The sequence below is a fragment of the Falco punctatus genome (genome assembly GCF_963210335.1).
Source record: "Falco punctatus genome assembly, contig: scaffold_76, whole genome shotgun sequence".
Lineage (NCBI taxonomy): Eukaryota > Metazoa > Chordata > Aves > Falconiformes > Falconidae > Falco > Falco punctatus.
This window is the reverse complement of record NW_027660277.1, coordinates 116,137-259,989: the sequence shown is the minus strand read 5'-3', so window position 1 is coordinate 259,989 and position 143,853 is coordinate 116,137. Positions and strand designations below refer to the sequence as shown.

The following is a 143,853-nucleotide window of genomic DNA, read 5'->3' as shown; positions in this document are numbered from 1 at the left end:
CATCCTGTTCTACCTTTTTTTTTTTTTTTTTTTTTTTTACATCATGGATCATAAGAAGAGTTTCATGTCCCTTTTCTTTGGTTTCTTCCAGTATACGTTGTAAAATCTACATGTTTTAATAGTTCTTTTATACTGCTTATATTTAGTCCTATGGGGGTAGGAATTATCATCTGTGATAGGGTAAAGTTAGATTTTAAGAATTGATGAGACACTACTGGGGCTGAGTAACTAAAATCGCATCCTGTTATAGTAGTGAAATTACAAATACAATAATTTGAATATTGTGCAGTCTCCTTTACCTCCCCATCTATGGTTATTGTGTTACACTTAGTTCTCAAACACGCACATCCCTTCCCTGCATATATAATTACTGTTTTCAAGTTTGCATTTGGTCGGGCCTCGAAATGGCATATTTTCTGATCTGTATCTAAACAAGTATCCTGAGCCATTATAGTATTGCTTTCACAGAGGAAGCCCTGCTGTTCTCGCATAATACAAGATTCTAAATCTACTGGTTTGCCACTTGTCGCCTATCTTTCTGGCCCATGTTCTATGTTCAAAAGGATATTTTCCTAGGCATATTATAAAGATGGGCTCGGTTAAGGTAAAATTGTGCCAGCATTCCCGTGAATTAAAGCACATGGTTGTATTTAGAAGGGTAAATTCCTTATCTACCTTTCTGACATTAATCAGGGTGTCTCCTGAAATCTTGGTGTCATCCTTTTCATTATATGTTTGGCACCCTACTTTTATCCTATCTCCTAATTTTCCCCATAATCGGTCGACTTTGTGTACATCCTCCCGATCCCATTGATTCCTTTGGTACACCTTATTTTCAGAAAAAAACACCATAGCTAGTTTCGTCTTTGAGTCCACCTTTCCCATTATTCCAGTGTGTTTTTTCTGGGCATGATTCCAAGGCCAGTTATCAGGCTCTTGGTTGTAGGCAAGAGAGAGGGTACAAAAAAAACACAAATGGTTTAAACCCACTATTGATCATTTTAAGAATCTAAACGTTCCTCACATATACATATAAAATCTGTTTTGATCAAAAATATCTTTGTTTGAGTTGGGGCTTACTGATAACAAATTGGGCAAGACTGGCCACTGGCTCAGTCCCAGACTCTTTTGTTCTATATTGTTTGTTGTGGTGCCCTTCCCATATGGTGGATCCACAACCGCTCAGGTTCACTTACTTGTCACCCACATTGTTCCCATTTGTCTGAGTAAATTTAAGTTTCAGTTCTTTTTTATCTGGGGTTACTTTCCAGGAAGTTGCAGGGGCTTTCTTGATCCGGGTATGGTGAATCCAAGAATTCTGTCCCTCAACCTTGATTGCGGTGTAGGTGGTGAGTAGGACTTGAAAAGGTCCGGTCCACTGTGGTTCCAGGGTTTTATCTGCAAAACACTTAACGTATACATAGTCCCCTGGTCGTATATCGTGAACAGGTCCATCCAGACCCCTACTGCGTGTTCCCATCACATGCTTCTCAATTCTTATTAATTGTTTGTTTAGTGCCACCATATAGGAAGTCATTGTTTCTTCACCAATCTGTGAAGACGTCCCCTTTTGTACCCCATAGGGTCGTCCATACAAAATTTCAAATGGGCTAAGCCCCTCTTTTGCTCTTGGTCTAGTTCGAATTCGTGTAAGAGCTAATGGCAAAGACTGGGGCCAAGTTAGATTTGTTTCTTGGCCTAGCTTGACAATCTGTTGTTTGATTAGATGATTCATCTTTTCCACCTGGCCACTCGATTGTGGTCGGTATGGGGTATGTAATTGCCAATCTATTCCTAGATGGTGGCTGATCTGTTGCACTATTCTGGACACAAAATGTGGTCCTCTATCCGAGGACATTACCGCTGGGACTCCAAACCTAGGTATTATCTCTTGGAGCAGTATTTTGGTCACTTCCCGGGCTTTAGCAGTTATGCACGGGAAGGCTTCTGGCCAACCTGAAAAGGTATCTGTTAGTACCAATAAATATCGATACCCCCCTTTTTTAGGAAGTTCTGAGAAATCAATCTGCCAATGTTGCCCTGGAACATTTCCTTTCCCAATTTTCCCAACTTTGGCCCCTTGGTAATCTTAGGATTAGTCTGGAGACAAAGATCACATTGTTGGGTTACTTGTCTAATAGTAGTATACAAATTTCGTGCTATTATGTTTTTAGTGAGATCCTTATATAGAGCTTCTGCCCCCCAGTGCCTTTTTCTATGTTCTTCCCGAACTACTGACCATACCATGTAGGAAGGAATCACTATTCTCCCATGTGAGATTACAGCCCACCCTTCCTCATTATATGATCCCTCTAGGTCAGAAATCAGTTTGCGATCTTCTTTAGTATAGTCTGGTTTACCTTCTAGAGATATTTGTCCATCGGGTATTAGCGCACCCTCTACCTTGATTGCTTTTCTGGCTGCCTGTTTTGCTTCCCTGTCCGCCAGTTCATTTCCTCTTTCTAATTCTGTGCTCACTTTCTGGTGTGCCTTGATGTGCATAATTGCCACCCTTTCAGGAAGCTGGACCACATTTAGGAGTTTCAAAATTTCTTCTGCATGTTTGATGATTTTTCCTTGGGAGTTTAACAGTCCCCTTTCTTTCCATATTGCTCCATGAGCATGTACCACTCCAAAGGCATATTTAGAATCAGTCCAAATATTTATAGGTTTTCCCTGAGCTCTCTCCAGAGCTCGAGTAAGGGTTATGATTTCAGCCTTCTGTGCCGAAGTGTCAGCTGGTAGCGGTCCCGATTCTATCACTTCTTCAGAGGTTGTAACAGCATATCCGGAATGTCGCTTTCCATTCAGCATATAGCTGCTCCCATCTGTGAACCAATGTTCAGCTCCATTAATAGGAACATCCTTGAGATCTGTCCTACTAGAATAAGTGGCTTCGATTGTTTCTAGACAGTCACGATCGACTGATTCGCCAACATTCCCATTAAGAAACGAGGCCGGATTGACGATGTTTGTAGTCACGATCTCAACATCATCTTGTTCCACCATTATGGCCTGGTATTTTAGGAATCTCTGTGGGGAGAGCCAATGCCCCCCTTTTGTTTCAAGGACTGCAGACACTGTGTGGGATACTAAGACAGTCATTTTCTGGCCCAAGGTAAACTTCCGGGCCTCCTGGATGTTTAGGATGACAGCTGCTACTGCTCTCAGGCAACCAGGCCACCCTTTTGCAGTGGCATCCAGCTGTTTAGAGAAGTATGCCACTGCCCGTCTGTATGGTCCCAAATCTTGTGCCAGTATTCCTAATGCCATTCCCTGTTTCTCATGGGAAAATAGGAAAAATGGCTTACTCACATCAGGAAGTCCTAGTGCTGGTGCCGACATCAAGGCTTTCTTCAGTTCATGGAAAGCTCTGTCTGATTCAGCATCCCACTGAAGATCCTTCTGATTAGCTGCTATCAGGGAATATAATGGTTTAACAAGCAAGCCATAATTACATATCCAAAGCCTGCACCATCCTGTCATTCCCAGAAATGTCTGCAGTTCCTTTACAGTTCGCGGTCGGGGGGCTTGGCATATGGCTTCTTTTCGGGCCTTCCCTAGGACCCGTTGTCCGGCACTGATCTCGTACCCTAGGTATGTGACTTGTTGTAACACCACCTGTGCCTTCTTCTTAGAAACCCGATATCCTTGTAGTCCCAGAAAGTTCAGCAGGCTCACAGTCCAAATAATACAAGATTCTTCGGTTCTGGTTGCAATAAGAAGATCGTCTACATATTGTAACACTTTCCCTTCTCCTGACGGTGGTTCCCATAACTCCAAATCCTTTGCTAATTGGTTTCCAAAAATTGTGGGGCTATTTTAAACCCCTGTGGCAACACCGTCCATGTGAGCTGGGTCTTTCGACTGCTTCTGGGATTTTCCCATTCAAAAGCAAAAATTCTTTGGCTGGCTTCATGGAGAGGGAGGCAAAAGAAGGCATCTTTTAAGTCTAAAACTGTGAACCAAGCTAGGTCAGGTATCAGGGTGGTTAGTAAGGTATAGGGGTTAGCTACTACAGGATACAGATCCTCTGTTATTTTGTTAATGGCCCTTAAATCTTGAACTATCCTATAAGACCCATCAGGTTTTTTAACTGGGAGGATAGGTGTGTTAAATTCTGACTCACATTCTTTTAGTAGTTTTAATTCTATGAATCGCTCTATATTTGGACGAATTCCTTCCCTATCTTCCCTTTTCAGTGGGTATTGTTTAATTCTTATCGCACCCTGTCCTTCCTTTAATTTTACTATAACAGGTGATGCATTCTTGGCACGTCCCGGCATGTCAATTGCCCATACTCCGGGATATACCTGATCAATAATTCTGGTATCAATTTCCCTTTTTATAGGAGTACTGGCCAAAGATAGGCTCATAACCTGTATGTATTGGTGATCATTTACCTCCAGAGTAACTTCCCCTTTTTTAAATTTGATTGTTGCCTCCAATTGTTCTAATAAGTCCCTACCAAGAAGGGCCTTTGGGGAATTTGGCATTCTTGTTTGTTTTCTTAGTTTGTACTTTAAAGGTTTCAGGATGTTTTCCTGGTGGCCAGCAGCTCCCACAACTGTAACAAATAATTATTTTTTTACTGAAGTTCAACAAATAAGTTGGTTTCGTATTCACTAAAATTCCACCTCATACCCATTCCCTGCCCTAAAGGGCAGTTAGGGGTCCTGTTGTACTGCAAATGCTGCAGCAATTGGGGTGACATTGTCAGGTCCTTCTGCTCAATTGTCAGCAACAGCAATCCCCTCCTCCCCACCATCAGGAGGATTCGGGGCAGGAGATGCTGTTCCTGCTCTGCAGGTTACACAGGCCTGCCTCTGCAGCAGCATTTCTGCTTTAACTCTTTCTTACCCTGAATGCAAATCTGCTACTTGTTGCTTTAAGTCTGTGTTATTACATATCAGCCTTCGCAGGCAAATAGCAAACACCCTGCCGTGCATCCAGCATGACTCAGTCGCACCTTCGAGGGGGTACGGGGGTTTGTACAAACTCACCCCAATACTTTAACACTTTCACAAGGTCTTTGATTCTCCACCCCCCCCCACCCCCCTCAGGTTTTACATACATTAGTACAAATTTTTATCTTACAACGTGTTTCATTCTGGTTGCTCCACAGAAGGAACCGCAACCTGAGCTTTTAAACACAAAAATTTCAACAAGAACATCTTTCTAGTTTAGGTCTCAGTTGTTGGTTTTTTTTTTTTTTTTTTCTCTATCCTTTTCTAGAGCCATAATCAAAGATCAGGTGATGTTAATCCCGCACTCTTTCTAGTGTTAGTACCATAGGATCCACAGTCCTTTTGCCACTCGGATTTGTCCTGGAGGACGAAGAACATGTCTGTATACGATACTTCGTCCCATTTTCCCTCTCTCCTCAGAAACAACATTAATTGCAGGAGAGTGTTATAATCTAACGTTCCTCCCTCCTGAGGCCATTTCGCATCACTCCAATTTATACAAAAGCCACCACTGATTACAATATTTAATCAATTTCCTTCTGTTTTCGGTACCACCATGTTCTACGATATCACTCCAATGTTTTAATATACAACCCAAGGGCGATTTTTCACAGGGCTTACTCCTTCCATTTCCCATTTTACAACTTTAATTACTTTGTTTTTCTCCGGCCGCCTTAGCCACCCAAGGTCGGAAACGCGGATAGAGCTCCTTACTCGTATTGCACTCAAACGCATGTCTCAAGCACTCTTGCACTCACACTCAGTCAAAATAATTAAGCCATGCACGGAAAATCAAAATGCGCATCTCAATCACACCATTCACACTCTCCGGGCAGCCCTCAGTCACACAAGCAGTATGCTATACGGTACCGTGCACTTATGTACAACTTTTAGGAACACTGACAGTTCACAAAGTATGCATTTCAATGAACAATTGCCAAAAAACAAACAACAAACAAAAAACCACATTTTTCCTGGTCTTAAGCAGAGTGTTAAGTTTTCCGCTATTTGCTACGAATTACCAGAATATTATTATTTTTCAACATACATTTCATAACTCCAAGTTTTGAACATGTAACAAGACAACACACAGAACAAACAAGACACAGAGCGCTATTTCAGTTGTTATATTCTAGGAATTCCCCAATTCTTAAGACAACCCAATGGAAGTTTTTAGCTTCCCCCTTTTTTCCTACGCAAAAGTTTCCCTTTTACTTTTGCTAAGAGGTCCCTCTTGTTCCTGTGAGATTCCGCCTTATTCCGTCCCGCCCCCCGCTTTCCGTCACGAGGCCTCTGGGCTTTTAGGAATGGCAGTAACCTCGGGTTTGCTCGATCTCTGCCCTCAAGATCGCTAGCGGCCACCCCTTGGTCAGCAAACCCCCTCCCAAGGTACCTTTCCTCCTGGGGACTACGCTGCGCGCCGGACGTCTCCGTGCGTCTCACCAGCCGCCCCGTTACTAAACATACCGTTTTATCCGCGGATCCAGGGGTTTCTCTTCTGCTCCCGGGTGAACAGCTGAGAAGAGGAGGCTCCTCCGAGGAAATCTCCCAGGGCGCGCCTAGGAGCGTCCGCTCCGCAGCTGGTCCCTCAGCCGAGCAGAAATCCTCCTGGCTGGCTCGCCAAAACTGACGTGCGGAATTAGACTCTATAACTCGAAAGTTATAAAGTAGGTATGTTTATTGCGCGCAGATGCACGGGGGATCGCTCCTCCACAAGCGTGCATGCCCGAAGTGACGAACCATCCCACATTTATACAATGAAACAAATGAATATTCAATTAGCGCCTATACATATTTGTTACCTAAACCCCGCTTCGTATGTTAATTAGCTTATCAGTCCGTTTCCTGGAATGTGGTGGTCTTGCAGGTCTTGTAGGTGATTCATGTTCTTGTGACCATCTGATCTTCTTCAGCAAGGAGACTTAGCACTCCCTCCCTCTAGATAGCATTTGAATGTCTCTCATCTTCTCTCATTCTCTTTTAAATAGCCCCTTTGTTAGAGGAAGAAGGGCAGGCGTCTCCCCGTCTCCCCTTTGTTAGAGGAAGAAGGGCAGGCGTCTCCTCAAAACTGTAGTTGTCTCCTCAGAGCTGTGTGCCTATGTGACCAGACACCGCACCCATGACTAGTCACCATACACACATTCCTGAGCAGACATATACAATCACAATCGATGTCCATTGTCCCCATTTCACACTATTTCTCCATATCATAAGGATTGTAAGCATTAGAACATCAGAACTTTCACATGCACAGTTCTTATAGGACAATGAATTTCTACTACACTTTACACAATCGTACTTTCTGTATGTATAGAAAAACTTGTATTTTTTTTCTTTAAATACATTCTCTTGATGAAAAAATGCTAGGAACAGAGAATTATTTTTTCATGAGAAAACATGGCTAAGGCCATGACAGGGTCAAACTCTTCCCCTCGAGACCTGCCAGTGTGCCATGATTATTTCCTTGAAGAGCTACCATTTGGAGTCAAATTGTGGAGAAATATTCAATCTCTTTTCCTTGAATGTTCTTCCCTAATGAATACTGAGAAAGTTCTAGTTATCTGTGCAGGAACAGAACCAAACATCTTTAAACACTTTAAAAAATAATTAAACAATCATTTTTCTTGTTATTTTTTCAGTGGCAGATATGTTCTGAAAGCCTCAAAACAAGTTCCACTACTCCAACAAGTACTTCATTTTCTTAAAAGCATCTGAAGGAAAAAAATCATAAACCTTTTATCAAAATTGGCAGGGTTTTTTTTCAGTGCCAAAGATCCACAGCAGATATTTAGATATGTCAGAAGAAAAGAGATAAAGGTGTCTTGCTTCAGGCTGTAGGATAGCTTACATTTTCTTCTAATATATATTTTTGAAATAGATTTAAAGTCAAGCCTGCCTTCTAGAAGGACCTATTCAAGATTTATCATAGTTATTAAAGATACTGCAATTAGTAAAAACTATCTGATGACTTCTGAACAGTGAATGCTGTACCACTTATCTAAAGGGTGACGCACCTACGTTTAGTTAAAAGTCGGGAGATGTCCCAGGACCCTTATTGCCACATGACGGATGCACAGACTGCTAAGTCCCTGGGTTGGTTATCTTCAGAAGGGACATTTTGTCTTAGATTCCTGTTGCACACGCAATGTGACGAAGACAAAGACTTTAAACATGGCCACCGAGGAATAGAGTCTGTGCAGAGACAACTCCTCAAGGACATTGCGCAGGCACGAGATATGTAAATGAATTCCCAGAATTGTAATGAATATGTAAACGATTTCCTGGAAAACGAATGAATAGGTCTGAGTAGCTTGTATAAAGGGGGGACCGAAAAGTCCCCTCGGGGTGCATGACTTTGGCGGAGTGGATCCCCCACGCACCCAGCGCTGCCGAATAAAGATAACCTCCGCTCGCCTGCGTATTGCTGACTGATTCTTCAATTCACCAGGACAATTTAAAGTTGCTCTGCAGCTTTAACTAAGAGGGCTGGGTTGTCCAACCCGGACAATGGTAACATATGTCCTCGGTCCTTTAAAAATCCCTCTACACAGGAGGGGATATTTTGAGTATTGCAACCGTAGGGAAGCATGTAGGGGTCTCTCTGGGGCAACAGGGCATCCCCCAGGTGGGAAAGGGGGACACCGGTCTGGTTGTCCGATCAGCATCAGGGATGGGAGCAGCGCAAGCAAGAAATTAGGTCTTGCACCTGCAAAAGCGGCCCAAACCTTGTTTTCATCACGTGGCTGGTAAAAACAGATTATTTTGCCCCCCTAAAAGCTGCAGGCTCGGGAGTCATATGTTTGCGGGTGGGCAGGAGGGGGAATTCCCACTTACCAAGTTATCCCTCCTTGTTGCTGCAGGAGATGACCATGAAAGCCAAGGAAAACACAACTCTACAAACACAAAGAAATGCAGCAGGGGAATGAGAGAGGAGCCTGGACTTTTGCCTCCAACAAGCCCGTAAGATTTGAAACCACGTGGATGCTTTTCTCTAAGCTGGGTGCAGGGGGGTTGGTGGTGGTTTAATCCCTCCTCCTTGGCTGGGAAAACCCGGGAGCTGAGAGGAAACAAAAATCTTAATTTGGTTTTGAAAGAGTGCAAGGGTGGGGAATTATCTCTAAATCCTGCCCTCCCCAACGCGCGTGGGGATTTAACCCCTGCCTCTCCGCTGAAGGAGGGAGCAGAGCTGATTTCTGCAGCCTCCTTGCTCCATCACTCCCCAGCTGGTGGCAGTGGGTGGAAGTTCCCGAGGGAGGCCATGGGACCAAGCCTTGGTGCTGGGGGACACCAAGCAGCCTTGCGTTGGCTCTGGGAGCGTTGCAGCTCGGCTGCATATGGGAGGACACAGGAAGGGGCTGGATCAGCTGGATGCTGAAGGCGGAGAAGGGGTTGCTCCAGGAATCCTGGATGCGTTCCGAGCAGGGGCTGGGCAAGGGGGTGCTGGTGTGGGGCAGGCAGAGCCCCGCTGCATTGCCAGGTCCATCGAGGCACGCAACAGCCCCCTGCCCCGGGGCTCTGTCCGCACCAAATCCTGAGCCAGAGACTCCAGGTGATGGGCACAGGGAGGGAGGGAGAGACTGACACGGGGTGCCCTGCCTCCCAGCGCAGCGCCAGTCCCTTTACTGGGACCAGTGCAAGGAGCAGAGAGAGGGAGCACCAGTGCCTGCCCTTGCCCTATCCCCATGCATGGGGTTGTGCCACATAGGGGCATGGGGAGACCAGAGCTGCTCCCAGTTCCTGGCTCTTCCCTGGATCAGCACATCTGTCCCAAGAAGGTGGAAAAGGTCTGGAAAGGCTGAGCTCTGTCGGGCAAGAGCTAGCTGACCCCTTTTCCCAAGGGGAAAACCCTGCAGGAATGAAGGAGGCTGCTTTTTCCCTTGCACAGATGCCCATAAAAAGAGCACTGGACAGGATTGCCCAGGATTTATCCCAGGGAAACAGCTCAGCACCTTCTTCTTCCCACGTAGGCTCCAGCAGAGCATCCCCATTACTGCTGAGAGGGATGGAAAAGCATGGCCACAGCAGAGCAAGCACAGGTGAGGGAGAGTCTCTCCTTTGGGGTGGGCAAGTACATTCTGGCTGACCTTAAACATCAGTACCAGGTACCTTTTGCTCAGTCCAGTGGGGCTGTACAAGCTTCTCTGTGAGCGCAGCTAGTGAGTTACCACCTTCCTGCAACTCCTTTTGGATCAAGAAGTCCCCATATAGCGGCAGTGGATGGTCAGGATGCAGGAGAGGCGGTGAGGACCAGAGCCTGGCACCCATGGTGGGCATGCTACAGGACAGAGCCTTGGGTGCAGGATGCCCATCTCAGAAACACAAGGAAGGTGGAAAGTCACAGCAGGGCGTGGGGTTTTGTGTCTCCAAGAGACAGGAAAAGGCACAGAGGACAGGCTGGAGAGGTTGAGCCCAGCCTGACTGAGCTCCTTCAGCTCCATCATCCCTGCCAGGCATTTCTGAGCATTTAACAACCCTCAGTATTTTGCAGGGTCTTTGGTTTCCCTCCCCATAAGCTTAGCCAGCTGCTCGCCGAACCTTTACCATCTATGACGTCCCGTGCGTGTGTGTGTGCACGCCCATGGGGAGCCCAGGCACACAAGGAGAGATACCCATGGTGAGAGGACAGGCCCGTGTTGCCCAGTTCTGCAAGATCTGCTGGGGATGAAGGATGCAAAACACAGTCCATTTTCACCTTTCCTAACCTGATCCACAACAGCTTGCAACTCCAGGGTACCAATGAAGAATCCCAAAGTGGCGGGGAGACATCCAAGAGGCAAATAAGGAAAAGCGGTTAATTTGGCTAGGGAATACAAATAGAAAGTAAAACCGAGTTGGTGTTAAATTAACTCGGGGGTTTTACTAGCACCACGAGCATGTAAACATGCATCTTATTTTTTCATCTTTCTCCTAATTTTTCCTTTTAGAGGCGATGACCAAATTGCAGCCAGGGTGGCAGCATGTTGCAGTGTAAATCGGGCTGGTCTGGCTCTTCCCCCCAAATAAATCCTTGCGTTATCCTGAGTGGGCAACAGAGGCTGTGCAGCCGGGGATGGAGCGATGGAGTCAGAGGAGCAGCAAACAGCCAGAAGAGGGTTTTACTGCTGCAAAAAATAAAGTGGTAAATCTGGGGGCATTCTAAAGGAGGCAGGAAAGGTCAAGTGGAAGGGTTAATTCTTGAGGATGACAAGGGTGAAGAAAACTTCCAACAGTGTCAGGATGGCCGAGTGGTCCAAGGCGCCAGACTCAAGGCTCTGCTGTCCCTGCCTGGGGGTATCTGGCCCCCGAATGGAGGCGTGGGTTCAAATCCCACTTCTGACCCACCTTTTCTCCTGAAAGCTGAGGTTTTAAATCATTTTTTAAAAAAATAATCCTTCCGTTATGCCCACACCTGAGTCTGGCAAAACGCCGATTCTCCATTTCCTCTCCCCACCCCACCCCACCTCCCCCGCCCCCAAAGCCACGGTGCGGTACCAATCTCCACTGTTCACCCATCGCCAGCTGCACCCACACGTGGAAGAAAACCACACGGAGGGACAGGCGGTGGCAGCGGGGTGCACGCGGCCCCACAGGTGGTGGTCAGCACCAACACCCACCTGCCGCTTCCCTGGTGGTCTAGTGGTTAGGATTCACCACTCCTGCTGCCATGGCCCAGACTCAATTCCCGGGCCAGGCTGATCTTGCTTCTTTTTAAGAACCACTGCTTTAATTGTCATGGGTAACAAGTTGATGAGGGATGGGTTTAGCGGAACTCAGGTATCACTGTCCTGGGGTAACTTAGACCGGTGGGACTTCTTCCCCAGCTTGCAGCCATTCCCATCACCTGCTGGTAGTTAAAGTATGCATATTCAAGAATCTATAACCGCCTACTTGCAGCATGGGGGCGGTGAAAGCCTGTATTTCTCTAAGGTCAACAAACACTGACAGATTCTCAGTAACAAAACACTGAGCCACAGCCCAGACCCTCACCACCCTTTCCTTCAAGAGAACCCACCACCACCACCACAGGCTTCTGTATATTCGGACTTTATTGCAATGCTACGCTGACTCTTTCATCTGGCAGACTCCCCACTCCACCTGGCGCATTGCTCCGATCTTCCCAAAGTGGTGGTTGCACAGCTCTTGTCAGCAATGGGGAGCCTCGGGGCCTTCATTCCTCTCCCTTGAGCTTTAGAACTTGTTTGCCAGCCAGCCAGAGCTCAAGGGAGGGACGGTGTTGTCTCTAGCGCCTGTTTCTAGAGAGCACGGAGGTGCTGTCTAGGTCCCAGCACATGGCCTTGGCCTGCATGCACTGCAAGGCAGCTTTGGCTTGCTTGAGGCTGCTGGCAAGGATGTCCCTTGGCCGCTTGGTCTTGGTCAGCCCCTGCCCGTAGGCCATGACAACAAGCCCCTTCCGGTGGAAGAGAAGCCACGTGGCCTTGGCGCTGGTGCGGCGGGCACGTTGCAGAGTGCTTTTCCTCTGCTTCTTTGCAGGCCGACGCTTCACCTGGCTCAAGGGCTTCCCCGCCTTGGACAGGGATCTCTTGTGCTGGAGGCCTCTTCCGCGCTGGGTCTTTCCTCCGCGCTGGGTCCTCCTTCCCCGCTGGGTCCTCCTCTTTCTTTGCGTCGCAGATGCCATAGCTCAGCCTTGCCACCGCGCTGGCCAGACGCCTCAGTGCTGCGGGACACCCCAGCGCCCCAATTGATACCCGCGGGCATGCAAATGAGGGGGGGGTCCGAGCCCTGCCATTGGCCAAGTGACCAGTGGTGACACCCCCCCAAGTCACAATGTAGAGAATCCTGGCCCGCGTCACTGGGGTCCCTCGTGCCCATGGCAACCAGGCAACCGCAAGGGCTGAGGACTGCCACGACCCCTCACTCCTCTGTGACACTCACCCTCCCAACGGAAATCTTCCACCCATCCTAAAAGAACAGCACTTATTTCTTGGAGTTTCACCCCAGTCTCAAAAGTTTTGGCTCACAGTTGCACGACCTTGCCAAGTACACGCCGACACGTGTCCTGGGAGCCTTCTGGGCAAGCAGGTAAAGCATGACAAGAAAACCCTTGGAGAGAGCATCCTTCCTCAACAGAACCTGCCTGCACGTCTTAGACCCGTGTCTGCCAGCTTGAAGACTCATTATAGCTAATTGCTTTGTCAACAAACCCACCCAGGTACACCCCCGGTTTTTCCCTCCTGGCGCTTTACATACATAGCTCATTTCCACATCCACATGTCGACACTCACGCAACCTCGCACCTCCCATGCTTCTTTCGAGCTCCTCCGTGCACTGTCAACACCACAGTTGATGTCCCACACCAACATCTACCAGCTGTCCTTCTGGAGGACCAAACCCTGACTTTTTTCCTCTCCTCCCTTTGTAAAGAAAAAACAACATTAAAGCTAGAAAACAACTACCTAGAAGCAAAAAACGGTCCCTTCTTGCCCCGTCCCATGTGTGCTGATTCAATCTGGTTTTCATCCCTCCCACTGTCCTTCTCCGAGCCTCATGTCACAGCTGCTTTCAGGTGGAAGGAAACTCCATTTCCAGTAATCTTCAGGGAAGCAGCAGATCGGAGCAGGAACGTGGGAGGAACTTCTTTTGAATCCTTCAGTTTCCCTTCTACCTTCAGATATTTGATGACTAAATTCATAAACCCCCACAGTATTGTTGAGATTTGAGTGGCGTAGAGCATGGTGTTGAGGTTGTCTCTGCACAGGTGACTGCAGCTGTTGCAATAGAAGAATTAAAGGCACTGGTACTGAAAGAAGATATAATAATAATAATAATAACAATAATAATACCACCAAAGCTGCACTGTGCTCTCAGCCTTTCTGTCTGGATGGCCGAGGAAGACATCCAGACATCTAAAGACCAAACTTTTATAGCACAAGGAAATGAGTTTGCTTCTGCTTTGGTGCACGTAGCTCTGGGCTGCAAGGCAAGAACCGAAAGCACTGCAGGAAAAAAAACCCAAACCAACAAACCCCAACTCTCTGTGAGCGTAGCTGTGAGTTACCACCTTCCTGCAACTCCTTTTGGATCAAGAAGTCCCCATATAGCGGCAGTGGATGGTCAGGATGCAGGAGAGGCGGTGAGGACCAGAGCCTGGCACCCATGGTGGGCATGCTACAGGACAGAGCCTTGGGTGCAGGATGCCCATCTCAGAAACACAAGGAAGGTGGAAAGTCACAGCAGGGCGTGGGGTTTTGTGTCTCCAAGAGACAGGAAAAGGCACAGAGGACAGGCTGGAGAGGTTGAGCCCAGCCTGACTGAGCTCCTTCAGCTCCATCATCCCTGCCAGGCATTTCTGAGCATTTAACAACCCTCAGTATTTTGCAGGGTCTTTGGTTTCCCTCCCCATAAGCTTAGCCAGCTGCTCGCCGAACCTTTACCATCTATGACGTCCCGTGCGTGTGTGTGTGCACGCCCATGGGGAGCCCAGGCACACAAGGAGAGATACCCATGGTGAGAGGACAGGCCCGTGTTGCCCAGTTCTGCAAGATCTGCTGGGGATGAAGGATGCAAAACACAGTCCATTTTCACCTTTCCTAACCTGATCCACAACAGCTTGCAACTCCAGGGTACCAATGAAGAATCCCAAAGTGGCGGGGAGACATCCAGGAGGCAAATAAGGAAAAGCGGTTAATTTGGCTAGGGAATACAAATAGAAAGTAAAACCGAGTTGGTGTTAAATTAACTCGGGGGTTTTACTAGCACCACGAGCATGTAAACATGCATCTTATTTTTTCATCTTTCTCCTAATTTTTCCTTTTAGAGGCGATGACCAAATTGCAGCCAGGGTGGCAGCATGTTGCAGTGTAAATCGGGCTGGTCTGGCTCTTCCCCCCAAATAAATCCTTGCGTTATCCTGAGTGGGCAACAGAGGCTGTGCAGCCGGGGATGGAGCGATGGAGTCAGAGGAGCAGCAAACAGCCAGAAGAGGGTTTTACTGCTGCAAAAAATAAAGTGGTAAATCTGGGGGGCATTCTAAAGGAGGCAGGAAAGGTCAAGTGGAAGGGTTAATTCTTGAGGATGACAAGGGTGAAGAAAACTTCCAACAGTGTCAGGATGGCCGAGTGGTCCAAGGCGCCAGACTCAAGGCTCTGCTGTCCCTGCCTGGGGGTATCTGGCCCCCGAATGGAGGCGTGGGTTCAAATCCCACTTCTGACCCACCTTTTCTCCTGAAAGCTGAGGTTTTAAATCATTTTTTAAAAAAATAATCCTTCCGTTATGCCCACACCTGAGTCTGGCAAAACGCCGATTCTCCATTTCCTCTCCCCACCCCACCCCACCTCCCCCGCCCCCAAAGCCACGGTGCGGTACCAATCTCCACTGTTCACCCATCGCCAGCTGCACCCACACGTGGAAGAAAACCACACGGAGGGACAGGCGGTGGCAGCGGGGTGCACGCGGCCCCACAGGTGGTGGTCAGCACCAACACCCACCTGCCGCTTCCCTGGTGGTCTAGTGGTTAGGATTCACCACTCCTGCTGCCATGGCCCAGACTCAATTCCCGGGCCAGGCTGATCTTGCTTCTTTTTAAGAACCACTGCTTTAATTGTCATGGGTAACAAGTTGATGAGGGATGGGTTTAGCGGAACTCAGGTATCACTGTCCTGGGGTAACTTAGACCGGTGGGACTTCTTCCCCAGCTTGCAGCCATTCCCATCACCTGCTGGTAGTTAAAGTATGCATATTCAAGAATCTATAACCGCCTACTTGCAGCATGGGGGCGGTGAAAGCCTGTATTTCTCTAAGGTCAACAAACACTGACAGATTCTCAGTAACAAAACACTGAGCCACAGCCCAGACCCTCACCACCCTTTCCTTCAAGAGAACCCACCACCACCACCACAGGCTTCTGTATATTCGGACTTTATTGCAATGCTACGCTGACTCTTTCATCTGGCAGACTCCCCACTCCACCTGGCGCATTGCTCCGATCTTCCCAAAGTGGTGGTTGCACAGCTCTTGTCAGCAATGGGGAGCCTCGGGGCCTTCATTCCTCTCCCTTGAGCTTTAGAACTTGTTTGCCAGCCAGCCAGAGCTCAAGGGAGGGACGGTGTTGTCTCTAGCGCCTGTTTCTAGAGAGCACGGAGGTGCTGTCTAGGTCCCAGCACATGGCCTTGGCCTGCATGCGCTGCAAGGCAGCTTTGGCTTGCTTGAGGCTGCTGGCAAGGATGTCCCTTGGCCGCTTGCTCTTGGTCAGCCCCTGTCCGTAGGCCATGACAACAAGCCCTTTCTGGTGGAAGAGAAGCCACGTGGCCTTGGCGCTGGTGCGGCGGGCACGTTTCAGCAGAGTGCTTTTCCTCTGCTTCTTTGCAGGCCGACGCTTCACCTGCCTCAAGGGCTTCCCCGCCTTGGACAGGGATCTCTTGTGCTGGAGGCCTCTTCCGCGCTGGGTCTTTCCTCCGCGCTGGGTCCTCCTTCCCCGCTGGGTCCTCCTCTTTCTTTGCGTCGCAGATGCCATAGCTCAGCCTTGCCACCACGCTGGCCAGACGCCTCAGTGCTGCGGGACACCCCAGCGCCCCAATTGATACCCGCGGGCATGCAAATGAGGGGGGGGTCCGAGCCCTGCCATTGGCCAAGTGACCAGTGGTGACACCCCCCCAAGTCACAATGTAGAGAATCCTGGCCCGCATCACTGGGGTCCCTCGTGCCCATGGCAACCAGGCAACCGCAAGGGCTGAGGACTGCCACGACCCCTCACTCCTCTGTGACACTCACCCTCCCAACGGAAATCTTCCACCCATCCTAAAAGAACAGCACTTATTTCTTGGAGTTTCACCCCAGTCTCAAAAGTTTTGGCTCACAGTTGCACGACCTTGCCAAGTACACGCCGACACGTGTCCTGGGAGTCTTCTGGGCAAGCAGGTAAAGCATGACAAGAAAACCCTTGGAGAGAGCATCCTTCCTCAACAGAACCTGCCTGCACGTCTTAGACCCGTGTCTGCCAGCTTGAAGACTCATTATAGCTAATTGCTTTGTCAACAAACCCACCCAGGTACACCCCCGGTTTTTCCCTCCTGGCGCTTTACATACATAGCTCATTTCCACATCCACATGTCGACACTCACGCAACCTCGCACCTCCCATGCTTCTTTCGAGCTCCTCCGTGCACTGTCAACACCACAGTTGATGTCCCACACCAACATCTACCAGCTGTCCTTCTGGAGGACCAAACCCTGACTTTTTTCCTCTCCTCCCTTTGTAAAGAAAAAACAACATTAAAGCTAGAAGACAACTACCTAGAAGCAAAAAACGGTCCCTTCTTGCCCCGTCCCATGTGTGCTGATTCAATCTGGTTTTCATCCCTCCCACTGTCCTTCTCCGAGCCTCATGTCACAGCTGCTTTCAGGTGGAAGGAAACTCCATTTCCAGTAATCTTCAGGGAAGCAGCAGATCAGAGCAGGAACGTGGGAGGAACTTCTTTTGAATCCTTCAGTTTCCCTTCTACCTTCAGATATTTGATGACTAAATTCATAAACCCCCACAGTATTGTTGAGATTTGAGTGGCGTAGAGCATGGTGTTGAGGTTGTCTCTGCACAGGTGACTGCAGCTGTTGCAATAGAAGAATTAAAGGCACTGGTACTGAAAGAAGATATAATAATAATAATAATAACAATAATAATACCACCAAAGCTGCACTGTGCTCTCAGCCTTTCTGTCTGGATGGCCGAGGAAGACATCCAGACATCTAAAGACCAAACTTTTATAGCACAAGGAAATGAGTTTGCTTCTGCTTTGGTGCACGTAGCTCTGGGCTGCAAGGCAAGAACCGAAAGCACTGCAGGAAAAAAAACCCAAACCAACAAACCCCAACTCTCTGTGAGCGTAGCTGTGAGTTACCACCTTCCTGCAACTCCTTTTGGATCAAGAAGTCCCCATATAGCGGCAGTGGATGGTCAGGATGCAGGAGAGGCGGTGAGGACCAGAGCCTGGCACCCATGGTGGGCATGCTACAGGACAGAGCCTTGGGTGCAGGATGCCCATCTCAGAAACACAAGGAAGGTGGAAAGTCACAGCAGGGCGTGGGGTTTTGTGTCTCCAAGAGACAGGAAAAGGCACAGAGGACAGGCTGGAGAGGTTGAGCCCAGCCTGACTGAGCTCCTTCAGCTCCATCATCCCTGCCAGGCATTTCTGAGCATTTAACAACCCTCAGTATTTTGCAGGGTCTTTGGTTTCCCTCCCCATAAGCTTAGCCAGCTGCTCGCCGAACCTTTACCATCTATGACGTCCCGTGCGTGTGTGTGTGCACGCCCATGGGGAGCCCAGGCACACAAGGAGAGATACCCATGGTGAGAGGACAGGCCCGTGTTGCCCAGTTCTGCAAGATCTGCTGGGGATGAAGGATGCAAAACACAGTCCATTTTCACCTTTCCTAACCTGATCCACAACAGCTTGCAACTCCAGGGTACCAATGAAGAATCCCAAAGTGGCGGGGAGACATCCAAGAGGCAAATAAGGAAAAGCGGTTAATTTGGCTAGGGAATACAAATAGAAAGTAAAACCGAGTTGGTGTTAAATTAACTCGGGGGTTTTACTAGCACCACGAGCATGTAAACATGCATCTTATTTTTTCATCTTTCTCCTAATTTTTCCTTTTAGAGGCGATGACCAAATTGCAGCCAGGGTGGCAGCATGTTGCAGTGTAAATCGGGCTGGTCTGGCTCTTCCCCCCAAATAAATCCTTGCGTTATCCTGAGTGGGCAACAGAGGCTGTGCAGCCGGGGATGGAGCGATGGAGTCAGAGGAGCAGCAAACAGCCAGAAGAGGGTTTTACTGCTGCAAAAAATAAAGTGGTAAATCTGGGGGCATTCTAAAGGAGGCAGGAAAGGTCAAGTGGAAGGGTTAATTCTTGAGGATGACAAGGGTGAAGAAAACTTCCAACAGTGTCAGGATGGCCGAGTGGTCCAAGGCGCCAGACTCAAGGCTCTGCTGTCCCTGCCTGGGGGTATCTGGCCCCCGAATGGAGGCGTGGGTTCAAATCCCACTTCTGACCCACCTTTTCTCCTGAAAGCTGAGGTTTTAAATCATTTTTTAAAAAAATAATCCTTCCGTTATGCCCGCACCTGAGTCTGGCAAAACGCCGATTCTCCATTTCCTCTCCCCACCCCACCCCACCTCCCCCGCCCCCAAAGCCACGGTGCGGTACCAATCTCCACTGTTCACCCGTCGCCAGCTGCACCCACACGTGGAAGAAAACCACACGGAGGGACAGGCGGTGGCAGCGGGGTGCACGCGGCCCCACAGGTGGTGGTCAGCACCAACACCCACCTGCCGCTTCCCTGGTGGTCTAGTGGTTAGGATTCACCACTCCTGCTGCCATGGCCCAGACTCAATTCCCGGGCCAGGCTGATCTTGCTTCTTTTTAAGAACCACTGCTTTAATTGTCATGGGTAACAAGTTGATGAGGGATGGGTTTAGCGGAACTCAGGTATCACTGTCCTGGGGTAACTTAGACCGGTGGGACTTCTTCCCCAGCTTGCAGCCATTCCCATCACCTGCTGGTAGTTAAAGTATGCATATTCAAGAATCTATAACCGCCTACTTGCAGCATGGGGGCGGTGAAAGCCTGTATTTCTCTAAGGTCAACAAACACTGACAGATTCTCAGTAACAAAACACTGAGCCACAGCCCAGACCCTCACCACCCTTTCCTTCAAGAGAACCCACCACCACCACCACAGGCTTCTGTATATTCGGACTTTATTGCAATGCTACGCTGACTCTTTCATCTGGCAGACTCCCCACTCCACCTGGCGCATTGCTCCGATCTTCCCAAAGTGGTGGTTGCACAGCTCTTGTCAGCAATGGGGAGCCTCGGGGCCTTCATTCCTCTCCCTTGAGCTTTAGAACTTGTTTGCCAGCCAGCCAGAGCTCAAGGGAGGGACGGTGTTGTCTCTAGCGCCTGTTTCTAGAGAGCACGGAGGTGCTGTCTAGGTCCCAGCACATGGCCTTGGCCTGCATGCGCTGCAAGGCAGCTTTGGCTTGCTTGAGGCTGCTGGCAAGGATGTCCCTTGGCCGCTTGCTCTTGGTCAGCCCCTGTCCGTAGGCCATGACAACAAGCCCTTTCTGGTGGAAGAGAAGCCACGTGGCCTTGGCGCTGGTGCGGCGGGCACGTTTCAGAGTGCTTTTCCTCTGCTTCTTTGCAGGCCGACGCTTCACCTGGCTCAAGGGCTTCCCCGCCTTGGACAGGGATCTCTTGTGCTGGAGGCCTCTTCCGCGCTGGGTCTTTCCTCCGCGCTGGGTCCTCCTTCCCCGCTGGGTCCTCCTCTTTCTTTGCGTCGCAGATGCCATAGCTCAGCCTTGCCACCGCGCTGGCCAGACGCCTCAGTGCTGCGGGACACCCCAGCGCCCCAATTGATACCCGCGGGCATGCAAATGAGGGGGGGGTCCGAGCCCTGCCATTGGCCAAGTGACCAGTGGTGACACCCCCCCAAGTCACAATGTAGAGAATCCTGGCCCGCGTCACTGGGGTCCCTCGTGCCCATGGCAACCAGGCAACCGCAAGGGCTGAGGACTGCCACGACCCCTCACTCCTCTGTGACACTCACCCTCCCAACGGAAATCTTCCACCCATCCTAAAAGAACAGCACTTATTTCTTGGAGTTTCACCCCAGTCTCAAAAGTTTTGGCTCACAGTTGCACGACCTTGCCAAGTACACGCCGACACGTGTCCTGGGAGCCTTCTGGGCAAGCAGGTAAAGCATGACAAGAAAACCCTTGGAGAGAGCATCCTTCCTCAACAGAACCTGCCTGCACGTCTTAGACCCGTGTCTGCCAGCTTGAAGACTCATTATAGCTAATTGCTTTGTCAACAAACCCACCCAGGTACACCCCCGGTTTTTCCCTCCTGGCGCTTTACATACATAGCTCATTTCCACATCCACATGTCGACACTCACGCAACCTCGCACCTCCCATGCTTCCTTCGAGCTCCTCCGTGCACTGTCAACACCACAGTTGATGTCCCACACCAACATCTACCAGCTGTCCTTCTGGAGGACCAAACCCTGACTTTTCCTCTCCTCCCTTTGTAAAGAAAAAACAACATTAAAGCTAGAAAACAACTACCTAGAAGCAAAAAACGGTCCCTTCTTGCCCCGTCCCATGTGTGCTGATTCAATCTGGTTTTCATCCCTCCCACTGTCCTTCTCCGAGCCTCATGTCACAGCTGCTTTCAGGTGGAAGGAAACTCCATTTCCAGTAATCTTCAGGGAAGCAGCAGATCGGAGCAGGAACGTGGGAGGAACTTCTTTTGAATCCTTCAGTTTCCCTTCTACCTTCAGATATTTGATGACTAAATTCATAAACCCCCACAGTATTGTTGAGATTTGAGTGGCGTAGAGCATGGTGTTGAGGTTGTCTCTGCACAGGTGACTGCAGCTGTTGCAATAGAAGAATTAAAGGCACTGGTACTGAAAGAAGATATAATAATAATAATAATAACAATAATAATACCACCAAAGCTGCACTGTGCTCTCAGCCTTTCTGTCTGGATGGCCGAGGAAGACATCCAGACATCTAAAGACCAAACTTTTATAGCACAAGGAAATGAGTTTGCTTCTGCTTTGGTGCACGTAGCTCTGGGCTGCAAGGCAAGAACCGAAAGCACTGCAGGAAAAAAAACCCAAACCAACAAACCCCAACTCTCTGTGAGCGTAGCTGTGAGTTACCACCTTCCTGCAACTCCTTTTGGATCAAGAAGTCCCCATATAGCGGCAGTGGATGGTCAGGATGCAGGAGAGGCGGTGAGGACCAGAGCCTGGCACCCATGGTGGGCATGCTACAGGACAGAGCCTTGGGTGCAGGATGCCCATCTCAGAAACACAAGGAAGGTGGAAAGTCATAGCAGGGCGTGGGGTTTTGTGTCTCCAAGAGACAGGAAAAGGCACAGAGGACAGGCTGGAGAGGTTGAGCCCAGCCTGACTGAGCTCCTTCAGCTCCATCATCCCTGCCAGGCATTTCTGAGCATTTAACAACCCTCAGTATTTTGCAGTGTCTTTGGTTTCCCTCCCCATAAGCTTAGCCAGCTGCTCGCCGAACCTTTACCATCTATGATGTCCTGTGGCTTTCCACATCTTAACTACACCCCGTGGGGAATGATACATTGATACCTCTGATCCTTGCTGGCATCTTTTGGGTCTCTCTGGCAGCTCTGTTGAATATCACCTTGGCTCCTTTCCCTGCTGCCTTCAGCAGACCCACAGTGGCAGGTGCTGAGGTGGGAATTACTTGTTGTGTTAATGTCCAGTGACCTTCAAGGAGGTGGCTTGGTAGTTCACTGGTCCTAGACGACGGGCCTAACAGAATTTGGGGCAACAGTTTAGGAAATGTACTTTCTCATGACTATATTAATATATTTCCCCTCCAGACCTTCAAGATGTTCCAGACTACAGACTGCAAAAAATATCTGAATAAACATGACTCCTTCTCCAGCAAGGTAAAGGGCTGGGGCCTGAGCGTAAATATGCTGCCCTCCTACTGATTTTTATTGCCGCACTCACTGCAAGTCTAGCTTTTTAGGGCAGCATGACCCTGCTGATGGGCAAGGAAGAGGGAAGCCTCGCCAAAAAGCTTCCTGCAGTCACCGCAGCGCGGGGCTTTCTTGCCGAGATGCGTGTGGCCAGGATGGGCCACGTCAGAGCTCTGGCAGAAGGTCTTGCCACAAGCCAGGCAGCAGTGGGGCTGCTCACCAGTGTGGCTGCGGTGGTGCTTGGCGAGTTGCGAGCCTTGGCTGAAAACTTCACCGTACTCAGTGCAGCGGTAGGGCTTCTCGCCAGTGTGCACCCGCCGATGCCGGGCAAGGTGGAACCCCCAAACGAAGCCCTTGCCGCAGTTGCTGCACTTGTGGGAATTCTCGGTGGCATGGCCCTGGCCGTGTGCTGCCAGCTCAGTGGCACCAGCAAAGCGCTTGCCACAGTCACTGCACTTGTGTGGCCGGTCGCTGGCATGGGTACGGCGATGCTGGAGGAGGTGGGAGCTCTGGCTGTAGATCTCGCTGCTCTCTGGGTAGCTGAATGGCTGCTTGCCTGTGTGCACCTGCCGGTGCCGCTCCAAATGTGATGCCCACGGGAAGCTCTTGCCGCAGTCAGTGCAGCTAAACGGCCATTCCCTTGCCGGCCCCGCTATGTAGAGGTTTAGCACAGTCCAGTTTGGGGACCACCGCGGCTTTGGGCATCCTGGCAGCACTGTGTGACATGGCTTTATCCAGGCGCTTCGTCTTCCTCCTGTTCGAGCCAAGGGTCTTCTCCCTTTCTGGGCTATGGGATGAACACGTTTTGAGCTCCTCACAGCTCTCCTCTGCTGCTCCTTCCTCTGCTGCTTTTTCACTCACCAGCCCCTGTGCTGCTGGGGAAATGTGAAAAGGAGAAAAAGGGGTGAGCGTGGCCTTGACCGGAGCAGGGAGCGGCTTTTAAATGGATGCAGCAGGAACAGGATTCCCCTAAAAAACTTGGGTCTTTCGGAGAGGAGGAGGAAGAGAGATGCGATGGGAGACCTGATCCCAGTTTGAACTGGGAACGTGGAACCAAAAGTGGAGAGATCAAGAACATTTTTCTGCAGAAAAAAAAACTAAGGAGATGGCTGGGGTTTGCAGAAATCCCACTTGAAACCTGCCTGGATTCCTCCTCCTCTCTTCCCATCCTGCTTGCAAGCTCCAAGCTCTTTGCTTCCCTGTCAGAGACTTGGGGGGGGAGGGCGGCAGCGGGGAAGGACGAGCAGGGAAAAAAGGAGGGGGATGTTCACAGAAAGAGGATATTTTTTGTTTGCTTACCAAGAGACATCAGCGTTTCGTAGCTCTCGTGCATCATGTCCTGGTACAGGGCCTTCTGCCACGGGTCCAGCATCACCCATGGCTCCATAGTGGGGAGAAGTGCAGGCAGCCAGGAAAATGAGGGTTTCTCCCTCTGTTCCTCACTCAGGGCTCGTCAAAATCTCCTGTAGGGAAGAGAAATCCCTTTAAATGGAGGAATTCCCTTATGTGGTGCTTCTTGTGTGGGTTTTGATGCTTTTTCTGGGGGTGCCTCGAGAAACGTGGTGAGGAACATCCCCAAGAGCCAGCCCCTGCATGTTCCAGCCCCGATGCAGCTGAGGACCCGCTGCTGAGCGGGAAGACATCCCTGCTCAAGGTTTTTCCCTGCCAAGCCTGGAGCTGGCTCGGTAGGGCTTTCCCTGGGTGAAATGTCTGAAATACTCCTCCTTCCCAAGCTAAGACTGCCAGAGGGGGGGATGGCAAGCCCCCACCTTGCACCTGCTGCCCGTCGAGCTCCCACAGCGGGCACAATGGAGGCAGTGCCGGGCATGACTCTGCTCCAGAAGCCCCGGCCGCTATCCAGAGAGAGGAGGCGCCATGAAGCAGCCAAGAACCAGCTCCCTGACACGATGTTTACCCAGAGCCCTCTAGAGGTAACCCAGCCCCAGCTCCCCCCGACCCTCCGGCTCCCCAGCACCTGTGGGGCGCACGCAGGACCCCCTCATGGCTCTGCCCCATCATCCACATTGCCCCCACGCCCTTCCCTTTCACCCAGCATTTTTAGAGCCCCAGCCTCGCTAGAAACTCTGCCAGGGGATCACAACAGCAGAGGAGTGAGGGTGTAAGGGAATCGTAAAGAAACAGTCTTTCAAGTCTATCACAACAATTTTGTCACTTCTGAGGATCATCATAAAAGTTGGAAGACCAGGTTGCAAAACTCCCATCGCTAAAATCTGATCATTAACCTTCCATAAATCACGTCCCAGTTATGTGCATCAAGATCATTAACCACTACAAGACAAGCTAACGAGCTGGTCATCTGCCCATCACCCTCCAAAACAGCATCACGAACAACACCAGACCAACGCTGTAGCATTGGATCTTTTCTCCAGTTCAGCGTCGGAGGGGTACTTGGGCTAACCGGAGGAATTACAGGTACCGAAGTAGTAGGCAGGTTCATTTCAACTCGCTTTTCCAGGTTTCTTAGTTTACCAATTACCTCCTGTAAGGATTTCTCTGTACTCTTATCACAAGGCTTCTCCCCGCCTTCCTCCTCAGACCCGTCCGATGGCGTTTCAGGACGAGGAGGGTACGTCACCGCACGGCGCTTCTGCCCCCCTGACGTGACCTACGCGCTGTCACCACCCGCCGTTTCGGCCTTGCTCCACCCACAGCTCCGATTGGTGCAGCAGGACGCGCTGCCCCGCCCTCCTGAAACGGCCTTGCTCCACCCACAGCTCCGATTGGTGCAGCAGGACGCGCTGCCCCGCCCTCCTGAAACGGCCTTGTTCCACCCACAGCTCCGATTGGTGCAGCAGGACGCGCTGCCCCGCCCTCCTGAAACAGCCTTGCTCCACCCACAGCCCCGATTGGTGCAGCAGGACGCGCTGCCCCGCCCTCCTGAAACGGCCTTGCTCCACCCACAGCTCCGATTGGTGCAGCAGGACGCGCTGCCCCGCCCTCCTGGGGAGGCCCGGCAGCCTTTTTCGGGTTCGGCTCAGTTACCGCAGGCTCCCGAGGAGGAACTCCCGGTCTGTCCGCTGTCTTATCTAAAAGCTCCGGCACTGTTGAACACGCAGGGGCGGACATACCCTTCATGGGACGAGTATGCCCAACTCCGAAAAGTGTAGCCGAGAGAGAAGGCTTAGGTGAATCACCCTTCTGCTCCACCGGCTTTTCTACCACATCTCCCACCAATGTTTCTATGGCTGCCGCCGCTACTTTTTTTTCCGCCTTCATAGTTTCCAGAGTGTTAACTGTCGACTGCCACGTAGCTCCTAACGATTTAGCTTCTTTTCCTTCTTTGCCTCCCTCGATCATAGTATCCCAGAGGCAATTTCCCACTTCTCTCCATTCCGCAATACTAAACAATAACGAGGGCTCGGGGATCTTATTTTTTTTTTTTTCGTGCCCAGCGAACTAAGGTCTCCACTTCTGTGTCTTTAACGCCCTCCCCTCTCCTAAGGAGGATGCCAGTTAACAGTTTAATTGCCGCGTCTACTTCCATCGCGGTCTTCTCAGAGCTCCCCCCTCTCACAGAAAGGGTATCAGCCCCGGCGCTCGCGTCGCGGTCTTCCGTAGCGCCCCCCGCTCACAGAGAGGAAATCAGTGCGGAGCCCCGCCGCGATTTACTCGTCGCGATCTTACCACCAGCGGGGGTGCGATCTGCAGCTCTACGCCGAACGCTGGACTCCGCTTTTCGCCTTCCAGGTTCCGCCGCTCCGACCTCCAGCTCCCTAATCGGACAGCGTCCCTTCGGGGCCGATGCACGGAGACTGCTGCATTTCAGCGAACAGCGTTTAAGCTAAAACGCATTTAAGCGAATAAATGGGGCCCTGTTCGGGCACCAGACGAAGAGGGTCCCCCGTGGAGAGTCGGCCAACTCACAACACCCACACCAATACGGCTACATGCCGCGCTCACTTCGTTAAACACACAGCTCATATATATAACTTAAACCGACCGCCCACCCGACTTTACACACAGGTGATTGGATAAGAGTCTCTGGCCACGTGGGGTCCGTGTCGCTGACTGGTGGGCACGCTGCAGGCGCCCGATCAGAGTGTGCCGATGCGAGGGTGCTGATTCCGCGGTTCCCGGGGCTTGCTCTGCACCTGGCTTCTGGTTCGTGCATAGCTTGCTTTGTTTCTCACCCTGCTTGTTCCCAGTGAACAGTGAATGCTGTACCACTTATCTAAAGGGTGACGCACCTACGTTTAGTTAAAAGTCGGGAGCTGTCCCAGGACCCTTATTGCCACATGACGGATGCACAGACTGCTAAGTCCCTGGGTTGGTTATCTTCAGAAGGGACATTTTGTCTTAGATTCCTGTTGCACACGCAATGTGACGAAGACAAAGACTTTAAACATGGCCACCGAGGAATAGACTCTGCAGGCACGAGATATGTAAATGAATTCCCAGAATTGTAATGAATATGTAAACCATTTCTTGGAAAACTAATGAATAGGTCTGAGTAGCTTGTATAAAGGGGGGACTGAGAAGTCCCCTCGGGGTGCATGACTTTGGCGGAGCGATCCCCCATGCACCCAGCGCTGCCGAATAAAGATAACCTCTGCTCACTCGAATTTTGGTGACTGATTCTTTAAATCAATTTGGTGACCCAGATGGGACCTCCTCTGCTCGGCTGCGGGACCCATTGAGAGCGGGGACTCCCTAGGGTACCCCCGGGGATTTTCCCGGAGGGGCTCCTCATCTCATCTGGATCACCGCAGGAGCAGACAAGGACTCCATCTTGCGGAGCAAAGGTACTATCTTTATTCAAGTATTATATTCTGGTATATTTTAAACAGTACTGTTTCGGATTCTGTTCTGGGACCGGTCCATCTGTAAGGCTGTCCGTAAGGCATAAGATCATTGTATACTTACGCAGGATGGCGTATGCCGGGTAGCTAGCACCCCAGGTATACATCTGATTCTGTTTTGGTACCTGTTCTGATATTAGAAAATATCGGAACTCTGATTCTGTTGGGTTTGGTACCTGTTCTGATATTGAAGAACTCTGAATCTGTTTTGGTCAGAAGACTTAAAAAAAAAAAAAAGTTACTAATAATTGTTATACTCACTTATGCTGGAAATGTGAGAACATCTCTGTATTAAATATATTGTAAATGTTGGTATATGGTTATTGTCTTGAATATCCGAGGGGTGAATGTGAACCTCTTTATGTTTTAAAGTGTATACGGTGTAAAGAATTATTGTATGTATGGTGGGAAGAGAAATTGAATGCCCTAACTGTAAGGTTTGGACGCCTTGGGGTAAGAGAGAGAGCTGTAAGTGAAATTAGAGTGGTCTGTGGCTGGGATAGTGATTGAGGTAATAGGGGGGAAAACAAAGTGGTGGAATAGTAAGGAAGAGTCTGTTGGGATGTGTTCTGAGTCACTGGAAGGAAATAGGAGGGCAACCTGGAGGAAGTGTGAACAGTTAATGTTAATCTTGAGGCGAGAGGAAAAATGGGATGAAGTAATGTGTGCAGATATGTTTGTGTGACAGGAGTGTGGGATTAACACCACCTGATCTTTGATTATGGCTCTAGAAAAGGATAAGGGAAAAACTGAGACCTAAACTAGAAAGATGTTCTTGTTGAATTTTTTTTTTTTTTTTTTTTTTGGGGGGGGGGCGGGAAATGAGAGAGAGAGAGAGCTCAGGTTGTGGTTCCTTCTGTGGAGCAAAGAGAACGAAACACGTTGTAAGATAAAAACTTGTACTAATGTATGTAAGATCTGAAGGGGGGGGGGGGGGAGGTGGTGATGGAGAATCAAAGACCCTGTGAAAGTGTTAGGGTATTGGGGTGAGTTTGTACAAAGCCCCGTAGCCCCTCGAAGGGGCGGCTGAGTCCTGCGGGACGCATGGCAGGGTGTTTGCTGTTTGCCTGCGAAGGCATGGTATGTAAGAACGCAGACTTAAAGCAACAAGGAGCAGATTTGCATTCAGGGTAAGAAAGAGTTAAAACAGAAGTGCTGTAGCAGAGGCAGGCTTGTGTAACCTGCAGAGCAGGAACAGCATCTCCTGCCCCGAACCCTTCCGATGGTGAGGAGGAGGGGGTTGCTGTTGCTGACGATTGAGCAGAAGGACCTGACAATGTCACCCCGATTGCTGCAGCATTTGCAGCACAACAGGACCGGTAACGGCCCCTCTAGGGCAGGCAGCGGGTCTGAGGAGAGTAAAGGTGAATCTCTGATGGGGAAATCTAGATGTTGGAAAGTTGGTTGTGAATAGGACTGGATAAAGGTTCGAGTTGATTGTTATTAGGTAATCGTGATGTAGAAAAGTTGATAGAAGGAACAGGGAACACGTATAGAAGGTAAGAAGAGCTGGGCAGAAGTGAAAGAGTGAATCTCTCTCCTATGGGATCGGATCACTGTGCATATTGTAGGGCAAGTGGACACTGGAAGCGAGATTGCCCTGAGCTAAAGAACCAGCAAGGGGTTCTGGTGAACTAGGGACTAGGAAAACTGAGGTGGAATTTTTAGTGAATACAAACCCAACTTATTTGGTGTTAAACTTCAGTGAAAAGTATTTGTTACAGTTGTGGGGGAGCTGCTGGCCACCAGGAAAATATCCTGAAACCTTTAAAGTACAAACTAAGAAAACAGTAAGAATGCTAAATTCACCAAAATCTTTGTTGGGATGAGATTTATTAGAACATCTGGACGTTTAAAGAAGGAGAAATGAAACTAAAGGCTAAAAATAATCAATTAATTGAAATCTTGAGCTTATCTTTAATTCAACAGAAAAGTGGAAGAGAAGACCTCCCTGAAGTAAAAGAAATCTATAACCAGGTCTATCTGGAAATAAATTTCAGGTAAGGCAAAAAAAATTCTTTACCTGTTACAGTAAAAATGATAAGGGGAAGGCCTGTCTAGTTCAGGTAAAAACAATATCCCTTGGTCAGCAAGGCTATGGGGGATATTGGCAGAAAAACTGAAATAAAATACACTCTGTAGTAGTTCTACTAATGTAAATCTGTGTGTTTTGCCATGACAGTGACTTGTTATGGGATGTGCAGATGAAACTCTGCATTGACAACGAAGTACAAGGAATAAGGTTGGTCAGGTGCCTCCTACCATAGTCGAGGGCAAGACTGGGTTGGCCTCTGTCTTTGCCACCAAGAAGAATCTTGAGCTCCGCTGTTGGCTGCAACCCAGTAGGCGTTGAGCGGTGGGGACATGTGCCATGCCAGACCTTGATGTGAGGAATGGCCCCCTCTGTTATAAGAGGGTCATCCAGGAAGGAAGAACATAAGATGACCCATTGAGGCACTGATTTGGAGATTGGAAACCGCCTGGCTGACCACGAGGCCAGACGAGCAGCAGAGAAAGTAGGAAAAGAGGAATTATATCCTTAACGCCAGACGATAAAATCCAAACTGTAAGTGCAGATCAGGAACCAAACTATTCTAAAGAAGACCTAAAGCTAATTCAGGACATGAATGGTAAAATAAAATTAAATAAGTGGGCTTATTTGGCAGATGGCTGTATAGTGGTACCATCCAATTTAATATGGACCACAGCCCTAACAGAATATAATAAGACTCATTGGGGAGCTGATACTTTATAAAAAAGGCTAAATCAAAAATTGATAGGGCAAAACTTATACAGTACAATAAAGCAGGTGACACAGCAATGCGAAGTGTGTTTACATAATAATCCCAATGTAACAAATAGAATAAAACTAGTGAACATTAGTAGACGAAATTATCCAGGATAACAGTGGCAAGTTGATTTTTCTGAACTCCCAAGAAAAAGGGGGTACCGGTATTTATTAGTTATGACTGATACATTTTCAGGTTGGCCAGAAGCTTTTCCTTGTCAAACAAAGCAAGAGAGGTAACGAAGGGATTGTTGAATGAGATTATTCCCCGTTTTGGGGTACTGGCAACAATCTCTTCTGACAGAGGCTCACACTTTTGTGACAAAACAATACAACAAGTGAGTACAGTGTTAGGAATAGATTGGCAATTACACACTCCTTATAGGCCTCAAGCAAGTGGACAAGTGGAAAAAATGAACCGTTTAATTAAAAACAAATAGCAAAAATAAGGCAAGAAACAACTCTAACTTGGCTACAATCTCTCCCTTTAGCGTTATTAAGAATCCGAACTAAGCCAAGAACAAAGGAAAATTTAAGCCCTTTCGAAATATTATACAGGAGACCATACCAGTTACAATTTGCTGAACAAGATCTGAGACAGCTGGGAGAGGGATATTTGTGTGAATATGTGAAGGCCCTCCAGGGACAATTAAAGGTTATAAATAAACAAATATTGGGAGCAAGGGCCAGGGGGTTAGATCAACCAACCCACTCCTTTAAAACTGGTGACTATGTGTATATAAAGACTTTTTCAGGGAAACCTTTAGAAGAAAAGTGGGAATCAGGTGCTGCTGACAACCTTCGCCGCTGTCAAGATAAGAGAACAACCAGCCTGGATTCACTACTCTTGGATAGAGAAGGCTCCTGAGAAATCATGGGCTGTCACCTCAGCAGGACCCGTGAAACTACGATTTATTAGATCATAATTGTAATAGTAATAATTTTTTTAATTTTAATAACTTCTTGAAACACAATGGACTGTCAAAAGGACCAGGGGTATTTGTGTAGAGTTATTCTGATCTTAATTGTAATAACTGTAGAGATGTTAGAAACTGAAACATGGGTAAACAATACCCGTCTTCAACACTCCAAAGAATTGTTAATGCCACGGAAGCTAAGGAATGCTGGATATGTACCTTTCTTCCTAAGGGAGGCCTGATAACACCCCTGTATGGGGTGGCCTCCCAAAACTGGAATTATCTAGATGGCAAATGGCCTACATGGCCAGACTTTCGGAATAAAACAAACTATGGTGGGGGATATTACCTATTTGATAATAAAACTTATAAGTTGGGTGGCAGATTTGATTTACAAATATTAAACCTAACCACCACAGTAGTTATGAAAAGTGATAATAACTGTCATTAGAAAGCTAAAACAAGACAGGAGGAACATGTCCTGGAAACCCAGGACAAAATACTTGTTCCCAATCTGATGGATGGAATGATTAAACAGACATCCATAAGATATGGAACACGGTGCAGATCCTGCATGAAATTACTAAAGACAATTTCTCATGGAGTTTTGAAACTATATGGAACAAACTGACTTCGTGGTTACCTAACTTGGAATGGTTAAAGCATGCTTTTGTTACAATACTTATTGTAATAGTTTTAGGAATAATATGTATATTACTTCAATGTTTTGTTTGGTGCTGTCAAAGAATGATCATAAGGCATAATGATTTTTGTAGTTGCAAAAGAATTTGCAGAAGTTATTAGAAAAGGGGGGAATGAATAGTGAATGCTGTACCACTTATCTAAAGGGTGACGCACCTACGTTTAGTTAAAAGTCGGGAGCTGTCCCAGGACCCTTATTGCCACATGACGGATGCACAGACTGCTAAGTCCCTGGGTTGGTTATCTTCAGAAGGGACATTTTGTGTCAGATTCCTGTTGCACATGCAACGTGGCGAAGACAAAGACTTTAAACATGGCCACTGAGGAATAGACTCTGCAGGCACGAGATATGTAAATGAATTCCCAGAATTGTAATGAATATGTAAACAATTTCTTGGAAAACTAATGAATAGGTCTGAGTAGCTTGTATAAAGGGGGGACCGAAAAGTCCCCTCAGGGTGCATGACTTTGGCGGAGCGATCCCCCACGCACCCAGCGCTGCCGAATAAAGATAACCTCCGCTCGCCTGCGTATTGCTGACTGATTCTTCAAATCGGTAGCAAGTCTGGTACTGCCTCTGTCTAAATAGAGGACACCATGGTCAACTCAATGTCTTTAATCAGCATTATGTAAAACAAATCCGGGAAAATATAAATTATTTACTAAATTTTTCCTTTTCCTGTGTTTTCTGTTTTTTTAATGATGAAAGCTAGATGTATATACACCATTTACTTTCCTTTATAAAGGTTGCTTCCAGTTTGTTAGGCTAAACCACAAGCAGCCAGAATATGAGAGAATGGGGACTTCCCGATGATGACAGCTAAAAATTTAGTTAACAGAAAATTAGTTAAGTGAACTGTCACTCAGTCTGTCTCTTCATTCGTTAAGCTAAGACAGAACATACTGATAAGCAGCTTTTTTTCCTCTTATTAACTCATAGGATAGTGGTACATTATTTAACTTTTCATTAGCCCGATACTGTACTTTTGTGATAGAGTCTACAGTATAAACCAAATTTTCCACTCTACATGTTTAAGGGGTTAAATTCTATGGTGGAAAGATTCTAGACAGCAACCTTAATCCTAGAAAAAAAATATCTAAGCTTAAATTAAGCTCTGAAATTCACAGTTAAGGTACCTAAACAACATTTGAGCTTCGTAATAATGAGTATTAAGTCTACTATAGTAGCAGCTACTAAGAAGTTTCAAATGCTAGGCCAGGTACTTACCTGTCCAAAAAAGGTTGTTAGACAATTATTTTTAAAAATCTTTGTTTACATTGAATGCCATTAATTACCACCTTCTTCTGCAGATATACTTCATGAAACTAAAAAATGGATTAACCATTCCTGCTCAGCATTAGTCACTTGTCCAAAGGAAGATGAATACAAATTCCATGTTATAATCTTAATGAAGAAAAAAATTATATGGATTTATGGTCAACTGTCAATTCCCATCTTTATTAAAAGATATGAGAAGGAACAAACAGATAACATTTAAGATGTTATCAGTTGTAATCCCGTACACTCCATACAGCCCCTTGGGGTGGGGGATGGATGTGGGGGAACAAATGTTTTCCTCTAAGGTGCAATTTCAAAGAGGGAACAGCCCTTATTAACCATTAATCAGATGGCGTAAAACCAGCCTAGATAAAACAAACATTACTCACATCACCAGCCTAAAAATCAAGTTATAGAATCATAATATCTAAGGGGTATTAATTTTTATTAATGAGAATGTTCTGATAACAGGCCAGACTGACAGAAACCAACGCCTAGGCTGGCAGACACACGGTAATTCAGACATGCGCCCAGGCACCAAGCTACTCAAGGGGCTGTTCTTTTGTCTCAGTATTTTGACATGCTGTTGGAACTGAAAGTAGTCTTAAGTGGTGGTAATGGCCAATTTCTTAAGAATTTTTCTTTCATTATTACATCTCAGCATTTCCACCCTACCAGAATTAAAATGTACGATACGAGGCTGTTTCTGCAGGTACATACTTCTTCCATATCAAAAAAGTACTGCACAGATCATGTTTTTAAGGCATTACGATTATTGGAATGAAACTATCTTAAAGCCTTGTCCTCTCCCATATTTACTTTTCAATCCAGGCCTAACTCTTCTTTCCTTATCTCCAAGACACCATCGATATGCATTTCTATGCGTTTGGCATATTCCAAGCACAACACTCTCCAAGCTGCTTGTACCTCTCTACTGCACCGCCAGCAAGGGGATATATTATTACATGAGCTCCTATCCTCACCACTGCCAGGTGAAGCCGAACCACCCCATAATTCTGCCATAAACACCAACACCCCTGTTACTTTCCTGAAAATGCAAACTATTTATATCTAGTCACCTGTAACTTGCAAGGTACTTCTAAATGCTGCACTGCGTATTTACTTATATATTGTACCTATGAACATGTCTACCTTTACATGTAGCACTTCCAATTTATATTCACAAGGTTTTGTATTTCTTTCGTGTTAGGTCATTTCTCCCTGTAAATACCAAGAAAATGTTACATTCCAATACTACCTTCCTAAGTCTCCAATATTTCTCCCAAGATAATACCATGTACATCATTATTTCTTCACACACATTATTAATGAAATTACAAAATCAAAAGAAGGTGAAACTTTTCTGCTTCTTTAATTACCAATAACATATTTTTCATCACCATGTTGACTAGGCACAAAGAACGTGCCTCACCATGCTAAACACTATGCAACAAACAGGTAATCCCTGGAATAAAGCAATCAGTATACACCAAGATAACAAATGGATACAGACCAACACATACACACACACACACAAATCTTTGAAAAGTGTACTTTATATTTTTTTGTATATCAGCACATCACTAGTCTGAGATACCAAAATTCACACATACAGAAACAGAGACCCAAGAGCAACTATTATGTGAACTTGCAGCTTATCTGTTGCCACACTGCATTGGCCTACCTACATACACTCACTTTTTTTTGAAGAACAACTAAGGAAATCTGCCTCATATTTGTAAATGAAGAATTCAGCAATCAGACACCTTTGTTATGGCACTTGCCGACTATACAGGTGAAATAACTTCCCATCCACCTTCACACAAACTGTTTAACATTGACTTTTGTCTGATGTTAAAACCCAAAAGAAGCAAACAACCCTTACAGGCACTTACTGTGTTTACAGATGGATCAGGCAAATCACATAAATCTGTTCTCCTATGGTGGGATGATCAACGGAGACAATGGGACTCGGACATAGAGACAGTCTCCGGTTCACCTCAAATAGTACAACTGAATGCAGTTGTTCGCGTTTTTCGAAAATGGAACATACCACTCAACCTTGTTACTGATTCCGCTTATGTTGCAGTTGTTGTTAAACGAGCCGAAGCTTCTGTGCTGTGGAATGTTTCACATTCACAACTCTTTACCCTGTTACAGGAACTTATTTTCCTTTTGGACTCTCGATCTGCGCCTTATTTTGTTATGCATATTAGGTCTCACACCTCACTACCTGGTTTTCTTGCAGAAGGCAATTGACGAGCTGATCTATTGACGTTACCAGTTCAAGTACTGCCAGACCGTATTGCACAAGCTAAACTGAGTCACTCTTTTTTCCATCAAAATGCTGGAGCTCTTAAACAACAGCTTGACCTTCCTTCTCAACAAGCGTCAAATATTATTGCTGTCTGTCCTGATTGTCAAAAACATTCTTTCCCATCAATTGCTGCAGGAGTTAATCCTAGAGGATTACAAAGCCTACAGTTATGGCAAACAGACATCACACATTATTCTGAATTTGGTAACCTTAAATATATCCACTCTTCCACTGATACATTTTCAGGTGCCTTGTTTGCCTCTTGTCACGCAGGAGAAAAGGCACGAGATGTTCGTAGACATTTAATGCGTGCTTTTGCTACTTTGGGTATTCCCTCAAAGATAAAGAGAGATAATGGTCCAGCTTATGTTTCAACAACTATAAAAACCTTCTTTGCCCTATGGGGTATAACTCATATTACTGGCATTCCTCATTCCCCCACCGGTCAACCTCTCATTGAACGGTCTCATCAGTCTCTAAAACGTCTATTGCAACAACAAAAAGGGGGAATGGGAATGGCTATTCCAGAGGAATGGTTACAGAAAGCATTGTATGTTTTCAATTTTTTAAATTGTTCTTTAATAGATAACAACCTACCAACAGTTTGACATTTTACTGCAAATACCTCCTTCGAGGCACGGGTTAAAGCCCCAGTATTGGTTCGAGATCCAGAAACAGGTACAATTATGGGACCATATCCTCTTGTTACATGGGGAAAAGGTTATGCTTGTGTCTCCACAGAAAAAGGACCCAGATGGATCCCAGCAAAGAATGTACGACCTTTCCGTGAACCTTTACTGCAGACAACTGATACCGACACCGACCCTACAGAATGAAATAAAAACTGCGTGAGGATTTCTGTTTTGCATTAATGTCAGATACCCAAATTCAGGATATAGAATTTAGATTTCACTTTTTACAGCGCTTAGAACGAACACTATCACCCTGGATTAAACCACTTAACAAAGGTAACACATTTGGACCAGACCAGATCCCCAATGCACTGATGGCACCGCTAGCAGATATTATCTTCCATTACATCGACTTTCAACGACACTGTCATGAGCCAGATTGGACAGCGTCTCGATTTCTACAGTTATGTTGCTATGAACATGGACCATCTTGTCGACCGTGGATCAAGATTCATCGTGAACTCTGTGATCACGATCGCTGGTGAGTTGTAAGACTAAGGGACAGATGGGGTCATTGGATGTGTTCTGAGTGTAATAATCAAATATTAAGGTTTAATCATATACAGTGGGCTGAACGTTTTATGGGAAAACCTCTTTTGGAAATAGAGGGAGTTATAGGGTTAGGTTCTGAGATTTTGCCAAACTTAGTTTTTGCAGATTTTTTATCATTGATTGAAAGTCTAGAAGTACGGGCTATTGCACGGTTGTTGTTTCAATATATTGTATTAGCAAGCAGAATTTATATTATTAACAAGAACATTATTATAGGATTAGAGTGTGGACAATCAATTGCAGTGCCTCGGTCGTGGACAGTACGACCAGAAGAATGGCTGGTTGTAAAAAGACGATGGAAAAAGAAAAGGAGAAACAAGCGTTGTCAGTAATATGGATAAAGATGTTCACATCTGGACCTTGGCCTATTGAAGGTGGCTCTTATCCCCCTTTTCTACCAAAGGTAAATGTTTGGGTCACGTTGGCGAACTTGACTGGACAGCATACTCTGTGTCTTGCTATGGCCACTCCGGATCAGCCTTTTTCCACGTCTTGTGGGCTTACCATTAGATGAATGGCCTATACCTAGGGACCTTCAAAGTCTTTTTCCACCCAAAAACGTATCAAAAAATGTGACAGACAATTGGGATGTATGGACACCCCATCTCCCACTGGCCACTTTGGAACCACAAAAAATTGAACTCCTTGGTTCAGTAAAAATGGATTTTTGCATAAGATTTAACTACACGGGAAAGAATCAGTCTAGGGCATGGGACGTTTCCCCTACTCATCCTGTTTTTAGAAATGCAAGTATCTGGTGTAATTACACTGCTAGCGACTTGTCTAAATCTAGCAATGCTCCGCTCTCACTACCTGCTGGAGTATTTTTTATTTGTGGGGATCGAGCATGGCCTGTCATTCCTTCTCATATAAAAGGAGGTCCGTGTAGCTTAGGGCGACTTTCCGTCCTGACTCCTAACACATCTATGATTTTACAACATTGCTACTCTCGAAGGACAAAGCGTGGCATTCATACATTTGCCTCTGATTGTGATGATAACATGCAATTTTGGTCCTTTGGCCAATGCTTTACTGCATCTCTTTTGTTGCCTGGAGCTGCTGCAGGAAAGGCTCTGGCAACATTAGATAAGCTTGGCTGTTGGCTTGCCAAACAAACTAATGCCACAAGCAGTGCCCTGTCTGGTCTTTTATTAGATGTTGATAGTGTTCGCCACGCAACATTACAAAATAGAGCTGCAATAGATTTTTTGCTTCTGGCACAAGGTCACGGTTGTGAAGAGTTTGAAGGGATGTGTTGCATGAACCTTTCAGATCATTCGGAATCAATTCATGCTAGCATCCAAAGATTGAAGGATGGAGTTTGTCATCTTCAACAAAGTGATACTGGGGATTGGTTAGATAAACTGTTCAGTGGTTGGGGCATTTCAGGATGGTTAAGAAGTTTAGTGAAGATGATTATATATGCTTTAGTTGCTTTTTTGTTTGTTTTATTACTTATACCTTGTCTTTTACAATGCTTACGAAAATTAATAACTCGTTCAATTTCAAGAGTTCTTTTTGTGCAACAGGAAGGGGGAGATGCAGGACAAGGCCTCAAGGACAGGAGTCCAAGTACCGATAGCCTGATGAATAGAGACTTGTTAGAACTTGTAGGGCACAAGCCCTGGGAACCAAGGAGCAAGCTAACTGCAGACTCTTGAGCCGTTGCAGTTGAGATGGCAACCAGATGGACAAAGAGGAAGAAGTAGCCAGATAAGGGAACGGATAGTGCTGATAAGGAACTTTGTTAATTAAGAAAGTCACGTAGGAAGAAACCCCCTAATCTTGGAATAGAAATTGTTGCTATGACAAGGTAAACTAATGAGTTCCTATTGTTTAAACGGTGTGCCTTAAATGTCAACCAATCAGTGTTTTTTACGCTTAAGATTTAAGCAATCAGTGTGTAATATGTAGAAGGTAGAAACGTATATAACTGTAAGAAAATCACTAATTAACAGACAACTTGCTTGCATCAAGCTGTGTCCCGTCTCTTCATTCACCGCAGTTTGGATTTTTTTTTATTTTCTTTTTTCAGTTCAATAACTGAAGAATCGACGACTAATTCTACCTTCTGAGGACTAGACTAATCTATAACCTGGTATTATACAACTGGAAAAATGAAATGCGTGCGTCTGCCTTAAAGTGTCTTTCAGTTCATTTTATCGTATCATGGCAGCATATGAACTTAAACCAAAACAGTTAGTGCCTGACTTTTTTTCTTTTACAAAACAACATAGCACAATTCTTTAGCTATGATTCTAAACAGCGCTTCCTAGAATCACTGAAAAAAGGTACCACAGTTTAAAAAAAAATATTTGAAAGGCTATCTTGAAGTAAAGGGGTCTTCAAAGCTTTCACTGCATTAGCTTGAACCTTAAGAAACCGTTTCCTGAACTATCTTGACTAAAAAAATGAGATCAGTTTTAATTTCTATTCTCCTGAAGAGGCAGAAAGAAGACTAATGCAGGTCTCAGCTGTTACCACCAGACAAACTTCACCTTTTTTTTCTTTCATCAGCTTTTGAGTGCTTGAATCCTCGACATAGTCTTCACTGATCCAACTTAATTCTCTCAAGAACAATGTCCTCCACTCTCACATCTTGCTAACTCCTCTCCTTGGAGAGACAGGAAAAGGAATATAGTGCACTGAGGTAGCCTTTCAAATTATTTCATAATAAAAAAAATAATATTGGTGTGAGGCATTAAAAAAAACACGTTTTCATTAAGTACCCTCCTTCATTTACAAGAACGTAGCTTCCTTTTGATACTGGCTTTTTGGCCATTTGCAACTGAACACTTGGAAAGAGAAATCTGGACAATTGCATTCCTAAACAATATTCTTTTTCATTTTGCTTTCAAAAGGTGTCTCCGGATTGGAGAAGTTACAGTTCAAAGTTATAAGGAACGCTCCTGATAGTTTGTAAAAATTTCATTATTATCCCAAATCACATCAGCCACACTTACATTTAGGAATCCCATTTGAAGACCGCCACGTAAACTTAAGCATGTTTTCCTGAGGCATTGCCTAACTACATAACAAACACCGCTATCATATGCAGTTCAGTGTAATACCGTGTTTCTTGTGGTTTTGGCATTTCAGCACTTGTTCATTAGGAAATTCAAACCCCACTGCCATTAGATGCTACAAGATAGAAGAATGCAGTTTAGTTACACTGTGAGTGACAGACAATTTTTGATGTCTTGATTCTCTGTTACTAATCTGTCAAATGAAGCATAATGTAGAACTCCACAGTACATCACGGTACTTCAGTGATTTCGTTTATCATAAAACCCCCATTCATTGCTTTAAAACACATTCTATACATAGCTTTTTAGCAAACCTGTGGTTTGAAACATGACATTATGAGAAAAGAAAAAGCTAATTAGACTTCATGTTAAAGTAAGCATCTTTAATGAAGCCAGTTTAAAAGTTTTCCCTTGTGTGGATGTTGTGATCTGGTTCTATCTCAGTCAGCTCGTAAGGTAGAAGAGAGAAATCATAATTTATGATGCCAAATTACAGAAAAAGGCATAGTTTGGTCCTAAGACAAAAGTCCCACATATGAATAGTAAAGGTCACAAGTTTAATTCTTTTAATGAAAAAAATTAAAATTACGATAAAAGGAATAAAGATCATGCTAGACTGACAAGAAACTTTCAACCTCCAGAGATTCTTGAATGTTTTAAAATTTTCACTTCCACATAACCAAACCATGTGACCTCTTTCCCTCTCATCTCAGGAGCTACACAACCATCATTAAACACACCCTAACTCATTGCAGGGGACACTACTTCCACCTGAAGGGACAGAGTGCTTTTATACAAGTGGTTCTGTTAAGGACACACAAATCAGCATTCTCAGAAACTCCAACTACCCTTGCAGTCTGCATCCTGTGAAAGTAGTACCTGGAGTGTCATGTACCTCCAACAGTGCTGTGCAGAAACAACACTCCAGGAAACCTCAGTGTTGTACCAGCTGCCTCGTGGCTTCCTGCTAGCAGATATCCAACAGATTCTTTCTAGCATCAGCAGGCATAGGATTCATGGGAAGAAAAGCAGAGAAAGGTGTATTTCCATAAACCTGTTTCTCCTGCATACTCTTTTTATGCATTCATAAAGAAGTCAGATCATGCACAGGAACGACCACAGAATTCGGAGAAGAGGGTGGAATACATGAAAATAAAGATGCTTTACTATGTCTAATATTGCTTTCCTTTTCATTGAAGGCTTATAAATACTGTCCCTTCTACTCCAATAATACTCAGAACTAAAACACTACCTTTTAATATATTCAACATACATTTCATTATGCAGACATGATATATTCTAAATTAGTATTTCTGAGAAGCCAAAACAATTGTGACTGTGCATAGTTGGACTTCGTAGCTTGGCTCCATGAGAAATGAATGGCTAAGTGGTTTTGTTCCATCCGTATCAGGGAAAAGATTCATTACACCATCTCTGCTCCTACTGAGGTTTCAAGTACATACAGAAGCCATCCATGACAACAGCTAACTGCTTTCCAGAGCAACGAGAAATTTTATTTGCAATGAAACACCTCAATTCACAAGAGATAGCCAGATATTTAGGGATCATAGAGAATACTATGCTGGATCAGGCAAGGTCCCACATGTGATCAAGTGGATTACTGCAAAAGCTTCCCCAAATGCTCCAGCATATTCGGTCTGGGCCTGCACTTTGGCCTCCCTCCATGACTCTTCTTTACACATACATCATCTTTTCTCTAGGCAAGTACACTCGCATTTCATGCAGCTTTGCTGGACGTTTAGCTGTTTGACTACATTTTACATAGCACTTTAAAGGATTTCTCCATCATAATATAAAAAGATGACATCTGGAATAAAATATATAAGTCTCAAGTGGAAGTACTGACTGTAACAGAAACCGTCTAAATATTAGCAAGTTTCCTATTTATTTTATTAGCTTTCCCCATATTTAACAAATAGAAAGTTGACTTCCTTGAGCAAGAGAAACAAATGATACCATCTTTTGTAATCAGGCAACCTTCTGATTTCTAGAGTTCTCTGTAAACACAAGAACATTAAATTATCTATGGATCAAATTAAACTAATGACGTCCAAGAGGTCTCTGAAGTTTTTCTTGCCCAACAGACATGTATTTATTTACACTTCAACATTCAGTTTTAGAATTTCCTACACTATGACAAATTATCCTCATTGTTTAACTTCAAATATTACCCACTACAGAAGAAGAAATCCATTAACCAAACACTGAAACTTTATGAAGACTACTGACTTCATTGCATACTGTGTAGCTACAGAAATCCATCGGCTTGCAGACTTCCAAATGCAGCTCTGAAACTTGCACGACAACGTATATTTATTTCTTCTATACTATCGAAACAATTCCAAACATGCACACATAAAAATTACGTGCAGAAAGAAACCAGTGAACACACAAAAAATTCCCCAATTAATTCAATGGGCCAAAGGTTTCATTGTACTTCTTCAATAGACTTGTCCACTAATTAAGAAGCACAATAAAAAGACAGAAGACAAGGAAAGGGAATGGAGGGGAGGAGAGGAGGAGGAGGAGAAGAAGGAAAAGAAAAAAGGAAAAAGAAAGAGAAAAAAAGGCACGAAACCCCTCAACAACAAGGTACACAGTGCATGGGGTGAAAGGCTGGATGAATGGCTCAAGGAGTTAGTAGTGCACGGGGCAATACCTGACTGGTGACCAGTCCCCAGCGGTGTTTCTCGGGGCTCAGTTCTGGGGCCAGTTCTCTTCAATATTTCTATCAGTGACGTGGATGCAGGATTTGCAGAGGGCTCTGGATAGACCGGGGCAATGGGCAATCATCAGTGGCATGACATATAACCAGACCAAATGCTGGATCCTGCACCTGGGAGGGAGCAAAGCCGGCCACAAGTACAGCTTGGGAGAGGAGTGGCGGGAGAGCAGCCCTGCAGGAAGGGCTCTGGGGGTGCTGGCTGACAGGAGGCTCAGCAGCAGTCAGCAGTGTGCCCTGGCAGCCACGGGGGCAAACCCCACCTGGGGTGCACCAAGCACAGCATCACCGGCCCGTCCAAAGGGTGATCATCCCGCTGCGTTTAGTGCTGGGGTGGCCTCACCTTGAGCACTGTGTGCAGGGCCCCCCCATTTAGGAAGGCTGTTAAGGTCCTTGATTGTGCCCAAAGTAGGGCTGGAAGGCATGTCCCATGTCCTTTGTGGAGTGGCTGAGGACTCTGCGTTTGTCTAGTTTGGAGAGAAGGCAGCTGTGGGGTGACCTCGGTGATCTCTACGGCTGCCTGAGGAAGGGACATGGAGAAGGAGGTGCTGAGCTGTTCCCCCCGGTGCCCAGTGCCAGGATGCCTGGGAATGTCTCAAAGCTACATTGAGAACACAAAGAGGGTGGTTAAACCCTTGAACAGGCTTCCTGGCCAAGTGGACATTACCCCATTCCTTTCAGTGATTAGGAGATATTTGGATAACGCCCATTAATATATACTACCATTATATAACACCATGCTTTGCTTTTACTCATCCCTGAAGTCATCAGGCAGTTCAGTGAGATGGCTGTTGTAGGTACCTTGCAACACAACTAGTGCACTCCCATGCCACTCCATTCCTTGTTCTCACCACGAGTTCAATCACAACGAGACTGTTAGTTCCCTAAAATGCCAGGGGTTTCTTGGCTCCGTAAACACTTTCAAGGACACAAATCAGAAAGGTGACAAGTAGAAACAGGACTTTTTTCTTTTGAAGCTGCTTTGAAGCACGTGTTCACAAGCATTAAGACAATGCACATGTGTAGCCAGGAGCAGGCTGGTGCATCCCTCGGTTCAGCTGGAAAAGCCATCCCTTGCAGCCTGGCACAGGAAAGGCACAGAGCCACAGAGAGGAGCAGCAGGGACACAGGCCAGGAGGGATGCCAAAGATGGAATCCAGTTTTAGAAGCTCTTTTAATACGCACCCAGTACTTCTTCTATGCTCTAATTGTGTATGATAGCATTTGATGTTATATAAATCCTTAATGGTACTGAACAAAGACTGGGTTATAAGTGGAAACACAGAACACATTTTCATGGATGTGAAATGAGTTCATTGTGATGGGAGCAATTAAAATGCATTTCAGATGAAACTAATGGCTGGATGCTTACAGTCTTATATTTTAAACTGCTTTCCCTCATCAATTTATTTTGGTATATTTTCTTATGGTGCTATAGATAAGGATTCATTTGGCTTGCATGTGCACCTTATCCCTATTTCCATAAGCATTCCGTTAGTTAATAGATACTGTAATGCTTGTTTCAATGAAATGCCAGAGACTGGCCAGTCAGAAAATGTGATTTATTAAAGCAAGCGACAAGTAAGCAAAACAGCGCTGGGCGGCCGGGGAGTCTCCTGCTCCACCAACGGCGCGCAAATTCAAGCAAGCTGAGCAGCTCTTTTTCTCTTCCCCGAGGTCACTTCTGACACCCTCAGTAGCCCCTCTGCTGCTTCTGTTGTGGTGGTTTCTTGCCAGACAGGACGTTCCCATGTTTGGTGTAGCAAGATCACATTGTGGACATGTCTCTTCTTGTTAAATAGGAAGTTCTTAAGACCACCACAATGGGTTTGTTCCTCTTGCTTACCTTGGTTGATCGGCAAATTACCTTTAGTTACTTATTACAATTCCCCCCTTCTTTTATTTGTAAGTAATTTGCTGATCAAACCTAGACAATACCTCACAAGCTGCATCTAATTCAGGATTTTCATTTGGTATGATTTTCATCTCTAGTTCCGATTGCTTCATCACCATTAGCTGCGCTTTTTCCAACCTGTTTTTCACAAAAGTTACAAATTTATTAATGATACAGGGTCCGAAAGTCAGAACCAATAACAACATTATGAGGGGTCCCACCAAAGTAGAAATTAAAGTAGTCAGCCAGGGTGACTGTGGCTGTAAAATTCTTTACCTTTTGCTTTTTCTTGTTACCTTTTTTGTTCTTTAATAACTCTGTTGGGTCCCACTGCTTGTGGCGTTTTTAGTTCATGTTTCTGAATAAATATTAAGACCCCTCTATCAGCTCCAGGTTCCCAATATCTTATTCCCCAGGTTCGTCCTAATAGCCATCCGTGGTCATTAGGCTGCAGGATTTCTAGTACATAACAAGCTTACAGTTGCCAAGATGGGGGTCCTCTACGTGTCTATCCCAGCTAGGAGCTGGCGGATTGCATCCTCTGGGTCCCCATGTTATAGTTAAGAATCTATTTTTAATGGCTACGTCCCAGTTTGAAGCTATGGTTTCACATCCCCAATATGCACAGTAATAGTGATTAGGGAAATTGCAGTAGCTTTTCCCTGGATTCGAACTGGGGCAGAGATAAAAAGGTTTTATTGTTCTTTCTCGTCAACTGGGTGGGTCTAGTTCATAAAAGACTAAATCTTCCAATTTAACTTGGAATTTTGGGGATCTGGCTGTCACGTTATACCGAACTTCTATTGAATCTTCCCATCAACCTAAGGTCCAATTGAAGGGTAATGCTCATTTTCTTTTTTTTTTGAAGTCATGGTAATCAATACCATTAATAGGATACCAGCTTTCATTTCCCCACTGTTCAGTACGTCTCTGCCTTCCTCGTCTACTCTTTTGCAGAGAGCAACGGGATATCAATATCTTCTCAGCAGCAGCAGGTAGTCTTCAGGGGAATTTTGCTGTTATCCTGTCAATAATTTCCAAGGTCTAAAGAGTTAGTTATCTCTTAAATATATTTCCACCTGTTTGGTTGTTCTGTCCATTTCCAGGCGAATCTTATAGTACGCTGTCTTAAAACTCTGTACCAGTCTGTTTCATGTACTTCCCAAAGTTCAGGTACTGACAGTTCCCATCCACAAAATAATTTACAAATTTCCACTTGATCCTCTGGTCCCCTGGTACGTATTGAATCATTGTGACATTTCATACAGTAAGGTTGTCTCTTAAATGAAACACAGGACCAATCTCTATTACAATTTAGACATCGGCAAACAACCCAACATACATGTCTGGAAGTGGGGTGTTTTAAGCAGCGTATTCCCCGGAGATCTCCTATTCTGGGTGATTCGGGTATCTCCGTCTCTGTGTTGTTTTGCTGTCAGACAGCAATGGTGAGACAGATAACGATGTCCCAATAACATCCTTCACACCGCCCTGTGGCTCAACATTGCTGCTCCGTGGGTGGCATAGATAGAGAGAGAGAAAAGATTCTGCCAACTATACAAAGGAGGTTAACAATCTTTATCTAAGCATTAAACCCATTTACCATTATCAATAAACAATAACAGGCAATAACTACAAATGACTAACAAGAACTATAAATCCCTAACAAACGTTAGCTAACAACTCAAAACTCAAACATGTCATAAGCTAATTTCAAAACATTATCATAACAGGATGACATAACAAAACACAATAAAACATTTCTTAGCATATATAAGGTTTGTTTGTGGGGGTTAAGAATCAAGAGCCAAGAGGTGGGCATTTAAAGGGGTAAATTTTCATGCCCCTTTAAGGTTAGGCTGCGCATACATTTTCATTGTGCAGTTTTGGTGAGGGCATTAGCCTGGATCTTGACCAGGAGGGTCATGGACCAATTTGTTTGTCTCGCCACAAACAATCCTTATCATTTTGGAAAAGATGGGAGCAGGAGACGACACACTCTGTACGGTTTTGCTGTTCAGCCTTTGTCTCATCGTGACTACAGTACCCATCAGTATGTGCTTTTGTGAGTGTTTTTGGTCACGCCGGTACAGAAGAGTGCGATCTCTTCCTCGCAATCCGCCCCGAGAAGTGGAACCCATGGGATACCAAAGCAGAGTGCGAGAGACTGTTATATAAACAAAAGAAAACTGTTGATCTCCAGCAGTTACCACGTGACTTGTTATTTGTTTCTGTTCATTTTCGTTACCTCGTGAAGAAAAATACCAAGGACCAGAGACAGACTATCGTGGAGGGAACAGATGGAGTTACCACCCCGACATTATTCAGGACCGTGCTGGACTCACGAGTGAAGAAGCCTGTTTTCCACCTCACATGAGACTTTGCTGGACTGTTATTCTGTTATTCAACTTCTAGTTCATGTTTGTTAAGAAATTGTTATCTGTTGTTTACTGGTTGTCAAATGATTCATTGAATTTACTTTACATCTAACACACGGTTTTCAAAATAAATCAAAAGGGTTGGGTAATACATATAATAATAACCTACAAAAACAAAACCTAAAACCAACACTTAAAACTATACATTCCACTTAAGTAATAAATGAACTATAAATACTATAGTTTCTTTAAACATTTTTTTTTTTATCTATCTATCTATCTATCTATCTATCTATCTATCTATGTGTCACTACCATGGCTAGACTATAGGGATTTCGCATGCGCGGTCTTTCCAGATTGTTCCAGTACATTCTGTGGGGTTTAAAATTGCGCATGCGCATGTTCAAAGGCATACACGATAAAAGATGGCTGCTGAGTGTCCAGATGAAGTCCTGGACCCATTTCCCGAGCTTACCACTCCGGTAAGTTTGTTAATGGTGACATTTATGGCACTATGGCCAAATGACAGGTCCTTGCTTTCAATGCAATGTTTTCTCACCATCAGACCGCCACATCACCTGCCAGGGAGGAAGGGTCTGGAGTGCGCATTTCCCCCTCTGAACATCCCGTAAGGTGAGTGTTTTTTAAACGTCTAACCTGTATGGTTCATTATAAAGGGGAATCAAACCCCTTTTTTTTTTCTCGTTGTTTAGGCACAGGGTGTGTTTTTCTACTGTCACACGTCAAGAACTTATGGTGGAGGTGGAAAAGTATAAAAGACGTTACCACATCCCCGTCTGTGCGTTCCTGATGGTTGTTTTCTTTGCTATTCTATGTGTATTCTTAATCGGCCTACATTGTTGTATGAATTGTTAATAGTTACTTATTCCCAGATTCCTGTTTGCTATTAAATTGTTATTGTGTTAACTATATAATCTGTATTGTTGACTGTACAATTGGCGTACTACTCGAATTTGTTTAATGCCATTGGGTGAAATCATAGTAGCAAATTGCATGTTAGTTATAACGCGTTGAATTAATCTTATAAAACATGGAACAGCACATGGCAAAAACAATAAGGTGGCTAATCCACATAACAAATAAAATAGGATTCGTTTTACCCAGGGGCTCCCGAGAAGCCAGGAAAACAAGTCAATATTCTAGTCTTTCCAAGTTCGGACGGGAACATGGGCTAACTTCCCTATCTCTGATGTGATTTGTTTAACTCCCTCACCATTGCCATCAATTTTCAAATAACAATTGGAAACATTTCATTTACCACAAACACTTCCTTCTTCGGCTAGCAGGAAATCGAGAATCGTTAGAATAGTTTGGCTCCTGATCTGTACTTACAGTTTGGATTTTACCATCTGGTATTAAGGATGATTCCTCCTTTCCTACCTCCTCTGCTGCTGCGGAGTTTCATCTGCACATCCCCTAACAAGTCACTGTGATGGTAAAACACACAGATTTACATTAGTAGAACTGCTACAGAGTGTATTTTATTTCAGTTTTTCTGCCAATATCCCCCATAGCCCTGCTGACCAAGGGATATTGTTTTACTGAACTAGGCAGGCCTTCCCCTATCATTTTTACTGTAACAGGTAAAGCATTTTTTCCTTACCTGGAATTTATTTCCAGATATACCTGGTTAAAGATTTCTTTTACTTCAGGGAGGTCCTCTTTTCCACTTAAAGATTTTGGTGAATTTGGCATTCTTACTTGTTTTCTTAGTTTGTACTTTAAAGGTTTCAGGATGTTTTCCTGGTGGCCAGCAGCTCCCACAACTGTAACAAATTATTTTCACTGAAGTTTAACACCAAATAAGTTGGTTTTGTATTCACTAAAAATTCCACCTCATTTTTCCTAGTCCCTAGTTCACCAGAACCCCTTGCTGGTTCTTTAGCTCAGGGCAATCTCGCTTCCAGTGTCCACTTGCCCTACAATATGCTCATTCACCTCTGCCTGATATTCCTCCTCGGTCTCTGCTTCATCTCCTCTACCAGTTCAGCACGACCCAGCTCTTCTTCTCTTACCTTCTGTACACGTCCTCTGTTCCTTCTATCAACTTTTCTACATCACGATTACCTTGGTAAAAATGAACTCGAACCTTTATCCAGTCCTATTCACAACCAACTTTCCAACATCTAGATTTCCCCATCAGAGATTCACCTTTACTCTCCTCAGACCCGCTGCCTGCCCTAGAGGGGCCGTTACCGGTCCTGTTGTGCTGCAAATGCTGCAGCAATCGGGGTGACATTGTCAGGTCCTTCTGCTCAATCGTCAGCAACAGCAACCCCCTCCTCCTCACCATCGGAAGGGTTCGGGGCAGGAGATGCTGTTCCTGCTCTGCAGGTTACACAAGCCTGCCTCTGCTACAGCACTTCTGTTTTAACTCTTTCTTACCCTGAATGCAAATCTGCTCCTTGTTGCTTTAAGTCTGCGTTCTTACATACCATGCCTTCGCAGGCAAACAGCAAACACCCTGCCATGCGTCCCGCAGGACTCAGCCGCACCTTCGAGGGGCTACGGGGCTTTGTACAAACTCACCCCAATACCCTAACACTTTCACAGGGTCTAGATAGCAGCGGGAGGGGAGTGAGGGAGGTGGTAAGGGCTGGGGGGGGGGAGGGCGGTGGAGGTATATACGGAGGGGGAGAGGTAGGGATCTCATCCTCACTTCTATTCTTCTTCTTCTTTCCCCCCCTTTGTTTTCTTTTAACGGGAACAAAAGGGCCCTAGTTTCAGACCCTACCCATAAGGAAGCATACTCACTTTCCTCCAGGCAAAAGGGGTCTTTTGAATTCACATATATATTCAAAGCCTGGCATATCCAGTCTTCAGATGCCCCGAAGACCGGTCAGTAGAGGTGGTCGCCCCTAATTTGTTTCCCACCCCAAACTTCCATACAGTAGTGTATCAATCTTACTTTACTCTTACCCTGCCTAGAAGGGTACGCATCCCAAAATTTTATCATTAGTCCTAGCAGACTCTCCGGTGGTATCTGTGGGAGCCTAATCTGGACCCCAGAACCACCCATGGGATCACAGGGCTTTGCTTTTCCTCTGTCCCGTCTTCCGAGGCGCCTTCTTTCACTCACGCACTCGCTTCCCCTGGTTCGTGGCGCAGCCCCTCGCGGGGTCTGGAAAGCGCACTACTGAGGGTCCGCACTCACTTCGCCCTCCCTGGGCGTCTCACACAAGCACGCTTCAGGATACCCAACCCCAACCGAACGGTTAACCGGCCTATACTCACGCGTCCTGCGTCTTCATTCGGGCTTCGTGCACAAAGATTACGGGGTAACCGGTTTTATTTGCTCACTGTCACATTTGAGGTTCGTCGGTAAAGGATTTGGCGTAGAAGCACCCCGACAAGGGCCGCTTATCCAGCGGGGCGCCTCCCCTGCCACGGACCTCAGGCCAGATTGCCTTTATCCAAGTCACGGCACCAAAATTGTTATAGTTTACCTGTCCAATGAAATGACAGAGACTGGCCAATTAGAAAATGTGATTTATTAAAGCAAGTGACAAGTAAGCAAAACAGCGCTGGGCGGCCGGGGAGTCTCCTGCTCCACCAACGGCGCGCAAATTCAAGCAAGCTGAGCAGCTCTTTTTGTCTTCCCCGAGGTCACTTCTGACACCCTCAGTAGCCCCTCTGCTGCTTCTGTTGTGGTTTCTTGCCAGACAGGACGTTCCCATGTTTGGTGTAGCAAGATCACATTGTGGACATGTCTCTTCTTGTTAAACAGGAAGTTCTTAAGACCACCACAACGGGTTCGTTCCTCTTGCTTGCCTTGGTCGATCAGCAAATTACCTTGAGTTACTTATTACAGTACCAGCCCAGGAGAGAGGGGAGGCTGCTGCAGCCCCCGCCCCGGCTGCGGCCAAGGAAGTGTGTTCCAGTGGGCACACGCGTGCCGAGCGGGCATGCCCACCGCACACACGTGTGCATGCAGTTCGGGTCAGCGCTAGGTTATGCGGTGTGCATACCCGCACAGGCAGGCAGAGGCAGCCCCCAGGCCCCGGTGCCTGTAAGCACGCTGCAGGGGGCTGCGCTTTTCCAGCCCCGGGTGGGCAGCGGGGCCCGGGGGGCAGCGATCTCCCTCGGGCTCTCGGCAGAGGAGCTCGGCAGCAGCCCGGGCTGCGAGAGGGGGGCGGCTCGGGGGGCGGGGGGCCACCCGGGGCGGGGTGCCACCCCTCCCGGCCGGCGGGCGGTCCGGCAGGCGGTGCCGCGGGCTGGAGCGACCCCGCCCGCCCCTCCCTCGGGGACAGCCGGCGGCTGGAACCCGGTCGCCGGCCCCCGCCCCCCTTCGCCGCGGTGCGCTCGCTGCGGGGTGCGCCGGCGGGGCCGCTGTGCCCGGGCCGCAGACCCCGCACGGCAGCCGGGGAGGGCTCCGCCGTCCCCCCCCGCCCTGCCCGGGGGCGGCTGCGGGAGCGGCGCGGGCGAGCCGGGGGAGCTGCGGGTGACGGGCGCCCCCCGAGCGGTTGCGGAGGACGGGAACGGCCGCGGCAGAGGCCGCGAGTGCGGCGTGAAGGTGCCGGTCAGCCGGAGCCGCCTCCCGCGGGGGGCCCGGGCTCGCTGCCGGGTCTCCGCGCGGTCGGGGCTGTCGCTGCCGAGGTTCGAGACGTTTCGCCGCCGCCCCTCGCCCCGGCACGCTCCTGCGACGGCGGCGCTGGCCGTGCCCGGCTCGGGGCAGGCGTTTGCCAGCCGGAGACCGGACCCCTTTTCGGGGAGAGGCCGGAGCGAGGCGGCGAGCGCCGGGGAGCGCGCAGGGAAGGGAGCGGGCAGCCCTCCGCAGGGGGCGAGCCCGGGGGCTGCGCTGCGGCTCCGCACTCGCGGCTCCACCTCAGCCGCAGGCAGCCCCCGCAGAGCCGCCCCCGGCCCCGCACCGCGCCGCGCCGCAGGCAGCCCCCGGCGCCCCGGGAGGCGCTGCGGACCGACGGCTTGCACATCGGTGGTCAGCAGAAGGCAGCTCTGCGCCTTAAGTGGCGACGTAGAGAAAAGATGTGTCTGCAGCGAAGCACAGGAGAGGGTCCGGAGGACAGAGCGTGTTGCAGGCGCTTGGCAGCACACGGCCTCGGGAGGGGGAACAGACGCCATGGGTCAAGCTGGGGCATAAGGTAAGCTCAAGGAGAACCAGTTGGTTAATGGGACCAAACAGAAATGACTTGAACTGTGCGTGAACACTTCAGTGAAACTAAAGACCGCTGTGCCTTTAAATGGGGACGAGGCTCGTAAGACCCAGTGAGGATTAAGTGTGACTAAAGGTCATCGTAAACGGTTTTTCCAGGTGTATAAAGTATTTTCCTGTCGCGACGAGCTGTGCTAGCTTTGTGGGTTTGCCCCCCAGCTCCCGTCCCCGCAGAGACGCGTGCCTGGTCCCTCGGCCGTGCGGGTGCTCGATGCGTTGCACGGCGGGCGACGGGATCCGGCCGTTCGACGGGAGCATCGGGTCCCGAGGAGACGGTCGCTGCCAGCCCCGGCCGGGCTCGGCGCTCGGAGGGGCTGCGCGACGTCCCGGTGTGACATGTCCCTTCCCGGGGCTCGGCCCCCGTCTGGGTGCGAGGGGGGTGGCGGCTCGGCGGGTGGCGGGCCTGCCGGGGTGGGAGATGCGGCTCCAGGTGCTTTGCCCGCCGGCCCGGACGGTGCTTTCGCCTCTCGTTACGCGTTCGGGGGAGGCAGGAGGGTCGCCGTTACCGTCAGCGAGCCCGTGCTGCCGCCGCTGCCCGGCGTCGGGGCTGTGTGGCATCCCGGGGTGGCGGGGATCGGAGCGATGCGCCTCGTCTTTGCAGGGTGCTGAGCTGCCCTTCCCCGGGGCCAGGGCTCGCTGCCGCTTCCAGCTGCACAGGATTTGGTCCCGCAGCCTCAGTGTGAGGGCTGGATTTTCGCGAAACGAGGAGGAGCTGCTGGCACCTTCTGTACTGACGGGCGGCTTGATTTCTTGCTGTGCTTTTCGTACATCTTTAATAGCCCGGTGGAGTACAAATTGTAAAGGAAACTTCATACGCAGAGTTTTAGAGTTTGAAGAGAGATTATTCACCCTCTAGCTGTCCTGAGGTTTCACCTCTCTTCCTGGCAGGACTGATCTTCCAGTTAGAAGTGAAACAAGGTCAAATGGTTAAAAAAAAAGGCTTCCTTCTGTCAGGGCAAATCTAAATCAGTCATATTCCCAGGCACCAAAGTGTGTTGTGTAACAAATGGGAGTGCAAAGGTAAGCACGTAGCTTTGCGTGTGCGAGAGCAGTTGTGGGACTTCTCTGTAAGTTCTAACACCTTGCTCTTTGCGCTGTTCTTCTGCAAATTTGCCTGGATTTTAAGTATGGACAGAAGAGGGAGAGAACGAACATATGCCTTTGATTTGCTTAATAGAAAATATCTTGGCAGAAACACATGCTTGTGCTGTGTATTCTGTTAGAGTTTGGCTTTTTAAAATATTCATATGTTCTGTCTAATGAAAAGCTGATAGTATCTCCCATTCACCTAAGAATATGTTCAAACATAGCTTGAGATATGCTGCTAATCACGTTAAGAAAAATGTATAGCTTAATATCAAACTAGCTAAAGTGCTGTCACTGAGGAATATCTCGGTGCTTGTAAACTTTAATTTAAAGAGTGCTATGAGGCTGGATTACCCGATAACCAGTACAACTGGAACAGCAGTATACCCCCTCTTTTTTGAAGGAAGACTGTAGGTCGTTTTGAACAGCATGGAATCATAGAATCATTTAGGTTGGAAAAGTCCTTTAAGATCATTGAGTCCAGCCATTAACCTGACACTGCCAAGTCCATCACTAAACTGTGTCCTTGAGCACCACATCTACACATCTTTGAAATGCCTCCAGGGATGGTGAGGCCACCCTGAAACTTCCCTGGGCAGCTGGTTCCAGTCCTTGACAACCCTTTCAGTGAAGAATTTTCTCCTGAGGCCATTTCCTCTTGTCCTATCCCTTGTATCCTTGTTGGATCTGGTAGAAATGATCCCCTGATGGCAGTGTGTAAAGGATTAATTTAAGTTCCAGATTCTGGTTGCCTGGCATTAGCAAAAATAAAGCTTTTGTGTTATTTCTCTTAACAGTTAAAAATTAGATGCAGGAAAAATAAAGAGAAACACTAAGTACTGAATTCCCCCCCCCCCCCCCCCCCCCCCATTTACATTTTGGTAAGACAGAACTAATTTGCTCTCCTATCTGCTGTGCATCCTGGTGCTGAGCTAATCTTTTCTATGCCCTAGATTGTTATTAGCCTTGCTTGCTTATTACTGAAAGATTTACTTTCTAGGACTCCTTTTAATTCCATTTGCTCCTACGCTGCCTTTTGTCTTAAATGTTATTTTTTTGTAGTGTCCTTTGAAAGATTCTTGGCCTTTTCTAACCCGGGACAAATTTATAGTAGCCTGATGGAGTTTTCCTAATCATTAATGATCTTCCCAGCAGGATATGTTCTTTGTCTTCTTCCTAACATGATTCAGGACACATTCTGTTTTAAAGTGCCCTTACCCTTGAACCATTGTGCTGGGATTTAGTGTATTAACCCAAACTCTAGTAGATGTTTCTTGAGGCTTTCTGTGTCACTTTGCACAGCACTCATAAGATACCTGCTGTCAAAGTGCTTGCATTTTAGTAATAACACCTTGGCATTGTTAAAGTAAGTATGTTTAAATTTTCCTTTGGCCGACTCATCTGTTTTAATTCCTTCAGTATTCAGATTTCTTCTGAGACAGGTGGAGGAAAGGAGCACTTGTTCTTTACAGAGGATGAAATAGCAGAAATAAATGTGTAAATAGGCATGACCATTAGGCCATTAGGGGTGTTTCTATGGGTATGTCTGCTATGCCCAGAATGGTGTAAGAACAGTAATCCGCTTTGCAAATTTGGCTGTATGACCATATCACTATGTTTAGAGGTGCAGGCATCAATAGATGCAAGTGTTTTCACAGAATTAAGAAAACCATCTTGTCCATGCAGACCAGCCATAAATGATGCACAGACAGAACAAAAAATGATAGGAAAAAAAAAATGTCTTTTTTAGACCCATATGAGTAAATAGAGTATTCTGTGCTGTCCTGTACACACGTGTGTGTACATGTATTTGTAGCCAGTGAGTCATGGCTCCTAAGCCTGATTTAAAAACTGAATGGGTTCATTATAATCCCCCCCCCCCCCCCAATATATATATCTGAGGAATCAATCTAATGTGCTTTACTAAATGAACATGTGAAAGTGCTTACCAGGGGTAAACCTGGGGACTCTACATATTTCTCTCTTTTTCCTCCAACAGAATGAAAACACCTTTGAGACAATAAAGGAGTTAGAGGAGGAGCCAGTGTGTCCCTTTCAGTCTTCTCTGTGTATCTGCGTGCACCGCTTCCCCTGTTTGGTTCCTGATCTAGACGGGAAGGACAGGGAGGGTGTAAGGACACTGCAACTCTCAGGGAGAAGATCGGCTTTTGTGCCGGCTTCAGCCAGTTCTGAGCTCTTTGGGGCTTAAATCTCCCAGAATGGGTGTGATGTTGAGTTGTCTACTCCAGGGCAAATGGAGAGGAGGAGGGGCGCCTGGAGGGAGGACCACTGGCTCAGGGGACACCCTGAGCATCAGAAGTTGTTGGAACCACTGATGACTAGAGCTGTGACCAGGGGGGACCTCTCAGATTTCTCTGCATGTGGTACCCCAGTTGCTGGGACGTACATTAAGCAGAGATTGTGCGGTGTGGTGGGAGGGTGACTTGCTTTGCAAAGGGGGAGCTCAGGCCAAACCCCTGCCAGGCAGGTAGAACTACAGATCCTCCCTGTGCTTCGCGTTCACCTTGCCTATGACAACGTGCCACAGAAAAGCTGAGCACAGCCCTTTGCTGACGCCCAGCAGCTTGTGCTCCCTGCTGTGCCCCTCTGAAATGTTTTGGTTGATCGTCATTTCATGGAGAGCTTTATTGTCCCCACAGCCAGGGCTACTGCAGCAGTAGCAAACCAGGGCTTCTAGTTACTCCCCGACACCTGCCTTCCTCCCCCTCTGCATCTCCCCAGCTCTCACAGAGGAGGGGTTGCCAGTGGTGCCTTCTTCAGGCAGGGCACATCTGCAGTTTTCATTGAATACCCTCCTTTCCTTTGAAAGCCCTGCCTCCTTCTGGCGGGTGGGGTTTGCTCATTTCCATGGGCGCTTTTGCAGGTGGTGGTGACATGGGGAGGAAAGGGACATACAGTGCTGGAGGTAAAGAGCCGCTGCGCGTCTGTTTACACCGTGTTTGTACAGCTGAGGTGGATACAAATCGGGGGTGGCTTTGCTGGAGAACTTTGCCAGGGATATAACTGACCGCCTGTTTGGGAGTCCCAGAGCAGCACGTTCGGTACCAGGAGATCGCTGCACTGCCTGCCCTTGCCGTTGCTGTTGCGCATGCGGCAGTAAATACCTCCTCTGCACAAAACTGAGTCCGGGTAGAGTCCATGGAGACAGTTTTGGTAAGAGTCCCAGGTGCTGCAGAAAAGCAGTCTGAGGTCTCAGCTGAGCTGTACTGCTTCAGAAGGGAGATTAGCCATAGATAGGTACGTGCTTTCTTTCTCAAAGAGGGGAAGGATGGTGTGGGATAGTCCTTTGCTCGGTGGTCCTGTGGGCGTGTGCACTGGAGAGGAGCCATCACAGGCCACCTCTTCCTGAGCAAGCCACCACTGTGGGAGGCACTGAGATGCTCAGCAGAGGCAGTTTAGGAGCGACAGGGGTGGCTGGTGATCTGTCCCGCTGCTTGGAGGTAATCCCCTCCATACAACCCTGAGATGCAACGTACCCAGCTAGAAGGAATCCCAGAAGAGATGGACAAAAAGATGAACACGTGCAGGTATTGCTCCCCAGTAACATGCGAAAAAATTCATCAGCAGTACATATCCTGGCATGTATCCGTTCGTATGGAAGGTGAATATTTATGGGTTTTAGTGTAAGTCAAAACTTGTTGGGCAGTCTGTTTTGCCTTGGAACAAAACCATACAATTAAATGTTGCGAAGCAACCCGTGTTTCAAATCCGTGGACAAGGTGAAATGCCATGTGCATGAGAGCGTTTCTCATCAGCGCGGATCTTTGCTGTCTCTAAAGCAGTGCAGGCTGGGGCTGTGGGTGCTACTGGAGATACGCAGCCCGCCTGCACTGCAGGAAGGTCATTCTGGTCTGACTGTCAGATGGAGCTGTATGTTGTACAATATTGTACGTGTTGTGCCAAGCTTTCTGCAGGTAAAGAAAGAAGCAGTCATGTGTTTGACAACAGCAATCATAGGTAATGCTGTGAAGAAATTCAGGGAAAATCTGCGGCGCATGGGATTTTGACTACAACCAAGCTGTAGTTCTGACTTGTCTTGGTCACTTTAATTAGTAATGTGTCATTAATTTAAAAATAACCGGTGCAGTTAAAGAGCATGGGTGTTGGTCAGAAATGCCTGGTTTCTCATGTGTAAATTCACCAAGTCAGACGCACTGATGCAAGTGCCTGGATGAATGGGTAAAACAGGGCTGGGCTAGCCAGGGTTGGCACGGGCAGCGTGTGCAACATGTAGTTGTTTAGGCAATAGCTCTAATTCAGAGTTATGATGGAGGTGCTGAATGTGCTTGGTTTTGAAAGCACGCAGTGTTCGTTAGCTTCAATGGAAACTGCAGGATCCTGCTGTCCAAATCAATGAAACTGTGAGATACAATCCACTGTTCAGGAAAGTCAGAATATGTTTTTAAGGAAGTCTCTGTTGGGAGGTAAAACCGCTGCTGAAGCAATAGCAGCGATGGAGCGTGTGTAAAAGAGCCTAGGGAGACCTGCAGCCTTCTGGAGCCAGGCGGAATATTTAGGTTTGCATGACGCCGTCCAGCTTTCCCCTAGCACTGCTGTGAATTGTCGCGCCTCATCTGGAAGCAGCAGGCAGGGAAATAGGGAAGTGATTCTCCCTTCCCAGCCCTGAGGAGGAATGTGGCCTCTAGAAATGCTGAGGCACTTGGTACTTTATGCAGTAGGATTTGCACGTGTATTTTGCCAGAGATACCGAGGCTAGAAAAACGTGGCAAGCAATCATTCTGTGTTCAAGACACCCATCGTTATAAATTATACATATAAGCACTTTTCAGCTGCAACGCTAGGACTCCTGGAATAAAGAGGGTTTTAACACCAGCTGCTTCCCTTTGAACTGGTGGAAATTAAGTGTCAGGATTACCTGCTCCTCTGCTGTCAGACAAATGGCGTGTGAAGTGAGTTGGGAGGAGGTGTGAAGATGCACAAAAAGCTAGGTGAGCTGAAGACGACCAGATGTCAGGTTTACAATCTGCATTATCTGTGCTCCCGGGAGCTTGGGAGCCCAAGCCTGTGTGCCACCTCCTCCCGGGTGGGCTTCCTAGTGAGAGGATCCTTAGCCCGAGTGGGGCGGCTGTGGTTTGTCTGTGAACCTGTGGGCAAGGGTCAGGAGGCAGAGGAGAGCCTGATGGGCAAGAGCCCGTTTGTCATGTCAGAAACAGATGGTCCCTGTGTGAGGCCACGTGACACCAGCCCCCCGGTTCCCGTGAGAGTTGCCCCCCTGAACGCAAAGTGCCAGGGCCGGGAAGGCTGGGCTGGGGCTCGGGCTGGGGCTGTGTGGGAGTTTGTGTCAGTCCGTGAGTGACCTCTCCCTGCCCCTCGCCTTCCCAGCCCGGCCTGAAACGGGTTTTGCTCGCCTGTTGCGCGCTGTAAGAACCACTGGGTGCTGGGGGAGCAGGGAAGCAATGGCAGCCGCTCTCATGTAACCCACCCGCTGTCACCCTGGGATGTGCCATGTTATGTCAGCGTCACTTCAGTCTGTGAGCAGCAACTGAAATACCGACAGGGAAGGGAGAAGAAACCCAGGGTGTAACTTCTGGAGAGCAGCCGATAGCACTTGTGCTCTGTTTGTCTTGTTCCATGTCAGTAATACATTTATATAACTTTTCATAGTGATTTTTTTTCCTTTTCTACAAGATCTCTTCTACAGGATCTGTATCGCAATGTCTGGAAGTAAAATTCAGTTTCCCAGCAACGTCAGTGGGTCTTCTGGTCAGGCATATGTTGTCAGGGCAGCAGTTTGACTGAAATACTCTGTCTAGATCCATGTCTAGAGACATATTTGTGTCGTGCAAGGAATAAAGCTGGGGTCTTCAAGATTTCAAGCCTGTGACTTTGTTGTTCATGATTTTCTGTGCACAACACATAGGGAAACTGAAATTGCTGGAGGAATACTGTGTGGCGCACGGTGTGTCAGAGATACAGAGGTGTATATCTGCGTATGAGAGAGAGAGAGAGGTTGTGCATGTTTAAGAAACAGGAATGGCCTATTTGTGACCATATGTAGTGATTTCCAGCAAATTTCCCTTATACATTAAAAGGTATAATGCCCTGGAAGAAAGGAATTCACCCAGATGCATCTTAAATCTGCATTATGATAATTTTCTCTCTAGGAGTACACAAATTTGAGGGGATGTTTTATTTTGTGTTAAGATTTTTGTCACAAGTAGGATGATTCAAGATGCACTCTAGGTGTAAGTAAGTAGTATTAAGTCATGCTGGTTATAAAAATGTGTGGTTTTTCACTGCAGGTGAGAACTCAGGATCTACCCTTCATATGTCATCATCAGCTGAAAAAGAAGACATGAAGGACATGAAGGATGAATATTGTGGGGTGTGGGTATGTAAACCCAAATATTTTGGATTGCAGTCTGATTCAGTAAGCTGTATTGCACATTTGGCAGTCAGTGAATAATGCTGAAGGGAGAGTCCTGTAGGTGAAGGCTGTGTTTACAGTCTGAAGTAAAGTTGGATACAGTCTTCTTATGGTGGGGTTAAATCCTTGTCACTATGTCGGATGCTTGCTGTTACACTGATTTGTTTTCCGTTGGTTTGCTTACATTTTGAGGGGTGTTTTTCCTCTTGTGCACTGCTGAGAAACAGTGCGGCCAAATGCGGGTTTTTTGCCTGTGCAAAACGCACGTTCAAGTGAAGAGGGAGATTTGTCTATAATATGCTGATCTGTTTGATTAAACATGCCGGTCTTCCTCTTTTTAAGACAAAGGTCAAAGAGAACACCTTGAAATGTGGTGACCTTTCTGATGCTTCCCCAGCCTCTGCAAAGTATGCTCTTGTTTGGCCACGTGGAGTGTTTGAAAAGGGTTTTCTCAGAGGGTATCCTAGAGGGGAATAAGGCAGGCGTCCTGCTTGTGGCGGGCGTGCGGGGCAGGGCTGCACAGCGGGGTCTGGCGTCCTCTGGAACACCCGAAGGGACAGCGTAGCAAATGATTTCCACCCCAGAGCCGGGCATCACGAGAGAGGGACGTGCCTAATTCTAGCAGGCAAAGCGCAGGGCTTAAGCCCGTTGCAAGGTGGTAGTAGTTGGCCAGTGAGCTTGGGAAGGGGGAGGGTGAGACAGGTGGTGTCTGGCTGAGGTGCTCCTTCCCTCTTGTGAGCGGAGGGGTCTTTGCCGCGGGAGAACAGGGCCTGGCTGACAAGAGAGGAGCGTGACGGTCTCAGCCCGCTGGGACACCAAGGCTGCAGGCCCTCTTCAGGAGGCACCACGAGGGGAAGGGGCGTGTGGGCAGGACTGTGACACGGGGCAGAAGCCGTCGGAGCTGTTGAGAAACAGAGCGTGGGGACAGGGACTTGAGGGGGCTGGGTAGGGTTAAGGCGTGGTGCGGTTTTCCTGCGAACTTGGGTTCCTGATTCCTGGGATGAGGGCAGGAGCAGGCAGGTTTCCCTAATAAATCCTTTCCTTTGCACCTTGGAGCGGAATTTATTATTTCTGAAGCTTGGGTGAAGAAATAATCCTCCCTTAGCCAGTTCTCTGTGTGGTGAACGGTAAGAAGCTTGTCATGTTCGTTCCCGTTGGGTTAGCTTAGGTGGCCGGGGACTGTACAATGCCAGACGGTAGAACGTGATGGAGGGAGGAGGGTGGGTGAGAAAAATGTTGGCAGTTTAATGAAAAATGGTATTAAAGCAATAAGCCGTGAAAAATAAACATGCTCTGTGACAAATGCCAGCAGTTACAGCAAGCAAGCAGGCTAAAAGGTAAAAGCAACCCTAATGCCTAGGCAAACCTAACCCAAGAAACCGCTGTCTCTGAGTCCTTCTCTTGTTAAGAAGATGGTGTGCAGTGAACCTTTCATTTAGTGTCCCTTGATTGTTCTTATAAAAATGGCTTTCAAAATGCCTTATTTCTATTATATGATGAGTTTGCAACAGAAATTGCATAGATTAACTGTAATATTTTTTTTCTTGATAATCTTTCTGTCTGTACCTGTTTACTTAAGGATAAATGTATTGTAGAAACTATCAACTTGATAGAAAAAACAGCACATGAAAATCACACTGATAAGGCAGAAATTTCACAGCAGAAATTTCACAGCAGAAAATGAGGAATTGCACAGTGCTGACAAGCAGTTAAGTCCAAAACCTTGGGAAGAAAGATATGCAAGAATTTGGGTTGAAAATGAGAAGGGGGAATTGAAAACAAGTTTTAAAAATGTTACAGCAGAGCTAAAGCAGCTGCTTGGTGAAATTAATGAAACTGGGAAAACGACTTCCCTTGCGGAAGAAATGTCAGAAGATGGCTTCAGTGCTGAATTGAAGAGTTCTCATGTTGTTTCATCTCATGCAACAGAATCAAGTAACAACTTAGAAAGTAAAGGTGAATTTGGAGATACTAAACTTATGCTAGGTGGAAAAGTACCCAAAATGGAAACTGTAATCCGAGTCTTGGTTTCCTTTCTGATCAAGATAACTTGAAATGCAAATATGGAAGATACGTGGAGTACAGATGAAGAAGATTGCACAAACAATATCAGTGATACAAAGATGCCTCTAGCAAAAGGAGAGAGAGAGAGAAAAAAATTGCCTCCTATGGAAATGGAAGAGAATGAAACTGGAAGTAGTAGATATGCAGTGGGAGGTCCTGAATACTCCCTGAGATACAGCTTTAAAACAAGTCTTTTGGATGACATTTCTAATATTATTCCTAAAATAAGACCAGTTTCTACACGTGATGAAAATGCACTTTTTGTAACAGAGGAAACTTGGAAAAGACTCTGGATTTAGTGATGATTTTCCCAGGGACTGCTTTATTAACAACAAAATAGGAGAAACAGAAATGGAAAGTCTTTTTGCAAATGCTCAGCAATCATGTGTCATGCTGAAAAGGAATCTTGATGAAGAACTAAAACAAGATACGGGAAGATTTAAGGGTAAGGTAGGAATGCTGCAAATAGTATTCCTGGCTTTGGAGAAAGAGAAGGTACAGCTGCCAAAAGAGGTAGTTCACCTGCTACTCTTTATTCTTTAATCTCACTCCGGATCAATGGTCCTGTTCACTTTAGCTATTTGTCATGAAGGGGAAGATGCTTCCTACAAATTGGGTTTTGTTCTAATGGAAATAGGTGACTTGTGAATAAAGAGGGCAGTGGAGAGTTGTCTTTTCCCCATTTTTGGGAAACAGAATGCATTATTGTTCCAGTTTAACAGTAGGTGGCACTGGGTTCCAGTGCAAGTAGTTATCTCTTCATTGCCATAAAAAGAAATCCGTACAATTCTATCGGTTCTGATTCTGAATCAAAGAATGAAAATAGCTTCTGAACAGGGTCTTGACTAATAATTCATGTGCTGTGATATCTGCGTGGTGTGTCTTCATTGCCTTTCACTAAAATTCCTCTTTCCTGTGAAACCAGTTGTGCTTGTGTGTTTGGGATCTTTTTTTTTCTTTCCTCCCCTTGTTCAGGGAGCAGTAGCCCAGCACAGTTCCACTTGATTTTTTTCTGGTGGTGTTACAACGAACATTGTTCAGTCCTCCTAACTCTTTGTCCATCAGTAATGCTTTCCCTTTTTTGTTGTTCATGTTTTAAGAGACACTATTGTTTTCTTTCTAAGGGCTGTATTTTTGTTATGTCCTTCATGATGAGTGAAATCAAAGTACTTTCAATGGCATAATACACTTTGTAGTGTAATTTTGTGAAAATGCTTCTCTATGAATTACAAAAAAGATTTCATTTTATATTATTTCAGAGGTAAACCCTGAATTAATCAATCTTGGATGTGGTGTTTCTGTCTTCTAGAAATACGTGAAGCTTAACTTTGTTTTTATAGGTTGAGAAGGAAAAAAGCAGACAGAGATGTTCAAAAGTGCAGGCTGTGGCAAAACAGGAATGTGTTGATAAATTAAATAACATCACTAATTAGCAAATGAAACAAAAGATTACTGTAAGGAAGAATGACTGAAAATGGAGAATGAAAACACGGTAGAAGAAAAAGACAAAAAGAGTTTTTCATCTGGGGAGAGCTCAAAATGATTAAAATGCCAATGAAAGGGTAAGCTAAGGAAATAATCTCTAATTCTTATTTTAGTACTATGTAAGTGTCTTAGGTTTTCTAGTATTGTAGTAGTTGAAGTAGTTTCCTTAGTGGTGAAAGCCATAGTGAGTAGTCCACTGCTTCTCAAAAAGTGAAGAAAATTGTGGATAACTGGCTAGCTGAAAAGGGTCACATAGACATAGTCCAGCTGGCTGGACAAAAATGCACATCACTCTCAGCTTATCTGAAGTACAGCAAAATACACTGTCTTTGGCTGTTTTTGTTACACAATGACAGGAAGATTTTGGTGGGAAAAGAATGTTGCAGGTGGGAACAGAAAACTACGGAAGAGAAACTAGGGGCGGACTTGGTATTTAGGCAACTAACCAATAATGAGCTTAACTTTTGTAATATGTATGAGCTAATTATAACAAGGCATAAAAGGTGACTGTAAGGGACAATAAACGAAGTCTGCTGATCACTCATATTGAGTGACTGTGTCTTCCCTCCGTCGCGACAAATGGCGCCCGAACAGGGACCCTAGAGAGGTCTGAACCTGCGAGCCACGGTTCGACGGAGATTCGGGTACCGGTCCTGAAAGCAGCGCAGGAGGTGGCAGGGCACAGTCCCCGCGCCCGGGAGCACCTACAGAGGGTCCCGCCGGCCACGCGTCGCCGAAGTCTCGCAAAGGCTGCAGCAGCGCTGACGAAGGTGTGGAGAGACAAGCGACGTACGATTCGCTCATATGCTTTTTAGAAAAGCGGAGCGTGCAGGACATAGATTGTAAAAAGGAATTACCCGGGTTATTAGCGTATGGGATAGCATCCGGGACCCCACGGCAGCGGCGAGCGGCGGCGCAGCCCGGCAGGCCCCTTCCCGGCCGCGGTTTCTCTCCAAGGCGGCAGCCCCCCCCCCCCCCCCCCCCCCCCCTCCGATCGTCGCCATGGCGATGCAAGCGGCCAAGCGAGCTAACATCTGGCTGCCCCCAGAGGTCAATCGGATCCTCTATATTCGGAACCTGCCGTATAAAATCACAGCGGAGGAAATGTACGATATGTTTGGGAAATACGGACCTATTCGACAAATCAGAGTTGGAAACACTCCTGAAACAAGAGGAACAGCTTAAGCTTCTCAAGGAAAAATACGGAATTGATTACAAGCCCACAAAAAAAAAAAAAAAAGAAAAAAAAGAAAAAAAAAGTGCTTCAGATGTCACCTACAAGAAATGGGTTTCTGCTTTGAACTAGCAAACATCTCTGTGCTTAAAGAGAAGCCTTTTTGCCTTGATGGAGATAATCTATTCTGTATTCTGTATTTATGCTGTATTCTGAATGTGGAAATTGGTTGGGACTAGGAGGCTGGCTTAAAGGCATTTTGCAAACGGGATTATTATTTTTGATCATTATTGTAATAATAGTTTTTTAATCAAAACCAGCCAAAATTATTTGTAAGCATTAGGCATATCTGAAGAGAATGCCTTTATTTGAATCAGCAGTTAAGGTGTAGTTTAGTCTGATGCTGTGGTTTTATCTGCTCCTGGTGAATTTTTGAAGTGATGAAATCAGAGATAAAAGGTATACTAAGAGTTACAAGGTAATAAGGTAATAATCTAAGTAAGGGTGCTGTCTTTTATATCTACAAGTGCAATATGCTTTTATGTAGCAGAGAGAAACTTTAACAATAATGTTACTTGAGCGAGATGTGCATGTGACAACTTGGGAAAATGGATATCACAACTGGAGTGCAACAGTGTTTCTATGTCTGGCAGAGTGAAATCTTTCAAGACCTGAGTTTAGACAGTCTAAAATAAATTGTTAGTATTCAGAAAACCCATCTTAAACCTCTTTTGCTTACATAGTGTTATGGAAGTCAACTGCTATTGTAGAGAATTAATGATTTTTTAATACATATTAACAAATACTACTATTTTAACTTGAGGCAGTTAAGTGAGAAATACTCACGTGTAGCATTTGAGGGAATGTCAGCATAAATCGCACTTACAGTAAGACTGCATTTTTAATTACTGTACTCGTTAAGATTCGATGATGCCATAAGGCTAAGGCCTTTTATCACAGATTGGTTCTGAACTAAAAGGTGTGTGCACACGTAGATATGCACATTTGTGTTATTTTCCTTAATTGGCTACAAAATAATATAATTAGGTTGGGGACTAGATCTTGGGAATTTGTCTATTATACTGTTTGTTAAGGAACGTGCATAACACACAGTACCCATGTAGGCTTGGCTTGTGGCATAGTTGTCAAATTTAGCATAGACATTCAGACAGATAAGCATGGTACTCTTCTTGTGTGTATCACCTACAAGCCATTATGGCTTAGTGTGTAAATCTGTATGTAACTGTTGAAAAATCCACTTATGAATGTATATAGCTTAGAACTAATTTTTTTCCCTTTGTTAATTCTTTGATATCAATGAGGTATTCTTCAGAAAATGTATGGACTGGTTGGTTGCATAAGGGCAGTTGTTATTTGGACAGAAAATTGTTAATGGTCAGGGATTTTCCACTAAAATATTTGCAAATATTCCTAGTCAAACATCAGTTTGGTTTCTTTTTGGGTTTTGAGCTTGCATTAGTCCATGTTCAGAACTTCAAAATTACCTTTGAAGTTTTAAAACTTTTTATATCACTGGAACAGAAAGAGCATCTAAAGTAAAGCTTCAAGCTAACTTTATTTTTCAAGTATTTTGTGAATTATACTTCTGAACTGAGATTTTATAAGTTGGCTGTGTATTTTCCTGTGTTAAAACACTGTTATTGAAAATGGTCAACCAAGCCTATGTCGCCCAAAATAAAAATGGGGGAATTGTGGATAACTGGCTAGCTGAAAAAGTTCATAGACATAGTCCAGCTGGCTGGACAAAAATGCACATCGCTCTCAGCTTATCTGAAGTACAGCAAAATACACTGTCTTTGGCTGTCCTTGTTACACAATAACAGGAAGATTTTGGTGGGAAAAGAATGTTGCAGGTGGGAACAGAAAACTACAGAAGAGAAACTAGGGGCGGACTTGGTATTTAGGCAACTAACCAATAATGAGCTTAACTTTTGTAATATGTATGAGCTAATTATAACAAGGCATAAAAGGTGACTGTAAGGGACAATAAACAAAGTCTGCTGATCACTCATATTGAGTGACTGTGTCTTCCCTCCGTCCCAACAGAAAATTTCTTTTTAGAAAACACTAAGCTCATGATGGAGGTTCAAATTTATTGCCTGCTCTAAAAAAAAGAAAAAAAAAAAAAACATCCAAATTCCTGTGATTTCCTTGTCAATACTGAGGCAAAATGCATCTTCAAAACCAGAAAGAAAAGCAGACTGGAAAAAGCAGTTATTTTTGTAGGAAATGGCCACCTAGAAAAGAAAAGTAGGAACTTGCAGTTTGCTACTACTCCCTTTTCTAGGTGATTTTAGTGATCTCCATGCAGTTGGTGTTTTCCTTTTCATTAAGTTAATAAGCCCTTTGTCAGGAGAGGGTGAATTGAAGAATCAGTCAGCAATACGCAGGCGAGCGGAGGTTATCTTTATTCGGCAGCGCTGGGTGCATGGGGGATCGCTCCGCCAAAGTCATGCACCCCGAGGGGACTTTTCGGTCCCCCCTTTATACAAGCTACTCAGACTTATTCATTAGTTTTCCAAGAAATGGTTTACATATTCCTTACAGTTCTGAGAATTCATTTACATATCTCGTGCCTGCGCAATGTCCTTGAGGAGTTGTCTCTGGGCAGACTCTATTCCTCGGTGGCCATGTTTAAAGTCTTTGTCTTCGCCACGTTGCGTGTGCAACAGGAATCTAAGACAAAATGTCCCTTCTGAAGATAACCAACCCAAGGACTTAGCAGTCTGTGCATCCGTCATGTGGCAATAAGGGTCCTCGGACATCTCCCGACTTTTAACTAAACGTAGGTGCGTCACCCTTTAGATAAGTGGTACAGCATTCACTGTTCAGAGTTCCCGTTGTTTGTCAGGCAGCACCAGTCCCGCTGTGTCACCACATTTCCTTCTCGACCTGGACTTTGGACAGAGACCAGTCCTGCAGACACCTCGGCAAGGAGGAGCCCTTGATGAGGACGACGACGATGAGCCGCTTTTGGGTGAGCTCAGAGCTGACTGAAACACAAGCGAAAAGCCCCAGCTCAAACCAGGCTGCTTTGCTTTTCTCAAAAGTCACAAAGCTTCGCTCTGGTGGGTCTCTTTGCATCAGAAACCCTTGTGCTCCCAACGCTGTGACCTGTGTGGGTGCCAAGTCAGAGCAGTCCGTCACCGCCTGCCTTTGAATTCAAGGTTTGAACCGCACAGTGTGGCCAGAGTGGGCACATGCTGCGAGAGGTCACGGACCATCATTTCCCTGGCCCTGCGGCTAAGCCAGCGCAGCCCGCTGCTGTGCCGGGAGCGGTGGGGACAGTGCCGCTCTGTCCCCACACAGCTGCCCAGAGCTCAGGGGAGGGGGCGGCCTGGAAGCGCCTGGGCTCCAGCGGCCGGCCAGAGAAAGCCCCCCGCCCCGTTCTCACAGGGGAAGTGACTGACATGTGCAGGGTTTCTCCTGCTCGGACTGCAACAAGTTTCCCAGGAAGCTCCCCAAGGCGTGGACATTTGGGTCTGAAGCCCCCCGGGCCGAGAGCAGGCGCTGCCAGGGAGCTAGAGCCCGCGGCAGGCTGGCCGTCACTCAGCAGGCAGGTGAACCTGCTTCCCCGCGCCCCGCTCCATCCACCTCCACCAGCTCTTACTTCCAGCCTGCTCCCCCCACCCCGTACCCCCATCCTTTCTCCCGTGCGGCAGCTGCAGCAGGCACTTACCAGCCTCCCGAGCCCCCGGCTGACGCGGGGCACTGGCACGCTCAGCCGGCAGCGCTGGCCCCGCTGCAGGAGGGCTAATCCGCAGGCTGCAGAGGAATCACTCACTGACCCAGGGAAGGGAAAGCCCATTTATTTAGGCTACTTGAATTTGGCACGCACAGAACATATCCCAGTAACGCACGGGAGGCTAAGGGGTTTGTTTTGTTTTTTTCTTGTTTCTTCTTCTCTACAGACATACAGGAAAACTCTATGCAACTCCCATGTACACACTGCGCAAAGGAACAGCTTTAAGCAACCACCGGTGAAACGTGGAAGCCTTTTAAGATCTCTGGAGCTGGCACAGGAATGCTCTCTACCCCCCATACAAAAGGCATTTCAATTTCAGGTCAGACTGTCTAGGTGATATTTCCATGCATTTCTACAGAAGTAAAGAAGCTAACAGACAAAAAGCCCAGATTGAGCCATATTAGTCAGGCTGATTGGTTCTACCAAGTTAGATCAATAGTAATTATGAACAAACGGACCAAGTGACCAAAGCCTGGGGCTGAGAATACCACTTTTTGAGATGAGGTTTCTTTTCACTGTACTACCCATAGAACTGGAGAGCTCTGATAGAAGTATCTGCATTTGTAGAAGCCTCAGAAGCATCTGACCCGCTAGTAAGTGTGTATTAGAGAAACGAAGGTAGTTCTAAATTAAACTATGTCAACAGAAAAGTAGTTGATAGAATCCCTCAGGCTGAAGGAGAACTCAAGGCACTTCATAACAAGAACATTGAACCTCTAGGACAAGGGAACCTTTAAATATTATTACCGCACCGTGAGTTTACAAGAGTGGATTAGGACTATTTCTCCAGAAAAAATGTGTCTATTTTATGTCTGTTTCACTTCAGGATTAGCCTTTATTAGTACTGCTCTGCAACTGCTAGCACTAAGAATTTAAGCCAGTTTTTGTGCCAACAGGTTGTTTTAGCCTAACTTTCACTACAGGTTTTCAGTTTTGTATTAAGTGGTTACAGGGGAAACTGTTTCTGACTTTGGCCATTTGACCAGCAGCCTCAAAAAGACTGACTGAATTTTGCTTTTTACAACTCAGAAAATTAGAACAGGCACCAGTTTGTTCTCACACCCCCACCCCCACCCCCCTTTCACCCCATGATACATTGACACTTTGCAGTGTTGGACCAACATTTTTGGAGACCTTTAGCGTTAATCCATTGGGGACAGTACTGGGCTGCTGGACAACCAATGCAAATATTAATAAACCAAGAGAAATCCTTAGATTTGATTTGTTGAGGGTCATTTGTACGTACGAGCTACATCTCCAAAATGTACTTTATTCTACCAGACAGCTTCCCTGCAGTTAGTGAAACCCTTGCCTAGAGTGGTTGCTTTACATAACTGATCTATTAAAACATGGAATGCCTGTAGAGTTGTGGCACTGCATGACATTTACACGGGACTTGCTTCAAAAGCTACGACCAGGGAGCCTCCTGGCTTCTCAGCAATGCAAGCTCGGGTCAGGTCCTCTGGCCCATTTGCTTGGCATTCATGCTTTATGCCTAAAAAAAGAGGCAAAACACTCAATAATGCGGTATTCCAGCATGCTAGTAATCAATGAAATGTACTTGGTAGTAACATTAGAAGAGGCAATCGGGTCACCAAGCAGGTAAGCCCTGCCTTAGCTTAGGCATTTGGATGGTTTTCTCTGACGTGTGTCAGAGCAGACATCTGGCTACACGCCAAATAGCAATGCAGAAATACCGGGGAGAACGTTTTCACTACATCCGTGCTCAGACTGTTCCCCTTTTCACTGCAGGCTCTCTCAGGAGCGCATCTCTCCTTTCTAGGGCTACCCTGGGTATGGCGGGTGAGGAAGCTACACGCAGGCAGGCTCCAATGGCTGACTCAGCTCCTGCTGGCTCTGGAGAGGTGGGTGAAAGAATCAGAGTGAGAATCTGGGCTGTAGAGACCAGAAAGGCTTTGCTGCTCCAAGGGGTCAACAATGGATTCTTTTTTTGGAGATCAGGGAGCCCAAACCAAGCCTGTCTGATGTGGAGAAAAGCTGAATTTCTTCAGGATTTCTTTTTTTTTTTTAACTTCCACCTGTGCAGCGCAGCCTCCCTGGCTAGTTCCAGTCCACTGGCCAGCTGTCGTGTGAAGGCTGGCACTGCTGCACAACGATCCTGTCTGTCTGGCAGGCTGCAAGATTTTGGCCCAGTGCAGCAGGAGGAACTGAAGGGGGTCAGCGCTCCCTGGCTACAAGCCAGGCCGACTGAGCATGAAATCTCTGAATGCTGCAGCAAGATGTTTACTCCTTGGTTAACGGTGTCTGACAGGCTGAACAGAACTTTGCTTCTCCACGTGGAGATGCAATGCCTTTTGAAATGAGTAATCACAACCACATCCCTAAATCAAGCGCATTGTTAATTACTACTGTTGCACAGGGTGTTTGAGATCGTGTCTTTCAACAGACACAGGCTTGAACGTCCTCTGCCACAGCAGCAGCTCTAGAAGGAATCTAATGGTTTCTAGCCTGTATGGTGCAGATGTGCTGCTCTGCATGGTACAGCTATGGTGTCACAGACACTGCAAAACCTGCTCTTGTCCTGCGCACAGTTCTAGTGCCTCTAAAATTCAGTCAGACAGTGTAAGTTTTAGCCAGAGCTCGTTTGAGCTGCATCACAGGGCATTTCACTTGCGAAGTTCTCATCTCTCACTAGTATCTCAAAAACCCCAGCCATCCACAACCAAAAACCAAAGGCCAGTCCAGCATCCAGCTGCTTTGGAAGGTGGCGGGAGCAGCTGACGGGGCTGGAGAGCATTTTCCAGCAGTCAGTGATGCCCTTGCCCTAAGCTGGAGTGGCGAATTTTGATCTAAGTCTGACACGGAGGCAGTGTGAGGTCAGCAGCTCTGTTGGTACCAGCGCATTGTTGGGGTTGCTAGGTGAGGAATGCAGGGCGCTCAGCTCCGCCCCGGTCAGCTCCGGGGCACATTGGTCTGGCCCTAAAGCCAGCAGAAGGACGTGGGTACATGTTCTCTGGACCCTCGTTTCTGTTTCCTGCCAGGAAGAGGAAATCCATCCCTTTTCACCCTGCAGGTTAGGAATAATCCCTCTGTCCCGATGGGGACTATCCCAAAGTGATGCTGCGTTGTCAGGAGGGAGGGGGCTGGCACCAGCTGTGCTGGGATGGAGCCGGCTGAGGCCGCTGAAATCCCAAACGACCGGGACGGACCTGGGGTAGCGAAGCCTGTAGTATCAGCTGGGATCTCGCGCAGTGCCCTGGTGTAGAAAGTTGGTCCTGCCGGGGGAGGCTGGTTCCAGCTGGCGTTGGCAGCCTGCCTGCCTGCCGGCTCTCTGCTGCTTTGTCTGGGATGCTTGGCGAGGCGGGCAGGGAGAGCTGGGCTGCTGATTGAAACAGCCCTCAACAACCCCCCTGGGGGCTGGAGACGATGTTTCCATTGCACTGTCACCCCCTGGCTGCACCAGTGCAGATTCGGCTGTGAGTGAGTTTGCCGCTGTCGGCTGTGAGAAAGGGAAAGGCTCTGGGGTCTCTCCCTGTGAGCACTGAGGTTTTGAAAAGATGCTGATCTCCTTAGTTTTATTTTTGCCTCCTCCCTTTCCAGCCACTCCCTCCGTCCCCAGTCACAACCTCTTAAAGAAGAAATTCAATGATGTTTACAGTTAAGCACGGGGATGGGAACTTCTGATAGCCGAGGGCTTGATGCATTGATCACGAGAAAGCGCAGCCTGGCACCTCCTGGGGAGTGCCCCTGCGCAGATGAACTGCCTGACTGCAGCATCGGGGGGGTTGTGAGCCACGTGGAGGTGATGCCCATGGGGGAAATGCACGAGTGGGACAGCGGGGAAGAGACTGGCTTCCAGACTTGGGACGGGGTTCGGTTGGCGATTAAGAAGAGTGGAGGCAGCAGCATCTTCCTCCGCATGGGGCTGCACCCTGCCTGCCAGGTCTCAGAGCAGGCAGTACAGTCTCCGTTGCGGCTCCGTGTGTTATGGGTGGAGAACCTGAGCGTGGAGAGGAGGGTGGGAACGGATGCCCGCCAGTTAACAGCAGAGGTGGAAAGAGAAGCACCACATCCAGTGCTCCCTTTGCAAGTCTTGTTTCTTCCTGTGGGCATCTGCTGGGGAGATGAGATGGTTAATGACCATGCTTTTGCTTTTTTTTGGCTTGAACTTAGGCCTTTTCCTGGTGTTTGCATTGCGAGGAGATGGTAGCGTCTTGGTTCTCTGTGTGGCGTCTGTAGCATCATTGCTGGGATGGTTCTCATCACTGGAGGCTGGGAGCAGCGACCCAGTGGGATGTGGTCACTGTGTGTCCTCCCTGCCAGGCTGGGCAGTGGCCAGCAGTGCCGCAGGGTGCGGGTGGCAAAGGGAGGCGGCCAGGGCTGTTGCAAAGCTGGGGAAAGCTCTCCCGTGCATGCTTTCCCTTTCCAGGGAGGTGTCCTATTCCAAAGCTGAGACCCTGGATGCACTTCCACCTGCGCCTGGGTGCAGAGATAAGGCCAGGTGGCCCAGGGAGAGCCCAGGTCTTGGCCAAACTGCACCAGGCAGTCTGGAAACGGGCTCTCTTACTGCCGCAGGGCTGCAGGTATTGCCCAGGGTCGTGCAAAAGCGTCCCATTGGACATGTCATGGGCACTTTGCTCATGGCTGTCTCTGATTGCATCCCTGCTTTTTTCTTCCCCCTCTTTGGTTCTTCTGGAGCTTGCTGCAGCCAGCGCAAGCAGCCCCTGCGGTGTGGCTGGAGCACCGTGCGCAGGCAGCACAGCAGAAGAGCGCAAACCTGGGAGGGGGCGGGGGGTGTCAGCAGGTTGCCCACACCAGAGGTGTGTGAATCCTGAGCACTTTTTGGAGCGTAGTGCCATTTGGAAACACAGATGGACATAGGAAACTCGCTGCTCACAGAGAGGCCGTTGCGCCTCTTTGTTTTCCCCACTAACTGTTGTTCTGGTGTCTTGCAGGCACAGAAGAATAAGGCAGGATGGATGTCTATGACCCTCAGATGCTGAATGTTATGCTCTGTGGAGGTTTGATGGTGGTATCGGCCATCGGGATCTTCCTGGTGCTCACCTTCATGGAGAAGGTCCTCCGTCCTTGTGAGGAAGCCTTGGCCAAGCAAGGCAAAGGGCATAAGAAGACTCAGCAGAAGGAAAAAGAGAAAAAGAAGAAAGAGGAAGCTGTTGAGAAAAAAGGAAAAGGAAAGAAAAATCAAGAGAAACCTAATGGACGGGTCCCAGAGGCACACCAAAGTGCTCCAGTGGTCAGCTCTGTCACCATAAAGAAAAGCAATGTTCTTCCAGCCCATGAGGAGCAGAAGCATAATGGACCTGTCAAGAAGGCGGCTGCATCCAAGAAGAAGAGCGAGCCAGGTAAGGCCAAGTTCCTCTGCATATATCCCCGTCGGGTAAGCCAGCAGAGGGATCGGAGAAGGGCTGGAGTCATCTCGTTCCCTTAGCAAAGAGCTGGAACGAACCTGCCTGGTGAAAGGCAGGAGATGACCTTGCTGCTCTGCATCACTGGCACCGCTGCGTGGAGCGACAGTCCCCCAGCGAGGCTGTGTCACGATGGAGTCCAGCTTCTGATGCCCACCATGTCTCTGCTCCCTGGCTTTAGCAAAGCGTGCCCAGCTCCGTCTGGAATCGCTCAGTGTGATGGAGGGTGGTGGCAGGGTGGTGGGAGCAGTAGCAGAGCCAGGCAGAGGTGGCAGCTGGCTCAGGGAACGCTTGTCTGTGGTGGGCGCCGTCCCCAGCGCTCGTCACATTGCTTTCAGTTAGAGAGGTATCAAACTTGGCTGTGGACATCTGGGCGGTTGCTGGCGTGAAATGGCAGTTATGGGGTTGGAGTCAACTGAGGTGATGCTACTCAGCCCTGCCGTTGGCTCGAGCGGTCCCAACCCCTCCTCTCTCCTCCCCAGCACCTGCGGACTCGGATGGGCCCCTCTACCTGCCCTACAAGACGCTTGTGTCCACTGTCAGCAGCACGGTGTTCAGTGAGGGGGAGGCCCAGAGGCTCATCGAGATCCTGACGGAGAAAGCGGGCATCGTCCAGGACACCTGGCACACGGTAGGGCTGCCAGCAGCGTCGTGTCCACCAGGGCTGGGCCAAGCCTCCGGGGGTGCGGAGGGGCGAAGGCAGCCCGTTTTCGGGCAGGCTGTCCCCCGAGGGTCAGCCTTAGAGACGGGAGCTGAATTTTCCCCTGGAGCAGAGGGCAGGACCCTGTGCGTGTGGGGTGGAGGGGTTGGATGCGGAGGTGGTGGTCCCCGCTGATGTGCCACTCTGTGCCGGCAGGCCAAGCAGAAGGGTGACCCTGTCACTGTCCTGAAACGCCAGCTGGAGGAGAAGGAGAAGCAGCTCGCCACTGAGCAGGAGGCTGCAGCCGCTGCCAGAAACAAGGTGGAGGAGCTGAGTCAGGTAAGTGCCGCGCAGCCCTCCCAGCACCCCTGGCACAGGCTCTGCGCCTCACGGCTCGCCGTGTGCCTCCCTCTCCCCGCGTCTTACCCGCCCTTGGAGGTGAAGCCCAGGGGTTCTCTGGGCCCTTCATCCATTTGCTGTTTTCTCCCCGAAAAGGGGAGGAGATGCCCACCTGAGCTCCTCTCCTGGGCCTGATCCAGCCCGGGGAGGCACGTGCCCTGTTGGCAGCCGCAGCAGGAGCGGGCTAAAGCCGTGCCCGTAAGAGACTGCAGCTTTCTGCTGCTTTACGGAGGACAGTAAAGCCCTTCTCATCTCTTGCCAGAGCCCCTGAGCTGAGAAGGTGTTGAACAGTCCCTTTTTAAGGAGCCTGGTGCTATTTACAGCCCCCTTGCCTGACTCAGCCCCTTGCCTCCACCTCTTGTTGGGTGTTGAAGTCAGATCAGACCCCCGGCGCGTCGTGCTCAGCACCTCCTGCCCCGCAGCCGCCAGGACCCTACTGCAGCAGGTCCATCTGCCTGCAGGCAGGAGAGGAGAGGGCGAAGCCACCCTGTGCACTGAGTGCTGCGCTAAACCCCGGCCTGTGCAGGCAGCCCAGGGCAGCGGCACGGCATCACCCAGCCGGCCAAGAGAGCATCCCTGCCTTGGCAGGGGGCGGAGGGGGAGTCTGTGTTTCATTTGTGGGGGTGTTTTCTTTTTTTAGTTTTCCTGCTTTGCCGCAAACTTGATGTGATGATGTTGATCCTGGGGCCGGGGAGGGGAATAAAATTCCAGGCCATCACTCCTGTCTCTTAGCTGGCCCAATGTGGAACAACAGTGGCATCCAGTGGCCCCTGAGCCCAAAGCTTAATGCAGGAGGAAATGTAAGTGCGGACGGTGTAGCTGGGCCTGGGGGCAGCGCCGAAAGGGTTACACTTCTTAAAGTCTTCTGAGCTGGGAGGCCACTTGTTTCGAGTCCCCTTAAAGCAGGGAAGTTCCTAGGCTGAGGACTGACCGGGTGGCTTCTCTCCTCGAAGGAGCTGGCGGCCGAGCGGGCCAAGGCGACAACCCTGGAGGGCAAGCTGAAGGAGCAGCTGCTGGCCCGCGAGCAGGAGATGGCAGCGGTGCAGGCACGCATGCAGGCCAGCTACCAGGACCATGTCAGCGAAACGCAGCAGCTGCAGGGCAAGGTGAGCCCCACGCGGTGCTCTGCAGCTTCCTCCGCTGGCTGCCGGCTGGCCCTCGGTGGCAGCTGCCTGGTCTTTTGGAGAAGACCAAGGTGGACGAGGGGGCCAGAGCCTTGGGGAGGGGCGAGAGCCCCGCAGTGCTCCTGAGCCGTGGTGCTCACGCTAGAAGAGGGATGTGGGAGCATCCTCACGGGATGCAGCAGCCGCAGGGGCTGTCAGCATCAGCAGACACCTCGCTGTGGCTTCCTTGCCAGTCCCTCTTGCCCATGGAGTGGGCTCCTCAGGGGAGAGCTGAGGGGCTGGCAGCGGCGGCATTAACCCCTGTTGGTCTCTCCCTAGATCCGCACCCTGCAGGAGCAGCTGGAGAATGGCCCCGACACGCAGCTGGCTCTCCTGCAGCAGGAGAACTCCATCCTGAGTGATGCCTTCTGCCAGATCAGAAGTCAGATGGAGAGCAAGTAAGACTAGGGGTGGGGGTGGGGGTGAGAGCCTGGGGCCGCCCTCTGGCAAGCCCTGGCCCTAAGTTTCCCAGCCATGAGAAGAGACCCCCAAACAGCCCTGACTGATTCCCGTTCTTCACCCTTTCCATCTTTTGTAGCTCTTTTCCCATGCACAGTTGATTCTCCTTACCACCCTTGTATTCTCCCATGCCAGCAGCCTGCTGCTTCTCCTTGGACATTGTCTGTCTTCCTTTGGGGATTCTGAGCTGTTCACCTTGGGAATGCCTGCCAAGGTCAGCAATACCATTGAAGCACTGACTCCCTTTGTTATCTGTAGTGTCCTGCAGTTCCTTATGCTGTTACCTTGCCAGAGGCACCACACGGCAGGGTGAGCCATGTCCATGCACATATCAAAAGCTGGCGAAGGAGCACCTTCCAAAACACTGGGAATTGGGACCTCAGAGGTTTTCCAAGTAGACGTGGTCAGCCCTTTAGCGGGGGCAGAATAACCGCACCTTTGAGGGCACCTGAGTGGCTGAGGTACAAACCCAAGGAGGAGAAGGACCTGAGTATTATGGGGGATGCTTAGGAGCTACTGGTGCATGCTCAGCACATCTAAGGCCATCTGCATGTGGGGCTGAATTAGGGGGTGCGTGGCCACTCAGACAAGGGATTTATCATCCCCCTTAACTCAGCATCATCACCCCTGACACAGCACTGTTGTGGCCACATCGGGATTACCTGTGTCTGGGCTTTGAGTTTTCTCATTCTGGAGGAGTGGGGAAAAACTGGAGAGGCTGTGGAGGATACCTGCCTGGATGGAGTTTGGAGTCTGTGGAGAGAGACTGAAGGTGCTGGGCTTCTTGAGACCGACCAAATGGATCCTCAGGCACTACAGTAGTAGCATGCAGCTGCTTGAAGGGGGCTGTCAGAGATGTCAGAGATAAGGGAGTGATTCCTGATAGCGGCAGGAAGACAGAACCTCCACAAAGTGCTGCTTGGAAGGATAAGATTGGATGTGAGAAAAAAGAAATGTCCCTCGGAGGGTTGCCCTCTGATGCCAGACTTCACCCAGAGGGAGCCTGGATCAGCCCATGGCTTTGAGTTTCAAGGAACAAGCAGGGATGAGGGGAGAAACTTCAGAAAAGGCAGAGAAATGTGGGTGTGAGTGCTGGGTAGGAAAGCAAGGAAGAGTCCAACCACCAGAGTGGAAAGAGGTGCCACATGGACAGTGTAGGGCAACTTGCAGTGGGGATGGCCCAGGGCTGCAGCAAGGCTGAATGGCCCAACTGGGGGCTGAGGGATTTGTCCACTTGGCAATGGCAGTTGCCTCTGCCACCAAGGCCTGTGACATGGAACTTGATTTGGAGGGTCTTCTGTTCTGCCCTCCAAGAGCTTCCAAGGGTTGGGGCTTGGTCTTTCTGCTTCATTAAAAAAATCCAAATGGGTTTTGCAGCATTACAGCCATCGACACAGTGCCTTTGCCTACCTGCAGTTCTGGCCTCTAATTAGCTACTCGAACGAGTCCATGGGGACGCTTTGTCAGCAATGGCCCTCAGCGGGACCCATCAATGTTTGAAGGTATTTTCAGTGTTGCTTCTGACTTACATTCCTTCAGTGGCTGGTTCAGTCTGCTCTCAGTAGCTCAGGTTCATGGCAGGAGCCCCCAATGCCCTAACGAGGTATTTGCCTTTTTGTCATTTCCTTCAAGTCTTCAAGACATGTGCAGCTAATTGGAGCTGTTTCATTCATGTAGATAAGGGAGAAGATTTCAAAGTGCACCTGAAAATAATTAATTTATATTTCATAGGTTATATTTTGCTATTTTTATGTTAGAGGAGAGGCTCTAGCAGCAATGTCCAAGTGATAATGATGCAGAGGGTCTGCTCAGGGTGTCTGGACTGGTAGGAAACGCAGTTCCTCGAGGTCTGACACAGGATGGACAATCTTGTTCTGAATGTCCCCAAGACCACCCTTTTTCTCATTGTCCCCTGGGACTCACATTCCTTCTCCTTACATCAGACTTCACCCCTCAATTCTGCAGGTGGGTGCTGCAGCCCCTTTGCACCCTCACCCACCTGTTTGCCTTAGAGGACTGGCTGCACACAGGCACAGAAGAATTATTCAAATCTCCAAGCAATGTGAAGCATGATCAAGTGTCATAAATAAAAAACCCCTCACTTCACACTTCTGGCACCTGAGCTGATAACTGTCCAGGTGGATTTACCAAGGGTAAATCACACCTCACAGACCTGACAGCCTACAGATGTGCGTGAGGAGCTCCAAAGTGGATGTCATTTCCCTCGGCTTCAGAAAAACTCTGTCCATGGTCTTCATCAGTGTTCTTCTGCCCAAGTGAGACCATGACATTCTGGGTGCGTACAGAAAGAGATGGGTAAAACACCAGTGGGATGGTCAGGCTGAGAGAGCAGTGGGGAAGGGCTCACACCCCACCTGGAGGCCACTGGGACATACTGGGCCATTGTGGGCAGCACAGGGGTGTCTTCTGTACCCTACACTGTGACTTTTAGGAGCTGTACACATGACCCAGTGGAGGCAACTCTCACAATGTCTGTCGGTGGCACCAAACTGAGGACCATCCCTGTGCCCTAGGGATGCCATGGAGGGGAACCCTGGCAGGTGGGGTGGCCGCCCTGTCAGGAGCTGCACAGGTGCAGGACGGACCAAGGGCAGAGCCTGCACCTCCCTCGAATGGACTAACACCCTGCAGCTGCAGGGCCTGGGACCTGCCTGGCTGGGGAGTGTCTGTGCAGAAAAGGCCCTGGTGGTGCTGGGGGACAGAAGGCAAAACACAATCCCAGCCCGTGACCTGGTAGCAGAGGCAGCCAGCAGTGCCCTGGAGCGTATGAAGAGGTGCCTTGCCAAGAGAGTGCGGGAAGTGATTGTGTCCCCATGCTCATCGCCCATTAGACCAGCTGTCTGTGACTGTGTTCATTTTTGATCCCTGACTGGGGAGGGAGCGGGGGAAAGGGCGGCTGGGTGGCTGCTGGGCTTTTGGCCAGAGACAAGCCACTACAGCAAGGAAGCTGTGTATAATTGCGAAGGAGTTGAGGAAGGAAGGGAGGCAACAGAAAGTCCCTAGGACTTTGAGGGCCATGGTTTCATATCATTTGCCACCCCATTCAGAATGAAGCTGGGAAGTGATGCTGACATTCCGAACCAACAAGGTCCATGGGCAGGCAAAGCTGTGCCTGTTGTTGTGACCCTAAGAAGACCAAAACACTTCTCTAAGGTGACCTCCAGAATAGATCATGCTGGGGCTGAATCTCCTGCCTGCCTTCAGTGGCCTCCTGGAGCCATGGACAAAGCTTTGCGTGGAGGCCCCACGTGAGGCTGGTCGGGGCCAGGAAGGCCTAGGGATGCTCTCAGGGCCCTGCCCCCATGGGATCCCACCTGCCAGTGCCCTCAGCAGGCCAGGTTCTCCTTCCCTCCTGCCCCAGGGCTGTGCTCTGCTGCTCTCCTTCCCCAACGTGCCTGGGCATCAGGGACACCACAACCGCACACTACTACAACCAAGGTGGCACTGGTCTTCAAATCCCTGAGCAGATTGTCGTCTTTGGGGAGTCCCAGGTACAGGTGAACATCAGACTGGGCAACCTGTTTAGTCTGGGGAACTTGCCAAAAAGCCCCTGGACTTCTGGCATCCTTGCTTACATATCCAGTGGACATCAAGGAGACTGATTCCCCCAGAAAAGTCAGGCTTTCTCTCCCATTGTTTCTCCTGCCATATAATCTCACAATTCAAACATTTTTTTAATTGGCAATACATTAATTTTTGCAAGACCACACATCTGTGGCCATGAAAAGAATCATTAAGAGATCTCTTTGTCTTTATCTTGACCCACGAGTATTGCTGCTTTATTTTCTCCCTTTGTCCTGTTGAGTCAGTGCAGTGAAAGAGCAGCTGAATGGTTGTCTCACCACCGGCCAAGGTTAACCCACCACAGGACCACATGAGGACTGCTGAGCCCAGAATGGGTCTCCCCAGCACATGAAAGACCCTGACACATCAGAGCAAGTCCTGCAGAGGCCAGAAGGATGGTTGGGACGTGGAGCACATTATGAACAGAGAGGCTGAGAGAGCAAGAGTATTTGAGAAATGGTTCCGAGTGAAAGACTGGAGTGCTGGACCCAGGCCAGCTGGTGGGATCTCAATCAATATTTGTTCGAACACAGCCATGAGAACGTGATCTTGTTGGAGGTGTCTGACAATGGCCTTCACTGAGAGACCAACTGCAGCAAGAGCTATGGGACTTGTGTGTAACAAGCGTCAGTAGGGAAGTGGCTCCATTTATATTTAGAAACGGTGATGGAGTTGGGTATCACTGGGCAATGGAGGAGGACAGAGGTAACCATGCAGCAATGGTCCCTAATAAGGGCTGGGGTATATGACCAGACATGGAAAGGACCATTGTCTGGGAATTTGTGGGGAAAATTTCCCTTCTGCAGCTTTCCCCCATGGTGTGCAGGGAACACAGCATAGATCTTGCCCCTCAGTCCCGCTCCTTTGGTGCCTTGCTTGCTTCACCGTGACCCCTGGGTCTGCACCAGGACCACCCTGCTGTGTGCCCCCACCCTGCACACCCACACAGCTGAGCTCTCACTGGTGTTTCCCTCTCCCGGGCCCTTCCCAGCCCAGCCCCCGCCCAGCTCTGCCCACCTCCCCTGCCCTCTCTCTCCCCAGCCCAGGCAGACACAGCAGTCCACGCTGGGCTGGCCCCATGCAATTGCCCACCCAAAGGGGGCTGCAGAGCTCTGGACACTCACCCCATGGCCGCAGACCCTCACAAGGGCACAGCATATGCTGGTGGGCAGAGAGGGGACTCATCCTGTCATCCTGCCAGTCAGCTCCAGGGCTGGCACCAGCCACGGCACGAGGGGACAGAGGCCAGTGTCTCCCTCTGTCTGCTGCTCTTCTCTCACAGGGACCCTGATTGCCCACTCCTGGCAGCCCCTCGGGGCCAGTCCCTGTCCCCAGCACCAGGCTGCTGGCCTGGGGGCTCCCCAGGCACCTCCTGCTGCACCAGGGTCACAGCAGCCTGCCCCAGCTGGGGCATACACAGAGACACCTGCTCTCGCCCAGGGATGTGGTCTCAGGCATGGCCCTGAGCAGGCGGTGCTGCTGTGCAGGGCAGCGGTGCCTGAAAGCCCAGGGAGATGGTCCCAGGCACATCCCTCTTGGTCACCCACCATTCCCATGGGCACTGGGCACCCACACGCCAAGGCTCAACACAGGCCCATGCCCTAACGCGTTGCCCCATGCCCTCCTCCCCTGAGCCATGGGGAACCCAAGCCCAGCAGCATGGTCTTCTGGGGGCAATTCCTGCATTCTGTTCCTGAGCTCAGCTTTGGACGGAGAGCCGAACCTCCAGACATGGGGACTGAGAGAAAACCCTTTTGTTTTTCTTAGACTGCAAAGGCAAAACCAACCATTCAAGTACATGCAGTGGATCTTCCCAAGCCTGGTTCCACAGGGCCAACATAGCATAAGGAGAAGACTGGTTCTTTGAAAGAAAACCACTTAATGGAAGCGTGATAGCTATATGCCACACGCCGTGTAGAGATCAAGTGTTTGACTTCTTTCACAAGTGCCAAGGCTGCAGGCGTTAAAGGACTTGGGGCTAAAAGATCTGTGTTTTTCTTTTAAAAGTTGCAACAGAGGTGGCATTTGTTCATTAGTAAGGCCTAAATAAGGCCGTAACCAATTCAGCATTCCTGCAAGCTTTTGGACATCATTCAAGGTCTTTACGTCCAGTTTCAATTTTATAGCTTGTGGAGACATCATTATCACTTGGAGACTGCTGCTAGAACCTCCCCTCTAACCTAAAAAGTAGAAAAATATAACCTATGAAATATAAATTAATTATTTTCAGGTGCACTTTGAAATCTTCTCCCTTGTTTATATGAATGAAACAGCTCCAATTAGCTGCACATGTCTTGAAGACTTGAAGGAAATGACAAAAAGGCAAATACCTCGTTAGGGCATTGGGGGCTCCTGCCATGAACCTGAGCTACTGAGAGCAGACTGAACCAGCCACTGAAGGAATGTAAGTCAGAAGCAACACTGAAAATACCTTCAAACATTGATGGGTCCCGCTGAGGGCCATTGCTGACAAAGCATCCCCATGGACTCGTTCGAGTAGCTAATTAGAGGCCAGAACTGCAGGTAGGCAAAGGCACTGTGTCGATGGCTGTAATGCTGCAAAACCCATTTGGATTTTTTTAATGAAGCAGAAAGACCAAGCCCCAACCCTTGGAAGCTCTTGGAGGGCAGAACAGAAGACCCTCCAAATCAAGTTCCATGTCACAGGCCTTGGTGGCAGAGGCAACTGCCATTGCCAAGTGGACAAATCCCTCAGCCCCCAGTTGGGCCATTCAGCCTTGCTGCAGCCCTGGGCCATCCCCACTGCAAGTTGCCCTACACTGTCCATGTGGCACCTCTTTCCACTCTGGTGGTTGGACTCTTCCTTGCTTTCCTACCCAGCACTCACACCCACATTTCTCTGCCTTTTCTGAAGTTTCTCCCCTCATCCCTGCTTGTTCCTTGAAACTCAAAGCCATGGGCTGATCCAGGCTCCCTCTGGGTGAAGTCTGGCATCAGAGGGCAACCCTCCGAGGGACATTTCTTTTTCCTCACATCCAATCTTATCCTTCCAAGCAGCACTTTGTGGAGGTTCTGTCTTCCTGCCGCTATCAGGAATCACTCCCTTATCTCTGACATCTCTGACAGCCCCCTTCAAGCAGCTGCATGCTACTACTGTAGTGCCTGAGGATCCATTTGGTCGGTCTCAAGAAGCCCAGCACCTTCAGTCTCTCTCCACAGACTCCAAACTCCATCCAGGCAAGTATCCTCCACAGCCTCTCCAGTTTTTCCCTATTCCTCCAGAATGGGAAACCTCAAAGCCCAGGCACAGATAACCCAGATGTGGCCACAGCAGTGCTCTGTCAAGGGGGATGATGCTGAGTCAAGGGGGATGATCAATCCCTTGTCTGAGTGGCCACCTATGGTGAAAACCTCCAAAGAATCACCAAAGGAGGACAGACAATGGCCAGGGAGGAAAGGGAAAGGAGGGGTGGGCTGCTTGCGTGGGAGGATACAAGGGTAGTCAAGGAGAAGCAACTGTGCGTGGGAAAGGTGGGGAAAAGGTAGGAAAGGGTGAAGAACAGGAATCAATAGGAACCAGCCAAGCAGCCCTGCATCTGAGCAGCAAAGCTTGGAGTGGGAAAGGAACGTCACAGGTCATCCGACCAACTTTCTGTTAGGCTTCAACAGCCGCTGGAAACCTGAGCGATTTCCCTGCCATCATGAAGGCAACATCCATAGTGGATGAAGATCCAAAATCATTCATGCTGGAAGGGACCTCCCGAGGTGTCCAGGCCTACATGCTGCTCAGAGAACTATCAGTTATGGGTTTGAAGCAAGTAGCTCAGGCTTTCCTTCAAGTGGGGCTTGAAAAGCTCCAAGGATGGACATGGCACAAGCGCTGAGGGACATCTGATCCTCTGCTTGACTGTCTTCTTGGGGAAGGACATTGTCTTCCCTTGCTTCAGCTGATGCCCATTGGCCTTCATCCTCCCATCATGCACAACAGGCAAGAACCTGGCTGCCTTTTCTTGCTGATATGACCCAAGAAGATATGGGAAGGCTGTTATTAGGTGTCCCCAAACCTCCTCTTCTGATTTCCACTTTCAAACAAATAAGGCCCACGGCATCCTGGGCTGCATTAGGAAGAGCACTGCCCAAGGGTTCGTGGAGGTGGTCTTTCCTCTCTACTCAGCCCTGCTACAATTTGTCTTGCTGACTTGCCCTTGATTTCTACTTTACCAGCGTCACCCATACTTGACTGAAAGGTGCCGTCCACATTTTTCACCATTCCTGCCTTGTCTTTTTGTTCAAAACAAGTCCAGCAAAGCATTTCTGCCATGTTGGTGGGGGATCATCTTCCACTTTCCAATCAATCTAACCCTTGAATTAAACCTATTTCTCTAGCGGTCTAAAGGAGATATCATTCTCCTTCTAACCTTCATCAGGAGGTTGAGAGAATCTGAGCAGAAGACCTTTGCACACGGAGGAGTTAGTGATGAGTGTCACAGAAAATCTGAGCAGGCCTGTGCTGTGCTCCACGTACCTCTTGGCCTTCAGGCTGTGCTGTGCTGAGTGTGTCCCTGGGTTGCAGAACAAGCCATATTGGAAGAAGAAATCTGCAGGAAGCTGCTGGTGAATGGCCAACCACACGCCCTTACCTTTGTCTGGGACTGCAGTTACCAACTCCCAAGTGAACATCTCCTCTTAGAACATGAGAAGTGATGACTAGAATGGGTTTCCCTGGCACAAAACACTTCAAGAGCTCACAGGAGACAATGTGGGATAACCCTTCTGCAGGCAGGATCTGCACAACTTGCTGCACCACTCTCCCAACGCTGTAAACTCCGTGTTCCCGGCCTCGGAAGGGACGGCATACAGCTGACACGATTGTCTCTGTGTGTAGAGAGTTTGCTCTAACCAAGGCCATTTGAAATGACACTTTGTCTCAGAGTCCAAGTGCCTTTCTTACTGCAGCCATAACCAGCTGGGCTGCTGATGGCCAGTCCCCCAAGGGAACTGGACACTCCAGGGACCTCAAACTCACCTTCATGGCCACGTGCCTCCTACTGGCCTATGAGCTTCTCAGATGTAATGGGTGTCATAATGACAGCCCAGATCATCAGCCTTCTTGTGGCCTTGGTTACTCCTTGGTCAGCGGTTCCTGAACTGGAGAAGGCAGCGATAAAGAGATGCACAGCAATGGAAGAGATGGCCAAGGACCCTGCAGGTGCCATGAAGGCTTTGCAGGAAGAAGTGTGAGAAATAGCCCCTATAGCTGTGCAAAATGGAATGGCATTAGATATGAAGCTGGCGTCTGAAGGCAGAGTCTGTGCTGTTGTTAATAGCAGTTGTTGCATATACGTAGATCAAAGTGGGAGAACTTCTACAGATACAAAAAAAGATTTGGAAACATCCTAATATTTGTCATGAGTCCCAGAAAGTTCACAACTTCTCTGGAATTCAAGACATTGGGAATACGCTGACTTCCTGGTTTCCTGATTTACAGCTATGGGTTAAGAAGTTCATCCCCAGATGCCTTTCTCCTCTTCCTCTGTGATCACTCCAATCCATTCTACCTATGTAGCCTCTGCTTTAAGGTTCAGAGAGGAAAAGTTGGACTGTCTTTCAGTAGTGTCTGTAATTTTCCCTATGGGCAACTCTTCAGTTGTGGCAATAGACCTCATGGGGATTTGCTTGAACTAACAATTATCTGAGAAATGTATTTTTTATTTATTAATTTCTATAACACTCCCCCCCCACACATACGCACACGATATGTAATCCCTCTTTTATTCCTGTTTAAACCCCGTTCTCTAAGGAAAGCAGCCAATAATTACTGCCAAGAACTTGTTATATTCAGCTGCAGAGTTGGTTGAAGAAGTCTGATGTAAAGTGATGTAAGTCTCATGGGGCTGAGGAAAAAAACAGTGGGGCTGGAGAGCTGAGGAGCAAGGCTGTCCATGCAGTGTTTAGCTCCAGGGACTGCTTTTCCTACCTGTCCGCATCTCCTCAGGAGACACTGTGCATCAAGAGCAATTGGAAAAGCCTTCTATCATTTCTCCAAAGTGCTCATTACCTGCCTTCCTCTTTCACTGTACTGCTGAAACTTATCTCATTAAGTGTAGGAGCCAAACTTGAAGACCAGGTGTCCCTGATGGAAGAGATACGGCTCGTAAGGGCGTTCTGCCTCTTAATGAGCCTAGGGTATCTGTGGTGCTGTGAACTGCAGGTGTTCAGAGGACACTGAAGAAACCTCTCAAGAACACCAAGTCAGGAGCAAAGCCCACAGCCCCTGGAAGCGTTAACGGGCCCCGCTGAGGGCCATGGCTGAGAAAGCCTCCCCATGGCCTTGTTAGAGCCCATCCTTGGAGGCTGTGAGTGCAGGAAGGCAAAGGCGCTGTGCAGGCAGCTCTGCTGCTGAGCAAAGCCTTGGCTTGCTTGATGAAGCAGAAAGGCCAAGCCGTGACCTGCAGCCTGTGGGAAGGTCAGTGCTGTCCCTCACACAGAGCTCAGGGCCCTTCCTGGGGACCATGGAAGGTGGGCATCCAATGCCCAGTGAAGGACAGCAATGGCACAGCAACTTCCAGCTTCCCCATGGGGCTGCAAGGAGGCAACGATGCCCCCGTGCCGTGAGGACATCATGTCTTCTCATAGCCTTCCCTGGTAGAGACAGCTGCCTCAGCCAAGGGGACACAGACCTGGGTTCTGGTGGTGCGTTCCAGCCTTGCCAGTGCCCTCTGCCATCCCCACCATAGGCTGTCCTGCATGGTTGGAGCCCTGCCCCTGTTGCCCTGCAGGCTGTAGGCACCATCTCGCTGCCCTGCCTTGCTCTCACCCCAACATTGCCATACCTTCGCTGAGGTACCTCCACTCTCACCAGCTGTTCCTTGAAACACAAACCATGGGCTGATCCAGGCTCCCTCAGGCTGAGCCCTTGTACCGCAGCAGGACCCCTGAAGTGACAGATCTTCCTGCTGAGGTCCAGTCTCTGCTTTCCAAGTTGAAACTTTGTGACATTTTTTCCTCTCTCCTGCTGTTTTCCCCTGCCCAGGAAAGGTTTACCATCTCAGAAAATACCCTTCCAGCAGGGAACGCAGCCAGGAAGCCTTTTCTTATGCTCTGCTCTCTCACCAGAGAGAAGGAATACTCACATGGTCTCCCAAACCACGTAACTGCTGCTGGCCTTTCACCTTCTCCCAGGGACATGGCCAAGCCCTGTGCCTGCTGCTGTCCCATCATGTCCCCAGGTGCAATGGACGTGACAACCCCTATCCCAGCCCTTCTCCTGGATGAGGCCTATGGGGTCCCTTGGCAGAGGGACTGTCCCAGCCACGTTCCTGATGCTGGCCTGTCACCTCCAGAGGCAGAACTGACCTCACAGGCCCCTCGCAGCCAGGCACGTCCTCCTGCATGAGGAGTTCCTGAGACCGTTTTTCCCTCCCAATACCACCCCCCTCCATCACCCTCATTCTGGCCCAGGTCCTGACCACAGAAGAGCATGCTTGTTTCATCAGATTTGTCAAATATCTTTCCCGCAAGCCATTTCCCACAAGCTCATCTTCAGCTGAGCCCCTCTATTTGTGTTGACACATTTTATATATGCCTTTATAGCTCTATGGTGTTTTTTCAGGTTGGACTGACCTTTGGAGGTCATCGAGTCCACCCCTCCACCCTGAGGCAGGGTCAGCTAAATCAACATTCTCAGCAACTCGTCTAGGTAGGCTTGCGATATCATAGAAGCACAGAAACAGAGAATCATTTAGCTTGGAAAAGACCTTAAAGATCATCAAATCCAAATGTAAACTCAGGACGGCCAATTCCATCACTAAATCATGCCATGAAGAACTGCATCTACCTCTTTTTGAAACACCTCCAGGGCTGATGATTCCACCAGCTCCCTGGTTCCAATGCTTGAGCACCTTTGCAGTGAAGATGTTTTTCCTCATATCCAATCTGAACCTCTCCTGGTGTAACTTGAGGCTGTTGCCTCTTGTCCTGTCACTTGTTATCTGGGAGAACAGTCCTACCCACCCCATCTACAACCTCCTTTCAGGTACTTCTAGAGAGCAGTAAGGTCCCCCCTGAGCCTCCTACTATCCACACTAAACAACTCAAGTCCCCTCAGCCACTCTTCATCCAAGCAGGGATCCAGACCCTTCACCAGCTTTGTTGCCCTTCTCTGGACACGCTCCTGGACCTCAAAGTTTCTCTTGAAGTGAGGGGCCCAAAACAGAAACACGTTGGTCGAGGTTTGACTTCAGCAGTGCCGAGTACATGGGGTCAATCACTGCCCTGGTCCTGCTGGCCACGCTCTTTCTGATACAAGCCAGGATGCTATTGGCCTTCTTGGCCACCCGGGCACACTGCTGGCTCATGCTCAACCATCTGTCAACCTGCACCCTCAGGGTACTTTCCCAGCAGGCAGCCTTCCAGCCACTCTGCCCCAAGCCTGTAGCGTTGTGGGGGGCTGTTGTGACCCAAGTGCAGAACTGGCACTTCTCCTGGTTGAACTTCATACAGTTGGACTCACTCGAATGGTCCAACCTGTGCAGACCCCTCTGCAGAGCCTTCCAGCCCTCAAGGACATCAGCACTGCCACCCCACTTGATGTTGTATGCAAACTCACTGAGGGTGCACTCAGTCCCCTTGTCTGGGTCATTGATGAGGTTCTGAAGCAGGACTGGCCCCAACACTGAGCCCTGGGGAACACCACTCCTTATGGGCTGTCACCTGGATGTCACTCCATTTACTCCCCCTCTTGGGGCTTGGCTGTCCAGCCAGCTCTAACCCAGCGTGGAGAACACCCACCGAAGCCATGAGCAGCCAGTTTCTCCAGGAGAATGCAGAGGGAGATGGAGCCAAAAGGCTTTCCTAAGGTCCAGGTAGACAGCATCTACAGCCTTTCCCTCATCCACTAGGCAGGTCACCTTGTCCCAGAAGGAGATCAGCTTCATCAGGCAAGACCTGCCTTTCATAAACCCATGCAGGCTGGTCCTGACCTCCTGGTTTTCCTGCACCTCCTGTGTGATGGTGCTCAGGTTGATCTGCTCCACAACCTTCCCTGGCACTAAGATCAGGTTGACAGGCCTGTAGTTATCCCGATCCTCCCTCCTACCCTTCTTGTAGGTGGGCACCACTTGACTAACATTCAGCCTTCTTGGGCCTCCCCAGTTAGCCAGCACTGTTGAAAGTCATCGCTGTGGTGAGGCAATAGAGAAACAGACCAGTGATTTTCAAAGTGTTCCTGCATCACGGGATGTCCATGGTCATGGACACAATCAAAAGCACCTTGTCCTTTCTGGGTATAAGGTTCACCAGAACCACATGTACTCTGGGGCTGCAGAGACATCACTGGCAGCAATGCCTTCTCCTGCAGCACTGCACAGTCCAGCCCTGCATGTCTCTGGTCCCAAGGACAGCATGGATTGCTCTCCTTAGGGACATCTCATATCACCATCACAGTGACCTCTGTCCACCACCCCAGCATGCGCTGCAGCAAAACATTTTGCTTGCGTGTGACCTTGGACACTTGGTACCCATTATTATTTTTGTTGTTACATATCTGAGCTTGGCCCAGGTGACACAGGTGTGGTTCAGGGTAAATGCTCTGAAATAACCTAAATCAGGGAGGGGAAGGGGAAAAGTCTTATTTAAGCAGCGTGAGGAAGCCTTAGGATCAATAACCTCACATCTTATTGGGGAATTTGGAGATCCTGTGGGTTTACATGGCCAGGGTTTGGGAGCGGTTTGGAGGTGTTTGTAGGTCTGGCAAAGGTGAGAAGAGATCAAAAGCTGACTCCATGGCCATAACAGCCACTTTCATTTGACTCCAAAATGGACCAGCCCCTGCCCAAACCTGAGCCAGTAAGCAATTCTAGTGGCACCTCTGTGATACCCTATGGCAGAAAGGACCAAACACAAAGGGAGAGGGGTGAGAATTATGTGAGAGAACAACCCTATAGACATCAAGGTGAGTGAAGAAGGTGGGAGCAGCTTGGTGGGATCCTGCCAGTGGTCAAGTAGCCACCCACTGACAGTCACAGGGCAGTGCAGTGACAATGCTGCTTTAGGTGTCTGCAGGTTCTTTGCATCGGCATTCTAGCACAGTTGACAGATAGGCCAACAGCTGTGATGCTCACCTGGATCTGAAACCCTGCATCATTCGTGTCCACCTTGGTTCTAGGAGCAAAGAAATGGTGGAGTCTCATCTCCCAGGGGGAGTGAGGCAGGAGAGCAGCAGAGTGCAGGCCCCAGGTCACACACTGGCAGGCTGTGGCCTGTGCAGAAGGAGGGAACGCTCCTTAGGGTTCCCTGGAATTGCCTCAGAAGTATAAACTCCATTTTCAATGTTGGACCTGTTGGAGGCTGCTGTCCTTGCCGAGCAGGTGATCTGAGCTCTGCCACCTGCCTTGGCACTTGGTTCCCTCAGTGTCACAGCTGTGTCTGCAACAGGACGGGCTCCAGCTGCCTCTGCGTGGGCCCCTGGCTGAGGGCACTGCTGCACATCTGGGCTGAAGCCCCCCAGCTGTGGCACCAGCCCAGCTCTGCCTGGACATAAGGCAACCTGGTACCAAGTGTCCCCGAGCCCGTGGGTGCAAAGGCTTTGCTTCAGAGCAGAGACGTGGCCTGGGCAAAGGAGAGCTGAGTCTTTAGCTCTGAGACTACAAACCCAGAGTTACATGCCTGCATTGTGTGAGAGTAGCTGGAGACATCACACCCCAAACCCCTACACTGGAGATCTGAGCTGCTTTCATGTGAGCTTCCTTCTGTACTGTCTACTGAAGGGTTAACAAAAGGTGACACTCATGCTGAAAGCTTTTTTTTTTAGTAGGAGAAATTCCACTGCTGGAAATAAGTGTCTGCAGAGCTGAGAGACAAACATCAGTGATTGCACCATCCTGCTGCCCAGCAGGTTCCCCTGCAGCCCCAGGGACACCTGGAGGGAGCCCAGAGGGGCAGAGGAGGGAGGCAGGGAGAGCTCAAAAGCAGACCTTGGTGGGAGGCTGCTGAGAGCTCCCTGCTGGAGAAATGTGCAGAGCCCTTGAGCCGGTAAGTGTGTGGCTGCAGGGCAATGCCTCTGCAGTTGCTAGCCGGGTCTGCAGCAGCTGGGCCCCCCCCAGCCTGTGGGACCGTGTGGGAGCCTTTTGCTGTGGAGGAGGCCAGTGTGCTGCAGAGCAGGGCTTCCCTGCTGCAGCGTGGGAGGGCCAGGGCATGTGGGCTGCCTTGTGCCAGGGCCGGCTGCAGGGCTGCGAAGGTGGCTGTGCAGGCAGGGGTGCCCAGGGCTGTCCTTGCCAGCAGGGTCCCTGCAGCCGCGGGGGCTGTGTGCTGGGGCAGGGGCTCTGCCGCCTGCCAGGGGCAGCTCTCAGCCTGCCGGGGGGCTCCCCACAGCTCTGGGGGCGTATGGACTGAGCCCCGAGAGGGAAGGATCTCTCTGCTGTTGAGAGTGTGCTGCATGGGGGAGCGCCGCTTAGAAGTATAGGTTACCCTCAGAATATGTCTGGATGAGACTTCTCGTATCGAAGGTCAGCGCAGGGATTGCTATGATAAATCCAGGGCTCTCCTCAATCTGTGTTTTCAGTTTTCTGTTGTTGGGGGCAGGAGAGCGAAGGCAGAAATGTTAATGGAGATCTCGAGTTTGAAGATGTCCCTGAGACTGCCAGCTGTAACTGTGAGTGATGAGGAGGTCTGCCAGGAGCCTCCTGAAGTGCCCTCAGCCACTCCTCCGCCTATGAACAGCAGCAGCAGCACCTTTGCTGGAGCCATCAGGGTCGTGCTGAGCTGCCCTTTTCCCCCTGCAGACAGGACCCTGCGCCCAGCCAGTGCCCTGCAGAGAGGCACGTTTGTGCGGGGCCAGTGCACAGAGGCAGAGATGTGGTCTGTGAGCACTGACAGGGAAAGACCTGGCACAGGGAGATACCTCCCACAAGGAAAATCTCCTGACATCCAGGATATTGCAAGGACTGATAGAAAACTTCAGACAGAATTGTTGTTGAAAGCAGAATCAGAAAGCTCTCTCTGACCATGTGCAGTGCAGACCCCTTTCTCTGAGGCATCCCCCTGGCTGCTCTGCCCCCAGCAAAGCCTCTGCCCTCAGGGCTGGGGGTCCCGAGGCGTGAGCCACCCCCTCTGCAGCCAGAACTCCAGCAGAGCCGCGGTGCAGCTCTGCAGCCACGTGCCCCGGTCCCTCTGCAGAGCACAGGGGCTGAGAGCAGCTGCCCAGCAATGTTGGTGTGTGGGAGGTGGCGAGCAGAGCTGGGCAAGGGCAGCGCTGCCCTCAGTGCCTGGCACGCTCGCCCTGGACACTCATACCTAGACCATCAGTGCAATTTTACTTCTTTCTCTGCCTTTTGGTGTTAGTTTTATTCTCTTGCTCTTGCTGCCAGGCTCTCTGGGGATGGGTGTTTCAGCTGCAGAGTCACACTCTGACCTTGTGGGTCCTCTCCTGCAGGTGTGTCCATGGGAACAAGTGTCCCAGCTTTCCTCTCACCTGTGGGGCTGTGGGCAATGCCCTCTGTGGGGCTGGGCAAGGGGCTGGCTCTCCCTCAATCTGATGCTCTTGTTAGGGCACTTGGCTACCTCCTTGAAGTTCCCTTCCAAGCAGTGAGTTGCCCTCCAGAATGGAAACCTGTCCCCTCGCACCCATTAGTGAGCTGAAAGCCCCACGTAGAAGCGTAGAGTTTCTGTGATGGAGAAAACGCTGTTGGGGTGGGTGAAATGAGCTGTGTATCCTTTGCTGTGGGTGGGATGCTGAGTTCTGATGAACGTCTACAACCTTTACTGGTCTGTGGTGGGTCAGTCTGTTCTCAGCAGTGCCTTGTGGTATTTCAGGGTAACATGGGAGTGTGGCCACCATTCATCTCAGGAAGGTGCAAGCCCACAGAAACTGGGAACCAGCAGGACAGACCACCTCCCCTCACTGTGCACTCACCCACAGGCAATCCTCTTGCCTCACAGACCTCACTCTGTTCCACCGGAGGGCAGCCAAAATGCTCTGCTTTTCTGACATCCGAGAATACGCAACAGGGGAGATGGGGGGGAGCTGTGAAAAAAACTAAAACTCTCTTAAAATGCCTTCACCCTTCCCGTTCCTTAGCACTGGCGCTGCAGATGCTGACCAGCCCTTCTGCGTTGGCACTGGTTTCACAGGACAAAGTTAAACACCAGGACTGGTCCCTGCCCCCACCCACTGCTGCAGAGTGGGGCTGGCTGGTCAAGAGCCCGTGGGCAGATGCCCTGCTCTTCATCGCCCACACGGCCAGCACCAAGCAGGGCTGCAGCCACACAGCTGCAGGAAGGTCTCCGAGAAAAGAGAGGGATGTCTGTGTGTGACGGGGGGGTGGTCTGTGGGAAATGGCTTTGATTTTGCTTGCAGAAGTCTCCCATAAATTACCACTGTCTTTTTCTCCTGTGACAGGACCATATGCCCAGAGGCAGCAGATGTCCAACAGCAGCTCCATCACCCAGTTCCTCCTCCTGGCTTTTGCAGACACACGGGAGCTGCAGCTCTTGCACTTCTGGCTCTCCCTGGGCATCTACCTGGCTGCCCTCATGGCCAATGGCCTCATCATCACTGCTGTAGTGTGCGACCACCACCTGCACACCCCCATGTACGTCTTCCTCCTCAACCTCTCCCTCATCGACCTGGGCTCCATCTCCACCACTCTCCCCAAAGCCATGGCCAGCTCCCTCTAGGACACCAGGGACATCTCCTACTCAGGATGTGCTGCACAGCTCTTCTTGATTGTCTTTTTCCTTTCAGCAGAGTGTTCTCTCCTCACCGTCATGGCCTACAACCGCTACGTGGCCATCTGCCAGCCCCTGCGCTACGGGACCCTGCTGGGCAGCAGAGCTTGTGTCCACATGGCAGCAGCTGCCTGGGCCAGTGGGTTTCTCTGTGCTGCGCTGCACACGGCCAATACAGTCACTGCCGCTCTGCCAAGGCAATGCCCTGGGACAGTTCTTCTGTGAAATCCCACAGATCCTCAAGCTCTCCTGCTCACACACCTACCTCAGGGAAGTGGGGCTTATTGTGGCTGGTGCCTTTTTATTCTTTGGGTGTTTTGTTTTCATTGTTCTGTCCTACATGCAGATCTTCAGGGCTGTGCTGAGGATCCCCTCTGAGCAGGGACGGCACAAAGCCTTTTCCACATGCCTCCCCCATCTGGCCGTGATCTCCCTATTTGTCAGCACCTCGTATTTTGCCTACCTGAAGCCCCCCTCCATCTCCTCCCCATTGCTGGACCTGGTGGTGTCAGTTCTGTACTCGGTGGTGCCTCCAGCAGTGAACCCCCTCATCTACAGCATGAGGAACCAGGAGCTCAAGGGTGCAATGTGCAAACTGATAGCTGGATGTTCTTCTGAAGCATTAACATTATGAATAGCATTTATAATGTAATTCATCACAGACCCAGACTGTCTTCTGAATTTTTTGCATTTGCTTGTGGTATTTAATTTCTGATAAAGTGGTCATTCCCATTCTAATTTCTTCTATGATTTTCCTTTCTGAAGGTGCCCTGCTCTCTCTTTGTCTAACAAAGCCAAAGGGCCATTAAGCAACTTTAATTTTCCTGGGATTCTTCCTTCCAAGGCCTTTCTGGAGCTGCAGGGACAGTTCCTGAGTCCACAGACGGAGAGGAAAAGTTCCTGGCATGGCAGCACTGCCAGGGAACAGCAGCCCTTGGCTCTCCAATACTGTCCTCCTTCTACCTACACACTCCCCTTCTGACCCCCTGCCTTGGTGTAAGGCCTGAGTGCTCTGGCAGCTTGGTCACCGCCGTGCTGCGTGGCAGTCCTGTGAGCGCAGGCAGGGGCAGGCAACGGGCACTCTGTGACGGTGCTGGCCTCCATAAAATGTTCTGGATTTGTGGAGACCACCTGAATGCAGCACTGCAACGTGCTTCCTTGAACCGAGGTCCCCGTGCCCATTGCTCATGACGAGGGCCATCTCCGCGAGGTGCCGAGCAGGGCGCGACACCCCCGGGCTGAGGTGCTGCCAGCCTCTGGCAGGGGCAGCAGGAGGCCAGGCAGTCACTGTGCCTGCTGCAGTGCTCTGCCTCCGCCTTGCCAGGGACGGGCTCGTGCCTCTGAGCACCCCTGTGTGCGTGAGGCTGGGGTTCAACCACGGCAGCAGTGCATGAGGCCAGCTGATGATGGGGACACCTCCCAGGGCCCGGCTGTTCCTGTGTGTGACTGCAGGAACAAAGGCCACTGTCCCAGGGAGATTCATCTCACCTGCCTTGGGCAGGGTCATTGCAAGTGCCTCTGTCTGATCACGGCACACTTTCTGGATGGTGCCCTCAAATATGTCCGAGCAATCAGGGAGGTTCTGGGGTCCTGGCAAAAGGCAGACATCCAGCCTTTTGGGATTTCTGCACCCATACGTATTGAGGAAAGAAGGGGATGGTTTGTACCTGGACCTTTGCAAGGGTTTTGACTTTTTCTCCTGCAGTTTCTTCATAGGCAGATGGGTGACTTCTGGAGTGAAGAAATGGAGGATGCTGTGGGTGAGAAGTTGGCTGGGGACTTGTGGCTATGTCTCGAGCTAGCTCAACGGTGTCAGGGAGCAAAAACCGACCTTGGGAGAGAGACACAGTTATGCTTGTTGGAAGGAAGCCATGGGAGCAGGAAGAGGAACTTCAAGATAGGGAGTGGTCTGCAGAGCTCGTGGCCTTGTAGATAAAGGGAGTTGCTGAGCTGCTGTGTCTGTAATAAAAAAAGAGCCAAGAGTGGAAAACTGCTGAGCACAGTCCCAGGCTGACACGTCAGCCCCCTGCAAAGGTATAAAAGGCTTGCTTGAGTTTAATAAAGTGTCTCCGAGGTGTCTTCAAGTGTCTTCGTGCCTTCAATCCGCTCCCAGAGTCGGTGCATCATACGCCACAGGGGCTCAAGACCAAATGTCAGCAGTGGTCAAGTCCTCCTGGTGGCCACTGACTAGTGGCATCTTCCAGTGCAAGCAGTTGGGCCAACTGTGTTGAATGTCTTGATTGTCTCCCAGTACAAGTTGACAAAGTGGCTTTTCAGACCCTTCTGTGGATGATGCCAAAGTGGGCAGAGCCCTTGAGAGATGCCATCCAGTTCACCCTGCCCTGAGCAGGACAGCTGGACAAGGGCCTTTACAGGGGCCTCTCCCAACCTGAGATATTCTAGGACTCATCGACTCACTTCCCTGGAGAGCTCAGTTGGGATGGGATAGCAGGGGGAAGAAGGGAAAACAGAGGCGCAGAAGCAGAGACAAAGCATGGTCCGGCAGAAACAGAGCAGTTCCCCTGAGGAATGTTTCTCCACCCAAACTGTGGGTAGGAAATCCATGAGATAAATTGGCTGAGAGAAGCTTCCCTTCATCTGCTGGGTGCTGGGCCACGGGGAGGGTGACGGCTGAGGACGGTATCTCGTGGTCAGTTGTGTCTCAGGGACTCACATTCCAGCAGGAAGCCAATGGCTGTGACGGGGGCAGTGAGGCCAGTTCTGCCTGCGGAGGGGACAGCCCAACAGCAGCAATGTGCCTGGGAAAGGGGCGGTGAGGTCACCTCTGCCTGAAACAGCGCGTAGGGCAGCCCCTGACTCATGGCTGGGACACGTGCTGTTAAGCTCCATCTGCCCGTGTCTCGGGCAGGCCAGCAGAAGGCCCCTGGGTGGCACGTGGGCTGTGAGATCCCCTCTGCCTAAGGACCTGGGCTCACCCCACCAAGGGGCTTATTTCTTGCTTGTCACGTCGCTGCTGCCTGAGAACATGGCAGCACAGCAGCAGGCACACCACTTGCTCGTGTCTATGCGAGAAGCTGAAAGGCTCGCAGCCTTGGAAGAGTCTGAGATCAGTCCATGTCTGTGTGTTTGCAGGAACAGCGTGTGAGGGTGGGCAGACATCGGTGCATGTGTGGCAAGGGCAGGGTGAGAGCAAGGTGGGGAAGCCAGATGGGTGCCTGCAGCCTGCCGGGGAAAAGCAGCAGCCGTGGGACAGCGTAGGACAGCGTGAGATGGAAGGCAAAGGGCACGGGCAAGGCTGGAAGTCACCAAGAGAACCCAAGGGTTGTCCCCTTGCGTACAGCCATTGTCTCTGCCACCAAGGCCTATGAGAAGGCGAGTTGTCCTGTGGCCCTGGGCCTCATGGCCTCCTTGCGACCACTTGCACTGAATTCTTCTCCCTTGAGTGATACTGCCCAGTGAAAGTTCCCAGCATTGGCCACAGCCTGCCACCCTGAGGCCCGGCACCTGCACTCTGCTGCTCTCCTGCCTCACTGCCCCTGGGAGATGAGACTCCACCATTTCTTTGTTGCTGGAGCCAAGGTAGACAGGGGTGATGCAGGGTTTCAGATCCAGCTGAGCGTCACAGCTGTTGGCCCATCTGGCAGCGGTGCTAAAATGCTGATGTAAAGAACCTACAGACACCTAAAGGAACATTGTCACTGTGCTGACCTGTGAACATCGGGGTCAGTGGGTTGACCGTTGGCCTCCATGAGCCCACCAAGCCTCTCCCTCACTGCCCCCCCTCCTTCTTCACTCACTTGGTGTTTGTAGGGCTGTTCCTGTGCCCTGTTTCTCACGCTTCTCTCTTACAAATGCTGCACACTGTGTTATGTCCTTTCTTCCATTGGTTTTTCACAGAGGTGCCACTAGAATTTCTTATGAGCTCAGGGAAGTAGCAGGTCCATTTCAGAGCCAGCTGAATGTGGCTTTCTTGGCCATGGGGCCAACTCTTGACCTCACCTTTGGCAGCCCTACAATCCCCATGGCCACTCCCAAACCCTTGCCATGTAAACCCACGGGGTCATTAAAGTCCCCAGTAAGATGTGAGGTCATTGATCCCAAGGCTTCCGCAGGCTGGTTAAATAAGAGTTTGGCCCCTTGCTCTCCCTGATTGAGGTTCTTTATGTCAGAGAAGAGACGCACTGGACCTCAGCTGTGGCACCAGGGCCAAGATCAAACATGTAACAAAAACAGCGGGTACCAAGTACCCAAAGTCCAATGCATGCTAAATTTTGCTGCAGAGCATACTGGGGTGGTTGGCAGGTGACACTGTAACGGTGAAATGAAATGTCCCTAAGGAGAGCAAACCCAGCTGTCCTGAAGACCAGAGGGACAAAGGGCTGGACTGTGCAGTGCTGGCAGGAGAGGACATGCCTGTCTGTGTTGTCTCTGCAGCCCCAGAGGACCTGTGGTGCAGGTGAACCTCATGTCCAGGGAGGACAAAGTGCTTTGGGAAGTGTCCTTGGCTATGGACATCTCGTGACCCAGGAACACTGTGAAAATCGTTGGTCTGTTTCTCTAATGCATCACCACAGGGGTGACTGTCAAGAGTCCTGGCTAAGTGGGGAGGCACCAGAAGCCTGGGGGTTAGTCAAAGTGGTGCCCACCTGCAAGAAACGTAGAAAAGAGGATCCTTCCTAGGACTATCAACCTGATCTTAGTGCCAGAGAAGGTTGTGGGGCTGATCATCCTGAGCAACATCCAACAGTAAGCACAGGACAACCAGGAGGTCAAGACCAGCCAGCATGGGTTTGTGAAAGGCAGGTCCTGCTTGACGAATCTGATCTCCTTCTGGGACAAGGTGACCTGCCACACCTTGAACACTGTGTTTCTGTTTTGGACCCCTCACTTCAAGAGAAATGTTGAGGTGCTGGAGCATGTCCAGAGAAGGGCAACAAGGCTGGTGAAGGGTCTGGAGCCCCGGTCTGTTGTAGAGTATCAGAGGGGACTTGGCTTGTTCAGTCTGGAGAGGAGGAGGCTCAGGGGGGACCTTACTGCTCTCTAGAAGTACCTGAAAGGAGGTTGTAGATGGGGTGGATAGGACTGTTCTCCCAGATAACAAGTGACAGGACAAGAGGCAACAGCCTCAAGTTAGACCAGGAGAGGTTCAGATTGGATATGAGGAAAAACATCTTCACTGCAAGGGTGGTTCAAGCATTGGAACAGGCTGCCCAGGGAGATGGTGGAATCACCAGCCCTGGAGCTGTTTCAAAAATACACAGATGCAGATGGTTCAGTGATGATTTACTGATTCTCAGGTTATGGTTGGATGTGATGATCTTTAAGGTCCTTTCCAACCTCAATGATTCTCTGTTTCTGTGCTTCTATGGTATTGGAAGCCTACCTAGACGAGTTGCTGAGCAGGCTGCTCTAGCTGACCCTGCCTCAGCTGCGCAGTTAACGGTCAGTCCAACCTGAAAAACAGACCACAGAGGTGTAAGAGCATATATAGAATGTGTCAACACAAATAGAGGCGTTCATCTGAAAAATGTTTCTCCACTCAAATGGATTGCAGGAAAGGTATTTGATAAATCTGAGAAAAACAAGCCTGCTTTTCTGTGGTCGGGTTGTGGGCCATGAGGAGGGTGATGGAAGAGTATAGTATCAGGAGGGCAACTGGGTCTCAGGAACTCCTCATGCAGGAGGACGTGCCTGGCTGTGAGGGGCCTGTGAGGTCAGTTCTGCCTCTGGAGGTGACAGGCCAGCATCAGGAACGTGGCTGGGACAGTCCCTCTGCCAAGGGACCCCATAGGCCTCATCCAGGAGAAGGGCTGGGATAGGGGTTGTCACGTCCATTGCACCTGGGGACATGATGGGACAGCAGCAGGCACAGGGCTTGGCCATGTCCCTGGGAGAAGGTGAAAGGCCAGCAGCAGTTACGTGGTTTGGGAGACCATGTGAGTATTCCTTCTCTCTGGTGAGAGAGCAGAGCATAAGAAAAGGCTTCCTGGCTGCGTTCCCTGCGGGAAGGGTATTTTCTGAGATGGTAAACCTTTCCTGGGCAGGGGAAAACAGCAGGAGAGAGGAAAAAATGTCACAAAGTTTCAACTTGGAAAGCAGAGACTGGACCTCAGCAGGAAGATCTGTCACTTCAGGGGTCCTGCTGCAGTGCCAGAGCTCAGCCAGAGGGAGCCTGGATCAGCCCATGGTTTGTGTTTCAAGGAACAGCCGGTGAGAGTGGAGGTACCTCAGCGAAGGTATGGCAATGTTGGGGTGAGAGCAAGGCAGGGCAGCGAGATGGTGCCTACAGCCTGCAGGGCAACAGGGGCAGGGCTCCAACCATGCAGGACAGCCTATGGTGGGGATGGCAGAGGGCACTGGCAAGGCTGGAAGGCACCAGTAGAACCCAGGTCTGTGTCCCCTTGGCTGAGGCAGCTGTCTCTACCAGGGAAGGCTATGAGAAGACATGATGTCCTCACGGCACGGGGGCATCGTTGCCTCCTTGCAGCCCCATGGGGAAGCTGGAAGTTGCTGTGCCATTGCTGTCCTTCACTGGGCATTGGATGCCCACCTTCCATGGTCCCCAGGAAGAGCCCTGAGCCCTGTGTGAGGGACAGCACTGACCTTCCACAGGCTGCAGGTCACGGCTTGGCCTTTCTGCTTCATCAAGCAAGCCAAGGCTTTGCTCAGCAGCAGAGCTGCCTGCACAGCGCCTTTGCCTTCCTGCACTCACAGCCTCCAAGGATGGGCTCTAACAAGGCCATGGGGAGGCTTTCTCAGCCATGGCCCTCAGCGGGGCCCGTTAACGCTTCCAGGGGCTGTGGGCTTTGCTCCTGACTTGGTGTTCTTGAGAGGTTTCTTCAGTGTCCTCTGAACACCTGCAGTTCACAGCACCACAGATACCCTAGGCTCATTAAGAGGCAGAACGCCCTGACAAGCCCTGTCTCTTCCATCAGGGACACCTGGTCTTCAAGTTTGGCTCCTACACTTAATGAGATAAGTTTCAGCAGTACAGTGAAAGAGAAAGGCAGGTAATGAGCACTTTGGAGAAATGATAGAAGGCTTTTCCAATTGCTCTTGATGCACAGTGTCTCCCGAGGAAGTGCGGCCAGGTAGGAAAAGCAGTCCCTGGAGCTAAACACTGCATGGACAGCCTTGCTCCTCAGCAATCCAGTCCCACTATTTTTGTCCTCAGCCCCATGAGACTTACATCACTTGACATCAGACTTCTTCAACCAACTCTGCAGCTGAACATAGCAAATTCTTGACAGTAATTTGCGGCGAATGCAGAGACGGGACGCAGCTTGATGCAAGCAAATGTCAATTTATTGTACAGAAGCACGAGTTTCTATACAGTTTCAGAAGCTGCGCGTTTTAAACAGATTGGTTCTTGAAGCTAAGCACTGCATACTAGGCAATCCCCGATTGGTGGTTAACTGCCATCAATTAACCGCAAGGTGTTACCTTTCCTTGGCGCCATCCTTGGCTCCATCCGTCTCCCACTCCCCTGTGCTCTGCAAACATGTCTCATCATGTTAATTGTTGTCTAGACAAGCTCGAGCACATTCCCCTCAGCTAACTGATTGCCACGCGTGGTCCTAGTTTCCAGCCCGCTCCTGCATCTCCCCCTTCCTGTTGCACAAAAAGAACCTTTGAAACCGAACGAGTAAAAACAAGGTATAAGTAATAGAACAAATAAAAAAGCAACTAAGACATCTTATCAGTGTCAAAATAACCCACTGTCTCTGATCCGTAAAATTTTACAATTTCCCCTTTTTGTTTTTGAACAGCTAGTACCAGGCTTGCCATGTTCTGCAGGGCCCTTGCAAACATGACAGCAACCAAGGTAATAGCAAACAAACAATACTGCCAATTGAGTGAATGGATGCCAAAAAGGCTGACATTTTCAAAGATTTTCATAACATGTTAATGCAGTGGGGCACCTAAAATCCACGCAGCACATACCATCAAAATCCTCACAGCCATGTCCTTGAACCAACAACAAAAAGCAGTGGCAATTTTGACTCACATTCTTAACTGCCTACCAAACAAGGTGATTTAACTCTTTAATGCTTTCCCTGCTGTTACTCTGGATAAGAGAAGAACCGCTGCGACACGTTCCCATCATAGCCTCCTACTACATTAGCATCTACAGAAAGACAATGATCGACATTCAAAGTGTAAACAGTATCATCTTCTTTTGGATTAACATTATACATAGGTGGAAGGGCACACCAAACAAGAACTGGTTCAGTCAAAAAATTCGAAACATAGTGTGCCTTCTCTGAACATACCTCTGGGGTCATTCCCTTCGTTCCCTCTTTTTTTATGCAAAGAGAAACACTTTTACCATAACAGAGAAGCCCCTATTTACATCTCTGAGCCCGGACACAGACCGCAGCTGTATGCTCCACCAGGCTCAGGGCAGAAATCATTCATGTAGTTACATAGCTATATATCTCTACAAGCATGCAGACACCTATTAAACACTAGATAATCATGTTTATCTTTCCTCTTCTCCTTCATAATACCTAGCTGTTCTCTCATCTCTTGTTAGGTCACATATTCTCCAGCTTCCTCTCCTATCTCTCTCTTCAGACATTCTCTATCCTCTTTTTTGCTTGTTAATTGCGACGAGGCAAAGAGGGTGTGTAGCTGGGTGACCATGACCTGCTTTATGTTACAATCAACTAAACACTGAATACAGGAAAAAAAAGGCATGGGAGACATAAGGCAAACATCAATAAGGTGGTTAAAGATAATTATAATAAATCCTGTAATACTTTTGAGTCATGGCCCAAAGTTTCCCAGCCGTGAGAAGAGACCAAAGGCATCCCACCCCTGGCTCTGTTGCAGATCTTTGTTTTAAGGCTTTTGAGTTTTGTATACTTTTGTAAATTAATTCACAGTGGTCACTCAGATTCACGTAATACATCCTATCAAAGTCTTCACACTTGTGTCCCTGTGCTAATAATAAAAATCAATAGCAACTCGGTTCTGAAGCAACATATGATGGACAGAATCAACATCTGTTAATAAGCCAGAAAAAAAATAGTATTTGTAGTATTACTTTGTTTAGCAAGCTAGCAGCCTAATTTGCTAAGCAAGTTAAGAGTGTATACTATTCTTACAGAAGAGATTAGAGAAGCAAAAATCTGTTATGCTGCATTCCAGAACTCAGCCTGAGAATTGCAGTCTGCTGTGAGTTCTGCGTTACAATCATTTGACACATGTTGGGGTTGCGATTGTGAAAGTTGCCCATTTACAATTTTCATTGGCATTATCACAGCTAGTTGTTTTAAAAGCAACCCTTGAGCTTCCTGATGTTTGACTTGTTGCAAAATATTCTGAAGCCAATCAATCAAGTTAGTATTAAAGTTAGTGACTCTCTAGGACCCTGCAAGACTGTGGCAAGACTCCCGCATCCCGACTGCCTTAATAGCCATTCCTTCATTTGCAAACAGTTGTCCCTGGGATACCTTGCCTGAGTCACAGAATCGGCACAATTAATTTCTCCAGCCAACTGCTCATAGTTAACAGCAATTCCCCGATTAAGGTTTTCAGTCAAGGCCACTACACGTAGCTCACAAAAATCAAATAACCACATCATATACTGTATCAGTTAGTACCATACAAAGCAATGACTTCCAATCATGCAGTGTGAGCGTATAAGGCTCTGCCATCACTTCAAGAAGGGACACAGCAAATGTATTATGAATCCTTCCTTCCCGCTTGCATTCCTGCCACCAATCCCTCAGACTCCCTTTCACCCTCCCCAGAAATACAATCAATGCATCAGGAGAGACAAGGGGGGGTGGGGGAAAGGTCTGGCTCCTTTTCCAGATCTATAGGACCTGGATCAAAAGGTTTATCAGTGTCAATGGAATCATTGTCCAAGTTGTCCTGTTCCCGTGCTTGCTCCTGTGTTGTGAGGGTCGCTGCAGTCAGTGACAGAAGCTTTGGGGGCAGAGGAGATGTGGACAGAATTGCCATTGCTGACGGTGTCTTGAGAAGAGTCGCGCTGTCGGTGGAATTTACAGCTTCCTCTGGTTTAGCACCATTAGTAGAATCAGTCCACACTTGGCAAAGAGTAGTTAGAATTTGCCACCAAGGTGCTAAATGCATTCCTGACACGGAGTTCCCCTCCGCGGCAGCATCATACAATTGGCTGCTGTATGTACAAACTTTCATTCTTTCAAAGTCTCTAAAGTTTCTTGGCTGCTCACCTGTCTCGATGCATACAGGTGTTATCCTCGGGGTTTAGGTTGTCCGCCTGGTCCAGACAGCAAGACGATCGTACAGCCAAGCCGTCTCCTCCGGAACGCAGCCCTCTTCCACGAGCTGTCTTTTTTATTGACCAGTTCCGTCCTTATTCTTCTAAGGCTTTGGAACACCACCATATGGGTCACCATTTGAGGAGACTGAGGCATGGACTCCTGGATCTGACTAGAAGACCCTTCATGAGTCCATATACGTCTCTTTCTGGGGACGAAGCCTGATTCCGCATTACGGATTTCCCACAGCTCACCTCTCAACTCCGGAGGGATTTCTGGCCGGCTCCTGCTTCCTTTCAGCAGATCATTCAAAGTTCTGTGGGATTTGCTGCATGTCGCTCAGTCAGGCGATTCGAGAGCCCTTCACGTCAGATCCTTAAACGGATCACGTCGGGGTCACCAATTTGCGGCAAATGAAGAGACGGGACGCAGCTTGATGCAAGCAAATGTCAATTTATTGTACAGAAGCACGAGTTTCTATACACTTTCAGAAGCTGCGCGTTTGAAACAGATTGGTTTTGAAGCTAAGCCTTGCATACTAGGCAATCCCCGATTGGTGGTTAGCTGCCATCAATTAACCGCAAGGTGTTACCTTTCCTTGGCGCCATCCTTGGCGCCATCTGTCCCCCACTCCCCTGTGCTCTGTAAACATGTCTCATCATGTTAATTGTTGTCTAGACAAGCTCGAGCACATTCCCCTCAGCTAACTGATTGCCATGCATGGTCCTAGTTTCCAGCCCACTCCTGCAGAGAATGCTGCTAGAACCTCCCCTCTAACCTAAAAAGTAGAAAAATATAACCTATGAAATATAAATTAATTATTTTCAGGTGCACTTTGAAATCTTCTCCCTTGTTTATATGAATGAAACAGCTCCAATTAGCTGCACATGTCTTGAAGACTTGAAGGAAATGACAAAAAGGCAAATACCTCGTTAGGGCATTGGGGGCTCCTGCCATGAACCTGAGCTACTGAGAGCAGACTGAACCAACCACTCTAGGAATGTAAGTCAGAAGCAACACTGAAAATACCTTCAAACATTGATGGGTCCCGCTGAGGGCCATTGCTGACAAAGCGTCCCCATGGACTCGTTCGAGTAGCTAATTAGAGGCCAGAACTGCAGGTAGGCAAAGGCACTGTGTCAGTGTGCAGCTGTAATGCTGCAAAACACATTTGGATTTTTTTTGTGAAGCAGAAAGACCAAGCCCTGACCCCCAAGCTCTTGGAGGGCAGAACAGAAGACCCTCCAAATCAATTTTCATGTCACAGGCCTAGATGACATGGGCAACTGCCATTGCCCAGGGGACAGAGGCCTCAGCCCCCAGTTGGGCCATTCAGCCTTGCTGCAGCCCTGGGCCATCTCCACTGCAAGTTGCGCTACACTGTCCATGTGGCACCTCTTTCCACTCTGGTGGTTGGACTCTTCCTTGCTTTCCTACCCAGCACTCACACCCACATTTCTCTGCCTTTTCTGAAGTTTCTCCCCTCATCCCTGCTTGTTCCTTGAAACTCAAAGCCATGGGCTGATCCAGGCTCCCTCTGGGTGAAGTCTGGCATCAGAGGGCAACCCTCCGAGGGACATTTCTTTTTCCTCACATCCAATCTTATCCTTCCAAGCAGCACTTTGTGGAGGTTCTGTCTTCCTGCCGCTATCAGGAATCACTCCCTTATCTCTGACATCTCTGACAGCCCCCTTCAAGCAGCTGCATGCTACTACTGTAGTGCCTGAGGATCCATTTGGTCGGTCTCAAGAAGCCCAGCACCTTCAGTCTCTCTCCACAGACTCCAAACTCCATCCAGGCAAGTATCCTCCACAGCCTCTCCAGTTTTTCCCTATTCCTCCAGAATGGGAAACCTCAAAGCCCAGGCACAGATAACCCAGATGTGGCCACAGCAGTGCTCTGTCAAGGGGGATGATGCTGAGTCAAGGGGGATGATCAATCCCTTGTCTGAGTGGCCACCTATGGTGAAAACCTCCAAAGAATCACCAAAGGAGGACAGACAATGGCCAGGGAGGAAAGGGAAAGGAGGGGTGGGCTGCTTGCGTGGGAGGATACAAGGGTAGTCAAGGAGAAGCAACTGTGCGTGGGAAAGGTGGGGAAAAGGTAGGAAAGGGTGAAGAACAGGAATCAATAGGAACCAGCCAAGCAGCCCTGCATCTGAGCAGCAAAGCTTGGAGTGGGAAAGGAACGTCACAGGTCATCCGACCAACTTTCTGTTAGGCTTCAACAGCCGCTGGAAACCTGAGCGATTTCCCTGCCATCATGAAGGCAACATCCATAGTGGATGAAGATCCAAAATCATTCATGCTGGAAGGGACCTCCCGAGGTGTCCAGGCCTACATGCTGCTCAGAGAACTATCAGTTATGGGTTTGAAGCAAGTAGCTCAGGCTTTCCTTCAAGTGGGGCTTGAAAAGCTCCAAGGATGGACATGGCACAAGCTCGCTAGACATCTACTCCAGTGCTTGACCGTCTTCATGGGGAGAAAGATTGTCCTCCCTTGCTTCAGCTGATTCCCATTGGCCCCCACACTCCCATTGACGTGCGGAAAACAGACTCTACAATCAGTAAGATTGTGAAGTAGGTATGTTTATGTAGTGCTGGGCAGCACGGGGGGTAGTCCCGCCAAAACCGTGCGCGCCTGACACGAAAACTTGCTCTGTTTTTATAAGGCATCTCATTACATATTCATAATGTGTTGCAATACGCCTATACATATGCATTATCTATCCCTGCTTCGTATTAAAATTAGTTCTGCGAGCCATTTCCATATTTTTTTCTCGACTGAGTTTGCGCAGTGTCCCCTGGTGGTGGTCGTCAGGGATCCTGAGGATGAAGGCAGGTGAGTCTTGCTAGTTACCCCCACATCTGGCGCAGGCTCAGTAGCGTCCTGGTTTTTGTCCAAACCGCAGAATCAGCTTTGGCTTGTTCTTGCAAGGTTGTAATTGTTCTTTTGACTTATATGGTCATAAAGCTGGACTTACATGGTCATAAGGCTCTTTACTCCCGTATACCTTATCACAACACCCAAGCAAACCATGTAAGATCTGGCAAACAGCTAAGCAGACTATTATAATCGTTAAACTTTACCCTATCTCTTAACTCCCCTCTCTCTCAGTCCCCCCTTTTCAAAGAAATTAGTAAATTCTTTTACTCAGACTCAAAGTATTGATTAGATTCTAATTTTTGTCGCAGTTGATTTCTCTTCCATTCACTATAGGAATTTCCAGTTCCCTTAAGCCACCAAAATCCACAACGGATAGCTATACCAATAATTAAAAGTAGAAAGACAATCACAATGATCATTACAAATAATTGTTTTAACCATGTTAGATTGGGCAACCAGGATGTCAATTTCTCCCATAATTCAGAAAAGCCCCAAGAAGTGTTATCTTGTGTCACTTTATGTAGAATATTTACTTGTTTCCTAATTTCTTGGAGGTCCTCTGTAATTCGCCCGCTTTGATCTGCATACATGCAACAATCTACATTGATCACAGTGCATACCCCCCCTTGGAAGGCTAATAGCAAATCTAAAGCCATACGATTCTGTGACACTATTTTTGATAAGTCAGTAACTTCCTTCTGAAGTGCCAGGAGAGCATCAACTGTCCTATTTTCCACTGTTTCTATTATAGCTGAGATGTTTATTATTGCCTTTTCCAACTCACTAACCCCTAAAAACGGAATGAACCATCGCGCAAAACTGTGGAAACTCGTTGGTCTGTTTATGAGGGGGTTATTTACAATGTTCCGTTTTTTCTTATGGGGGGTCGCGTTGTCCCGTCAATGATAGTAATATTGGGGACCAGACCTCCCAGAGTGCATGCTCCTCGCCATCCTATGGGCAAGACTTTACGAGCCATTGTGCCGCACAACCAATACCACCCTGTCCCTCGTGGGGTCGGGAGACCGGTATAGTTCAATTTCAAAAATCCCAAATCTCTACCTGTCATATTTAATGTATGACTTCGGTTACAATTTGGGTGTTCTCCCACGAACAGTCCTTTTCCCGAACTTACCAGGCAGTTATCCCCCAGTGTGCTGGTCTCTTTGACAGTGATTTTTAATTCTCGTCCCCACTTAACCTGAGGGTCTGTGCTCCAGATTGTATTTCCCCAAAAGGAGCCGTCTTGGCGGTTCGTCAGGGGAACTGGCAGTGGGATGCCTATTAACGGTATCTCATAACCAGAATGTCTTGGCATTTGGGTACAGATCCAACAATCTGTCTTATTTAAAATTTTGGTGATGTTTTGAATCGCCTGAACATACCAGTTCTCTCGCCAGGCCGCTGTGTCTATCACCTGTGAAATTATCAGAATCATATTAAATTTAACCCACATCCTATCTTTTTAGCTTGAGCTTTAACGGCCCTTGAATTTCTGATGTCCAAAGCTTTTGTGGCGACTTCTTCACACGGGTATGATGAATCCAGGCATTCTGTTCTTTAATTTTGACTGCTGTGAAGGAGGTGAGGAGTACTTGGTATGGTCCTTCCCACTGTGGTTTCAAGGTTTTTTCTGCAAGAGACTTTACATATACATAATCTCCAGGTTGGATATCATGTACAGGCCCATCCAGGCCCCTTCCTCGGGTCCCAGTTACATGTTTTCCAGTTTTATTGAGCTGCTTGCTCAATGCCACCATATAGGAAGTCATAATTTCATCCCCAATTTGCATTGATGTCCCCTTTTGTATTCCATAGGGGCGTCCATACAGAATTTCAAAAGGGCTCAGTCCTTCCCTCGCCCTCGGTCTTGTCCGTATACGCAAAAGGGCTAAAGGGAGAGACTGAGGCCATGGCGAGTTTGCTTCTTGTCCCAACTTTACAATTTGCTGTTTGATTAAGTGGTTCATTTTCTCCACTTGGCCACTTGACTGAGGGCGGTATGGGGTGTGAAGTTGCCAATCTATACCTAAATGGTGGGTGGTTTGTTGCACTATTTTTGAAACAAAGTGTGGTCCTCTGTCAGAGGATATGGTTGCTGGAACCCAAAACGCGGTATTATTTCTTGTATTAGTATTTTAGTTACCTCCCGAGCCTTGGCAGTTCTGGTTGGGAATGCTTCTGGCCAACCTGAAAAGGTATCAGTTAATACCAGCAAATATCGGTACCCCCCTTTTCTTGGAAGTTCTGTGAAATCAACCTGCCATTGTTGTCCAGGCCCATTACCCTTTCCAATCTGGCCCATTTCTAATTTGGGAGTATTCTTTGGATTAGTCTGGAGGCAAAGGTCACACTGTTGAGTCACCTGTCTCACTGTGGTATGTAAGTTTCTAGCTACAATATCTTTTATCAGATGTTTATACAGAGCCTCCATTCCCCAATGTCTCTTCCTATGTTCTTCCCGTATTAAGTGCCACAGTAAATATGAGGGGACAATTAACTTTCCCTGTGGGGTATAAGCCCATCCCTCTTTATTATATGATCCTTCTAAGTCTGAAATAAGTTTCTGATCTTCCCTAGTGTATTTTGGTTTATCTTGTAGGGAAATATGCCTATCGGGGATTAAAGACCCTGCTACTTTTATTTTTGTTTTGGCTACTTGTTTTGCCTCTCTGTCCGCCAGTTCATTCCCTTTTTCCAAATCTGAGCTCACTTTCTGGTGTGCCTTAATATGCATAATTGCCACTTTCTCAGGGAGTTGGACAGCTTCTAGTAACTTCAGAATTTCTTCTGCATGTTTGATATTCTTTCCTTGGGAGTTCAATAAACGTCTTTCTTTTCAAATTGCTCCATGTGCGTGTACAACTCCAAAGGCATATTTTGTGTCTGTGTAAATGTTTACAGTTTTGCTCTGAGCCAACTCCAGGGCTCGAGTTAGGGCAATTATTTCTGCCTTTTGTGCGGAGGTGTTCATGGGCAAAGGTCCTGACTCTATTACCTCTTGACTGGTGGTGATGGCGTATCCTGCGTGTCGATTGCCATTCAGGACATAGCTGCTCCCGTCTGTGAACCAGTTTTCTCCGTTTTCTATGGGGCTATCCTTTAAGTCTGGGCGACTTGCGTATGTCGCTTCAATAGTTTCCAAGCAGTCATGATGCACTGGTTCTCCTGTGTTTCCGCTGAGAAAAGAAGCTGGGTTGACAATGTTAGTAACCACGATTTCCACATCATCCTGTTCCACTATTACAGCTTGATATCGCAGGAATCTTTGTGGAGATAGCCAGTGTCCACCCTTTGCTTCCAATACTGCCGACACTGCATGGGACACAAAAACAGTCATTTTCTGGCCCAGGGTGAATTTTCGGGCTTCCTGTATATTTAGTATCACAGCCGCAACTGCCCTTAGGCATCCAGGCCAGCCCTTTGCAGTCGCGTCTAACTGTTTAGAGAGGTAGCCAACTGCCCGACGATACAGACCTAGCTCCTGTGCCAATATTCCTAGGGCAATGCCCTGTTTCTCGTGAGAAAAAAGGAGGAACGGCTTACCCACATCTGGGAGTCCTAAAGCCGGGGCTGACATCAGAGCCTTCTTTAGTTGTTCAAAAGCTTGTTCAGCCTCTTTATTCCATTCGAGGTGTTTCTGCTCAGTCGCTGTCAGCGCATATAATGGTTTAACAAGCCGTCCATAATTGTAGATCCACAATCGACACCACCCTGTCATTCCCAGAAAGGTTCGCAATTCCTTTACCATCTGGGGTTTTTTAGTTTGGCATATCACCTCTTTGCGGGCCTGCCCCAAAGTTCTCTGTCCCGCACTGATCTCATAGCCCAAATAATTCACTTTACGCTGCATTACCTGGGCCTTCTTCTTGGACACCCTGTATCCTTGAAGCCCTAAGAAATTCAACAGACTCACCGTCCACGCCATACAATCTTCCTCTGTGTTGGTAGCGATCAGAATGTCATCCACATACTGTAACGATTTTCCTTTCTCGGACGGGGCTTCCCAGGATTCCAGGTCTCTCGCAAGCTGATTGCCGAAGATGGTAGGACTATTCTTAAATCCTTGCGGCAACACCGTCCAAGTGAGCTGGGTCTTTCGACCACTTTTAGGATTTTCCCACTCGAATGCAAACAACTTTTGACTGGCTTCGTGGAGAGGGAGGCAAAAGAAAGCATCCCTTAAATCTAGAACAGTAAACCAGATTAATTCAGGTGCCAATACAGTCAGTAGGGTATACGGGTTTGCCACGACTGGGTAGAGATCCTCAGTAATCCTGTTCACTGCGCGCAAGTCTTGAACCACCCTATATGACCCATCGGACTTCTGAATAGGTAATATAGGGGTATTGAATTCAGACTCACATTCCTTTAATAGTCCTAGCTGCAAAAATTTTTCTATCACCGGCCGGATTCCCTCCCTGTCCTCTTTCTTTAGAGGATATTGTTTAATCCTTACCGGTCGTTGACCTTCCTTTATCTTAACTTCAACAGGTGGAGCATTTTTCGCTCTTCCAGGCACATCAGTAGCCCAGACTCCTGGATACACTTGGTTCAGAATTTCCTCATCAATTTTCCCTTCCGAGGGGAGACTAGTTAGGACTAGACTTAATGCCTGTGTATATTGTCGATCCTTTACCTCCAGAGTAATTTCCCCTTTTTCAAACGTGATCTTTGCTCCTAATTGTTCCAACAAATCTCTCCCCAAAAGTGCCTTTGGGGAGTTGGGCATGTATAAGAACTTGTGGATACCCCATTGTTTTCCCAATTTATACTTTAAAGGTTCGCAAAAATACGCCTTTTCACTTTGACCAGTTGCTCCCTGTACTACAACGTAATCATCTCCTAAAGGCATTAAGGCTTGATTCAAAACCGAATATGTCGCTCCTGTATCTATCAAAAACTCCACTTGTTGCTGCTTTTCCCCTAGCTTAATTATAACCAGTGGATCCGCTAGAGTAGATTCCCCAGGTTCCCGTCAGTCTTCTATTACATTGGCTATCTTCACGTTCGCCGAGGTTTTCCGACCCCCTTCCCTGTTTCTAGGACATTCCCTTTTCCAATGACCAAAGCCCCTGCATATAGCGCACTGATCCTTTTCTAATCGAGACGAATCTCGCCTACCACCTCTCCGTTCCCCTTTTTCTTGAATGGCAGCTATCAATTTCCTTTGTCCCCGCCGATATTCTTCTTCTCTATTACTAAACACCCTCCATGCTTCATCCAACAATATTTCCAAATTTCTACCTTCTGTAGAACGCAGCTTTTGAAGTTTTCGCCTTATGTCCCCTGCAGATTGACCCAGGAATAAAGAAACTAATTGCTGGATCCCTACCTCAGACCCAGGGTCCAGCGGCGTGTTACGGCGCATCACATCCCTCAGCCGATCCAGGAACTCAGACGGGGACTCAGAAGGAGTTTGCTTAACTGCATATAAAGCTGACCAGTTTATAGTTTTGGGAATTGCTCTCTCCATTCCCTTCGAAATCCATTCCTGATATTCCTGTAATCTTTGCATATGTGCCGATCTATTAGCATCCCACTTTGGGTCTTGGAGGGGGAAATGTTCCTTAACATCCCCTCCTGTAATTTTATAATGGTCTTCGGCCAAATTTCCTGCTGTTTTCAAAACTAGCTGCTTTTCAGTTTCAGTCAAATATTCCAATACTAATTGTATATCATTCCAATCGGGATTGTGTTGTTTTACGATAAATTGGAAATGCCTGGCTACACTTATCAGGTCACTTCTATAATCCTTTGCAATCTTTCTCCACTCTCCCAAATCAGCAGTGGAGAAAGGCACTTTAATTAGCATTGTTCCACCATCTGGCCCCACCGCCTCTCGGAGGGGTGCTTGTAAAATAGTCAGGGCAGACTTCTGCCGAGTGTGGGAAGATACAGGGCTATCAGGAGGATTTGAAGCTCCTTCCGAGTCCGCATCCTGGTCCCGTGCCCGGGGGGGAGGTTTAAACAAGTCATTTAAGTCTTGTTCTGGGGCTTGGTGAACTTTGTCTGCCTTTGTACACCTCTGCCCAATGCTGCAGGAAGAACAGCATCTTTTTAGTTTACTTCTACCCCCTTTATTTTCTCGCTCCAATGCGAGTACCATAGGGTCCTGTGGGGGTGTTATCCCACAGTCCCTTTGCCACTCCGGATGGTTTCGCAGCGTGAAAAACATATCTGCATATGACACTTCATCCCATTTCCCTTCTCTTCTCAAGAACAGCATAAGCTGTAACTGCGGCGAATGAAGAGACGGGACGCAGCTTGATGCAAGCAAATGTCAATTTATTGTACAGAAGCACGAGGTTTTATAGACTTTCAGAAGCTGCGCTTTTAAACTAATTGGTTTTGAAGCTAAGCCTTGCATACTAGGCAATCCCTGATTGGTGGTTAGCTGCCAGCAATTAACAGCAAGGTGTTATCTTTCCTTGGCGCCATCCATCTCCCACTCCCCTGTGCTCTGCAAACATGCCTCATCATGTTAATTGTTGTCTAGACAAGCTCGAGCACATTCCCCTCAGCTAACTGATTGCCACGCGTGGTCCTGGTTTCGAGACCGCTCCTGCATCTCCCCCTTCCTGTTGCATAAAAAGAACCTTTGAAACCGAATGAGTAAAAACAAGGTATAAGTAATAGAACAAATAAAAAAGCAACTAAGACATATTATCAATGTCAAAATAACCCGCTGTCTCTGTTCCGTACAATTTTACAATTTCCCCTTTTTGTTTTTGAACAGCTAGGACCAGGTTTGCCATGTTCTGCAGGGCCCTTGCAAACATGACAGCAACCAAGGTAATAGCAAACAAACAATACTGCCAATTGAGTGAATGGATGCCAAAAAGGCTGACATTTTCAAAGATTTTCATAACATGTTAATGCAGTGGGGCACCTAAAATCCACGCAGCACATACCATCAAAATCCTCACAGCCATGTCCTTGAACCAACAACAAAAAGCAGTGGCAATTTTGACTCACATTCTTAACTGCCTACCAAACAAGGTGATTTAACTCTTTAATGCTTTCCCTGCTGTTACTCTGGATAAGAGAAGAACCGCTGCGACACGTTCCCATCATAGCCTCCTACTACATTAGCATCTACAGAAAGACAATGATCGACATTCAAAGTGTAAACAGTATCATCTTCTTTTGGATTAACATTATACATAGGTGGAAGGGTACACCAAACAAGAACTGGTTCAGTCAAAAAATTCGAAACATAGTGTGCCTTCTCTGAACATACCTCTGGGGTCATTCCCTTCGTTCCCTCTTTTTTTATGCAAAGAGAAACACTTTTACCATAACAGAGAAGCCCCTATTTACATCTCTGAGCCCGGACACAGACCGCAGCTGTATGCTCCACCAGGCTCAGGGCAGAAATCATTCATGTAGTTACATAGCTATATATCTCTACAAGCATGCAGACACCTATTAAACACTAGATAATCATGTTTATCTTTCCTCTTCTCCTTCATAATACCTAGCTGTTCTCTCATCTCTTGTTAGGTCACATATTCTCCAGCTTCCTCTCCTATCTCTCTCTTCAGACATTCTCTATCCTCTTTTTTGCTTGTTAATTGCGACGAGGCAAAGAGGGTGTGTAGCTGGGTGACCATGACCTGCTTTATGTTACAATCAACTAAACACTGAATACAGGAAAAAAAAGGCATGGGAGACATAAGGCAAACATCAATAAGGTGGTTAAAGATAATTATAATAAATCCTGTAATACTTTTGAGTCATGGCCCAAAGTTTCCCAGCCGTGAGAAGAGACCAAAGGCATCCCACCCCTGGCTCTGTTGCAGATCTTTGTTTTAAGGCTTTTGAGTTTTGTATACTTTTGTAAATTAATTCACAGTGGTCACTCAGATTCACGTAATACATCCTATCAAAGTCTTCACACTTGTGTCCCTGTGCTAATAATAAAAATCAATAGCAACTCGGTTCTGAAGCAACATATGATGGACAGAATCAACATCTGTTAATAAGCCAGAAAAAAAATAGTATTTGTAGTATTACTTTGTTTAGCAAGCTAGCAGCCTAATTTGCTAAGCAAGTTAAAAGCGTGTACTATTCTTACAGAAGAGATTAGAGAAGCAAAAATCTGTTATGCTGCATTCCAGAACTCAGCCTGAGAATTGCAGTCTGCTGTGAGTTCTGCGTTACAATCATTTGACACATGTTGGGGTTGCGATTGTGAAAGTTGCCGGTTTACAATTTTCATTGACATTATCACAGCTAGTTGTTTTAAAAGCAACCCTTGAGCTTCCTGATGTTCGACTTGTTGCAAAATATTCTGAAGCCAATCAATCAAGTTAGTATTAAAGTTAGTGACTCTCTAGGACCCTGCAAGACTGTGGCAAGACTCCCGCATCCCGACTGCCTTAATAGCCATTCCTTCATTTGCAAACAGTTGTCCCTGGGATACCTTGCCTGAGTCACAGAATCGGCACAATTAATTTCTCCAGCCAACTGCTCATAGTTAACAGCAATTCCCCGATTAAGGTTTTCAGTCAAGGCCACTACACGTAGCTCACAAAAATCAAATAACCACATCATATACTGTATCAGTTAGTACCATACAAAGCAATGACTTCCAATCATGCAGTGTGAGCGTATAAGGCTCTGCCATCACTTCAAGAAGGGACATAGCAAATGTATTATGAATCCTCCCTTCCCGCACTGCTTTGCTTAACTCTTTAACAGCCTCGTATTGCACAGGCTGCCACTCTGCAGGTTGATTTGTCTGACAAAATACTGAACATGCCATAGCGACTCCCAAAACCCATCACTGAAGTGTTTCCCGCTTGCATTCCTGTCACCAATCCCTCAGACTCCCTTTCACCCTCCCCAAAAATACAATCAATGCATCAGGAGAGACAAGGGGGTGGGGGAAAGGTCTAGCTCCTTTTCCAGATCTATAGGACCTGGATCAAAAGGTTTATCAGTGTCAATGGAATCATTGTCCAAGTTGTCCTGTTCCCGTGCTTGCTCCTGTGTTGTGAGGGTCGCTGCAGTCAGTGACAGAAGCTTTGGGGGCAGAGGAGATGTGGACAGAATCGCCATCGCTGACGGTGTCTTGAGAAGAGTCGCGCTGTCGGTGGAATTTACAGCTTCCTCTGGTTTAGCACCGTTAGTAGAATTAGTCCACACTTGGCAAAGAGTAGTTAGAATTTGCCACCAAGGTGCTAAATGCATTCCTGACACGGAGTTCCCCTCCGCGGCAGCATCATACAATTGGCTGCTGTATGTACAAACTTTCATTCTTTCAAAGTCTCTAAAGTTTCTTGGCTGCTCACCTGTCTCGATGAATACAGGTGTTATCCTCGGGGTTTAGGTTGTCCGCCTGGTCCAGACAGCAAGACGATCGTTCAGCCAAGCCGTCTCCTCTGGAACGCAGCCCTCTTCCACGAGCTGTCTTTTTTATTGACCAGCTCCGTCCTTATTCTTCTAAGGCTTTGGAACACCACCATATGGGTCACCATTTGAGGAGACTGAGGCATGGACTCCTGGATCTGACTAGAAGACCCTTCATGAGTCCATATACGTCTCTTTCTGGGGACGAAGCCTGATTCCCCGTTACGGATTTCCCACAGCTCACCTCTCAACTCCGGAGGGATTTCAGGCCGGCTCCTGCTTCCTTTCAGCAGATCATTCAAAGTTCTGTGGGATTTGCTGCATGTCGCTCAGATAGGCGATTCGAGAGCCCTTCACGTCAGATCCTTAAACGGATCACGTCGGGGTCACCAATTTGCGGCAAATGAAGAGACGGGACGCAGCTTGATGCAAGCAAATGTCAATTTATTGTACAGAAGCACGAGTTTATAAACACTTTCAGAAGCTGCGCGTTTGAAACAGATTGGTTCTTGAAGCTAAGCCTTGCAGACTAGGCAATCCCCGATTGGTGGTTAGCTGCCATCAATTAACCGCAAGGTGTTACCTTTCCTTGGCGCCATCCATCTCCCACTCCCCTGTGCTCTGCAAACATGCCTCATCATGTTAATTGTTGTCTAGACAAGCTCGAGCACATTCCCCTCAGCTAACTGATTGCCATGCATGGTCCTAGTTTCCAGCCCACTCCTGCAGAGAATGCTGCTAGAACCTCCCCTCTAACCTAAAAAGTAGAAAAATATAACCTATGAAATATAAATTAATTATTTTCAGGTGCACTTTGAAATCTTCTCCCTTGTTTATATGAATGAAACAGCTCCAATTAGCTGCACATGTCTTGAAGACTTGAAGGAAATGACAAAAAGGCAAATACCTCGTTAGGGCATTGGGGGCTCCTGCCATGAACCTGAGCTACTGAGAGCAGACTGAACCAGCCACTGAAGGAATGTAAGTCAGAAGCAACACTGAAAATACCTTCAAACATTGATGGGTCCCGCTGAGGGCCATTGCTGACAAAGCGTCCCCATGGACTCGTTCGAGTAGCTAATTAGAGGCCAGAACTGCAGGTAGGCAAAGGCACTGTGTCGGTGTGCAGCTGTAATGCTGCAAAACACATTTGGATTTTTTTTGTGAAGCAGAAAGACCAAGCCCTGACCCCCAAGCTCTTGGAGGGCAGAACAGAAGACCCTCCAAATCAATTTTCATGTCACAGGCCTAGATGACATGGGCAACTGCCATTGCCCAGGGGACAGAGGCCTCAGCCCCCAGTTGGGCCATTCAGCCTTGCTGCAGCCCTGGGCCATCTCCACTGCAAGTTGCCCTACACTGTCCATGTGGCACCTCTTTCCACTCTGGTGGTTGGACTCTTCCTTGCTTTCCTACCCAGCACTCACACCCACATTTCTCTGCCTTTTCTGAAGTTTCTCCCCTCATCCCTGCTTGTTCCTTGAAACTCAAAGCCATGGGCTGATCCAGGCTCCCTCTGGGTGAAGTCTGGCATCAGAGGGCAACCCTCCGAGGGACATTTCTTTTTCCTCACATCCAATCTTATCCTTCCAAGCAGCACTTTGTGGAGGTTCTGTCTTCCTGCCGCTATCAGGAATCACTCCCTTATCTCTGACATCTCTGACAGCCCCCTTCAAGCAGCTGCATGCTACTACTGTAGTGCCTGAGGATCCATTTGGTCGGTCTCAAGAAGCCCAGCACCTTCAGTCTCTCTCCACAGACTCCAAACTCCATCCAGGCAGGTATCCTCCACAGCCTCTCCAGTTTTTCCCCACTCCTCCAGAATGGGAAACCTCAAAGCCCAGGCACAGATAACCCAGATGTGGCCACAACAGTGCTCTGTCAAGGGGGATGATGCTGAGTCAAGGGGGATGATCAATCCCTTGTCTGAGTGGCCACCTATGGTGAAAACCTCCAAAGAATCACCAAAGGAGGACAGACAATGGCCAGGGAGGAAAGGGAAAGGAGGGGTGGGCTGCTTGCGTGGGAGGATACAAGGGTAGTCAAGGAGAAGCAACTGTGCGTGGGAAAGGTGGGGAAAAGGTAGGAAAGGGTGAAGAACAGGAATCAATAGGAACCAGCCAAGCAGCCCTGCATCTGAGCAGCAAAGCTTGGAGTGGGAAAGGAACGTCACAGGTCATCCGACCAACTTTCTGTTAGGCTTCAACAGCCGCTGGAAACCTGAGCGATTTCCCTGCCATCATGAAGGCAACATCCATAGTGGATGAAGATCCAAAATCATTCATGCTGGAAGGGACCTCCCGAGGTGTCCAGGCCTACATGCTGCTCAGAGAACTATCAGTTATGGGTTTGAAGCAAGTAGCTCAGGCTTTCCTTCAAGTGGGGCTTGAAAAGCTCCAAGGATGGACATGGCACAAGCTCGCTAGACATCTACTCCAGTGCTTGACCGTCTTCATGGGGAGAAAGATTGTCCTCCCTTGCTTCAGCTGATTCCCATTGGCCCCCACACTCCCATTGACGTGCGGAAAGCAGACTCCACAATCAGTAAGATTGTGAAGTAGGTATGTTTATGTAGTGCTGGGCAGCACGGGGGGTAGTCCCGCCAAAACCGTGCGCGCCTGACACGAAAACTTGCTCTGTTTTTATAAGGCATCTCATTACATATTCATAATGTGTTGCAATACGCCTATACATATGCATTATCTATCCCCGCTTCGTATTAAAATTAGTTCTGCGAGCCATTTCCGTATTTTTTTCTCGACTGAGTTTGCGCAGTGTCCCCTGGTGGTGGTCGTCAGGGGTCCTGAGGATGAAGGCAGGTGAGTCTTGCTAGTTACCCCCACATCTGGCGCAGGCTCAGTAGCGTCCTGGTTTTTGTCCAAACCGCAGAACCAGCTTTGGCTTGTTCTTGCAAGGTTGTAATTGTTCTTTTGACTTATATGGTCATAAAGCTGGACTTACATGGTCATAAGGCTCTTTACTCCCGTATACCTTATCACAACACCCAAGCAAACCATGTAAGATCTGGCAAACAGCTAAGCAGACTATTATAATCATTAAACTTTACCCTGTCTCTTAACCCCCCTCTCCCTCACTGGTAGCTACTACAAAGTGCTAGAGCACTTTCCAGGAGATCTGAGAGAGACAAAGCTCTACAAGAGGCTCCCAACCCATGCACCAGGTATTTGCTGCACCTTTGGCCTGTGCGCCCATTGGCATTCTGCTTTGGGGCTAAAGTGCAGTTTTGAAGCTGCTGCCAGCTCATCTCCAATTAAGAGCTAATTCTAATGAAGAATATTGGATCCCAGGGACCAGATCAAACCTACTGGAAAACCAGGTTCTGGACCCCACAGGGTTTTTGTCAGGGTCTCAATACCAATTGCTTTGATCTATCATCTCTGATTGCACTTGCTACTCGAGACAAACTGCTGATAAAGCTGCTGATAAATTCTTAAATGCCTCTTCCACCAGCTCAGAGCTTGCCCATTTCTTAACACTGCCCTTGGTCTGCAGGAACTGAGCTCCTAGAGCTGTCGTCTGCCCCGCAGGATCTTCCAGAGCCCAAGGGCAGTCCAGCTGCCTTCTTACAATTTCTCTTTCAGTCTAGCAGAATCAGCCTTGCACGACTGTGCACTGAAGACACCGTTGCACTATAAAACTCCACTCTGCAGCTTGCAGAGTTTAAGCAGAGGTTGCGCCATGCTTCAAACACTATAATCAACAGCAAAACCCACGTGCCCTGCCCATCTCCAGCCACGGCAGCAGTACAGCAGCTCACATGCTCTGGTTCCTTTTTGTCGCTGTTTCCCAACTATATTATCACACCACAGTGTTTTGCACAAAAAGAGATGAGCTCCCTACCTCTGTGTGCTGATGCAGTAGCGGGCCACCCGGTTACCAATGTTGCAAACCAGCAGCGTTTTCTGGGTGCTGTACTTGACGGGACAGGCTGAGAAGTTCACCTGGTCGGGGAAGTCCAGGATAGCTCGGGCACCTATAGCTCGGATAGGCACAACAAACTTCTCCCTTTCTGTGATGCAGATGAGCTCGTGGAAATAATCCTGCAGGGAAAGAAACAATCTCAGCACAATGCTTTTAGCACCATTCCCACGGCAGAAGGAAAACTGCTGTTTTCTAGGACTGTAGCAGTATCGTTCAGTAACGCAATAGTACTTCTTACCTTCATGAGCTTTCATTCCAGTAGCATGACTTGCACAGGGTCGTTAACTTGCAAAGAAACAAGCTCACTGATTCACCCGCTTTCGCAGCAAGCTGACAGCACCACAATTATCTGATGCTTTGATTCTGAGACACCAGAACAGTCTCTTCGTGCAAGGGATCACAGCACTAATGGAACCTGCTTCAATCCCCACCGCAGACTATTGGAAGCACCACTGAGAACCCAGCTGTGCCACAGCACTAACTCCAATGCCAGCAACGTGGCGACCTCATTGAAGTTTGGCAGGGGATGCTCAGGTACACTTTCAAAAGGACTTCACCACATACGTGATCAACGGTCAGTCTTTGGTGAAATACTTCACAAGCTGGTGACGTACGGAATTAGACAATTGCGGCAGCGTCAGGGCAGTGTAGGGTACGGGTGTATTTCCTGCCCCTTCTCACAGCGTTATAGGGCCAAGGCTGGGGACACGCACCCTTCAAAAGCCACCTGGTCCATCTCCCCACACCAGAGCTGGCTCAGCTCCAGACCCAAACTGTTTTTGCAAGAGGTTTCACAAGTACTTAAAAGCACTAACAGTTCCACCCCTGCCCTCAGCAGCCTACGCCAGCTCTGCGCTAGAGTTAAAGGGTGTTAGTTCTTCCTGTGTCTGAACTCCGTTTCCCTTTACATCTCACCCCAGCCCCAGGGGACACAGAGACAGCTCTGGCTGATGCCTTAATCACACCCCTCTGTAAGGTCTGTTCTAGAGGAGTAAGTGACGGGGTGCCTGGTTAGCACACCCACCCCAGGCAGGCGGCATCGGGAGCTGCACACGGGGGACACTCAGACACCCCACCAGAGCAAAGCCGGCTGTGCAGTCCCAGCCACTGCCTTCTGCAGAACAGAGCCAGGCAATCCCCCCCCATCCCGGCTGTCTGGCGTTTAGCAGCAGGAAGGCAAATCAAATTACCAAAATCATGTTACTGTAGAGATGAGCAGAGCAGTCTCCAGATGTATGGCGTGGCGTCGCTGCGCTGGAACTATCACCTTGCCCCCACTGAAATCAGTGGTAAAACTGCTGCCATAGGGCCAGGAGCCATTACCCCCAGCAGCGCTTTTGTTGATGAGCTGATAAAAGCTCTGCTTCTCATCACTCACTGGCTGCCCTGATGTTTTCCTCAGTGCTTTTAATTAATTTGATATTTTTATCATTGTTGAAGCAGCAAGCACTTTGATTTAGGAATTGCATACAGCAGCAAACTCCCTTCAGCAGAACTGATCCAGACTCCCCCACAGCTGGGATTTCTGCTCCCATCCCCATCCCCTCCTGGAAGGGCCCTAAGGCAGCCAGCCCAGGCACAGACACGTACCTATTGCTCTAACACAGGCGCTGACAGCCAGCGCCTCACCCACCACCCAGCACCTCACCTACCACCTGCTCAGCTGGGGTTTAAGGTTGTCAACACAGATGCTGCCCCATCCAAGACAAAAAGAATAATCTCTTTTTCTAGACATCTCAAATATTCACCCTAGAAACTGCAGAAGGGCTTTTGCTTTTCCTATTTGGAAGGTAAAATACTAGGAAGGGAACTGCAGCAAGCAACCTGCATGATTTAATACCGCATTTCAGGAAAGCGTTTCACCTTCAGCAAGCCATTCTGAATTGGCAATTTTGTACTCAATCTTGCAGCTAAGCCCTCTAAAATAAAAGCTATGGGCAGCCCATATGAATTTAAAGCACCTGTTATCTGGGTACTTCACGTCCTGCACTGTTTCGATCCTCAGAAACTCATTAGCAAATGAAGAATGTTATTTGCTTTTGTTGTTGTTGTTCTTTTGGCCACACTACTGTAACAAAGGTATTGCAAAGCCAATTGAAAGCTACCTGCCTTATTAAGTCTTGGCATGCCATATTTACTTAGCTCCCTCTTTCAGGTGCCGGGTAGGCAGGGGAGGATGCAAGTTCAGATCAGCAGGAGGATAAAGAAAAAAGGAACTTCAACAACTGGAGCTACTTGAAGGAAGTAAAAGGAAGTAATTGTCAAGGCGTTGTCATTGCTAAGGAGCAAATGGATCAACAGCAATGCAATTAAGAGCCCAAGAAATAAATCCCCCCCAAAAGCAAGCACTGGCAGCCTTCCCAGCTCCCTTGCTGGTGAGGGGCACTGGGACCACCTGCACAGCAATGCACACGGGATTTCTCCAGGGACCTGAGGGCAAGACTAAAGCAGCAAGGATTTGGTTTCACAGAGACAACCACGACCTTGAGAGAGAAAGATGCCTCTCGCCATTCACGCAGATGCACATTATGCTCCAAGCCCCCTCTCCAGGGACACCGTGGGACATGGCATCCCGTGCAAGGCTTGACTCAGCACTTCAGAGCGGGCTGACCCTTCAGCCACGCTCTACCACCCCACCAAAGTGGGACCTTGTGATATGGAGAAATAGTGTGAAATGGGGACAATGGACATCGATCGTGATTGTATATGTCTGCTCAAGGAATGTGGGTATGGTGACTAGTCATGGGTGCGGTGTCTGGTCATATAGGCACACAGCTTTGAGGAGACAACTACAGTTTTGAGGAGACGCCTGCCCTTCTTCCTCTAACAAAGGGGCTATTTAAAAAAGAATGAGAAAAGGATGAGAGACATTCCAAGGCTATCTAGAGGGAGGGATTGCTAAGTCTCCTTGCTGGAGAAGATCGGAGGGTCACAAGAACATGAATCACCTACAAACCTGCAAGACCACCACATTCCAGGAAACGGACTGATAAGCTAATTAACATACGAAGCGGGGTTTAGGTAACGAATATGTATAGGCGTTAATTGAATATTCATTTGTTTCATTGTATAAATGTGGGATGGTTCGTCACTTCGGGTATGCACGCTTGTGGAGGAGCGATCCCCCGTGCATCTGCGCGCAATAAACATACCTACTTTATAACTTTCGAGTTATAGAGTCTAATTCCGCACGTCACTTGCACCAGGCTGAATGCAGCGTCAGCCCAAACAGGGGGAAAGCCAAGGCAGGAGGGGTGCTAGGCAGAAGCTGGCTGCTTGTGTCGCTGTGGACCCATGGTCCCTTAAGCTTTTGAAAGCTGAATTGCCCTCCCTTGGGGGTAAGAGGTTGCAAAGTCTCTACTGCAGCACTGCCTCGTGTTACCAGGGCGCTAACTCTGCTACGCACTTGCTTGTAGCCTAGGGGTGTTATCGATTTGTTAATAAGTTAAGATTGATTGATTATATTAGATTGATTAATTGATTTTATACAATCATTTAATAGAATTAAAATATAGAAGAATAAGAAAAACATTTGTAATGAAACTTATAGTTGCACAGTAAAAGCTGCTATGAGATCTTTTGTACGTCCTGTACCAAGGCTAGAAGAAGGGGCTGGAACCATTGTTAAAACTTAGGTAATAACTTTAGGGTTGAAAGGTTCCTTTGTACTTAACCAGTCTTCTGTATGTAGAGGTGCATTGAAATGTCAGAGGATGAGATTAATGGGAACTGGGGAGAGTCGACTGGAACAGCTTGTAGGTGCCTGCCAAGAAACCGTGAACTTTAGTAAAAGGTAATTCCGGCAGGGGGAGATCGCGACCACCGACTCATATACCACCTACCCAAATCGTACCCTAGACCCATTTCTAGACCTTTCTAAGCTTTACTGCGCAGAATCGGATATAGGAGGAGAGTATGTAAATGATTTACGGGAAATGTTATGATTATGCATGAATAACTAATGAATATGTATGAATAAGTTCTATATATGGAATCTGATTTTGGGACCTGGTGTGCGTTGATCGTGAGAGGACTCGCTCACGCACCCGGCCGTTAATAAAGAAGTGTCTGCTTATCTACATCACATTGGTGTCGATAAGTTCTTCATTCCGAGATTTCGGTAACAGTTTTGGCGACCCAGATGGGACCTCGCTGAAGGAGACCGGAGGAGTCGGGGACCTGATCGGTTCCAGCCGGCACCGAGGATTTCTCGGGGATACCCATCGATCCCCGATCCGTAAGGCTCTTCGCGACGTTCCCTGGATTTTTTTGGGTAAGACACTTCTTCTTTTTAATTGTAGTAAGTAAGTGCACTAGAGGAAGTGGGCAGGAGTCCCACTATAATAAGTGTATGGGAAAGAGTGGGATGGAGTCCCACCAGTGGGTTGGAGTCCCACTGAGCAAGTCTACCTGTCAGACGCAGTGAAAGACCTGCGCAGGGTAGGACTAGGAGTCTGCCCGTAAGACATAACGAAAGCTATTGCAGGGTTGGACTAAAAGGATCCTTGTGGAAGTGGAAGCCTAGGCGTCTGCCCGTAAGACATAACGAAAGCTATTGCAGGGTTGGACAAAAGTGTAGACAAGAGAAACTATATGCTATAGTGTTCTCTAAGGTAGTGCCTCTAACAAGAAGTTAGAAGTTTTAGTGCTTTTTGTTGTTTTGTGAGCCTGTGTATTAAGAAGAAAATTAAGAGGTATAATATTGTGTTATATGTTTGTCTTTTTTGTTGTTTTGTGAGTTTGTGTATTAAGAAGAAAATTAAGAGGTATAAAATTGTGTTATATGCTTGTTTAAAGCAACTGTGGGAAAGTGTGAGTGTGGTTGTAAGGGTGAGACGTATAATTGAAAACGAAAGCGAGTGTGGAGTGTGGATCCGCGGATTGGAGTGACAGAGTTGAATAATTGTGTATTGTACTGTGGGTAATTATGCCATGGCAACTAAGTTAACTCGGTTGTTTAAAAGTAAAAGCATGGGTAATCTTGCTGTAAATGACAAAATCCCGAAAAATTCTTTCTTGGGATGTTTATTGGCACATTGGGGAAATTACAGGATGATCTGCAAAAGAGCCAGATGATTGAGTATTGTAATAATTTCAGTATGGTAATAATTGGTGACCTTTGTATATATTGGATGATCAGGAAAAGTGGCCCACGAATGGGACACTGAATTATAACACTATTCTGCAGTTAATGCTGTATTGTAAAAGAGAAGGGAAATGGAATAAAATGCCAGATGTGGATTTGGTTTTTTTTTACTTAAGACAAAGAAAGGATTGGCAGGATGAATGTAAGCTAACTATTAGAGATAATTTGGTAATGGCTATAACTTCTGATAATAAGAAAGTGGAAAAAAAATGTTGTTTAAAGTGTGAGGTTGGGAGTGGATACAGGAGCGACATTTTTTTATTAAATACCTGTAAAGGAAAAACTGGAACAAAAACAGGCCATTCCTGCAACCCCTGGATTTGAAATTTGGAAATAAGATAATTACACATGAATTTTTGTATGTACCAGAATGTCCGATACCCTTCTTAGGAAGAGATTTGTTATCCAAATTAAACGCACAGATTGTTTTTGACGAAGGAGAACTTTTCTTGAAAATACCTGAGTCAAAAACGGGAGAAATCTTGATGATACAAGAAAAGGTAAAGGAACAAGAAATTCCACCAGAGGTGGATTTGGCAGTGATCCCTACTGTATGGGAAACAAATATTACTGGTAAATCGAAACTAGCAGAACCAGTTAAAATAGATTTGAAGGAAGGTGCAGGAACAGTGAGAATTAAACAATATCTAATCAAATCAGAAGTGAGACAGGAATTGAAGAAATTGATTGATAAATTTTTGGAGTATAAAATTTTGGAAGAATGTGAATCTGAGTATAATACTCCTATTTTACCAGCCAGAAAACCCTCGGGTGAATATAGGCTGGTGCAAGACTTGAGAGCAGTATATCAAATAGTTAAGGATATTTATCCTGTGGTAGCAAACCCTTATACACTGTTAACAGCATTGAGGGAGAATTATCAGTGGTTTACAGTGCTTGATTTAAAAGATGCTTTCTTTTGTATACCTTTGGAAAAGGAAAGCAGAAAACTGTTTGCTTTTGAATGGGAAAATCCTCAAACCAAAAGATGCAGCTGACATGGACTAGATTACCCCAAGGATTTAAAAACAGTCCAACTATTTTTGGAAATCATTTAGCAAAGGAATTTGAAATCCGGAAACAGGATAAACCAAGACCTGGACATTTATTTTTACAATATGTGGATGATATATTGATTGTTACAAAAGAAAGATTTATTTGTATACAGGTGACTATTGACCTTTTGAATTTCCTGGGACTAAATGGGTATAAGGTATCTAGGAAGAAAGCCCAAATAGCCTGCCAGACTGTGATATATCTCGGCTTTGAGATTTTAAAAGGGCAACGACAATTAGGAAAAATCAGAAAGAAGCTATTTGTGGTATACCTGAGCCGAGAAATATTCATGAACTCAGAGCATTTTTGGGAATGACTGGGTGTTGTCGCCTTTGGATCATGAACTATGGGCTAATAGCTAAACCGCTGTACGAGGCCCAGAAGAACTCTCCCTTAGTATGGGGCCCACAACAACAAAAGGCTTTTGTAGAGTTGAAACGTGCCTTAATGTCTGCACCTGCTTTGGGACTGCCGGATCTAACCAAAGATTTCCAGCTGTTCGTACATGAAAGACAACACCTTGCACTGGGCGTGTTAACCCAGAGGATAGGAAGCTGGAAACGACCAGTCAGATATTTCTCTAAACAACTGGATACAGTGAGTAAAGGGTGGCCAAACTGCCTTCGAGCAGTGACAGCAACAGTGATGCTCGGAAATTGACTTTGGGAAGAACAATAACAGTCTATGTTCCACACATGGTGATAGCTGTCCTAGAACAGAAGGGGGGACATTGGCTGACCCCCAGCCGAATGATGAAATACCAGGTGGTATTGACTGAACAAGATGATGTGATTCTAAAAACAACTAACCTGGTAAATCCTGCAGTGTTTTTAAGTTCCATACAGGAAGAAGGACGACTGGAACATGATTGCTTGGCTACCATCGAGTATGTTTATTCCAGTCGTGAAGATCTGAAGGATGTGCCGTTGGAGAGACCAGACTGGGAACTGTGTACTGATGGAAGCAGTTTTATGGAACAAGGAGTTCGATATGCCGGATATGCGGTAACAACAGAGACTACAGTTATAGAAGCAGGAGCATCGGCGAGTACCACATCAGCCCAAAAGGCAGAGCTCATCGCTTTAATTCGAGCCTTAGAATTAAGCAAAGACAAGAGAGTAAATATCTGGACTGATTCAAAATATGCCTTTGGGGTAGTGCATGTCCATGGAGCTTTGTGGAAAGAGAGGGGGTTATTGTCCTCTCAAGGATCAAACATTAAGCATCAAACAGAAATTTTACGATGATTGCAAGCAGTTCAAAAGCCAGATCAAGTAGTAATCATGCACTGTAAGGCACACCAGATTTGGAATACAAAAATAATATCTGGGAATAATTTAGCAGAAAAAAAACAGAAAAAAAAAAAAAAGAGAGAGAGAAAAAAAAAAGGTAGCAAAGAAACAAGCATTGCAAATGGCAATAATTCCTTCTAAAACAGTAACCCTTCCTAGGGAAAAACTGAGATATTCAGAGGAAGATGACAAATTGGGTCAGTTATTAAGTGCTAAGAAAAACTTAGCTGGATGGTGGATAACTCCTAATGGACAAGTAGTAATTCCACCTCTTGGGATGAGAGAGATAATTCAAACAAGACATCAAGAATGTCACTGGGGAGCAGAAGCCTTAGTAACATCTTTACGAAAGCAAGTAATATCAGTTAAGATGTTGGGAATAGCTAAAATGGTAACTGCAAAGTGTGAAGTATGTTTGAAAAATAATCCAGTGATTAAGAAAAAGGTTCAAATGGGTAGACTGAAATCTGGTACAGAACCTGGAGATTATTGGCAAGTAGATTTTTCAGAGTTACCTAGACAAAATGGGTACCGGTACATCCTGGTAAGGGTTGATACTTTTACAGGATGGCCAGAAGCCCTTCCCTGTCGCACCACACAAGCAAAAAGAGGTTGTGAAGTGGTTATTACAAGAAATAATTCCGAGATTTGGAGTTCCTATTGGAATTTCCTCTGACAGAGGTCCACACTTTGTTGCTGAAGTAGTCCAAAGTGTTAGCAAAGTGTTGGGTATTAATTGGGATTTGTATGTGTCTTGGAGACCACAATTTAGTGGAAAAGTGGAGAGGATGAATCAAACTTTGAAATGACAAATAAGTAAAATTTGTCAAGAAACCAGTTTAAAGTGGCCTCAGGCACTTCCATTGGCATTATTACGAATCAGAGTACAACCAAAGAGTGGAACCTCAGTCAGTCCTTATGAATTATTATATGGAAAACCATATGAGTCTCCAGAACCAAATCCAAACATACACGTGAAAGGAAAGCAGGATGTATATAACTATTTGCTTTCTCTAGGAAAAACTTTGACTGCAATTCGGAGTGCAGTAATTTGGAATAGACCTTTATCCCTGGAAAATTCAGTGCATGATTTCCAGCCAGGAGACTATGTTTATGTGAAGACGTGGACCTCCGAACCTTTGCAGGAGCGCTGGAGAGGACCTTTCCAGATACTGCTAACCACTTTTACAGCTATCAAAATTGCAGAATCGGATGCTTGGATATATTATACTTGAGTGAAGAAAGCACCGTGAAGAAAGCATCTACTCCGTGGAAGATTGCTAATCGTGACCCAGAGACTTAAAAATTGACTTTGGAACATGTCTAATTTTGCAGATCAAGTTATGATTGGTTTTTGGATTTTCTTTTGGTTGATAGTGTTGGTGGGATCATTGGATGACTTGGTGAATAGGAACAAAAGACAAATAGAAACAGAACAAGTGATTGAAATTCCCAAACAAATGGCTGAGGAAAATTTGATGGTAGGATTGATTAAAGAATTTGCCAATTTACAAAACATCACGCAGATCACTGCTTGTTTACCTATACCAAGAGCAGTAGGTGAATCTATTCCATGGGGAATTTTAACTATGAATTTGACTAACCTGGAACATAAAAATGAAACCCATTATTGTGAACAGAGGCCAGTGACTCAATGGTATGAACAAGTGAAAGTCACTAGAAAACAATGGAAAACTCCAGGTAGTCTGGCAGATTGTGAAAAATTGTTAAATCATGTTTTTACCAAAATAGGGAGATTTAAGAATGTAGGATGGTGTTCTTATGATGAACAATTTAAAACCAATGTGAGCAAAAGTGTTATGGAATGGAAGTGTAACAAAACTGGCCAAAGCACCCAATTAGTAGACCAGTGGGACTCTATATGGTCTATGTCCATATTTTCCCATTTTCAATATATAGCAAGAACTCCTTGGTGTTTTACATGGGATGGAAAAGTTTTTTTTCAGTATTACCCTGGGTAGATGATAGGTCAACTACATCGGGAGAGAAAGAAAATAAAATAGTGCCATGGTGGAAATGTGAAAAAGTGTATGATTGCAGTAATGCAGACTTAGTAATCCAAAGAATTCCTCCGTTGGCTGCTGCTTTGAAATATGGTTGGTTTTGTCGAGGTATTAAGAATACTCTAAATTTAACCAGCGCTTTTACAGTCAGAAGAGGAACTTTGTTTAGTTGTAGAAAATCTACTATTCGAAGTCCAGGACATTTAGTTTGGGCATTAAGTGACGGAACCTGGACAACACACCTACCATTAGATGGTAAGGTGAAACAAATCACGTTAGGCATGCCAACATTGTGTCCAATTTGGAAGAAATCACCATTTAAAGGATCTCTAGAGAATTTAGAATTGAAACGAATAAAGAGATCAGGGATAAATGATGATGTTTGGAATGAACCATCTACAGGAGTGAAAATTGGCTGGGCACTGGAATCACTTTTAAATCCTATAGCTTCATATAGAAACAGAGCATGGCTCTATCATTTAACTGGTCAAGTGGAAAAATTGGCAAATGTTACCAAGAAGGGGTTTAAGGAATTGAATATACAACTACAGGCAACTTCCAGAATGACTTTACAAAATAGAATGGCACTAGATATGCTCCTGCTTAAAGAACATGGAGTGTGTGGATATCCCAAAGATAAACTGGACCACTGTTGTATCCACATTCCAAATGTCACTCAGGATGTGGAACATGATCTAGATTTATTGGGAAAAATTGAAGAAGAAACTGAAACAATTCAAAAGGATATTTTTGGGGCTCTTGCTGTATTGAATGATTATACTGAACTTTGAAACAAGTGGAAAAATACTGAAGAAATAAGACGAGGTCACGATCAGAACAGTGGAATGAAGAGGGAGGAACAAATTGCGGATGCTTGCACAAGGCCAGGGCCAGCAGGACGCGATAAGAGGAGCTGGGAAACAGCAGAAAAGAGCCTACGTGCCTGAAAAAGTAGAAACAGAAATCTTGCCAATAAACAATTGTTAACCAATCATATTATTATACGCCTGTAAAATAGCCAATCATATTATCACATGCTTATAGAGTGCCTTATAAAAGTGTACCTGGTTTGTACAATAAACGGATCAGATCTTGAACTCCATGAGTATTTGAATCTGACTCCCGCTCGCCCGAAATGCCCGCAGCATCTGGTGACCCTGACGACAGGATCGGTCGAAAAGTCAGGAGGATTCGTTAAGGACCGTGTTACAAGCTGCGGAGCCGGCGAGGATCCTGCTGCCAGCGGAGAGAGAGCTGGGCGCCCGAAGAAAGGTGGAACGTGCACGGCTGACCGGTGAGTCAGGAAACTTAAGCAGGATGGGAATCACTGCATCAGCGGTGGAAAAAGCAATCGTAGACAGTTTGATGAAACTGGCAGAGAAAACTGAAACGCCAGTCTCACGGCAGGCAGTAATTGATCTGCTATGTTGGAGTCGCCGCCGTGGTTTCCTTGCTTCTACGCAAGATGTATATAATAATGAAACATGGAAGAAAGTGGGAGAGGACTTATGGGAATCTGTGCAAGCCGGGACTAAGGGGGTAAAGACTTTGGCTCGCACGACAGTTTTGAGGAGACGCCTGCCCTTCTTCCTCTAACAAAAGGGGCTATTTTAAAAAAAAAAAAAAAAAAAAAAAGAAAAGAAAAAAAAAAAAAAAGAATGAGAAAAGGATGAGAGATATTCCAATGCTATCTAGAGGGAGGGAGTGCTAAGTTTCCTTGCTGGAGAAGATCGGATGGTTACAAGAACATGAATCACCTACAAACCTGCAAGACCACCACATTCCAGGAAACGGACTGATAAGCTAATTAACATACGAAGCGGGGTTTAGGTAACGAATATGTATAGGCGTTAATTGAATATTCATTTGTTTCATTGTATAAATGTGGGATGGTTCGTCACTTCGGGTATGCACGCTTGTGGAGGAGCGATCCCCCGTGCATCTGCGCGCAATAAACATACCTACTTTATAACTTTCGAGTTATAGAGTCAAATTCCGCACGTCAGTTTTGGCGAGCCAGGCAGGAGGATTTCTGCTCGGCTGAGGGACCAGCTGCGGAGCGGACGCTCCTAGGCGTGCCCCGGGAGATTTCCTCGGAGGAGCCTCCTCTTCTCAGCTGTTCACCCGGGAGCAGAAGAGAACCCCTGGATCTGCGGATAAAACGGTATGTTTAGTAACGGGGCGGCTGGTGAGACGCACGGAGACGTCCGGCGCGCAGCGCAGTCCCCAGGAGAAAAGAGAAAAAAAAAAAAAAAAAAAAAAAAAGGGGGGGGGGGAGCTAAAAACTTCCATTGGGTTGTCTTAAGAATTGGGGAATTCCTAGAATGTAACAACTGAAATAGCGCTCTGTGTCTTGTTTGTTCTATGTGTTGTCTTGTTACATGTTCAAAACTTGGAATTATGAAATGTATGTTGAAAAATAATAATATTCTGGTAATTCGTGGCAAATAGCGGAAAACTTAACACTCTGCTTAAGACCAGGAAAAATGTGTTTTTTGTTTGTTGTTTGTTTTTTGGCAATTGTTCATTGAAATGCATACTTTGTGAACTGTCAGTGTTCCTAAAAGTTGTACATAAGTGCACGGTACCGTATAACATACTGCTTGTGTGACTGCGGGCTGCCCGGAGAGTGTGAATGGTGTGATTGAGATGCGCATTTTGATTTTCCGTGTATAGCTTAATTATTTTGACTGAGTGTGAGTGCAAGAGTGCTTGAGATGCGCGTTTGAGTGCAAAACAAGTAAGGAGCTCTATCCGTGTTTCCGACCTTGGGTGGCTAAGGCGGCCGGAGAAAAACAAAGTAATTAAAATTGCAAAATGGGAAATGGAAGGAGTAAGCCCTGTGAAAAATCGCCCTTGGGTTGTATATTAAAACATTGGAGTGATATCGTAGGACATGGTGGTACCGAAAATAGAAGGAAATGGATTAAATATTGTAATCAGTGGTGGCTTTTGTATAAATTGGAGTGATGCGAAATGGCCTCAGGAGAGAGGAACGTTAGATTATAACACTCTTCTGCGATTAATGTTTTTTCTGAGAAGAGAGGGAAAATGGGACGAAGTATCATATGCAGACATGTTCTTTGTCCTCCAGGACAAACCAGAGTGGCAAATGGACTGTGGATTAGTACCCCCTCGGGATCCTATGGTACTAGCACTAGAAAGAGTGCGGGATTAACATCACCTGATCTTTGATTATGGCTCTAGAAAAGGATAGGAAAAAACCCTAAGACCTAAACTAGAAAGATGTTCTTGTTGAAATTTTTGTGTTAAAAAGCTCAGGTTGTGGTTCCTTCTGTGGAGCAACCAGAATGAAACACGTTGTAAGATAAAAACTTGTACTAATGTATGTAAAACCTGAGGGGGGTGGGAGGGGGGAGTGGAGAATCAAAGACCTTGTGAAAGTGTTAGGGTATTGGGGTGAGTTTGTACAAAGCCCCGTATCCCCTCGAAGGTGCGGCTGAGTCCTGCGGGACGCATGGCAGGGTGTTTGCTGTTTGCCTGCGAAGGCTGATATGTAATAACACAGACTTAAAGCAACAAGGAGCAGATTTGCATTCAGGGTAAGAAAGAGTTAAAACAGAAGTGCTGCTGCAGAGGCAGGCCTGTGTAACCTGCAGAGCAGGAACAGCATCTCCTGCCCCGAATCCTCCTGATGGTGGGGAGGAGGGGGTTGCTGTTGCTGACGATTGAGCAGAAGGACCTGACAATGTCACCCCAATTGCTGCAGCATTTGCAGTACAACAGGACCAGTAACGGCCCCTTTTAGGGCAGGGAATGGGTATGAGGTGGAATTTTAGTGAATACAAAACCAACTTATTTGTTAAACTTAGTAAAAAATAATAATAATAAAAAAAATTGGTACAGTTGTGGGAGCTGCTGGCCACCAGGAAAACATCCTGAAACCTTTAAAGTACAAACTAAGAAAACAAACAAGAATGCCAAATTCACCAAAATCTTTGTTGGGATGAGATTTATTAGAACATCTAGACGTTTAGAGAAGGGGAAATGAAATTAAAAGTTAAATATGATCAAGTAATTGAAATATTGAGCTTATCTTTAATTCAACAGAAAAGAGGAAAAGAGGACCTCCCTGAAGTAAAAGAATTTTTTAACCAGGTGTATCTGAAAATTAATTCCAGGAAAGGTGAAAAATGCTTTACCTGTTACAGTAAAAATGATAAAGGGGGAGGCTTGCCCAGTTCAGATAAAAACAATATCCCTTGGTCAGCAAGGCTGTGGGGATATTGGCAGAAAAAGTGAAATAAAATACACTCTGTAGTAGTTCTACTAATGTAAATCTGTGTGTTTTGCCATGACAGTGACTTGTTATGGGATGTGCAGATGAAACTCTGCATTGACAACGAAGTACAAGGAATAAGGTTGGTCAGGTGCCTCCTACCATAGTCAAGGGCAAGACTTGGTTGGCCTCTGTGTTTGCCACCAAGAAGGATCTTGAGCTCCGCTGTTGGCTGCAACCCAGTAGGCGTTGAGCGGTGGGAACATGTGCCATGCCAGACCTTGATGTGAGGAATGGCCCACTCTGAGGCACTGATTTGGAAATTGGAAACCGCCTGGCCGACCATGAGGCCAGACGAGTAACAGAGGAGGTAGGAAAGGAGGAATTATCCTTAATACCAGACGATAAAATCCAAACTGTAAGTACAGATCAGGAGCCAAACTATTCTAAAGAAAACTTAAAGGTAATTCAGGACATGAATGATAAAATAAAATCAAGTGGACTTATTTAAGGGATGGTCGTATAGTGGTACCATCCAATTTAATATGGACCACAGCCCTATTATTAATAAGACGCATTGGGGAGCTGATGCTTTATGTAAAAGTCTAAATCAGAAATTCATAGGGCAAAACTTGTATACTGTAATAAAACAGGTGACTCAGCAATGTGAAATGTGTTTACGCAATAATCCCAATACAGCAAATAAAATAAAACTAGGGAACGTTAGTAGAGGAAATGTTCCAGGGCAACATTGGCAGATCGATTTCTCGGAACTTCCTTGAAAAGGGGGGTATCGATGTTTATTGGTACTAACAGATACCTTTTCAGGTTGGCCAGAAGCCTTCCCGTGCAGAACTGCTAAAGCCCGGGAAGTGACCAAAATACTGCTCCAAGAGATAATACCTAGGTTTGGAGTCCCAGCGGTAATGTCCTCGGATAGAGGACCACATTTTGTGTCCAGAATAGCACAACAGATCAGCCACCATCTAGGAATAGATTGGCAATTACATACCCCATACCGACCACAGTCGAGTGGCCAGGTAGAAAAGATGAATCATCTAATCAAACAACAGATTGTCAAGTTAGGTCAAGAAACAAATCTAACTTGGCCCCAGTCTTTGCCATTAGCTCTTACACGAATTCGAACTAGACCAAGAGCAAAAGAGGGGCTTAGCCCATTTGAAATTTTATATGGACGACCCTATGGGGTACAAAAGGGGACGTCTTCACAGATTGGTGAAGAAACAATGACTTCCTATATGGTGGCACTAAACAAACAATTAATAAGAATTGAGAAGCATGTGATGGGAACACGCAGTAGGGGTCTGGATGGACCTGTTCACGATATACGACCAGGGGACTATGTATACGTTAAGTGTTTTGCAGATAAAACCCTGGAACCACAGTGGACCGGACCTTTTCAAGTCCTACTCACCACCTACACTGCAATCAAGGTTGAGGGACAGAATTCTTGGATTCACCATACCCGGATCAAGAAAGCCCCTGCAACTTCGTGGAAAGTAACCCCAGATAAAAAAGAACTGAAACTCAAATTTACTCGGACAAATGGGAACAATGTGGGTGGCAAGTAAGTGAACCTGAGCGGTTGTGGATCCACCATATGGGAAGGGCACCACAACAAACAATATAGAAAAAAAGAGTCTGGGACTGAGCCAGTGGCCAGTCTTGCCCAACTTGTTATCAGTAAGCCCCAACTCAAACAAAGATATTTTTGATCAAAACAGATTTTATGTGTATATATGAGGAACGTTTAGATTCTTAAAATGATCAATAGTGGGTTTAAACCATTTGTGGTTTTTTGTACCCTCTCTCTTGCCTACAACCAAGAGCCTGATAACTGGCCTTGGAATCATGCCCAGAAAAAACACACTGGAATAATGGGAAAGGTGGACTCAAAGATGAAACTAGCTATGGTGGTTTTTTCTGAAAATGAGGTGTACCAAAGGAATCAATGGGATCGGGAGGATGTACACAAAGTCGACCCATTATGGGGAAAATTAGGAGATAGGATAAAAGTAGGGTGTCAAACATATAATGAAAAGGATAACACCAAGATTTCAGGAGACACCCTGATTAATGTCAGAAAGGTAGATAAGGAATTTACCCTTCTAAATACAACCATGTGCTTTAATTCACGGGAATGTTGGCACAATTTTACCTTAACCGAGCCCATCTTTATAATATGCCTAGGAAAGGAATCCCCAAGAACAGCTCTGACTTATAAGATCAAAATAACAGTCATGCTAACCACTGTTCCTACCACCACCACAGTTACAACAACCCCATTAACGCTTGATCTTAAATTAACTAAACCAAATCCAAAAATTTATACAATTGGACCATATGTAATCAGAAATACAGGTCAGCAACAAATGTTGTTTAACCCAGAATGGTCTCTTAAAAGAATAGAGTTACAAATACAAGTCAATGTTTCTGATGCTAAGCCATCCTGTTCCCCCTTCTTACGAACCTCTTATGAGGGATGGACAACTTGGTTAAGAAAAAGGGGAAATATTTATCGAAACAGAATAGTGAGAGATGTAACTGGAATGTTAGGAACAGGACTCGGAGTATTAAATTCCATAGACTGAGAGGTGATAATGAATAAACTAGCCGTCACCACGGCCGATCTAGCAAAACTAGAACAACCACTAAAATCTTCATTATTGGCATTAGGGGCGCACCAATGGTTGATATCGAAGGTAGTCCCCAGGTGGGAACAAATAAACATGGAAGATCATCAACTCATCACTAAGGCGTTAGGTGGTTTACAGGACGACGTCGCCCTGGCTCTAAGTTGTATCCAAGCCCAAATGTGGATGCAATCAATAGCTGCATCCATAATAAGAGAAGGAGAGGAAGGCATATTTCCTACGGAAATTCGAAAGATGGTTTGGGACAATGCTACGGAGGTAGAAAGAAAACTCCAGTCATGGTGGAATATGGTGAACTTTACCTACGACCCCAACACACACACAATCACAGCTTTTGTATTAACCATACATAATGCAGTAATAATTACCATACACCCCATTGTAGCCCTTGGAATTAACCATAATGGGGTGCTCCTGTACCCTTTTGAACATAGAACATGGGCCAGAAAGATAGGCGACAAGTGGCAAACAGTAGATTTAGAATCTTGTATTATGCGAGAACAGCAGGGCTTCCTCTGTGAAAGCAATACTATAATGGCCCAGGATACTTGTTTAGATACAGATCAGAAAATATGTCATTTCGAGGCCCGACCAAATGCAAACTTGGAAACAGTAATTATATATGCAGGGAAGGGATGTGCGTGTTTGAGAACTAAGTGTAACAGAGTAACCGTAGATGGGGAGGTAAAGGAGACTGCACAATATTCAAATTATTGTATTTGTAATTTTACTACAATCACAGGATGCGATTTTAGTTACTCAGCCCCAGTAGTGTCTCATCAATTCTTAAAATCCAACTTTACCCTATCACAGATGATAATTCCTACCCCCATAGGACTAAATACAAATAGTATAAAAGAACTATTAAAAAATGCAGATTTACAACGTATACTGGACGAAACCAAAAAAAAGGGACACGAAACTCTTCTTATGATCCATCGCGATGTAGAGGGGATCAAGAAAGTTTTAAAAAAGGTAGAACAGGATGGAAACCATAATTGGTGGAATACTCTCTTTGGCTGGTCACCTTCTGCAACAGGAATTCTTAACACTATGGTACACCCCATTGTGATCTTATTGATCAGTTTAAGAATTTCCTTAATACTAAACATTATGTTATATTTGTGGGTTTGGAGAATGTTTAAAAGGGTAACACTTATGTATGATGCTTTATATCATTCGGGAAGACTGCTTAAGTAAAAGAATTTACTTAGTTTGATAGAAAAGGGGGGATTGATATGGAGAAATAGTGTGAAATGGGGACAATGGACATCGATCGTGATTGTATATGTCTGCCCAGGAATGTGGGTATGGTGACTGGTCATGGGTGCCGTGTCTGGTCACATAGGCACACAGCTCTGAGGAGACAACTACAGTTTTGAGGAGACGCCTGCCCTTCTTCCTCTAACAAAGGGGAGACGGGGAGATGCCTGCCCTTCTTCCTCTAACAAAGGGGCTATTTAAAAAAGAATGAGAAAAGATGAGAGATATTCCAATGCTATCTAGAGGGAGGGAGTGCTAAGTCTCCTTGCTGGAGAAGATGGGATGGTCACAAGGACATGAATCATCACTCCTTGCTGGAGAAGATCTGATGGTCACGGATGGTCACAAGAACACGAATCACCTACAAACCTGCAAGACCACCACATTCCAGGAAACGGACTGATAAGCTAATTAACATACGAAGCGGGGTTTAGGTAACGAATATGTATAGGCGTTAATTGAATATTCATTTGTTTCATTGTATAAATGTGGGATGGTTCGTCACTTCGGGTATGCACGCTTGTGGAGGAGCGATCCCCCGTGCATCTGCGCGCAATAAACATACCTACTTTATAACTTTCGAGTTATAGAGTCTAATTCCGCACGTCACTTGCACCAGGCTGAATGCAGCGTCAGCCCAAACAGGGGGAAAGCCAAGGCAGGAGGGGTGCTAGGCAGAAGCTGGCTGCTTGTGTCGCTGTGGACCCATGGTCCCTTAAGCTTTTGAAAGCTGAATTGCCCTCCCTTGGGGGTAAGAGGTTGCAAAGTCTCTACTGCAGCACTGCCTCATGTTACCAGGGCGCTAACTCTGCTACGCACTTGCTTGTAGCCTAGGGGCACAGTTGAGACCAGTGCAAAATGTTGTTCTGCTTTGCAACTGCAAACCCTTAGCAGACTGTTTAAGACCGGGTTTCTAAATAAACGTTGTTCAAAGGCAGCACTCCTGAGCCTTCCACAACTAACACAGATACTCTGCAGGCAAGCAACTGCAAGCCCAGCGCAGGTGGCTTTACAGAACCATTTCCCAAAGCCTGCCTCTTGGCCAAGGGCTTTGCAAGGTGCTCTGCGCCTCCTGACCACGCTGTGGATGCATTTCTAGCTCATCTACAGCACTCTGGCACTTTGCTGACTCACACTCCATCAAGTATGAGACGAAACGTTCCATTTGTACAAAATTCTGGTTCTGCTGTATAATCCCCATGTGCTCCTCACTGAACAGCACGCATCCCTCTCCCAATGCCCTGCAAGGAGCACAAAACCCAGTTTGGCAGAAACTGCCGTGGTGTCGCTGCAGCTGTGCAGAGGACCTTGCTGGCACAGCTCCCTAATGCCACACACTCACCAGTTCAAGGGCAAGACAAGGGACAAAGTACTGGACATGAGTGCTCCTGGGGGTTCTCTCACCCTACTTCTATTTGGGGTGATGTTCATCTGTTGCTCTGCTGCTTCTCTCTAGTTGAAGAGCAGCAATTTGCCCTTCATGGGAACCAATTTACTTCCACACCCAAAATGAATGCTAATTCATACTAATAAATCACATTTTAAAGGAAACAGCGTCCTCTGCAAAGCATGCCTCGGTGAGGTTAAGCTCTTATGTCACTTGGGCAGTGTGGAGAACTGCCCTAGGCCAACATCATTTTAACCTTCCATACGAATGACGTAAAACCATTTCTCAGTCCCTCCCCAAAGCAACAGATCATTTCACAAGCTCAGGGAGCCAGGGACCGCAGGGCATTTCCTCTCTAGTTTGCTACAGCCACGCTGTTTGAGGATAGGACAGGGCATTAAACTAAATCTAAGCAGCGAACGCAAGATGAGAGAACAGCTGTGCCCAAAGGGATCCTGCGCCTCTGGCCTGGTGCGGAAACGCCAGCTGGCTCAGAGCGACCCCCTCACCTTGCATCACCCACACAGTCACACAAAGAACCCTGCCAAGAGGCAGCAGAGTGCTGGTGCAAAGAATCAGCCTGTCTGTCTGTGTTCCCCTGTAGGACAAGGCCTCAAGGACAGGAGTCCAAGTACTGATAGCCTGATGAACAGAGACTTGTTAGAACTTGTAGGGCACAAGCCCTGGGAACCAAGGAACAAGCTAACTGCAGACCCCTGAGCCGTTACAGCTGAGGAGGCAGCCAGGCGGACAGAGAAACAAGTACCCAGATAAGGGAACGGATGGCGCCGATATGTAACTTTGTTAATCAAGAAAGCCGCCTAGAAAGAAACCCCCTAATTTTGGAATAGAAATTGTTGCTATGTCAAGGTAAACTAATAAGTTCCTATTGTTTTAACGGTGTGCCTTAAATATCAACCAATCGGTGTTTTTTACGCTTAAGATTTAACCAATCAGTGTGTAATATGTAGAAGGTAGACATGTATACAAGTGTAAGAAAATCACTAATAAACCGACAACTTGCTTGCATCAAGCTGCGTCCCGTCTCTTCGTTCGCCGCAAATTGGTGACCCCGACGTGATCCGGTGAAGGATCTGACGTGAAGGGCTCTCGAATCGCCTGACTGAGCGACATGCAGCAAATCCCACAGAACTTTGAATGAACCACTGAAAGGAAGCAGGAGCCGGCCTGAAATCCCTCCGGAGTTGAGAGGTGAGCTGTGGGAAATCAGGTTTCGTCCCCAGAAAGAGACGTATATGAGCTTATGAAAGGTCTCCCTAACAAACATGAGAAAAGTATTTCTGAGCATGACCTTAAAGCAATGCTTAAGTGGGTGCAAGTAAATATGCCTGCAGTGACTGCAACTACAATTTTCATGCGGGAACTTTGGGATGACACAGGGGTGAAGTTGTGGGATTCTGCGACAAAAGGCAATACTGAGTTCCACCGTCTGCTCTCTTCATGGAGAGTTATTTTTGAGACTATAAAAGCACAAAAAGAAAAGGCAGAGAAAGGAGAGAAGGAGGAGTCGCAAGCTCCTATAGCCCTGTCCTTATCAGCCTCTAAATCACAGTGCTCTAAACCCCTGGGTGTCAATGCAGTGGAGTAACTGCCAGAAAACGATCCCTTTGACCCAGGACTGGTAGAGCCTGAACAAGAACCTGATTTATAACTTCCTGATCTACGTGATGTGTGGGCAAAAATAAAGAAACAAGCCTTAAAGGAGGGGGATCTAGAAATGGCTAAAACTATAGTTGCTCCAGTCTTGTATTCTCAGGGTCGGGCAGGGGGAGCACGATGGGAGGCTCTTTCTTTTTTGGTTGTTAAAGAACTGCGCCGCACGGTTATGGAACGTGGTATTTCTTCTCCCTGTTTTATAAGTCTGTTATCTTCTGTGTTTGATGCTTATGTCATGACTCCTCATGATTTGAAATCTTTAGCACGATTGCTGCTAACCCCGACTCAGTACACGTTATGGGAGTCGCACTGGAGAGGGGGACTGCAAGCACTCCTGCTCACGTACGTTAACCATAATGATGCTGCATCAGCTGCGCTGGCAATAGAGCATCTTACGGGCACCGGTGCACGTGCTGATCCGGTAGCGCAGGCTCAACACTGCCCCCGTGCGGCTCTCGAGGCAATTAGAGAAGAGGCGAAAAAGGCTTTTTTCCAGGTCCCTGACGTACAAAAGCCACAAAAAGCTTTTACTAACATCACTCAGGAGTCTCGAGAACCTTATATGCAGTTTATTGATAGACTAAAACAGGCTTTGGAACGTCAAGTAGATAATGCGGAAGCTCGGGATATATTGTTAACAAAACTAGCTGTTGAAAATGCTAATGTTGATTGTAAAAGGCTACTGAAGTCTCTTCCCAACCCGAACCCCGCTCTGGTGGAAATGGTGGAAGCATGTAACCGAATCGGTACGGTTGACCACAAGTTTGAAGCTATGGCTGCTGCTTTTGCAACGATGCGTGGTGTGGGGAATTGCTATGGTTGTGGTAAGCCTGGTCATCTAAAGAGAAATTGTCTTGCTCGGGCTGCGGGGAATAAACAACAACCTCCTGGTCCTGGAGTTTGTCCGAAATGTCAGAAAGGGTGTGATTATGCTAATCGATGTTGACCTAAGTATGACTTCCAGGGACAACCGATACAGGGAAACCGACCACGGAGCGCGGGGCAGCGACGCACGCAGACACAAATGCCACAGCTGACATTTCAACATCCTTGGAGAGAAGCACCGACACCTCAAGTCTCTGTCCAGCAACCTCAGGCAGCGCTGGACTGGACCTGGCAACCTCACACACAGTAACACTGCTCGATTCCTTGGTTCATTTATTATCAACAAATGTCAAAGGACCATTACCCTCCGATACACAAGCTCTGTTAATTGGTAGATCTTCCACAACATTGTCTGGTCTCTTTGTTTTACTGGGTGTTATTGACTCTGACAGGGTGGACGAAATCAAAATCATGGCATGGACTCCATTTCCACCTTGTACGATACCTCAAGGTAGTAGAATAGCGCAATTGATTTTGATCCCGGCAGGGGTAAGCTCTCTTACCACTGATCACCCTCTGCAGAGGAGAGGAGGTTTTGGTTCTACAGGGTTGCCTCACATTTTGTGGGCACAATCTATTTTTCCACAGCGACCTATGTATCAGTGTACCCTTATTTACAATGACCAACAAATAGCACTAAATGGGATCATTGACACTGGAGCTGATGTCACAGTAATTTCTCAAGCCAAATGGCCTCCACAATGGCCACTGACTAATGTCTCTCAGACACTGGCTGGGATAGGGGGGACTGGTAACAGTCGTCAGAGTTTGGAACTAATTCGAATTCAAGGACCAGAGGGACATGTGGCTTCTGTTAAACCTTTTGTGCTGCCTGTCCCTATGGTTTTGTGGGGACGTGATATATTGTCACAATGGGGAATGTCTATCCGTACACATTTTTAGATGGGGCCATTGAAGTGCGCGACACCCTGAAAATAACTTGGAAGACTGATGTTCCTATTTGGGTGGATCAATGGCCCCTTCCTTTGGAAAAACTTCGCGCACTTCAAAACTTAGTCTCAGAACAACTGTCCCAAGGACACATTGTACCTTCTACTAGCCCATGGAATTCACCTGTTTGCGTTATTAAAAAACAAACTGGCAAGTGGTTCTTGCTCCATGATCTTAGAAAAATTAATGATGCTATGGAAGATATGGGAGCCCTCCAACCCAGGCTCCCGTCCCCGACTATGATCCCTTGACATTGGCATCTAACTGTCCTAGATCTTAAAGATTGTTTTTTCAGTATCCCGTTACATCCAGATGATGCCCCGAAATTTGCCTTTTCATTTCCAAGCATCACCATGCAAGCTCCATTGCAGAGATATCAGTGGGTTGGACTGCCACAAGGTATGAAAAATAGCCCTACAATGTGTCAATGGTACGTTGCAAAAATACTCAGTCCTGTCCGAAATGCTATGCCTACTGTGTTATTGTATCATTATATGGATGACCTTTTAGTGGCAGCACAACATCACAAAGTCATGGAGAAAGCTGTAGCCCTTGTCACAGATGCCGTGAATTCGGCAGGTCTCTGTATAGCACCAGAAAAGGTCCAGAAGTTTCCCCCTTGGAAATATCTGGGCTGGCGAATAAGGAAAAGGTGACAAAAGGAACTAGATGTTAGACCATGTCCAGATATTTTCAGCACCATATTGTCTTCTGAATGTGGTGCCGTTTGCTCTATACCTGTCACTATGGCTATCACCAAGCGTTATTAGAAGCGAGTCAGGGACTGCACATGTGCTAGTGCAGATCCACCTTCACCGTTCCAAAGGAAACAACTCCATAACGACAGATTAGTGAGAAAGCAGGAATAAAGGCATTTTTATTTTGTATAGATATATCTGTTTTCAGAAAGGAATTCAGTTTATTAATAAAACTATTTTTGTTGAAGTTTAGCAGCAGATAGATAAAATTAGCTGGAGGGTTACTTACTTTCAAGTATATCCAGTGTTCCACTCCTCTTCTGGCAGAAAAGAAAAGTACCTTCAGGTTTTCAAGGCACAGATTGTGTATTTCGTGTGGTATGAACTAATTTCTTTTAACATTCAGCTGTGCAACTCACCAGTTCCAAGAACTGCGTGTTATAGTTTGCATTCTGAACAAAGCTAAGTACCTTCCCTTCCAGGGCTCTTTTGTCTTCTAAATGCATCCTCCTTGGTTGTATTTCATCTTACTGTGTTCTCACTGCTTCTCTATAAATGAACATATTAATCCTTGATTTTCTAGGTTTCTTGCTCCATTTGCCAAAGAAGCATTTTCCTTCTCTCAGGAGCTGCAGATGCAGATTACCACTGTGCCAGCTTCTTCCTGTCTGGAGTGGTTTGGCAAAAGGAATTAGTTCAGGAAAGTTCATAAACGTCTATTTTCTTTTCACTTCTACTACACTTCACAGCTGTCTCACTGTGCTCTTGTCACTTTTCTTTCGAGTATACTTATGAAAACCCATCACAGCAGCTGAGGTCTGCAGGGTTGGAAAGCTGACCTTCCAACACAAGGGGCAGAAATACGGGAGGCAATCTTTCTCCCATCAAATAACAGTTCCTCCACAACTCTTTCACTGTTTGGGATATCCCTGAGAAAATGCAAAACCTCAATTTTGGCTTGTTGCAGCATTCACAATGATGGAGAAAAAGCTGTCAGGATTCACTTGTCAGCAGCTTAGGAGCTGTGGAACTTGAGGTCCATTTGAAAATGCTTCAGTTATTTGTATGCAGTAGACCTAGATGCAAGGGCATTAAAATCTGGCATGAAAGCCTATATGAGCAGGATATGCTCTAG

The 143,853-nt window shown here is 47.5% G+C and overlaps 1 protein-coding gene, 2 long non-coding RNA genes and 1 pseudogene across 7 annotated transcripts; 3 read left to right on the top strand and 1 right to left on the bottom strand.

Annotated features, from left to right (window-relative positions):
- Positions 1–22,622: 22,622 nt before the first annotated feature.
- On the bottom strand, positions 22,623–26,175 carry LOC308057287. Of its 3 annotated transcripts, none has more exons than XR_013925198.1 (3): positions 26,073–26,175; positions 23,724–23,887; positions 22,623–23,299 (listed from the first exon to the last, which is right to left on the bottom strand). It is a non-coding gene; the product is annotated as an uncharacterized lncRNA (long non-coding RNA). The 3 variants fall into 3 exon arrangements; XR_013925199.1 differs by having other exon boundaries at positions 22,623–23,296; XR_013925200.1 differs by having other exon boundaries at positions 23,724–23,906; positions 26,070–26,171.
- A 1,631-nt stretch (positions 26,176–27,806) lies between these two features.
- On the top strand, positions 27,807–133,654 carry LOC308057294. The gene is made up of 2 exons (XR_013925203.1): positions 27,807–28,183; positions 132,323–133,654. It is a non-coding gene; the product is annotated as an uncharacterized lncRNA (long non-coding RNA).
- Positions 71,551–75,711, top strand: LOC308057295 (ribosome-binding protein 1-like). 2 transcript variants are annotated; one of them, XM_080411435.1, is made up of 5 exons: positions 71,551–73,031; positions 73,577–73,725; positions 73,951–74,073; positions 75,087–75,239; positions 75,576–75,711. In XM_080411435.1, the coding sequence occupies exons 1-5, from the start codon at positions 72,644–72,646 to the stop codon at positions 75,696–75,698; spliced, it is 936 nt and encodes a 311-aa protein (XP_080267561.1). In that variant the 5' UTR covers positions 71,551–72,643; the 3' UTR covers positions 75,699–75,711. The 2 variants fall into 2 exon arrangements, with proteins under 2 accessions (XP_080267561.1, XP_080267562.1); XM_080411436.1 differs by lacking the exon at positions 73,951–74,073.
- On the top strand, positions 91,705–94,402 carry LOC308057296 (olfactory receptor 14A16-like; annotated as a pseudogene). Its single transcript has one exon. The product of its transcript is annotated as an olfactory receptor 14A16-like (transcript).
- Positions 133,655–143,853: the final 10,199 nt, after the last annotated feature.

Coding starts and splice junctions, on each gene's coding strand:
- LOC308057295 (XM_080411435.1), top strand. CDS start 72,644: ATGGATGTCTATGACCCTCAGATGCTGAATGTTATGCTCTGTGGAGGT. Junction 73,032..73,576: donor CAAGAAGAAGAGCGAGCCAG/GTAAGGCCAAGT, acceptor TCTCCTCCCCAG/CACCTGCGGACTCGGATGGG. Junction 73,726..73,950: donor TCCAGGACACCTGGCACACG/GTAGGGCTGCCA, acceptor CTGTGCCGGCAG/GCCAAGCAGAAGGGTGACCC.